Below are 123,140 nucleotides of genomic sequence, written 5' to 3' on the forward strand. Positions count from 1 at the left end.
TTACGAGAAGTGCAATGGGATTTTTAATGACCACAGGGAGTCAGGACCTCGGTTTAACATCTCATCCAAAAGACGAGTGCAAAGCTTATTTCCAAGAAGTCTACAGGTGACAAACAAGGATCGCTATTATCTGTTTCACTATACTGCATACCCTGTATATAGTTACCTAATATGTATCACATGTTCCTAGAAGGCATTTCAGCAAGTCTATAAGTCCGCTGCAGCTACATTTCATATTAAATGACTTCATATTAAAGCTGCAATCTGTAACTTATGCCTCTCTATCGCCATCTCTGACATATAATTACTTTGTTTACTTATCTTAAATAGGCTGAAATAAAATGACGTCAAACTGACATTTCCTGTGAAAACAAACACAACAGCTCAAATTATAATTATTATTATAAATTTACCATTGCCAATTGGGGTAAGGTAGGGAGAGATTATGTACTTGCTCAATATCTGTTTTTTAAACAAACAAATTATGGCTTGCAGCTTTAAAACAAAGTTGAGTGGGGAGATCTCAAAGAGATAATATTTTCTAAGTGCTCTTGATTTTATGTCAATAGCCATCTTCATCTCACAAAGCATTTTACTAAACAAAATGTGGTTATGTATGTGCATGCAAGAAAAGTAATCTATATTTGTTGTCTATTTTTGCACATTTTGACTTCTGTGAACTAATAGATACTGTAATAGATCACAAAATGTATATTGTCGATGTGTGTGATAAATACTGCCAGTGATTCATTTCGGCCTAACAGCAGTCCAAATGTGGTTCACCATAAGATACAAGATAAAAAATGTATGTAAGATAAGAACTCTCACTCCGATTCAAGAGTGCCTCAGAGATTATGTATGTTTGTAGGCTAACTCGGAAGTTTGCGGCGCGCTTGTTTCCTCAACCAAAAGCCTATGCATTTTTCCAATAGACTTTTGGAAGATATCAAAAATAAGATCCGTGATTAACTAAGGTTTATGATGTAGTCACGTTTGGTCTATCAAAATCATCTTTACAGATTGACACAATATTTGTAACTTTTGAAGCCTAAATATAATCGGCAGAAGTAAAAAGCTAACACGACGCTACAAACAGACTACAGTATGGTCACTGGATATCAACGTCACCACCCCCAAGCCTCCGACAACTTTCCCAAACTTGATTAAAAACGTGTTCACTGGTAAGAAATTACTTGATGAAATGAATCCCAAACAATGATTTAAGAGACGTGTGCCCATGTTGCATTATTTGTTCCTTCCTGCCAAAGGTAGCAGTCGCTTTTAGCAACTTGTTAGCAACCGCCGTTTTAAAGACACAATATAGGTTTGTATTTTTTAAGTTGTATAAAGCATACCGCCTGTCCATCTATATGGCCCATCATCATTTACTCCCTGGATGTTGTTTGGTGTATTCTCTCTGTGTGCCAGGGAGCGAGCAAAGAGTGAGGTGGGCGTGTGAGAGGCAGTGAATATTCTGATGGTCCTCAGGGTGGGCAGCTATGAGGCTCTGAAAAGCAAACCACGAGAAGCTATCTGGCGTAACCCTTCCTTTCCTTTATCTAACCATCTACTGCATCTAGCTTGTCCCTTTATCCACTCTTTCCTTCATCCACCCGCTCATCCATACATCACTTCTTTATATTTTACATAATGACGTCCTTTCGTATCTTTTATATCCGGATGAAGATAAGAGAGGTCACGTGACGTCATGGTCTTGTCAAGCTGATGCTAATGCTACAGGGTGAATGATATGTTCCTGCTTCATTAGTAGCTCTGTAGGACTGAGAGATTATACACAGAAAAACAAGCTCATGTCTCTGTGCACACCCACACATATCTCTCTCGCTCATCTTCAATGTGTGCAAGGATGTGTGACTTAACCACCCACTCTTACACTCTCTCTGTCACCTTCTCTTCTCTGCATGGAAGAGATAGAGTTTGTCTTTTGCTCTCTCTCTCTTGGCTCACTGCATCTCTCATATTCACATACAGCACATGCTGATACACACACACACACACACACACACACACACACACTCCTCTGCCCCGCTCATACACACACCCACACACGGCAGTATGCGGTAAGTCCTTAGAAGTACCATCGCTGCTTGGCACGTATGCAGAAGCGCGCGAGAATCCAGACTCCGCTGCCTAGCTACGTCTCTATGGCAACAAGAGCAGCACAGCCCTGTGTAGCACTGTCGAATAACAGAAGAACGTAATCCTCGACAGAGAGAGGGGAAAAAGTGTGAAGAAATACAGAGATTTGTTTCTCCGCATCATGAAGGGGAGCATCAACTGAGGGGTTCTGAGACAGACCTGTCCTAACCGTCTCTTCTCTCACTCCATCTCGCTATTAACTTACTTTCTCAAAACACTCTGCGAACACAGACTCGGCAGATTCCATCAGCTGGGTGAGTGTTTTATAATGGAGGCTCAAAAGGAGCTTTTTTAAACTCTTGTGTGTGTCAGACCTTCGACTCTGCTTTCAGGCAAACTATCTTCCTACTCTGGCCACCTCTGCAGAAGTGTGTTGAAGGTATTTCCTTCAAACTATAATCTAAAGCTCCCTGTTGTGCTTCTATAGTCTTAGACACTTGACCCTTGAGAAACACTGGTTGCTATTTGATATTTTTAGATTCTCATAATGAAAAGGTTGTGGGGATTCCCTAAGGACAAAAAGCATCATAAAAGTATAATACATGAAGCCGTATAGTAGGTCTATATTATTACACATTTAAAATATTGCTCTCTGTATGCATTTATATTTTAGCTAGTCATTTTTTAGTTTAAATGGATAGTTCCATAAAAATGTACTTCTGTTATTTACTCATCCTCATCTCATTCCAAACCTGTTTCAATTTCTTTCTTTTCCTGAAAACAAAAAGCAATATTTTTAAGAACGCTGACAACCAAACAACATTAAACGCCATTGAATTCAATTAAATTAGCAAAACACAGAGCAATTCCTCAAAATATTTTTTGGTCCACAGAAAAAATGATTTCAAGAGAAAATATTTTGAGATAAATGTAATTTTTGGGTGAACTTTAACCAAGTGGTTCTCAAACTGGGGGTCGCGGCCCCCTGGGTGGCCTAAAATGGATCCAGGGGGACAGTTTTATGGCATTTTATGAAATATATAAATGTATGATACATTTTGTGATATAAAAGAAATGATGTTCCAGGATTATATAATCAAATAGGTTTTTGGTTTAATTCAAATTCTATGTTTAAGGTCAAAAGTCTTTATTTTGGGGGGCAACAAAGCGATAAACCCTACACAAAGGGACGAAAAAGTTCGAGAAACACTGCATTGACCAGTTGAGACCCCATTCACTTTCATTACATGATGAGTGGTCAGCATATTCGCATGTTGTGTACATAAAAGAAAGTCATTCAGAGGGTTCAAAGGCCATAGAGAACATTGACTGAGAGACGCTTTATACGACACCAGTGATTTTTCAAAGATATTTCACAGACTTTATACTGAGACGATGCGAAATGAAGACTTGATGTGACAATTTGATGTGGCACAGACACTACAGAGACTTCAGTTACCCATCATCCGCTAGTCAATGTACGGTCATGTCTGCAGCTGACAACCTTTATGCTCTGACTCAACCGCACGTCATTCGTCAGATGTCGGAGATGTTATTTAATGTTATTCTTTTTTTAGAGCTGCATACACATGCTTATTCTTAAAAATAACCTCACATCTCTGCTTGTTATAATTGTGACACCAACTTTGCTTTTGATCATTATAAATATCTTTATGTATACATAAATAAAGTGACATCAGTGACTCGGAGTCCCTGACCACGCCTAGGGTCAAAATCTACCTAACGAGCATGTGCATCACCCCTTCAGAGGCTTTCTGATTAGTCAGATTCAATCATGCATAACTGTGATTGGATGAAGCGTGTGAAACATTACTGAGGGTGATGATGACACATTTAGAAATAAAAGGGATACTTCTTCCAAATATGAAAATTCGGTCATCATTTACTCACCTTCGAGTTGTTCCAAATCTGTAAACATTTCTTTGTTATGATGAACACAGAGAAAGATATTTTTAAAGAATGCTTAAGTTATAAGCAGACAGATTTAGCCCCCCCCCATTGACTACCATAGTAGGAAAAAATAAAATGGTAGTCAAAAGTGCCCCTGAACTGTTTGATGTCCTACATTCTTCAAAAGGTTTTCTTTTGTGTTTAACAGAACAAAAAAAAGATAAAGTAATTTTTCCTACTATGGTAGTCAACGTGGGGCAAAATCTGTCTGCTATAAGCATTCTTCCACATATCTTTCTCGGTGTTCATCAGAACAAAGAAATGTATACACATTTGGAACAACTCAAAGGTGATTTTTATTTTTGGGTGAAGTTTCCCTTTAATAGTGATGTGCTTGAAGACATCGAGATGTGACAGGGAATAAACACTGTGTGAGTGTGTGGTCCTCAACAGTGTGGGTACATTTAAAGACACTAATACCAAGCATTTTCTAACTTGTGGGGACCTTTTTGGTCTCCACAAGGAAAACAGTTTCCATAACAATTATTTGAAAATGTAAAGGGTTGTATGGAGTTTACTGTATGGTCAGGGGTAGTGTGAGGGGATACAACATACAGTGTACGGAATAAAAATGATTGTTACTATGGAATGTCTCCATAATACATGGAACCCAACAAGTGTGTGTGTGTGTGTGTGTGTGTGTGTGTGCGTGTGTACACAGACTTGGTTACAGTATATGTAAGGTGGGAATTCTTTCGAATTGTTCCCTAAAATCGAATAATGTCAAACAGTAATAAACCATTATCTTAGTTTGAAAATCTTTCTGACGTCCTCACTAACGTTTCTCTGTGTTGACTAATATGTAGTCTTGGGGGTCCAAACATTTCTACTTACAATAAAACCCACATTTAAAAATCCACATTCGTTTTATTTCAAGTGACATCACGAGTGTCACAAAGTGAAAAGACTTTAAATGGAAATCACAAAAATGTCCCAAATCCACATGTTTCTGCACATGTGGAATTCATATGGCTTTTGATCAAGAGAAGACTGAGATTTATCTGTAAAGACACATCAAACCTCTAGTTACTTTAGAGAACAAAATATCAAATTCCTCCAACAACAAATCACTGTCTTCCTCTCCAGTTCTCCAATCAGTGCACACAAACATACTGCAGTTGAGAGCAATCCAGTAATGAAGCCGTCGATCTGGGTCTGGCACTTGTTCCAATGTTAGCAAACTCGCAATGAGGCAAGTTCACATTCCGCCATGCTCATGTCTCTGTTTGAGCGACAGAACTACAGAAAGAGTTTATACATGTGTATGTGTGGTGTGTGTATGGGGGTGCGTGCGTGGGTGCGCGTGACACCTAAAGAGTGAAGAGAGGAGGGGTAAAGCACCGCAGGAGCAAGTGTTTAGACCCGCAGTGCTTTCTCCTCGATGCTCCCTCTCTCCTTGCTGATATATATGATAGGGCCGTGACAGAAAGTGCTGTAAATCTTCTGAAGGTAACAGCCAAGAGCGCACGCACACAAAGACAGTAACACACGCACACATTTGAAGTCCCTTTGAATGGGACTCACCTCTGGTTGTTAGTCTAGATCCACTTGATAGATCAAACAGTCATCGGTACAAGATAAAACAAATGTACTTTTTATAAAATATTTCTTTGGCACATGCACTTGAACTCCAAAGCAGTAGCTCACAGTGTCCATTTACCTACACACAGTCTAAGAGCCACTGTGTGAATAAACTCTTCTCACCCACGCTGCACTCCCATGAGTCTGTTACGTGACTGTGGAGGATGCCGCTGTTTTTGAACGCATGCAAAAAACGCTTACATAAAGTCACCAAGCCCACTCCTACAAGATACTTTAACTGGTAGAATCTCCCATTCAGAAGCAGAGGAAGTGCAGGTACGCTACAGTGAAAGAGACAGCATGCCTGATCCGATAAGGTAGCTAATCCGTGGGTTTGGATATTGTGAGAATCTGTGGATACAAACACAAGCCCCTCTTGTCAAAATCAATAAAACGCCACATATCCGATTTCCGAAGGACAACTGTCCAGTGCAAACACAAACAACAAATCTACGCAAAGTCTAGAGCCTGTTCAGTATGACGTACTCCTCGGAGAGTGTGCGGAGCCCTCCGGGAGCTCCATGGTTATGGATGTGAGAGTAGAGAGATGAAGCACCCACGTCTGCCTACCTGTCAGGTGAGGACCGAGTCCGTTCGGATCTGTTCGAATCGATGACAGATAAACGTTCAATCATGGGTGTGGAGAGTTCTCAATCATTCTGTTTGACTCGCTGCAATACGCCGCTTCTGTCACACGCACATACTCTCTTCCTTTCCCCTAGACCTCTCCTCTTTCATTCAAACCCTCCAAGCATGACTCAAAAAAACGTGAGCAAAGTAAAATGAAAACGGCAGGGAGGATGCTATGCCCTCCACAGAGCAGTAGCAGTTGGCTCAGCGAAGGACCCTCTACTGCAGCACAGCGCAGGAGACACGCGCGCGCGCACACACACAAACACGCGCTCCACACACACACACACGCTCTGACTGATCTACTGAAACACAGCCACAATGAAAACATGGAGATGGAATCTAGGAATCACAGCAAAGATGGCGCTTTCATTTGATCTTTTTTCGTCTTTTTCTAATTTCTCATTTTCTCTCTGTTTGTCAAAGACAGCACTATAATCTTTTGACCCACTTTTGAGGTGCAACCTGTCTCACCCGTCTCAAATCTAGCAATCCACTCCAAGAGGAAACCACAAGTGTCATCGTTTGCATCCTGTCCAAACATGGGCAAGTTCCTAAACTTGGGTGTGATGATAACATTTGGGAAGGAGGCGTTCCGAGGGACGCAGAAAGTTAAAAGTAGCTGTGCCATATGAAGACAGAAAAGGCATAAGTGAACCGAGAAGCAAAATTCAGACCGGAACTGATGTCCAAGCGGGGGAAATAATGCGTGACCGGATGCACGAATATGATTTATAAAAGAAGGTTTTGCCAATACGATCGTTTATCCCAAATGTATTTCTCGCTACATTTCATCAATACCTCAGATCCTTACATTGATTTTTTAAATGCATTTATGTTAATAAAGAAGCAAGTTGTCATTGCTATGTCTATGCTTTCCAAGAATACAATGAATTAGTTTAAAGCATTTAATCCACAAAGCCCATGTTGTTGGAGACCAAAGTTTCAGATATCGTTACTGTTTTTCTGGAAATGGAAAAACAATGTACTTTTCAAATTGTTCAATTAGGGCTGCAACCACTAATCGATAATAATCGATAGTGAAAACGAATTTCATTATCGATTAGTTGGTCTGTGATGTCACTGGCAAGCTGCGCAGCTATAAATCAAGCTGTCTTCCCTTTTAAATTGACCATTTAGACGTGTCTCTCCTTGCAGCATGAGGTTCGCAGTTTTAAAGTCAGATGCATCCCTCTGTGCAGCCCGAGCTGCGTTGTTTTTAAGTCAGACGTGTCTCTCTGTGCAACATCGTTTTTGACAGCGTTTTAAACATTATATGCGCCGCAAAATACGACGTTGCGTTTCCAAATACTGTAAAAAGCGTGTAAAAAGCAGTCCATAGCACAGCAATTTAAGGCGCCCAAAAAAGCTGTTTTTGCACCACTGTCTTGCCATATGACGGTGTAAAAATGCAGTTTTGGTTGCACAGAGCGCACGTTAGTTTTGCCTGTTGTATAGCCACAGCCATTTCCACAGCCAGTAAATATGAAGTGTTCTCATCCAATCACTGATGAACTGACCAGACCAATTTACCCCTGATCGTGTAGGAATGCCTTTAAATTTACAGGTTGTTATTATGTGCGCAGTGTTACCCCTGCTAACATTAAACATATCAGATTGCTTTCTAAAGGAACAGCTTTTTCTTTTTGGAAATGCAAAGTTAAACAACGTGTTCAGTAATTATAGCATTCCAATCCCATTGTAAGTATCCATTTTCGCACGTTTGTTACGCCTTTAAAATGTTTTTACGTTTTTTAAAACGCATTTAATCTATACAAAAATTGTGTCAAAATTGTGACACAATCGGCTTGCCATATAGCGCCAGGTGCGCAGTTTTAAAGTCAAATGTGTCTCTCTATGCTTGTGTCTTCCCTGATTTGGGGGTTTATTTAGTCCATAATAACGATTATTATCAAAATAAACATTAGTTGCAGCCCTAAATTCAATACTGTATTGTCAAAGTTTACAAGCACTTTTGAAATATTTCTAACTGGTTAGATATTTGCAAAGCCCAGTGACAAACAAAGGTGACTAATTATAATGATTTTTGGCAAAAACAAAAATGTCGTAATATGGAGATACAAGGTTTGAGAAGGACACCAGCCTTACGTTTGATAAACTGTTAACTAACATAAAACAAACAATGAAAATAGATAGTTTAAAACATGTCTGTTTTCTGATTCAAACACAAAGAAACATCTTTCAAGGGTTTCATTTGAGATTAAAAGTGACAAACAGTGAAAGTGATTGACAACGTGACAATTCAAACACGTGTTCAGGTCATGAGAGCAGCATGTTCTTTTAAGCAGGACATATTTACACTTGCTGTACTCGATTTAATACTCATCTTCCGATTGCAAATGATATAAAGTGGGAACAGCGGTGGATTATAGAGATGCTCCGATTAATCGGCCACAGAACCGCGATCTCTCGAACCCGATCGCAACGTGATGACGTCACCGATGGATGATTATTTTTTATGATGATTTGGCGTCGCAGTTATGTCATCACCTATGTGGAACTACGACATTTCGAGAAACAATGAAAAATTTGCAATTTCCCTTCACGTGGAGGAGCATTGTCCAAAGGGTCCATGTTTTTCGTTCATTACTCATAAATGCCTCACCCTTCAGGAAACCCCTGTGGGAAAAGTGGAGACTCACGGTGCGGATCTAGGTGCGTGTATATAAACAAGGCATATACTATGACTGCTCATCACCGTCTAATTTGTTTCGCCATAGTTTCTAAACGAATTGAAAATCTTTTTACCCTTTTCATAATTACACAACCATAACGTTGTTTGAAGCGTTGCTTTTGGAGCTGATTCTGCAATGCATTCATCTGTCACTTAATCAGAAACCCCACGTTGCGTGCTCCCACATACACACAGGCGCGCACAGTGGTGCGGTGAATACAGACGTTTCTCATACAGAGAGCGATAGCGACTAGCGTCATTTCGAATAAACCTTAACTTTTAAGTGAGTGCAAATTTTTTTCTCTCCGTTCAGTGAGCGACAGAAGCAACACATTCATAACCAAACAGCAGCTTAAAGTTACTTTATAAGTGAATTAATAAATGATTAAAAAACAAATGAAACATTAATTCAATTCACTCGATTCACATTTTGCATCTTTTCCGTGCGCATATCGTTGTTTTAAATGTAGAGCTCGGCAAGCCTGCCCAAATTCCAGAAACAGATCCAGAAACAACGCTTCAAACAACGTTATTTCAACGTGGGATTTCAAACATTTAAGCACATACCTTCACATTAAAATCTTTTTAAAATCATTAAAATTCAGTCAAGTATTTCAAAATGGTAATATAGGTTTAAAGGAGCAATGTGGAGATTTTAGCAGCATCTAGTGGTGAGGTTGCGAATTGCAACCAACCGCTCACTCCATCCCTCCCCTTCGAAGCACTACAGGAACTGACACAGAACAAACATGTTGGCATGTTTACGCTTCTTTGCCGAAGGAGATAACATATTTACCATTATGTTTAGCTGTTTGTCCGTTTAGGGATGCTGTAGAAACAACATGTCAAATTCCAATGTAACGGGACCCGCGGTGTATGTAGATAGCTTCATTATTCTAGACTTGAAGACTTACTCTGGCATCCATCTGTTATTTTCACAATCTGAATAACAGTTGAGAATAACTTTGTCAGAATAAAAATTTGTGTTTACAAAATATACAGTATGTACTGTGCATATTAGTTTGTATTCATAATCAAATACACATGCATGCATATATGTAAGAAAAATATAAAATGTAATAAACGTTTTTGGATTTTCTTTAAATTATTAGTAAATATAAATGAATACATGTAAATATCTACTAAATATGTATACATGTCTGTGTGTGTTAACAAATACAAATTTAATATGCACAGTACACAGACATGCATTATGTAAACATAAACTTTTATTTTGGATGCGATTCATCGCGATTAATCATTTGACAGCCCTGGTTCAAATCCAAATATTTGGAAACTCATACAGTATACAAGCCAACGTGCACAGATTTCAATTCTTAAGTGTGCCTGATAAAAACACTCAGTGACACAGATCTTGTTGTCTCATATCGTCAGCTCTCTCAACTCTCGTCGACTGCTTCTGTCAGTGGGTGAGCAATAACAGCCCCACCAGCCCAACTCCCTGCTGAGTTAATGGCTCTACCAACTCCCTTCACAGCTTCCGAGAACAATCAACAGGTTGGAATTCCTCTGCAGCGACCACTGTGAACCATTGTCCTGTTCGAATCTGGTCCAACTTAATAGCAAAGAATAGAAAAATGTAGAAAAACTGAATGATTTAGGAAGGTTATTTTAGTCCTCCTTTAGCAATTAAACAAAATCAGAGATCTCATGGGGACCACAGAACATATTCTCTTTTCTCCTTCTTTCACAAGTTACAAATTATTTTAGTATGAAGCCTGAATACTGTAGAGAAGAGATGTTATTTGAAAAAGACAGTGATGGATGAGGATCAACATACACACGCTAAAATGACATCTCAATACCACACAAACATCCAAGAGGAGGCAACTTGAATAATCTACATGTGATTGTTCAGCACACCGATAGGCCAACACATCAACTCACTGGGTAGAGTCGACACTCTCCCACTGCAAGTTGAAGTCATTAGAAGATTTGTGATGAGAGATTCTGCCATTGACGGAGAAAAACATGCTGCATCAATGCCCCGTTGGCTCAGTCATCAGATGTAAAAATAGGACAGAGGACTGATTTAATAGTTCTGTGAATATCAGCACTAGCAGCATCAGTCTGCGTCGGTGGAAAACTTGAAAGAGGAATTTCAAGGGATTTAAAGCCGTCCAGCTGTGACAAGCAGTTCTTGATTACAACTGAGAAGCTTCTTTCACGGAGTCTTAATTTTACTGACTAAAAGTTATTCTCAACTGTTATTCAGATTGTGAAAATAACAGATGGATGCCAGAGAGTCTTCAAGTCTAGAATAATGAAGCATCACAAAATAAAATATTACTAATCCTGTTCTCGGCTCAACTGTATTTTGTTAAAGAGGTGTAGAAAGACCTTACATAATGAAGCGTTATGTTTTTATTACCTTAGAATTAACTATTTCTATCTACATACACCGCGGGTCCTGTTACATTGGAATTTGCCGTGTTGTTTCTACAGCATCCCTAAACGGACAAACAGCTAAACAGAGCGCGTTTCGTAAATATGTTATCTCCTTCGGCAAAGAAGCGTAAACATACCAACATGTTTGTTCTGTGTCAGTTCCTGTAGTGCTTAGAAGGGGAGGAATGGAGTGAGAGGATGGTTGCAATTCGCAACCTCACCACTAGATGCTGCTAAAATCTTGACATTGCTCCTTTAAACCTATATTACCATTTTTAAATACTTGACTGAATTGTTATGATCTTAAAAATATTTTAATGTGAAGGTATGTTCTTCCTTTTTTAGTGACTTTTTGAAAATGTAATTGTGTCAACATATAAATGTATTTACCCTTAATAATAACACAACGATAACGTTGTTTGAAGCGTTGTTTCTGGATCTGTTTCTGGAATTTGTGCGCGCTTGCCGAGCTCTACATTTAAAATAACGATATGCGCGCGGAAGTGAAATTAAAATGTTCACTGTATAATGAATATTGTTTAGTGATTATTTAGTACCAGTGATGTAAAATTTTAAAAGTATTACAAAAGGCAACATCTATAGTATGAATTTAACTGAAAAAAGGTTAACAGTGTTAACGGTGATCAGAGAGCTTACATATCAGTAATATAAAGCTTGAAGCATTGGAATCGGTCGATCACGATGACAAGATATCGGCGTCAAAAATCCTGATCAGAGCATCCCTACTATTACCCTAAAGTATAAGATTTAATGCTTACATTTTATGTTATCAATAAACACATGGTAGTGTGTAAAGCTGTTTAATATCCTCAACTGACACCATCTCCCTTCACTGAAAATCACATCTGAGCTGAATGAACCTAAGCCTTTGACGTGCCATTACTAGATAACCATTGATAACCCTACTGTACATTTAAGCAGGATCTGTGTATTAGGATAACTTTCTTGCTTTGTAAACACTTTCATTTTTCAATTGGCATAGTGGATTCTCTGCTTGAATTACGCTTTCCATTAAAATAACAAATGTGCGTCGTTCTGTCTTAAGCGCAGCACAGTCGGCGAACCCTGCACAGAAAAATCACTCTGCTCAAAGCAGGCAGTGATGTATGTCTGTGACGCATGACATCGAGGGCAAGTTTACCATAGTGTTTACATTTAGCCTTTGCAGTGGATATATTGGGAGTGGGGGGATGCAAGCAAAAAAATGCTAAAAATTATTTGACATACACTTGATGAGCTTATCAAACCATTACATTAACAAGCCATCTGGACATATCTGCTGTACTGTACAGTCAGATGGCTAACAAATAAACCCCCCAACAGAAAGATCACGTCTGAGATTATACAATCACCCTGTCGGTAATCTATATGGTCCTTTACCAAATTTTTAAACGCAAAGAAAATGTTGATTCAAGTTTAAATAATAGGCATAAAGGCTGACTAAGATGTCGTCACATTTTCGCTCCTTTTCAGACTGAGATAACCTATTTAGGAAACACGCTCTGTAGAGCAGTTTGTCTGTTTAGGGCTACTGTAGAAACAACATTGCGAATAAGATGTAAGGGGACCCGCAGTGTATGTAGATAGAAATAGCTCATTCTAAGTTAATAAAAACATAACGCTTCATTATGTTATGTCTTTAAACACATCTGAAGACATATAGTTCACAGCACCTTTGAATATTATGTAAGAAACGATTGTGGAGTGATAAGAGAAACATGAACTGAGAAACACTGAAAACATAGAAATATATATAGCGGTCATTCTAAAAAACATTTGACTACAGAATGCCATGATTTACAGATGGGAATTCAAGCATGGTAGAGATGTTTTACCATATATATGTACATTATTCCTTAGGATTGTAGTGTCATATCCCACCTAAAGCACTAGAATTGCCACCAGTGTTTCTCCACCTTCAAGATTCCAGTTAAATAAAACACATTTTCCCACTTGCACTTGTAATAAAATAAACAGACCAATTCTCCTGAATTCTTCCTTAAAAGCACTTTCAGTGTCCGTATTTTATTTTCTACATATCTCTCTCTCTCTGTGGAAAGTCACCTTAATGAAAAATAAATTGAAATCCTTTAGGAATTTTCTTCATGGTTAACAAAGCAAGAAATTAGTGAATACAATTACTTTTGAGCACAATTTGATTACAGGGAAATAAACGGATATTGAATACCAACATACACCTGTCAGGTGGCAACTCCTTTAGCGTTTCACTTCTATAGGACATCCAAAAACACACACTGAACACACAAATACATCTACCTCGAGGACGTAAAACTCATGCCGTAATATTTCAGATGCAGGCAATGATATAGACGCAGGCAATGATATAGAGAGGAATACGAGGCAGCCAGGCACATACAGAGGTTACATTCAAGTTAATAAATGAAATTAGCAGATAGAGCAGAAACAGACTCGAGATACAGCAGAGGACTTATAAAAAAATAAAATAAGATTTATTTTCGTCCTCTAAAAAGCGTTTATTAAACCAACGCAAGAATTGTCTTTTGTTGAAAATTCCCATTAAGTCAATGGCTTCAGACATTGGCTCCACACTCACAAAGAGAACTGAAGATTAATGAACATCAAAAGAATAGCTCCTCTGACTTCATTAGAGAGTCTGCGATGCGGCAAACGCCATCGTTTTATGATATTTCCCCCCACATCTGGCGCCATGACAACCTGATGGATTACAGTTAGTGTGTTTATCCTGACAGGGGACATTAAAACAAGAGTTTATTTGTTTATTCGGTGCCACAGTACCTGGGCTGAATCGATCTACGTGTGTTTTACTGTGTGGGAGCAACTGATCTCATGTTATTGCATTTCACTGCAGGGCTTTTCATTAAAATCTGTTTACTTTTTCTACAAGCAATGGTGAATACAAGTAAAAAAACTCATAATACAAGGGGAAGCCTTTAGAACGTAAAGTTATGTAGCTTACATACTGTTTACATGGTGAGGTCTATTAAAATCAACAATTACATAAAGTGTGGAGTAGAAAAAAGACACTATTCCCTTTTCTCAGCACATAGAAATGTCTGAGGATAGAAAACCTCTAGAGAGTCTCATGTGTCTGTCTAGATTACAACTGTTCTCAGTTTATAATCTTCTAAAATATTCTACACTCTTCAGTAGTACACCGTATCGTTTTAGGAAGGCCTTCCGTTGAGAAGGGTTCATACACGAGTGACCTATTGTTTGCTTCAGCAAAAACTGTAAAGTTCACACAGAATATTGACATTTTTCACTGCTTTGGGAAATTGGTAGTGGACATTGTTGGAATGTACACATTGACACATTCTCTTACTTACATTTACTCAAGATTTTAGTGTTTCTCTGGAATGTTTATTTATACAGCAAGCTTGAAACATGGTGATTTATTATATTTGAGCTGTCGGGTATGATTTAACAGAAAATGTCAATTTGAGGACAAAAACATTTGCGAAATAACCTGCAATTTTGTTTCAAACTGAATTGATGATATAGCAAATTTTTAATATAACATTTACATTCTTGGGGTGAACTGAAATGACAAAGGTATTACTTTGAAAGCTTTTTTAAAGAACTCTCATAATCTGTCATTGCAAAATACATCCCACCCAACACTAGTGTCATTAGTTGAACCATTGTTGCTATGTCAACCTGGTTGGGATGCAAGAATGATGTTGTGATAGTGCTTCAACTCTTCAATTTTGTGGGCAATTTTACAGTCTGTTTGGATGAAAACTTCTAAAAAAAAATATCAAGCAAGAGAATCTTCCATTGACATTTCCTTTGGACTCATTCACACAAGCCTGCCAAAAAATGCAACCCAAATCCTCTTTTCATACCTCACACTGCTACTCCTTTCAGCCCCACCTTCATCACTGACATCTCTAACCCCAGTGTGTAAAAACATTAGAGGCATGTTTTACAACATTTTTATGTGCATCAGAAAAATAAAACTGAGTTGCCATGACGCTAGATACACAAATTATGCATCTAATAACACCACAAATGTAAAGTGATGTCATATGTTGGAGAATAACACGAGGCAAGGGGATACCATCAGAAAAAAACTAAGTACAAACCATTTCAAACAACATAAACCAGTCTAACTGAAGCATTTCTTGAAAATATAACTGATGTTATTTCAGAATTTATACATTTTGTGGAAGACAAAGGAATATTAGATACTGACAGCTTCAGACCCCATTTACTTTCAATGTTTTTAAAAAGCGCTGGCAAAATTCCTTTAACTTATCCCCATGTTCCAAATAAGAAAGTCATACAGGGACATGAAATTAAATAAATGATGACAGACTCTTTATTATATGGTAAACTCTCTCTTAAAGAGCTTAAAAATGTTGATGTGGAAAAATAACTTTGATGTCAGTGGACTCCTCCTGAGGTCAAGGCTACAGAAACATAACTGTCTGTGTTTAAAGGTGGGCGAGTCAATTGCTGCCTCTTTATTTCCGGCTGTTGGCAGGACAGCGGGTTAATGTGGATGAAATTGGGTGAACCACTCTCAGTGAGAGCAACACAGAACATAACAAACATTCAGTCCTTTAGGATAGCCAAATTGGAAAGTTAAAATATAAAAGATATCAAATGTATAATTTTCAGAGTCCTGAGCCGGGGAAACCCTCAGTTTTTGAGATCCTATTAAAAATGAAAACCTTGGAATTAGTTTACAATGCCGTGATGTTTACAGATATAAATTGAGTGGGTGGTGTGTGCATTTGTCGCAATTTCAAATGAAACTGGTAAAACAAGCATATAGCACCATCTAATGGTACTAATGGCCCACACAGGGGACAAACATTAAGCAGTATTTTGCCTCTGAGGATCCAGCATTATTCTGGTCTGCCAGTTCAGTTAACTACTCAAAGCAGCTCATTTGTGGTTGTTGAATCAATAACACCACATGTCAGGAACACTCGTCCAAGTGGGGAATTTTAAACAAACCAGCAGTCTGAGAGAATTTTATTTCATTTAAAAGGAATATCTTCAGAATTCTAAAACAAAGAAGCTAAATCATAATTAAACTGTACATGTTCTTTGTACAGTACAGATGGAAGCAACATCTATGTGCAAAACATGTTGCTGGTAAATTTAGTCCAAGCTGAAGCAGGTGTGAATAAAATCACACTATTCCAGCTCATAATGAGTTTGGGGTCTGTGGCCGGCAGTGAGTGAAGTGGAATCTATTGCTCTCCAACCCATATACCTTCTAATAACTCTCATCTGTCTTCAGGACTGTCCACACTATACACTCAGAAGAAGCAGGGGGAAAAGAGAAAATGAGGAGAACCGGGGCGGTGACATTTTCAGAAATGATTTTCAACAAAAACTTGAACAATGTTTTTTAATTATAGCGGTCAGAGACGAAGAAAGGCACAAACAAAGTTGTGGGATCCCAAAGTATGAAATCATTTTGTGTGCTTTTATTGCATGCTTCGAATCAGAGGTGGCTAGAATAGCCAAACTTTTTACTCAAGTAAAAGTACAAGTAACAAGATAAATTGTTACTCAAGTAAAAGCAAGTGTCACTATTTAAAAAAATACTTGAGTAAAAGTAAAAAAGTATGCAATGAAAAAAGTACTCAAGTAGCTAGTTACTTTGGATCTGATCATACTGCATAGGCCTACTATTCTTCCTAATATCAATGTAGCCTGCACAACTTCTTATTTAGAATAATAGACCATGTCAAACTAAAGTGATGCAATAAACAATGCATTTAACTAAACTCAGAGCATTTGCTAAGATGATCTAAAATATCTGCAGTGCTTTCCTATATGAAATACAAACTGATCTTAGACTAAATTAATGTTTTCACATGTTGTGTCACATGTGTGTGTTGTGAAAAGGTCTTGTAAACACAGTAAACCGTGTACCACACGCCCATCAAAAAGATTTCTACCTTCTGTTCTTCAAAAAGTATATTTCTGCAAGCCCTCTGTGTCTAACAGGTCGCGCGCATGTTGCTGTGTCTGACGAACAGGTCTTGCGGGTGCGCGCCTATGACGGACATTTATCAGTCCTAGCAAACAATATGACAAGGTTGCAGTTTTGATTGTATAAATATAGATTCATATCCACTTTATATCCGCTCTTTGTGTTCTGCATGTTCTTAAGTTTAAGTTCTTAAGTTCTTCTCTTTTTAAGTCCCTAAAAAGAGACTTCAACCTTGAAACAAACATCGCATTTTATAATGCATATTCTAAAATGAAGGAACGTCACGCAATGTAACGAAGTAAAGGTACAGATTTTCTAATAGAAATATACTCAAGTAAGAGTAAAAGTACCCACTTTTAATTTTACTTTCAAAGTACATATTTTCTAAAATGTTACTTAAGTAAATGTAACGAAGTAAATGTAGCGCGTTACTACCTACCACTAATTCTAATGTCTCTGCAGTTACTTGTGTCTAACGCTTTTTTTAAGTATTTTAAAACATATCACCATGAAAATTAAGTAAAAAGATAGCATGATTTTAGTATGTCTATTTTGCAATAAATACAACTCGAGCTGGCATAGTTTGTGTAAAATCTGACAATTCATGTTATCTTTACATGATGTGATAATGTTCAAAATAAATGCAGCAACATCCGAAAAGCCAGAGGGCATCTTGCGCAGTAACTCAGAATATGAAACAGAAGAAGAACGATTTACACATACATGCTGCGTCCAAAATCGCCTAATGTAGTAGTATGTACGAAACGTCAGTGTGCAAAAAAGTAGGCGAGACCTGGATGGTCTACTACTTTCGACGAGATTTGTGAGTTTGGATCGGATGGGCACTTCTCTATCCCATGATGCCACAGGAGCTGAACAACTTCCAAATTTCAAAAGTAAATCAAATCAATATATCGGCAAACTTTAGGTCACACTAATTTTGAAAAATTTTGTATATTGACAGATGTTTTTGTATAGCGTATTTTAAGTTTGTTATGTAGAAATTTAAATGTGAGATCTAGAAACGTGATCTAAATTTACCGGGATCCGTCGGGACTAAAATCATTCTAAGCAGATAGCGGGTAAACAGAGTGAATTTTTAGCGCGAGTGGATAACATTTTTGCGGGTGCAGGCAGGACCCGCGCAGACCTCTACAGCAGCTTTTACATTGTATTTAAGCCATGAAACACTGTTACATCCCCCCTTTAATGGCCGATAGGTAGGTACTTATTCAGTACTTACTGTCACAGTATGGGATTTCGGACGCAGAGACAGTTCCAGGAAATGCCAATGGTCATATTCTATTGCTGTTCTTTAAACCTTTTCAGGTGTTTTCATGATAATAAAGTATATTTATAATGATGATGTTTGACGAGTGTTTTTTCAAATGCACATTATAAACGACTCTCATAGTGATTTTAGATCAAAGAGTTCACGGAAGAGCTGTGCATAACACAGGCTCGATTTCAGAATCGATTTAGACATGTATAATTAGTTTGAATCGCGATATATAATCGCTCAGCCTTTGGATCCACTGACTGTACCATTTACTAAATTCATTACTGTGGTTAGCAAGTGCTGTAAACAGATGTCATGTTAAAGTGTTCATCCAACAAACATTTCCACTGTCTCATTGATCCCAGACACTCTCAAAACTGCAGAAGTCAACAATATTGATGATTAATCACAGACAGGTAAAGAAACATTAGTTTCCTCTCCATAGTGATCAGCACAGGAGGTCAGCATTACTGATGAGCTCTGTAATGGGGTCCTGAGCTCTCACATTGTGTATCATGAGGTCAGAACTCTGACTCAACCAGGTCAACCACACATCAGCATCAATGTCCGGTCCTCCAACATCTAATTTCCTGCATGTCTGTGATTTCATTTCTGACTTTCTTTTGTGTATGAAAAACCCTGTCCCACCCTCCTCTGTGCATACGTCCTGGCCGCAAACTGTAAATGATGCATAGATTAAATAGTGTGTTACAATAAGTTACAGGGAAAGGATTGATTGAGGGGATGGACAAAGGAGACGGATAGATGAATGGGCAAAATAAATAAATGGTGCTTTCCATGCATATACTCATATACCTATGACCTTAAACAAAAATTCACACATAACACTTTGTTTTGTTGCATGTCAACTCAACACAAAAAGTGTCTAATTATTTATATGGTAGCATTCTGCACTCTATAGGCCGGGGTAATTCAATTACACTTCCAAGAGGTCTGGTCTTTATGTTTTCTTCCAAACAGAGGCCCGGACAAAATGTTTTTTGAAAATAAATAATTAAATATTTAATAAATTTAGTCCAGTTGGATATACTCTATAAACTGTATAAAAGATTTGTATCAGGCCATTTAATGTATATATTGATATCCACAGCATTTATGTATTGTAGGCTCTGTGGCTTTAGGGGAATAATCTCTTAATAGAAGTCTGATCATTAATATTTGTAAATAAAAAAACTACTGGACAACATACGAACAGCAAATGTAATGTAACAAATGCTTTCATCATAAACAGAAAACAGAGTAACTTACTAAACTAGCCTTTCCATGCCATTCATTCCAGAACAACTTCTATCTTTAAATAATTTCCCAATTAGAACGTTGTTTATAACAACATGTGACCCTGCTTGTGAAAACCCAGTAAATGGTTTTTTTTTCTGTTTTCTACATAAAATCACTCGGCAAATGATAAATTACATAAATGTTTCTGAGAGTTCGTGTGTTGTGATTCTCCATTGTGTAGACGCGCGGCACTATTTAAACAACCAAAATAGTAAATGTTTTAAGTGGTTTATTAGGCTATGTCACATGGACGGGATGGATCAAAGCAAAGGTCCGGATGAGGATGACTGCTATAGGCAAACTACTCACCTACAGTGCTAGGCGATCACAGAGAGAGAGAGAAAGTGTAATGAAAGGGGTTACACACACGCGCACAAACTGTATAGTTTGTTTAATTTCCTGAATACCGGCCACTCACTGCATATAGAGAGCGTCACCTCTCCACCTCAATATAATATCAACCTCTCCTCACCTCTCATTCTTCTGTTTTTTTCGTTTTTTTCTCTATTTACTTCATTTCAGAGAATTGCTACTCAGGCAGGCTTTTGCGAGTTGGCTGGCTATGATACACAGAATTCAGGCACTAGAATCATTTTGGAAAGACTCCAATTGTGATTTTAGCCATTCATGTGTGTTAGGTAGAATGATGTTGAGCTGTATTAATGATATATAATGAATGTTACTTGTGATGTCTGTATATATACATGTAGGGCGTGTTCAAACTTAAATGAGAAGTTTGTCTTACGTTATTGTAGAATAAAATGATTTTTACATTCAAGGTACAAGGGACCAAAGACGGTGATGACACATCTTTTTTGTCTGGCCGTACAAATTACTGTCCTGGAATACTATCTAAAATGAGAATGTCCATCATCATAATAATATAATCTCCTACAGCCCAGCAATAGCTAATAATCATGATTTAATTTTACTGAGCTGTGATGCGTAGTAAAATTTATGAGGACTTCAAAACAAAGAGCAAATATTTTCCCAGCTGGTCATACATTTAAGATTATTCCTTCAAAGCAGAGCTAAACACACGTGTACACAACCTCGGATCAATTCCCACACAGTTAAATCAGTACTAGAGATGCAAACCATCAACATTATTATCTGATTAAAATGATTGATCAATTAATCTATTAATCTAGTAAATCTACTGCTTCAAACCAAAATAGGTTGATTCAACCCATTGTAGAGTCAAATTTTCCAGGTTTGGTTTGTCCTTTTCACCCAATGCTAGGTTGAGTGCACTAATGCAAAACTACAACGGCACAGACAGAAGAGTAAATTTTAGGGAAAGATTTATTCCAAGACAGAGAGAATTGGAGCCAAATGTGTCTGCGCTTAAACAGCCTGTGCTGTAATTAGCTAATATCTGCATGTGTGTAAGTGTGCCAAAACTGATAGATTTGTTTGCTGCATTTAATGGAAAATAATAGCCATTGCCGAAACATACATGATTTCTAGCTGTTTTGATCAGCATACAAAACAACTGATGTAAAAAAAATGACTGATGGCATAAATCCTAAATAATCACAAAATGGGGCATTTTTTACAATCTACCGCAATCCTTATATCTGACAGCAAGAGAGAGTGTGCGCACAAACCCCTACAGAACCTTGAAAGAAAATCGATACAAACACTCTAAGAATGCAAAGCAGGGTCATGCAAAAGTTTTGTGGAACATCAGCTATTAAAAACAAAACGCTGTTAACAACCTTTGCGCCTCTGCAGATATTAGCAAACATCCAAGTATTTTATGAGGACAAATGGAAAATTCATTACTATACACATAAAAAAAGAGATTTTCTCTCACAGAGCGCTAATATTGGTCAAGTCATATATGGAGGAACAATACTGAAATATTACCATGGTAACATTAGGAAGAGTATGAGAGAGACACACACACCTTGAATCGTTCTGTGGTTTGAGGGGAAAAAGATGTTCATATTTCACAAACAAATAATATACTATGTTGAAGTCAATATATGTTGTGTGTGTGTGTCACTCTTCATAACACTGTAGTAGCCAACTATCCTTTTCAAAGTCACTGCACAGCTGTAGCGGAGACAGAAGAACTGTGTGGGTGGACTGTTAGCTGTTATGCCCAGAGTTAAAAAAAAACATTTTTGCATGTACAACACATTTTTACTAAATTGTATTCATTGAGTCTTGAATTAATGGTATTTGTTCGTAGTTCATTGCCAGCGTAAATTGTATAAGTTTTCTGATCATCAAAACCCTCTAAACATCTGCCTCTCGCATCATACCTCTGAAAAAAAATCATCATCTTTGTAAACACAGATGCTGATTTACATTAACATAGAGCAGAGATAAAATCATCAAGCCGATTTGCATAATGACAGGAAGTTCTGTGGTGGCCAACTTCCGTGCCTGGAGTTGATTGAGTTCAAGCTCAGCCTGAAATCGAAGAGAAACTCTGACATGTATACCATTGAATCAGGAAAATCTCTATGAATAGTTAACATGCTTGTGATGTATATAAAATGATGGCAGCCGCTGATTGTATGTGAACCTATACTGACATCATCTGAGTTGTTTCCATAGAAACGGGATGAAACCATGGCCATAGTTTTGCTTAAAATACTATGGTTTCATTCAGACGAAGATCCGCTGGGAATAAAAAAAACTATTCCAAACTTGGCACTGCTAGAATGCCCACAGCTAGAACAGGGAGTTATTTCAGCATTTCTTACTTTTAAAGTCAATGCTTTTAAATCAATAATGCACATGATATACACTTCTGTAATTATCTAATGAGAATATCCACCTGTGGTTCGATCTGTTAATCTAAAATACAGTCTGTCATTAAACACAGAGTAAAAATGGCGCACAGACACCACAGCAGAGAAATCCACTTGCCATAATACATCCAGGATAATTTATCAGGTTTTATATAATGGTCTATTTGTCTAAATAAGACATTTGGTTATCCTTCCTGTGTTTTATGAACATTGAACCAGGGCTGGTCAATAAACGATAACGATATGTATAGACGATAAACCTTTATCAATAATAATTAGGGGTGTGATGAGATCTCGTTGTGTCTCGAGAGATCCAAATGGTCTCGCAACAACACTATTTCACATATAGCGAAAACAACCACAGCTTATTACTAAAAGCACACATTACATTTTGTTTATTACTGGAAAATATAATTCATTAAAATAGAAGTTTAATGTGTTTTTTGATTGTTGATTTAATGCCTAAATTGTTTTGCATCTTGTGTTAAGGTGAATAAAAAACTACATTGCTGTCTTAGTCATGCATATATTAGCTTACAACAGTATGTTGTTTCCTTATTTCGACTTTCAAACATTTACATTAGTTTGATTGTGGAACTTTGGACAAAGGACAGATTTAAAAACACACAAAAAGACACTTTTTGGGGAGCTTTCCATAAAACTGGGTCCTCATGTAATGCAACGGTATACAATACACACAAGTATACACTAAGGCCAAAAAAACAACAGAGTAACTTCAAACTTCTAGTGAAGTTAACAGTGTAAGTGGTCACATACTTGACTATAATTTTTCAGGTCTTTTTACATTTTCCACAACGCTTAAGAGAACACTATTAACCAAAGAGTTAAGAGTCACCTGTTAACCATAAACACCACGAGGAATAGATTTTAGCAGTGCACAGTGTAATGGGGTATGAGAGGCTCCATTTTCACTTTTTCAAGTCTACTAGCTAATTTTGAATTTTTAAATCAGCCCCAAAGTACTTTAGACTGTCAAGTACACTTTCATATGCTGGCCTTAATCATCTGCAATGAGTGAAAATGGTTACCATTCAATGGATGAGACTGTCATCATATGAAAGCACAGGTGAACCTTTATTCAACACCAATATTCATTCAAAATTTGTTACAAAACCAAAATTAAGCAGACGACACTCTGACCTGTGATCAAGTTCACATCAAATTATCAGCTGGGTCAGATCCAGCTTTTTAGGAGCGCGGTTATGAATGTGATGTAAAAATGCTCAGAGAATGTATTTGTTACCAATATATTGAATCATCTTGTTTATATTTTACTAAACCCTTGTTGATGGAGTCTAAACATCAGAAAAATATCAGTCTATGAACAAATGTTCTGTTTTAAAAATGGAAATAAACATACGTTATGGATGTGACAAAAAAGGACGTGGTTTTTGGAGACAACAATAATACCCAATAAATTGAGAAGGGATGCCCTTTTCATAGAACATCAAATACTTAATTTATTTTAATTGTCATGAGGAATGTACCGTTATGGATGTGACAATCCTAAAAATGTCACTTACCCGACTATGAAAACTCATGCACTTAAAATAAAACAAATGCTTAAACTTGAAGAGAGACCTCACATGGGTATTAGACACACTAAATGTAGATACCGGTGCTGTTAGCATTGTAAAAAACATAATGTTTTTCATGGTAAGGTTGACATTTTCACGGAATTGCCCAGCAGGTATAGAGCAAATGCAGCGAGCATATGAGTAAATGTCCCTGCTAGTCAAGCTCTTTATACTTAAAACAAATACAGATCCCAAATTCATAGAGTACAATCTGTTGTGTCAAAACTGCATGCACCACCTGTTTAAACCCTCTGGCTCGGGTCCTAAACTTACAGGTGTGTTAGAATGACAGGTGTGTGGCTTTACCTGTGTTCCCGTCTGGGAGGAAACAGCAACGTTGGTGCAATAAGCTCAGCAGCACCTGTCAGGTGAGGAAAGAGATAAAGGCATCAGTAATGGAGAGAAAGGCAAAAATTAAAGAGGAAAAGAAAACGGGCAGTCAAACACATGAATGCACATGCAATCTTAAGTAGAGGTGCACCGATTCGGCTGTTTTTTCGCATGATCGCCGTGACCGGTGACCGGCCGGTTCTCGCTGCCGTTTCCAAGCCGATCTTCTGTGGGCAATAATGTCATAGCCGTCAGTACATGCAAAGCAGCAAGTAAACATGTAAACGTGCATGTGCGCAGCCGGTCTTTCAAAGCTTGTGTCTTGGTCCACCATACCGCAAGTCTACAAGTGCCAATATCTTTAGAGATATCTTTAGAGTAGCCTACAATTCACTTATAAGATTTTTTACTTTTTAATGAAGTTGCTGCTAAAATTAACCAACCCACTTATTTTAATACTACAGACCAAAGATAAAGACCATTTATTTTACATTTTCGGAAAAAGTTTAAATAAACCGATATTCGTTTCATAAACAGATACAGACAAGAATAAAGTTGAAGTACTATATTATCCATAGTTTTGTGAGAGGAGTACAAAAGAGAAGAAGGTCCATTAAGTGACATGCGTATGAGTATATTTTATTATGTATACTTCATTTGAGGCACAGAGTTCTACAATTTAAGAGTTGAAGACGAGAGAAGATCCTGCATTAAGGGAAATTGTTAATTCAATAATTTATCTTATGAAAAAAAATATATAAATGAAAAAATGTGGATTGAAAAAATTTAATATGGTTTTAAATATAATGTCAATTATAGTTTTTGGATAGAAAATTGTATACGGCAGGTTTCCCTTAAAGATCAGAAACTGGAATTGGCCAAGAAAATTGCCATTGGTGCATATCTAGTCTAAGCCATTAATTACAGGCAAAGGCTCTAAGGACGAGAGAGTAAACTGCTCACCCCGAATCTCAATGCTGCGATATATGTGTGAGGTAGACCAGATGTGTAGGTGAAAATTTTTTAACAGAGAATCTTTCTCTTTACACGGTGTTAGCTGAGAAAGCCAAAATGGGAGATTAGAACGTGCTTTCTCACTAATAATATATAATGATGTAGGTGATAAAACACGGTTCACATATACATATGTAACAAAAATGCCAGAGGTGAGACGAATAAAAAAAACATAACATTTAAACATTTTGTTTGCGCTTGTAATATTTTAATGACACATTTTTCTCTAATTGCAATATGTGCACACTTTATCCATCACACTCTGAACAATTGTTTTTGCTTATATTTTATGTTAATGTGAATGTACATTTATGTAATGTTTTAGCAAAAATCTATTTTTGCATTTGTAAGGTTAATGAGTTTCTCACATTACAGAATTTGGAAGTGAAAAGGAAGCAAATAAGAATCACTCTGCCATCTAGTGGCTGGGGAGTATAAGGCACTACATTTTATTCTGTCTGATGTACATTTAAAGGAACATTTCACCAAAACTGAAAATTGTGTCTTAATTTACTCACCCTCAAGTTGTTTTGAGTCTGTATCAGTTTCTTTGTTCTGATGAACACAGAGAAATATATTTGGAAGAATGGTTGTAACCAAACAGTTATGGCCACCACTGACTACCTTTGTAGGAAAAATGGTTTTATAAATTTCTTTGTTCTGTTGAACACAAAATTAGATTTTGAAGAATGTGGAAAAGCAAACACTTTTGACTACCATTGTAATTTTTTTCTACTATGGTAGTCAATGATGGCCAAGAAGAACTGTATGGATGATACAGATTAAAAAAGATTTAAAGTGCATTTACCCCTGTTACGTCTGAAGCAGATTACAAATAATAGGACAGTGCCTTTCAATGTGTTTTTGTCAGGCTGCTCAAATGTAGTTGAGCAGGTTGAGCATTAGCTAACACGCATTAAAAGAGAAGGATTCAGGTGCGCTGAGTCTCACACACTTCACAAAACAGCGAGTTATTAACAGTTCAGCTGGCAAATTATGACTCGTGTTGGCAGTGATAAGATGAAGCAAAGAGGGAATGGGGGGTTGTGTATTTGTACGTGAAAGAAAGATTGTGGGTATGATAGAGAGAGAAAATGTGTGTGTGTGTGTGTGTGTGTGTTGTGGATAAAAAGAAAGAAAACAGAGAGAATGTGTGTTTGTTTGTCACAATCCCTTACTCCTAAAATAAATGTCTTCTATTCCATGAATTGGTTTCAGTTCAACGGTTTACATGATCCGGATTAGCATTTCACAAATAAACTAAATAAGGAATCTGATTAGAATAACTCACATCAGCAAAGAGGCTGCAGGAGACAAAACACTCATGAATTGTAAAGCTGGGAGTGAGGGGGTCTAAATTTGCTGATGCTATAAATTAGGCTGAATGCTGAACATAAACCAGAGCGGGTCTGAGAGTCTCTCTGTTATTTTAAATTCAAGGAACTTTCAGACTTCTGTATGCTGATATAGCTCTATTTGGGAAGAGCGGACTTAATTTTACACTTGCGTCCCCTAAAACTGAGATGCATGAAGTTGAAACTTATTCTAATATGGCCAGATTGCAATGCAAAAACGTAAACGTGATGACATACACATCACGTTTCGTGAACACATTATCTACTTCGGCAAAACATGAGATCTTAGCACGGGTGAGCCTGTCTGTTCGCAACCTCACCTCTAGATGCTGCTCAATTTTATACAGTGGACCTTTAAACCATGAAACTGTAATGCCTAAATAAAACCAATAAACAAGTTAACTACTCTAGTAAACTACATTTTGGTGTACTGCAATTGGCTAACTTACAGTAAATAAATAATCATTTCATTTGGACCAACTACATTAAATGCATTTAAAAAAAATGGTAAAAAGCAAGAGAAATTAAGAACTTTGCAAGCACTCAACTTTAACTTTTGAACTCTAGCAAACTGCAGCCCCCTCAAAATGCTTATAATGCTGTGCAACGTGCCACTTCAATTCAGATTACCCCGAGATAGAGTGAGGGAGGGAGAGTCTGAGAGAGAACTGATATTGAAATCATGAGAGAACAGGAAAGGGAGAAATTTCACGCAAGAGCAACCCCAAAGTTCCCTCGCTTAGCACAGACGCCGCGCGCTGCATTCTGAAGTAATGCACAAGAGTCAAATCAAACGCAAAGCAGCAAATGAGAGAGAACTGCGGACCACACCGTGCACAAGGACACGCAGGAGACCTGCTGATACTGAACCGGCACAACCTTGTATTGATTCACATTTAGACGAAAATCTTTAGAGCAAATCAAATTCAACTTGTGTGGTGAGCTGTGGTTTCTTTAAAGTTCACCCAAAAAATCTGTCATCGTTGGCTCACCCTCTTGTCATTTTAAACTCGTATGACTTTCTTCCATAAAACAAAAAAGCTATTTTGGAGAATACTGGTAACCGAACAACGGCGGCAAACATTCACTGCTATTGTATTGAATCAAAACCAATGCAATGAGCGTTGAGTAAATTATGACAGAATTTTCATTTTTGGGTGAAATATCCTTTTCAAAGCTCTTCTTTTTAAAAGCTCTTCTCTAGGATTAGCAACTACTTATGAGTTACAAAAAGTATCAAAAACTGCCATTTTTGATGCATTTCTAAAGGTGCTACAACTCAGATTCTGTTTCTGTGAATCAGTCTCAAAACAATCTTAACAACAGGAAAACAAAGAAATGAGCTTGGTGCCATGTTGGTTGCCGATGCTAGCATCAAGTTGACCTTTCCTCTTAGAGATAATGAACATCCGAGCTCCCAGTGCTGAGGAACCAACAGATAGGACCTGGCAACCTCCAGGTCATTTTTCTCAAGAGACTGAAGCACACTATCACGTTCAATGTTCTGCTTAGCCACCTGTGACTAAAATGACTGTAAACAAAAACAAACGGACTACAATACATTCCAGATGAAACATGAGTTCACTCAGCCCGTAGCAAAGACAAACAAATCCAATTTAAGCACGTTTAACAGCTTGAGAGAGTCAGGGTGAGAAGCTCACATGATAACACCAGATGCCATAGAAACATCTGCCCGCGTGTGAGATTCGCTGATCTGAAATACAACATATGTTCAACCATTTTTTGAGGAAGTTTTACTGCACAATAATGGGCTAGATAAAAGAATGTAACTCGTACTTTGGCTCAGCAATAAAAAGTAGGTAAGAACAAGATGCACTGCTATATGGATACTTCATGGGGAGCATATTTAATCCCCACTTTTTCATTTACCAGAACGTTACGGCAGGATAGACTCAAGTTTCATAAACAAATTTTAACACACGTACACAACTGAGAAAGCCTTTCTAAAGAGTTGATGTTCATTCCAAACAATATTTATGTGTCACTGTACATCATACCAAATAAACCATATAGTAACATGGAGAACCTGATAAAAATCATTGACCTGTCACACAAATCACAAGACGGCGGTGCTGTGATGTTGTGTGAAAGCCCAATGCTCGCTCATTGTGTACACACAGCAGCGTATTTAATAAGTGTGTTCCTAATTGCGCCTCTTTAAATGACTAAATAGCTCTGACTGTCACAATCAAGAAATAAAACACAAAACCAAACACCCACTGAGATGCCTCGATACGCAAGTGTGCTTCAGACTTTTTGAACGCTTACTTTTCTGGCACCTCTTAATTCCCCAGAGTAATTGGAGGAAGAAGTTCTCATGCTGGTGCTCTAATAACAGCGTTTTCTGGAGAAATGTTTCCAAAAATGATTCCAGAAACCACAGAATTGTAACCGCAGTCACAGTTAGATATCACATAAAGAGCGAAAAGGTTTAATGTGCACAAACACGTTTTCACAGTGTCGCGCAGTAGTCTCAGAAATATACAACGAGAGTGAGATGCTCTTAGACGACCCGGGGTTGACTTTAGTCTGTGTCATTTGGCCATCCTGGGACCTTTTCCCTAAAATGAACATTTCTTCTAGCTTGCCAATGTACTTATATTCCTTAAATTACATTAAAATATGTTTTATATAAATATTTTTACGAGCCATTTTATACAACATTAGCAAACTCTTTACAATATATCACAACACAATTTGACAATTAATTTATTTAGTGCATCCTCATGCTTCTTCCTGACTTCATGTCAAGATCTCATGTCGAGCAACTGAATGCCTGCATTATACATGGATGGGAAACATCATTACATGCAGTGACTTAAAAACAGGTAAAATTGTTTAAAAATAAAACAATACCATATAGTGATTTTTTTAAATATCTGAAAAACCTTCTTAAGAAAATATCACTGGAGCACACTAGAAACTATAACTACTAGGGATGCACCACCAAATAGTATACCATTATACATAGTATAATACTAAAATAAATAGTTCACCCAAAAATGTAATTCATCATTTACTCACCCTCGTCATTTCAAACCTGTATGACATTCTTCAGAACACAAAAGAAGATATGTTGAAGAATGTTGGTAACCAAACAACGGCAGTACCCCATTCACTTGCATTTGAGTCCCTACAATAGAAGTGAATGTGTACTGCTACCGCCACTCTTTGGTTTGCCAATATTCTTTAAAATATCTTCTTTTGTGTGTTCTGAAAAAAGTCATACAGGTTTGATATGTCAAGAGAAGAAGAATTTTAGCAATTTTAAGTTCCGGGGCACCTTTAACTACCATAATGGTAGTCAATGATGTCCCAGAACTGTTTGCTTTCATAAATTCATCAAAGCATTCAACAGAACAAAAAATATATACGATAATTTGTTCTATTATCATAGTGACAGAATTGAAAATAGCTAATATTCGTATTAATAGTATATTTCGTTGTGTTCAACAGAACAACCAACTTTATAAAGGTTCAGAACGACTGAATGAGAAAATGAAGATAGAATTTTCATGTTTGGTGAATTGTCCCTTTAACTAGTCAGGCCCATGCTAAAGCAATTACTAATATTGGTTAGTAAAAAATATGATCACTGATATATTGCTTTGTTTAAAGGTATTTTATCACTGGTACTCTATTAAACATGCTGTCTGTCAGTATAAGTGTTAAATAGAGAGAAGGCTGATTTCTCTAGAGCTAGTGTTTGAAATTGCAAATGAATGCTGTAGCCTGCACTTACACTGACAGACAGCTGCATCTGCTGCTGGCTTATGTAATATGTTTAAAATGGGTGTCTTGGTGTCGTTTTAGAGAACAGCTAGATAATGGGTGCATATATTTTGTGAAATTTGCTCTCGTCCTCTCCGCAATACACAAACATGTGCATAGTAGGAGAGATAGAAAGCATTCTGGTTCAATAATAGCAAAAGTCATCAGCACAGGCACAGATGTCCAGACTCACCTTAACAGCATCACTTCTTAACTGGGCAGAAACGTGGATCTTTTTGCTCCTCCAAAACTTGGGAGACTACAAACAGGAATATATCTTTACAACACTGAGTGGTTGATTCTAATATTCACATTAAATGTCTTCACTTATAAACAAATCATAACATTTTCCACAAGTCTTAAATAGTTAATTTTATATTGTTCCTAGTGTACACACCCAGAGGCGCAAAAATGGGGTATGCAGTATATGCCGTGCACAAGGTTTTTTTCATAAATAAAATGTAATTATAGAATACGTTGATTATATACAATTATATAAAAAGCCCAAACTGGTCTTGCATACCCTTCTTTCGCCTCTGTACACACCTACAACTGATAGCCTTAACTGGTATATACATTTTCATTTAGTCAGTTGGCAGACGCTTTTATCCAAAGCGACTTACAAATAAGGTAAACGATGGAAGCAATTGGAACAACGTAAGGACAACTAAAAGCATGAGCGAAGTAAAACTAGTGTCATATAGCCTACCACAGTGTACAAAGTTAAGTTTTTCTTCATTTCATTTTTTATGTATAGAAAGACTAGAAAAGAGATAGAAGTCAGAAGGTGCTAAAAGAAGAGATGTGTTTTCAGCTGATTCTTAGTTTATTGGTCTGAAAGCCCAACCAGCTGAGCAGCCGCAAGACCAGGTTCAAGTAGGGATAACTGCAGCCTGGCACAATGGGCGTGCCACAAGGTGAGGGTGTGGCAAAAGGTATGGGGCGTGCCAAAAGGTTTCTCATTGGTCTCGCCGAACAGTATGGGCGTGCCAAAAATGGGGCGTGCCAAAAGGTTTCTCTTTGGTCTCGCCGATGAGTATAGTTAGGGTTAGGGTTGGCCAATACAGCAAAATTCCTTTCACCAATCAAAAACCTTTTGGCACGCCTCTACCTTTTGACACGCCCCTACCTTTCGTTACGCCCATTTCTCCAGGCTGCAGCTACCCCTGTCTCACCAGGTTGGGAGACCATCTTAACCCATCAAAGACCAGCAAACCATCTTTGACTTTGAATGTTGTTTTTAAGTTTGCACAATAAAACTATGCCTATAAACACTTCATCCTAAACTGGATCTGGTTCACAATCGCACCAGACTGAGATTTTGTACGCTTAAAGCAAATATTGGTCATAGTTTTACTTGTTTCTATGACAAACCGAGACATGCCAAACTTTTGAATGTTTGTTGCAATACGCTTTCCCTCGTGGTCTATAGGCAGGTGAGTGATGTAATGTTGAGGTATCCCGCGTGCAGCACACCCGAGGCTCGACAGTGTACAGTAGCCTATACACCTAGAGTTTTAATCTACACGTTTCGACACAAATACATGCACAATTTGATAGATTTTACCTTTCTCCACGTTGGCATTCTAGGTAGTGCTTGAGATTGCTGCTACATGTTAAGGACAGCACAGCAATGAAGTTAAGAGTGCATAAGCTCATCTCTCACCGCCTCGTGGGTTCTGTTGCTGCTGCTGCTCTGCTGCTGCTGATGAGATTGATGCGTCCAGTCGGTCCCTTGAGTAAAGCGCGTCCCCGCCGCTGGATGGCGCAGTGAACACAACGTTTACTTCCCGCCATCTTGGTGAGGTCGTAAGTAGGACAACAGAGAGCGGACGGATCGCATTTAACAATTCTTTGGAAATACCTCATATTTTGCTGTTTTTTGTATCGTGCGCTGGATTTATATAATGTTATTTGTTCGAATAGTCAAAGTTTAACGCCTTGAAGGCAGTTCATTTAATGCGCGTAGCTTCAAGGTACGTTAGTGGGTCTCTGTTTACATCGGTAAACATTAGTTTTTGAATTATTGTAATGATTTTTTATTTTGTAAACGCTCGAGGTTAGAAATAAGACTATGAATATTAGCTCTCGATATGTCGCTCAGAAAAAAAGGTAATAATGGCGTATTTAATCTATCTATATTGGTATGTGTACAGTGCCCACGTGCTACGTTAGCTACTCCAGTAACTTCGTTACCTCTAATGCTACACTATAACCGGGCTTTATTAAGGTTTTTGTTGCTGGGTCTGGAACAGCGGTTTCATGTTTATAATACGTGCTGGTTAAACCCGTCAACAACATTCCTGGTTGTTTCATTCTACTTCAGCATTTCAGTCCAAAGTACTGCAGAGACTGTACCCCAGCGCACAGGAGCGGACTGTGCTCCAACCTGCTGCTGCTGCTGCCCAGAAGCAGACCTCACTGGCACCACCTGCAGAAAAACCTCAGGACGTCCCACTAGAGGAGCCAGGTACATGTTTGCTTTTAACACAATGTTTGAAGGGATACTTCACACTAAAATGAAAATTGTATTTAAGTTGTTCCAAATCTGTTTAAATGCTTTTCTTCTGAAGAACACAGAGAACGACATTTGGAAGAATGCTTATAACCGATAACAGATCACACCCCCAATTGTAAACTCCTTTATCATATTTTTTGTTCTGTTGAACACAAAAGACATTTTGAAAAATGTAGGACGGCAAACAGTTCTGGGGCACTTTTGACTACCATTGTTTTTTGTCCTGCTATGGTGGTTAATGGGGGGCAAAATCTGTTTGGCTATAAGCATTATATATATTTCTATATATTTTTCTGTGTTCATCAGAATCAAAAGGAGGAACGCTTGAAAGGTTTTTGAGGTACATGTATAGAAGTATTTTGTGATTGTGATTGTTTTGCATTCTAAATTGCACGAGCATCAATATATACATAATTTGTGATATGGTCAAAGAAATACTGAAAACAATTTGATGTTATTTTTTAAGGCAAAGATGTGATTGCACCAACACATTTTCAATTTGTTCATTAGAACACAATGATTAATTTTTTTGATGTCCTTAAAATGCATGACATTTTTACAAATTCTAGATAAAGGATGGCTTCTTTAAAGATCCTAAAGTCGAATATATAAGATTTAATTATTTGGAATTTTCCCATTTATTTTTCTAATTCCCAGTGTTGCGTTTGTGTAATTCCATAGATCAGTTTACTGTTCTAATATGTGTAAGGAATTATTTGAAACAACTCAATTGAAATAGAATGAAATAGATTAAGTATAAAGTGTTAAGGTATTGCTCTTAATTATGAATAATAATTAGAAACATTTCAGAGCAGTGGCCGGTTTCAGTGAGTGGCTTTTTGTAATTCTAGTATAAAGTTGGCAAATTATAAATGCTTGACTGTATTTGTCTCTTCTGGTTCTGAAAATGTGGGATTAGAGTCTTTCCTCACCATCACCATTGTCCTTTAATCTCTCCTCCTCTTAGTTAATAAGAAATGTTCAGCTGTACAGGGCAAGAAGCTCTATACAGTACTTCCTCCTCCTGAAGGCTACCTGATTACCAGCGTGAATGAATCTGTCACACCATCCAATCCAGATTCCATTGGCTCTGAGGACAGCACAGCAGGTGAGCGGGTGACAATGCTAGCGTAGCATCTCATTATTGACTCTCAGGTTCAAAGCATTACCATTCCTCTCTCCTCCTATTCCGTGTCTCTTTCAATCACACGCTCCAGCAGGAAACGAATCCCACTAATTGTGATAAGCTGAACCTAGTGTCTACAGATAATCAGTCTATGATACAGTTTTGCTGTGGTTTTGGGCATTATTAGCCATTCTGCAGCTTTATTATGACATCCCACTTGATAGTTTACGTTTGTATTATTCTGTCTAATCACTTGTGTGTTTGAAGTGTGGGGAATTTTCTGTTTACTTGAATCATGCAGCCCCTGTTGTGGATCCAAAGGATCAAATCATATGATTCAGTGAAGCACATTATTAAGCCACGGCACCTGAATAGAAGGTTATAATTAACAACCTTATTCGGCAGAAAACAGTTTGGACTTTTCATCCTGAAATTTCCTGAAATACTGTCAGACTGTGCAAGATATTTGATTTGCTCAGATCACTTGTGACATTTCTGGGTTTGTATGTTCTAAGCCACATGAGGCTAGGCATTACATTCATCATACCACAAGTAAATATTCAATATCAAACAAACAAAAATGCTTTAGTACTGAGCTTGACATGTGCTCATTCAAAGCAGATTTATTTTTAATAGAAAGAAAGACGTTTTCTGTTGTGTTTGAATAGGGTGAGCCTCTCTGGAGACCAAAACGAGGTACACATCTATAGGAAGTGACATGGTTAGATCTCTAATTACCCCTATGAGTCATTGACAGAATTTTTGGCCTGGCTTAGTGCATACTTCTCCTCCACTGAAGAGCTCTGTACATTTCCCAGCTTCCTACTGTCTTTTTGTTGCTATTGATCTGAATAGACTTCACTGGACCTGCAAGGCCACAATCACACTCTCACACACATTCATACAGTGCATGTTATTGAGGCTCTCTCCTTTATTGCAAACCAGCCTCATTGTATGAGCTGTATACTGATGAGGTGAATTTTCGCTACCTGCGGTGTCACATAGATGTGCGGTCAGTTTCTCTGCTCTGAATACAGATGATAAAATCAATAGCTCAGCACAACTCTGTATTTGTATGGTGCTGATCAGCATAAAAGCCTACGAAGCTATTGAAAGGCCAAAGGCTGTGTGAACCCCTTAAGTTGAATGCTTTCTACTCAAGTAATTTCCTCTTACACAATATGTGCACATTATGTTCTTGTAGATCGCTTTTTAGTACAAAATATCTAACAAGAGCGTAAATGTAATTAAACAAATGTCATTTATTTATTAGAGCATTTTAATCTACTCGCAATTTAAAGCCTTCTTTTAAGTGCATGGTCGGTTGGGAAGTCTTATTTCTATAAGACTTTTACCAATGAGCCTTTTTGGACCTTTCAGATGCCGATGACCATACCTTACATGCAAAGAGGAAGAGGAGGAGAAAGAAAAAGGCATTTCCTGCTACTACGATTAAAAATGCAGGGGAAATATCTGCCTCTCCAGCAGAGGGAGCTATGGAGAGCCAGAAAGATGCTAATGATAAAGATGACATTGGAAGCTTAGTAGAGAACATCAGCAAAAACAAAAGAAGGAAGATGAAGAAGAAACGTCACAAAAAGAAGCTCTTCGCTCTTGGGCTGGTTCCTCGTTCGAGAGCTCTTGAATTTACTTACAAACAAAGCTGTGATGAAGGAACAGAGGAAAAGTTAGAGGAGGTGCTGGAGTTCCTCCATAACACTCATGAAGTCTATCTCTCTGACCGTAAGTGTTATCAAAAATCACTTATACAGGTCAAAATAGACAAAAAAAAATACAAAAGCTGATGTGCCCAACTTTCAAAGTACTGTATATCTTTCTAGGCTCCCAAATTGAAACTGGGCCCCCACACTCTCTCTCTGCAGTGGAGTCTCTGTTCTCTCGTCTCTCAGGGGAGACACTGCCTCCTGCTGAGATCACCAGGCTGTGCGGGCTCGGAGCTCTGCTGGTAAAGGGTCGGGAGCAATTAATATCAAAGATACAAGAGTTCAGAGACACAAGCACACTACCTGCAGGTAAATGCCATTGCATGAACAACTCGCATTTGAACATGCTTGAAGCTTGCTTATTCAGTGTTTATAGTCCAGGCTGCGAACTAAAATTAGAGAAATTTAACATTATACTGTTGTCAGTTCAATAATAACTATTTGTAAAGAAATGTGCACTGTATGTGGATGCACCTTTCTAAATAATGGCTATTGCATTCATGTCAAATCTCAATGCTACAAACAGTTTCATCAGAGGCACATACCTGGCCCGAAATTAACTTCCAGTCTGTATTTGGTTATCTGTCTGGCTAGTGGCTTAATATAACAATTTATTTTATTTTTAATTTATATTAGTAATAATTGTATTAAATTAAATTAAAATTATTCAATAAATCTTTGCGGAGGTCTACTATTTTGGCCACATAAGGTGTGTTTAGATTCTTGCAGCTGAAACCTTTTCTTCAAGCATCTCTCTCTGTGCACATTGCTGTCATTTTAGAAAGAAAATGTCCTTTTATTGTAAAATAAATGTTTTTTTACGTGACTGTGCTATCATAACATAATATTAGACCTTAATAAGATGGTCAAAGTTGTTTTGTGGAGCTATGAGTGTGAATTTCACTTGGATCTAATTATTAAGATTCCTAATATATATGAATATTTCTCTTTTGTGTTACAGATGAAGTTTCAGTGGTCTGTACACTTATGGACTATTGGCTGTCAGAGATTCACCCCATGCAAAGAGAGACGACATGACACCTCTAAATTGAGCACCTGAAAGGAAATGAAACCGTAAACAGCTAGCAGGTCTATGTAAATAACCCAGACAAACCTGCCGACTCTGATTATAACATCTAATTATGAAAGAGAACTTTAGTCATGCTGTTCAGATTTACCATTAAGGAACTCAAGAAAAACTCAACAATTCCGCTAACCCTAGAATGATACTTAACTTTATTGCTCATTAAAAATTTATTTTAAACTTTTCTGTTGCTCATTCTGTCTTCGTAGGGCAGTTTCCTGAACAGGATATGTTTTAGAAACACAAACACTAGAATAATGTAATGGACCATAATGCTTGTTCACTCAGCTCATTATTAGAATGTGTGGTTTAGCCTCTTAGCGCCTAATTATCCCAACTTCAAATGTCAACCGGTCCTCACTGATCCCGGTCCCAGTTTGAATTATGACATTTAGGCTTTAGCAAACTGGACTGCTCATTAAAACCATCCTTCACATTGACCGGAGTCACATTTAATGAATTTATCATTATGCAATGTTTGCGAAAACTCTAGGGTACACAATAAATCGGCCATACCCTTGAAAAAAATAGCCCTATCTAAATATATGTTCTTGTGCTGCTATAAATATATCTATTAAAGTTGTGTTCAGGATAAGAAAGGAAAAGATAGTGTGTAGGAGTTGATAGCACACATATTTGCATTCAGTGTGTATTCACTACCTACTTATGTCTATTGAAACTAATCCAATGGCTTATCTGTGACATCATGGAAGGTTGAGTTGAGCCCTCCAAGCGTCTGTAGACTGCCCTATCTGTGCGTTGTGCTATTCTGAAATGCACAAGGAGCCCATAACAGACACGAGTGCACAACCTTATAGAAGCATGTGAATCTGGGTTGGCTTTGTGCAGAAAAAATATTTTTGTATTGCCGCTCATTACGTTGATAGTGTTTAGAAATAAGGAGCCTGCTGTTTCCAGCTGGTATGTGAGGATGAAGCCAGCACGTGTAATGATGGAATTATCACATCTGAAAAGAAAGAGTATAATAAAATCTGATAATAATCTACTTTAGTCACTGAATGTAGCAAGCTCAGTCCAGAATAAATATTACATTTGCATCCTTTTTCTTAAAGGAAAGATAATAGACCTCTTCATTTTAAAATACAGTACACAGGGTAGTTGAATAGTGCTTGTATCTTGGATCTAAGATGCCAACCTTTCTTACTTTTTAGAGGTGAACCTCTGACCCCTAAAACAGAAAAATCACTTTCTTAAAATGATTTCTCGCCCCCCAAAATATGTGTTTACCTTGGTATTGGTATAAATATAGTTGTAATCATTAAGACATTTGTGTGAATTTATTTGAGTTCTGATAAATAGGCTGTCGTCCTGTACAGAGCTGCAACCTGTTATTGCCATGGCTACCGCGTCCAAGTGCGTGCTAGCTTCCACAGTAATCCCATTGAGAGAGAGAGAGAGAGAGAGACAGACAGACAGACAGACAGACACACTCCCACGTCTATATAAGCTCTTACATTGATAGACGGTCTTGGCTGAACTCTATACTCTGTGAAGCACAACGAGGAAGAGCAACCAGCTGATGTAGGTCTACTGACTGCTTGAAGACAACCAAAATGTTGTTTGGTCTCCCACATCAAAAAGCTTTAAAATACATCCGCAGCTTGCAGGTGAGTAAAAGTATCTGACAATTTTTTCAGAATATCTATACAGTTTACAAACCGGTGCACCAGTCAGTCATTTTAAGAAAAAGCATCTGTCAAATCTAGCATCGGTCACTATTGTCTGGATTTAAACCATAAACTATTAAATGGCCATTAATACAACCATTTGATTTGATTATGATCCATTCATTATCAAAGTATTATAATTCAGTGTAGTGGGATCTATTGGGTCATTATTTTAATGTTTCAAAGTTATTAATGAGTGGTTCATGATGATGTCATAATTTACTCAATTGTATGATATTCCAAACCCATATGACATTGTTACTTTAATTTAGGTCAGATCTTTCTGCATCCATCTGCTGCAGTATATTCACACGTGTCTCTCTTTTAGACTTGGAGCGTGACCCACAGCACTCGCAGTCACGTGGTGCCGAGGGTGGCTGTTCTTATGGGGTTGCTGGGGATAGCAATGTCAGGGTACAGCTCGCGCCAACATCGACCCTCTACACAAATTCTAAAGTGGGCGTCTAGACCTGCCACTGCCAGTGAGATGGATACCCAACCTGGGCGAGTCAGTTTGGGTTCTGCCAGTGCTAGTGTGCTATCCAGACAGGATGTCAAGTCAAACTAAAGAGTGACACCCAACAGCTGACGAGGACGTTTACGTATGTGGAAAACTTTCACAGCTTCAAATTGTGGATACGTGTCGGAGAGGCAAACTGTACAGTACAAGAAACATCTTAAGGCGTACAGAGAGAACCTGTAAGGTCTTCCTGTGAAAGACTGAGTTATGACACAGTTGATTCCTTCACAGCATGAAAGGACTGATGTAACATGCACTGTAATGATTTGGAAAGTGCCTTTTTGAAAGAAAGCCCAAATGTAGATGCTTTGATTTGGCTTAAATGAGTTCTGCTGCAGGTCCACAAACATACAGTTTTTACAGCTTTCCTGTAGCTCAGTGGTAAAGAGCATTGCCCCAGGGGATTGCAGATACCTACGTATAAATGTATAGGATAAGGCAATGTAAGTCGCTTTGGATAAAAGCGTCTGCCAAATGCCTAAATGTGAATGTAAATACAGTGTGAGTTAATGACATAGGACAGTGTTCACATCTTTTGGCCACATCTAAAGAGTCATCCATATTGTTTATGTCCTTTTGAACACAATTTCCATTATGTTTGACAGATTTAAGTCTATCAAATAGGTATACTGGCATATTGTTTTTACGATGTCATATTGGTGCAGTTGCTGGTTATATTAATACTGTGAATTCCACTGATCAATTTGAGTCAGGCACACATAAAGAACAATAGAAGGCATTGGGGAATAGCATCCTGGTGACTCATTTATAATTTAACAAGTTTTGTTACAGTCTCAACAACATTTACAGGTTCTATACTAAATCGTTCCTTACTCATACAGTGCACAGGATGTCTTTATTAGGGCTTGACGTTGAATTACTATATTGGTATACATGTAGTAAATAACCAGTCAGAGTCTTCATAGCAGTTTTAGTTTTAAACATAATCCAATAACCAATTAAATTTTAAATATATGTTATATTTAGGCTATTTGTTAAATATTAAATGTAATCTCGGCTGCATAGAAATAGATCGTGTCGAATTACAGTATTGTTTACGGCAAATAAAATAAAACTAACTAGATTCATGTGTGACAGTTTGGGTATAACTTATATAGTTAGTAATTTTTTATAGATCTCTTTAAAAATCAGTTACAAACGTATTTTAAAATGTCCTCAAGAGCAATAAAATCCATTAAAAAATGACTGTGTTTGTCATAATTCGTGCATTTAAGGGTAAGTGTGGACATCACACAAAAATGACCTAAATGAACGTTATTATCTAGCAGTAATTAATGTAAGAAACGCTTCAAACATGATCATAATATTTCTGTTTATGTGTCACCGTGTCAGGGTTAAACAACTCTTATCCAGCATAAACCCTTAATAGTGATTATGTTAATGAGGAGGATGTACCGACACGTGCTCACACGGAAAGTTATTCACACTGGTTATAAAATGTAAACATGCAAATTATTCCAATTCACACTATCACCAGTAGGCTATAACACAGACCTCACGAGGGGGCAAAAGGACAGTTTTTAACTGTGTTTAATTCCCACATCCTGAAGTGTGCACAGGATCTGCGCTCGTCCCGTGAAAGGTGCGACTCCGTCAGCTATGGACAACATGTAGAAGTTCACACTCAACCCTTTATAAAAAGGAATATAAAACCTTTAGAACGGTATGTAACCAACCATAACGATTCTGTTTCATAGTTATATAGAAGTTATACTATAATATAAAAGTTATGTCATTTGTACTATAATGATCATTTGCCGAACTAAACAGTGATGCTCTCTGTTCGAACATTCGTGCTCTCTGTCATGTCTTCGTTAACTTTCTGGTTTACCTTTGCTGTTATGTTTTATTATCGTTTATTTATTTGTCGTCTTGCTTTAATGTAGGCTTGTTTTATTTCATGCATGGCCGTGTTTGGAGAACGTCAGTCCTCCATACACTTTTCTGTAAAATATAAAAATACGCAGATTATTTTCTCGAAAGCACTTGAAAATCATAACATCACGCGACATTAAGTGCATTTTATCAGCTTTAAAATGACTTCCTTAATATTCAATTCGGGTTCTTGATGTTTTAGTCTGTTTTTACTACAGCTTCATGTACGATCACTCATAATGGATATATGGAATTGTGTGGAGATCGTGTGTTTTACCGCTGCTTTTGCATTTCTATGCAAACTTTTCCAGTTCATTCAAATTGTCCAGCGGAGGACAGGAAATGTTCTGAAGCTCTGAGCACAGAGACCCGAGTTCAGCTGAAATAATAACACGTTATTCTTGTAGCATACAGTTACGTTTTCGCAAGCGTGTTATGTGCTACGGAGATGGTAGGAAAGGTTGAACGTTTGTTACAGAAACGGAATTTCTTGATTTATCCTCCAGATTAAAAAGAGCTGATCTTTGGGAACATGGGGAATAACTCTGGCAAGGAGCGGCGTGGATCTTCAGGTAATACACATGAACACACAAACCTGCAGTGCCTTAATTTATGAGGGACACCCGAAATTTCTGACCCATGCTCACTTTACAGAGGGTTCTTAAAGATAAACACACACAGAGGATCATATACAATTAAAACTCCCACTGTTAGTGTGTTTTTAACAGAAGTAAGAAATTAATTTACAGCATTTGACATTGTGTAAGATGATTCAACTATGACTATGACAAAAGTATTAGATCCTACAGGGGTTTAGATCATGTTCACTAGTTCTTGCGTTAGTCTCACTAAGATCTCTCGTTGTCAGAAATTTGACTTTGTCTTCTTTTTCTACTCAAAGATAGTCAAGGGATGATAGAAAATAAGCACAGTTTACTGAATAGTTTTAGTTACGATTCAATGTTCAGTTTGACTTTATCTGACTAGAAGCAGATAAGGTGTTGTTATATCTCATGACTGTACTGAAAACCTTGAGATGGAGACACTCATATCTCCTTGTGGACACGATGCAACACCCCAAATAAATGAAACAAAAGCATTTTAAAAGAATACAAATTTATGTTAATATAATACATTAATCTTTGTATAAATTAATAATTTGTAAATCCATGAATGGGTAGGTAATATTAATGAAATGCATGATAAATGATGAAGTCATTTTTTTCCCCGATGAGTGGAGTTTAACCATACTGAACATCCCATTTGTCAAGAATCGCAGAAATAAGACTGGCTACACATTGTTTTTTCGTTTTTCGCAGTTATCACTGTTGATCTGTCTGAAACATCTCACACCTCACCTCATACCCTCACTCCTACCACATTGTCACCAACTTCCCAGCCAGAGCCCATTATCAACAGCCCTTCCAGGACTGGAACAAACACCACCAACTCTGAGTCAGCTCAAGAAGTTTTCAGTCCACCACTGATCTCAACCGATCACATTGAGCTGCTAGAGGACTGCAAAACAGCGCTCACTAATCATATCCCAGAGGAGGTACTTACGTTGAAACAGGTATCTGGGCACATAGCTCAGCTCTCAGATAAATGTGTGAAGGGAAATACAATAACGGGCGCCACTGAAGTGGATGCAAAATTGCTACAGGAGTGTTTCAGCGCACTGGAACTCTACAATGAAGAGTCTAAATACACAGTGACTGGTGAGGGAGTTTGTTGCTTTAATATGTGCATGCAAATGGTTATAGTTTATGACTTGGTGTTATATTTACAGTATGTCTGTTTGTCAGATCTGTTACAGTGTTTTCTCATGGAGAGGGGGAAGATTAAGGAGGAATTGAGAAATTGTAAAGAAAAGATTCAGGTGAGACTTACTTTTAATAACTTTTCAAAACTCCAGAATTCATCTTAAACCCAACACTAACAACATGGGGTACAGTGAAATAGCAGGACATTTTTGCAGGATTTACATTTTTTATTGCAGTGTTATTACTGTCCATGACCATAGGTAAGACATTGCGAGTCCTTACCAAGATTAAGTGGCTTCTGCTTGACACGTTGGTTTAAATGGTCTCTTTTGAAGACAGGGGTAAATGAAACAGGAAGTTACATTGTTTTCAGACGTATAGGTCAGGGTGGGTCTGATAACAGCATGTCAACTAAAGTTAAAGCTTATGGGACATGCAATCCTACAAATTACTTCCTTCCTGTTTTAGCTGAGGGATGGACATTGTTTTGTGATTGTTTGTGTTGTGGTTTTGCAAACATGGGCCTAATCTAGTCATGATGCGTAATCAGATTTAAAAAAGTCTGTTTTTAAACTGAGTAAGAGATAGATGGATAAAAAGAACGACAAGGAAACTCAAACACAAACATAGTTGCAGTTTTGCATTCTCCGGGATTTTCAAAAATTTCAGAGAGGAGAGCGTTTGTGTTGTTCCAGTCCCAAAGCATTTATTCAACCCTTCGTTCAGAACCTGTATATCCCTACTGCCCTTATAAAACCTCTCCATACAGAGATCTATATCTCCACATTTCATGGTTTTTATTTTTTTTGTTATAAATCATCATTATTTTACTCACCGTTTATGTTTGTCAGTGGGTTTTGCAACTATCTAACCAATGAAACGCATTAAACAGTGCTTGTCAACCTTGACAACACAGTGTTGAATCATTTAAAAAAACAGTTTTTTCCAATTCCTGAAAAACGTGGATTTGGACATTCAAGGTTTTGGAAGGACAGCAACGATATGATTATTTGTTTTGTGGAACTGAAAAGAATATATTTTGAGAAATGTATCAGTAGTTTTGTGTCCATACCGTGGAAGTCAATGGAAGCCAATGTTGTTTCTTAACGTTCTTCACAATATCTTCTTTTGTATTTTGCAGAAGAAAGGACATGACCTAAAAATAAGTTGAATCTAGGACAAAAGAATGTTATGTCAAATTGTGTCTATATACTGTAGTTAGTGTATGTACAGCAACACTTAAACAATGGAACAAGGATTTGGTCACAATGCAGCTTGACAGAGTGTCGAGCCTAAAGACGGGGGAGTGATGAAGACACAGATGGAAACAGGGAGGGACAGGGAGATATTGACTGAGAGAAAGTGAGGGGGATGTTGGGAATTATGTTCAGAAATTGCAAGAACAACACTGTTTTGTTTGGTTTGTGTGACAGAAGTCAGCATATAACAGTGGCCTACACAGAGCGTGTGTTCCTTCTTAAAGGTGCAGTCATGCTGGACTTTATACATGTGAAAATTCCTTGTTGTATTCAATAACACTAAATAACGTGACGTTATAGTGCATGCTGGTTTTTAATAAAAATGATATTACAAATACACCACAGTACTGCAAACCATTCAGCTTGTATTCCATGAGTCCAGAAGAGACCTCTCTGACTGCTGGGTATTGCTAAAACATTCATCCATTGCGTTTGTTTCATATTTACACAATGCAAGAAGCTTGTGGATCAGTTCCAGATGTAATACACTGAATGCATGATTCACATACTGCTTGGGTTTGGCAGGAAAAGCGTACACAGTATATTAGGCTATTGTGTCAGACGGACATGTTTGTGACAGTGTTGGTGCTTCTCTATGTGTGCAATGCAGTGTAAAAAGGGTGTAGTTATTGTGTAGTGTTGGTACATTGGAAAGTATGTTGTCAAGTAGGGTGAGAGAATCACCCTCACGCAAAAGCTTTCCACAGCTCGAAAAGGAGCAGCTCCTTATCATCTGGGTGTGGTACTTCCATAGAATTCCCATTGAGCCAATGAGCTGATGTCTAAAACATCACTTTCCAGAGAGAGCGAGTGTAGAGAGAGAGAGAGGGGAGTGGTCATTTTCTTCTCTGTCTGGGTGCCTGGAAAGCTTTCAGTGTGAACAGAATAGAGTCTGAATCTTAATGACTTTAACAAGGCTGGCTGATCGCCAACATGTGTTTATGCTGTTACACTCATCTAAACTTCGTCCTAATTCATCACAATATCAAGTGCTTTAAAACCTGAGGTTTTTATTCAGACACAAGACATATATGAGCACCTGCCAGGGGAAATGCTTTAGGATTGAATATGAACGCTAGAAAAGCTTGAGAATAAGTGCTAAGAATACCCGCACATGTTCCGTTTTCCAGCATGGGATGCTGGTGTGCTTGTTCCCACGTCCCCGCTAAGTTTCTTAATTTGGTTAACCAGCAAGACTTATTGAGCATGCATGTGTGTCTCAGAAAGAACGTGTATAGGTTTGTGTATTCTTTCTATAATCAGTCCCAGATGGGGTCTGGAGGCCTTAGAGTGATGAAAAGGGTCTCTGCTTTCCTCTCAACCTTCCCCGCTTTCTCTCCCTCTCTCTCCTCCAACTTGTGCAGTCTTCCAGCTGTTTTTATGTTTCATTGTTCAGCTCTCTGAATGTTTCTTCATGGTTGTTCTCCACATTGTTGTATTTTCCCACTTTTGTGTTCTTAATGATTTTTTTATATTTTCCTTTTTTACATATTTTATATTTACATGTATGCATTTTACAGATGTCTTTATTTAAAGGGATAGTACACCCAAAAATGAAAATTCTGTCATCATTTACTCGCCCTCTTCTCATTTAAATCTGCAGAACACAAAATAAGATATTTTGAAGAATGTTGATGTTGATTGTTGGGACACAAAACCAATGTTAGTGAATGGCTGCCACCACTGTTCAGTCAACACATTTTTTCTAAATATCTTCTTTTGTGTTCTGCAGAAACTCATACAGGTTTGAAATGACAAGAGGGTGAGTAAATGATGACAGAAATCTCATTTTTGGGTGAGCTATCCCTTTAAATGTTTTATCAGTGTTAAACTATCTTGGTGTTTCAAGTTCTGTTTTATCAGTTAAGCTAGATAAATATTACCATCCTTGTTTCCTTTTTATGTTATTATAGTGATTGCTCCATAATGAAATGTATTTCCTCTGATGATGTCATTACAGTTCATACTTTGTGTTCATTTCAGTAATTTTTCTTTTTGACTGAATCATGATGGTGTTATAGTCTGAGTGTGAAAGGAAAGAGATCAGGATAAAAGAGAAAGGAAAAAATCCTATACACAGATTAAAAGGTTTTCAGCAAACATTTGCTGAGGGTTCCTAAGAAATGAACTTTCAGATTGACTTCAGGGTTGTTGATGATAATAATGACAATGTATTTGTTCAGCTGAATGTGGGCCAACAGCAGGAGGATATGAACACTGTCTTCACACAGAAGCAGAATGCAGCTGTCAGTCCTCTGTTAGACTGCTAAATACAGTTATTCACACACATTGACGAAGATTAACTGAAAAAAACTAAGCTAAAATAAATCAAATTTATATGGCAACATGAAAATAATCAATTAAATCATAAACTGTTGCTATAAGTTGGACTGAAATTAACATGAAAACTAAAAATATAATGTAGATAAATATAAAATAAAGTGACAACATACATACATACAGCCGCGGAAATAATTTAAAGATCATTAAAAATGTTCAGCCTCAGCATTTCTAGATGTATTGACAGTATGAAAAGACACATGAAAACTGATAAAAATCGAGGTTAAAATTTATTTTTGAACTTTTCCTAAATATATGTATAACTATCACTGTTGTATTGCTTAAAAGTGAATATGAACTCGTTTTCTTTGCAGTATTTGAGGGATGAAACAATATGTTAATTTGACCTGTTTTTATTTTCTGCAAAAAAATGCAAATGGGATTAAAGAAATTGGTAGACATATTGTCAGTAGTTCACAGAATAAAACAAAAATAATAATTTTACCTAAACACATAGCTAGTAAATTTAGAAAAACTGAAAATGGTCTATTTCCGCAGTTGTATACAGTATACATATTATTGATCACCCGCACTATTTTCATCTCTGAGTAATTTGGTTCTGTAACCTATGTGTTAAATGTGGAGATTCATAGGGAAATCACATTATTTCTTCTCATTCAAGTACATTTTTTTCTGTTTCACTTCACAGGACATTGTGCAATCTTATCTTTGCCAGAACATGTTCAGAGTAGTACAGATTCTTGTATATCTGTGTGTGTGTAAATACGATAAAGCTCCGGACCCCTAGATGTAAATACAAAAAGATACGTTTCATGATTTTTAAGCAGATCTTTTTATTCGTCTTGCTGAGACGTGCAGTACAAGCTCACATTCCTCTGCAGCACAGACCGAAGGGCTAAGTACAATTGTTCACAAACAGGTTAACGGTCTTGCATGACTTATGCATTCTTGAAGCTATGCACGGTAAACAGTATAGCATTGAATAGAGGTTTACTTGAGACAAGGAGAAATATTTTTATGTCGTCAGTTTGTAGCTTGGAGGTGTTTTTATATGTCAGTGCAGAGTGTCTCCGAGCAAATCGTGTGAGAAAAACATTAGCATTCTCATTCAAAAAACTTGTACAAAACTCCATCAAGACACTCTGTATTAATGTGCTTTACCCATTTTCCTCACTTTCTCTTTTGTAGGCAGAACGTGAGGAGTGGAAGCAATTTCAGGATGACCTGAAGGTGGCGCTAGTGGTTTCAGACAGACTGAGAGCAGAGGCAGAGGAAGAGCTTAGTGTTCTAATCTCGGCTCGACAGGACTGGGAAAGGCAGTTAACTGATGCCCTGGAGGGCAAACAAAACCTTGAAAGTCAACTTGAGAGTCTCAAGATTGAACTTGAGCAGAGCAGACAAAAAACTAAACTGGTCACAAACAACCACCAGGGGACGCCACCTCTAAGGGCCCTAGAGACGAGGGCCGATAAGGGAAACGTGGACAGATATGGCAAGGGAATTGTATCAGCCGAGAAAAGAAAAGAGGAGCAACTGTGGACAGATGAGATGAAGCAAAAAAGAGAAATGAACGCCTCTGGTACTACAGAAAGGTCAAGGTGCGTTTGACCTTAAGCTTTCGGTGTGAGTCGAAAAAAATAATAAGGAATTCAATTAAATGTGTTTGTATAGAGATTTCTATACAAAAGCAGCTGTACAAAAAAGATAAAATTCTTAGTGATCAAGTCAAAGGAAATAGTAGCAAATAAAAACTCATTAACAAAATGAACACAGAGAAAATTAATCAGATTGGATACAAACGCCCTGCAGGAGCCTTTATGTTTTTATTATGTTGTATACATCGTAATGTTTTACAATGTTGGTTACAATATCTTGGCTGGTGAACGTGAATGGTTCAGTCTCAGGGTGAACCGAGTCGATCATTTTCTGATTCATCCGGATATTTCCATTGAGAAATCAGTGAATTAGAGCATAGTTCGGCGACTCGTATATATTTGCTTGGTCCGAAGCTGAACATTGTTTAGCCATTCTGAATGATTTATTGTTTTGAGCCCTCAGTCTGTCAATGAGACAGTGTGACATTTCATTCACAGATCATTCTATTGTTTTACAGACTTTCCTCAGATTATCCTGCTGTTGTTGTGAATGGTACCTCACATCGCTCTTTTACTGGAACAACAGATTCAGTAAGTATCTTCAAAATATTTTTTCCATATTTTACTGTTGATATGGTTAAGTAATAATAATAGATCTTATTTATTTAACAATTAAATGGTGACCTTGTTTATTAATAACAGGCTATAAACGTGAGTTTATTTGCAAAATATTTCTCGACAGGATAGAAAAGAAGAGAATTTAATGCAGACAGTTACATCTTCAGTTCAAGATGGGCCAAACAGGGTCAACAGAAGGTACATTTTCTGTCATCTAGCTCATTGATGTCGGTTTGAAACAGATTTGCTTACTAGGATTAAGTGTTATATGTATCTGTTATATGTATATTGTATCTCCATTTTTTATATTTCATAAACCAAATTGGTCACCCTATGTGTTTGTCTGTGGATTTAGAAAATATTTAACCAATATATTAATATAAAAATCAATATAAAATATTTATAAGAAACTTATTAACAGTGTTTAACTATTAAAAAATAACTAATTTCCTGTAAAAGGGTAGTTTTGGGGATACAAGGTTTCAGTCAGACAGCGATGTTATGCTATGTACGACAGGGATGTAATACTTTTACCTTCCATCAAATGCCATTATCATTGTGCAATACTAAGAAAATTATTTTAACTTTCTCCACATAAGAACACAAGAAGAATTCTCTCCAGTACTCAGGTTTTTGAAGCTTAATGGTGGTTCTAAACGTAACTCACTGCTTCGCTGGTGCCAGGGAAGAACTCAAGGATACAAGGTATTAACAGAATTTCTAAACCTAAAATAAATAGCTGGTATATGACATTTGAACATCTCATCCACTGTCAGACTTAAGTTTTGGGGATTCATTCATTGATATAAGTGGATTTATTCGTGAATGTGTGAACTTTTTGTTGGTAGCTAAAAGCATAGTGATCCCTCATACATTCTACAAAGCTGCTTGTCCTCTGCAAGGTTGTGGGATGGTTGGAGCCTATCCCAGATTCTCAGATACAATTTTAAACAAACATGCAGTGGAGTAGAGGATATGTGGATATAACAGATGAACCTGGGCTTTGTTAACCTTCTTTGACTAGAGTCATCGTTTGATTTAAATGCATTTTCAACCAAAAATTGGGTAGGATTATGTCAAATTAGAGGGAACTCCATCAACCCACTCTGATGTCTCCTTCCTGTTTGTCTTTCAGAATATTGAGATCACTAATTTTAGCAGCAGCTGGGTGGATGGTTTGGCCTTCTGTGGGATTTACCACAGTTACCTTCCCTCTCACATACCATACAACACGCTCAGTCCAGAGAACAAGGTAAGAGGGACGAACTGTCACATTTATTCATACCCATGCTTGCACACAAATGTACTTACAGAAATTGTTTTATCATCATGATGATGATGATTTTTTTTATCCGTAGAAAGAGAACCTTGATTTAGCGTTCCGAACGGGAGAAGATTTTGGAATCTCTGCATCACTGGTAGGTGGTCTGTTCTTAGCTGTAGTCTTTTTTAACAAACTATATAGTCCTGTAATAATATCAACCACATCCTGATCAGCTACCAACCTACTAATCCAATGAATCAAAAACATGACTGAAAACATATGAAAATTACTTAAACGTGACTGGCTAGACATGAAAATTATACAAATAAGATTTGTTGGATATGATATTACTCAGACATAATTGATTGGATATTGAAATGACAAGGTTGGCTAGATATGAAAATAATGCAAACAGGATTTTCTAGACATCGAAAAGAATTAAACATGATTTGTTGGATGTATATATGGGACTCAAAAATAAATATAAAAATGACTCTAGCCTGTTTTCTTGTAATTTAACTGATATTTCACTGTTGTTCCTCAGACAGTAGATGAGATGCTAAAAGAGGATGCACCTGACTGGCACAGAGTTTTGGAATATGTGGAGAGTATCTATCGACATTTTGAGATGTGACACTATGAATAGATATCTTTATCATAAATGCAACGATCACAGACATTACAAATACCACCACAGGAACCATACAAACATGGATTTGAGTGGTGGACATCACCCGCCTATATTTTACTCAATACTAACATCTTAGTGTGGGGGAAGAGAATTCTTTGTGAAATGTAAATTGTTTTAATAGAGAATAGGTTTGGGCTGCTGAGAGAAGAGTGTCCAGTGTTTTTGTTTGTTATCGCTACTCTCTGCCCTCTGTTTGTTTGTAGGTTGAATTGCAGGGTTTTTGTGTCACCCAAGGACTCAGCACGCCCCTGCTGGTCTATTCCACAACTACGCCTATTTTCAGGAAAAAAACATCTTTCTTCAACAACACTCATTACAAAATAGACATGTTTTTTGATGCAGTAATTTTCTTTCAGGGAACATGTAAATTGGAAATATGTCGTTTACAAAATTTAATATATAATAATACAGCATAATAATAGAGGTGTGCCAGTGATAGTTTTGCAAGCCTCTTAAAGGTGTTAAATTGACTACTTTGGGTTTGTGGACTGTGCATCAATCATTGTCATAATAATTTTTCTCTTCAGTTTCAAACAGATTTCAAGTTACATTTAAGAATTTGCTTATAGCGACTGATACTGAGGCCATTAGCAAAGATGACAGCAAGCAGGATGCATATTACTGGGAGATTAATTGAGATACTGGAAACGTTATCAGATAGCTTTCTCCAGGTCTTACATAACTTTTTTGGGTCTCATGGTGCTTAGGTAGCTGGAAGCTATGATCAGATCTGGTCTACAGTATAAATCTCCAACAGAAATATGTACTTCTGGATTTGTATCATGCTTCATTCTCTGTGATCGCTGCGAATATAAACAATCCCTTTTGAATCAGAATCACGAAGCTGATTATTCAGCAGCTGTAATTTAATTCTGTTTTATTTTCATTCAGCCCTCAAGCTATAACCCTTATAACTTAAAACACCAAAGAGTTATGCAGAGGAAAAGGGGTTCCAATAACGAACCAGTATTGATAGATAAATATTCTCGTTTTTACTCATTTGTTTTTATATTGTACTTATGACTTATTCAGACAGGTTCGTGTAATATTTATTTATCTGCTACTAGAATATAACTTCAATGGGCCACAGACTCTTTACTCTGTTCAAAACTTTTGGTTGGAAGGCATATTTCTTTGATGTACACAGAAAGTACAATAAATGTTATTCCATAAATTGCTTTAAAACGGTCCGTGGCTAAACGACGGTAAATAAAAATATATTCTGTGACAGAAACGTATAAATTATTGCTGTCTTGTTTTTTTTCTCATATTGGTTTTCCCATATTAAATATGCTTTATTAGTAAAACTGAAGAAAAAGCATCTGCTAAATGTAAATGGTTTTGTCTGCCATTGGTATTTTTTTGTCATTTTTACAAAAAAAGATTTTTACTTAACAATCAGGGTGTAAACCAATACAGAAGTGACTTCTCCCTGTTTTTAAGTATTCGAATACAAATCAGCTGGATATGGCGACACTTACATATAACAGACACATCAGAGTGAAGTTGTGTACAAGATAAAAACAACCTCGTATGAGGAATTAGGTTTTCATAATAAAAGTCACTTTGCGACCATTAGTACGTTGTACTTTCTGTATGTTACTAGATGTTTTTACTGAAGAACATATATTGAAATATTTAAAATGTATATATAACAATTAAATGAGGACAAACGCATTTATACGATCACATTAATGTTTAACTGTTACTGCAATTTCTACATGATCTTCATTTTTAAGAATCCACAGAAATATGCCATAAGAGTCTTTCAGAATACACCCAAACATTTTTTAGGGAAACGGTCAAGTTGGAAAGACTTTTCTTTACGAGCGAATAAGACAGGGGGTGTTGTAGCGGCTTCACACTCTTCTACGTGTCCATGAAACCAGGAAGCGAGAATGAATAAAACAAACAGTCCTATAGAGCAAAGCAGCAAACTCTACCCGCCTGTCACCCTCAGGTTTCTCCCTCAGTAACGTTAACCCTCGTTGATCCGCATTATTTAAAAGAGTAAGTACATCTTAATTTAAGGTGTAGATTTAGTTCTTAATTTATTTAGTGCTGTCATGTGATATGTCACTTTTTCCCTTTAGGTGAGGAAGTCTGGTTAAAAAGTGTTCTGAATGCAATTTTTACATTTGTTTTATTATTTGTAGGCTCTGCGCATTTGTGTAAAATATACCTCAGTTGAGGAACTTACTATTTATGTAATGCTTTGGCTGTGTTACTAGATGTAAAAGTTACTTACTCCATCAGGGTCTACTATCTCAGATTAAAGAGAATACTCATACATTTTATATCCGTGTGAGTTTAGATCATTTTCTTGGTATCCGCACAGTTTCTGGTGTCAGTGTTTAAGCCAGTGAAAGGGCTCTATTCATGACCTTTGTGAAACAGGATGCTGCAGGTGAAGGGTTTAGAGCCACGTAGATCAGATTTATATCAGTATAGTAATGGAAAGACACACCCTCATACCAGTTAACAACACTCCAGTCTGTGTTTCTTTCTACATTATTGTGATTAAGGGCTCAACATGCGTCAGAAGATCCTGGTGACAGGGGGGGGCGGATACATTGGCAGCCACTGCATTGTGGAGCTCATTGAGGCTGGTTATCACCCTGTGGTTATCGATAACTTCAGCAATGCTGTCAGAGGTAAACAGACTTTAATAAAGTAAATTGCACTATATTTTAGAGACCTACAGAGATATTATGAACATAAAGTGCATTACAAAGCACCCTAAAATATTTTGCACGCACAGTGGGCTGTTAAATCACATTTTTCAAAGTAAACCAATAGACAGTGTGAAAAAAACAAAGCTTATTGTTAATACATATTGGCTCAAATTTAGTTTCTTGTGATATGCATGTAATTCTCAATCTACGTGATAAGGGATACCGCACAACCAACTAGCCTTTATCATGGGTGATTTTGAAAACTGATGCCATCATTTTTCAGAAATACTTGATCGCTGAAGTTATGCAATCAGAATCAAGTCTTTTCAGAAAGCTGTGTAGTAATGCCTGTTCTTCTCATTGTTTGTGTGTGATTTGTTGAGGAGAGGGTGATGTTCCTGAGAGTCTGCGGCGGATAGAAAAGTTTCTTAACACTCAGATTGAGTTCCACGAGCTGGACCTTTTGGATAAACCTGGACTTGAGAAAATATTTAAAAAGGTTATAATTAATATACACTCCTGTAAATATCCATTGTTTGCTCTGGATAATCATTAACAAGCAATCTTCAAGTCACGCTGTTGTACATTAAGCACCAGTGAATGTGTTATTTTAGTTAAGAGTAATCTTCTGAACAGTGCTTTTCTGTAAGTATAATATAACAAAAGTTCTGTTTCTTTAAATAAAAAACCCATGATCAACCTATACTCGATTTGACATATTTGTGATAGTATATGTAACATACCCTCTACCGGTTAAAGAAGGTACTAGTCTGCGCTCTGTGTTTCCAGCATTCCTTTGATGCAGTCATGCACTTTGCTGGACTTAAAGCTGTTGGTCAATCAGTGGAACAGCCTTTACGATACTACAGAGTCAATCTTACAGGAACCATCAATCTCCTGGAGGTAAAATGTCTGCCTGTGGTGTAAATACATTTGCTCATAAATTGTCCTCATGCATAGATCATGTTAATGCATGAGGAATCCATACTTGAAACTGAATGCTTAAGATTAGGCTGCGTGCAAATTTGACACATGCAAACTCATTTCAAATTGTATTAAACCTTTGAAAGAATATTTTCTTGCCCGCTGTCTCATGTGTTTATGAACCAGGTTATGCAGTCTCATGGGGTGCGTAATCTGGTATTTAGCAGCTCAGCTACTGTCTATGGAGATCCCCAGAAACTTCCCATTGATGAGCAGCATCCAGTGGGTGGCTGCACCAACCCCTACGGCAAGACCAAATACTTCATTGAGGAGATGATAAGGGACCAATGCACAGCAGAAAAGGTAGCTTACCTGTCTGTTATGACACTTTCTATATGTATGCTTGAGTCTCTATGGAAGATGTTAGAGTGATAAAATGTTTTCAGGACTGGAATGCTGTGCTGCTCAGGTACTTCAATCCCATTGGTGCTCATGTCTCAGGGCAGATCGGTGAGGATCCACAAGGAATCCCAAACAACCTTCTTCCTTATGTTGCTCAGGTAACCTTTCCGACGGGTTAAAGTTTAGAAGACCCATGTGCGTTTTTGTGTATTGCAATAGCTGTTTTTTTATTATTTGTGGCAGGTTGCTATTAACAGGCGAAATTATCTGAATGTGTTTGGAAACGACTACAACACACCTGATGGAACAGGTGATAAAAGATCATTTTTAACAAATAATATTATTATAATTATAAATTAGGGCTGTCAATCGTTTATCACGATTAATCGCATCCACAATAAAAGTTAATAATATATGTCTGTTGTATCTTATTTTTTTAACCTGGATAGGTGTAAGAGACTACATCCATGTTGTGGACCTAGCAAAGGGGCACATAGCTGCCCTTAAAAAACTAAAGGACAGCTGTGGCTGTAAGGTATAACATTATATCTTACCCTTTTATTCTGTTTGTTTTTGTATTTTGTATTTTTTCGTGTCTGTTATTGTCAAGATATAAATGTGATTAGATTTTGTATCTGTGTAGGCTTATAACCTGGGTACGGGGACAGGCTACTCCGTGTTGGAGATGGTGAAAGCAATGGAAAAGGCCTCGGGTCGAAAGGTGAGGGGGGGATTTAAACAACTGAAATGGTTTTCTATATATCTCAGAGATCACAGTTCATCTTTGCAAAATTGTTTTTAACATGGTGATGTAAATATGTTTGGGCCCAGAGTTCTCTTGACTGGTAGCATTTCTTTCTGGTTCCAGATTGCCTATCAGATTGCTCCTCGGCGGAGCGGGGATGTGGCATCTTGCTATGGTGATCCCAGTCTGGCAGAGAAAGAGCTGGGCTGGAAAGCTGAATATGACCTGGAGAGAATGTGTGAGTGGAAAACGGGGTCATTTTATTTCTGTGGTTCCATGAATAGATGTTTTTCTTCTGTAGGCTACAAACCCAGTATAATGGGTACTGAAAGCTTATTGACTGTTTTATCTGAATACACAGGTGAGGATCTATGGCGCTGGCAATCCCAGAATCCTACAGGATTCAGTAATTGAACAGGGTCTTGAAAGTGCTCATTTCAGACCCTGGCAAAAAGGACAAAGATCTGGGCCAAAATGCAACATGAAATATTTTGTATAGCCTATTATTTTATGTACATTTATTAAACTGCAAACAGACATGAAGCCAAAATGACTTGATTTAATTTCCAGCGAATACAACATTTTGCATCTTATTTTCTAATTTACAAAAGTCACTTTTTCTCTGTTTTTATCAATGTAAACTGAATGAATTAGCCTATTCATAACCTAAATATATTTTACTTTCTTATCAGTGTGAAATAATAAATTTATTTCATTTGATTTCAATTCGATTCTGTGTTCTTCTTTTAATGTATTTTGGTAATTTTTCATCCAGCATTGGGTTATTGTAATTCTTATAAAGTCGGTTTAATTTATTGTACTTGTAGTTATTTTCAATTTTTCTAATATTACAAACTAATTTTCACGCAAACTAATATTACGCAACAAGATCTTATAAGATGTACGAAAATGTATAAAACAAGCATCGCACTCTGTCATGTCAGTGGCGCTGTTTCCTGTGAGATACGGGCGGGTCAACTATAAGTGCTCCAAAAAAACAATATGATGAGAATGATAAAACTGGACATTTAATAATTCGCACGGCCAGAATCTGGTGAACGTGCTGGGTCGACTGTACGGGGGCGCGTGTGCTTTAAGCAGCACTCCGGTCCCGGGCGCTCCGGACACCCACGTCAGCAAAACGTTTTTCCAGCACTAACGGGTTTCGGTCTTTCGGGCAAAGCAGGAAGTGAACGCTGTTCGCCCTGATAACAAAAGCTGGAGAAATACGTCCAAAGTAGACATAGAAATGGAGATGGTTTGTGAAAGTGGGACATGTAGACCCTACCGGAGCGCGGGTGAAGCAGGGCATCCGTAAGTATTGTCTTTGAGAGATGGGAAACGGTGCCCGGGTAAAAAGAGGGCGGGCTACGGGGACCGACACGAGGCTCAGAGCCGACCTGGGTGTCGTCCGAGCTCAGGTGAACCGTCCCTAAAACTAAATACGAAAAATGCGATTGGAGAGTTTGCAAAACCGGGTGTTTTGCGGTTGAAATCCAACCTGGAAGGTTTCCAGCTGTGCACAGTTCGGTGGGCGGCTCACGGACGACACCCTAATGTTCCCTTGTCTGACAGGTTTATTTTACAGTGTAAGAAAATGCTTTGTAAAGGAATGCTACCTAAAGGCAAATGTTTAAATGTCGTTAAATGCGTGTGCATTATCTGGCACTACTTTATACCGTTGACTTTAACAGCGGGCGTTTCGAACATAAAGGGCGCAAGGACTGGATATCTTACGGCTGATTTTTAATGCATTTTCTGTGTTGCTGCGTTATTTGCGGCTTTGTTTTAATTTGGCTATTTCATTATTTATATATGAATGTAACCCAGTTTCCCTGTATTTCTTTATGCGTGCTGCGGGGGAGACGAATGATGGAGAGATTTATAAGAAGCTCTTATTATTCTGTAGTGCAATGTTTTACATTTTAGCCGTCATGCGATTATATTCTTCACACCCTCTTTCTGAATTTATCCCACTCCCTTGTTTCTCTTTCTCTCCGTCGTTGCCCGATGCGCAAAGTCGGGTGTTGCCCCTTCTACAGCGAACGCGTACGACTGACAGATATTTCATCCAATCACATCACAGTAGGCGGTGCTTTGCGGCTCCCTGAAGCCGTAACGTCACAAAAAGCACAAGACAGCATTATAAAAACAAGAATAAAACCAAAACTGAGTCATCATTTATGATCAACTTATTCAAAGTGACTGTTTGTTTGTTTTTCAGGTCTATTCACAAATGGACCAGTGCAGATATGTCAGCCATTCACCAGAGTGGTTTGCTTAAACAACTGGACCAGCAGAGGCAACAGGAATTGTTTTGTGACTGCAACATATTGGTGGAGGGTCAGATTTTCAGAGCACATCGTAATGTTCTATATGGCAGCAGCGGATACTTCCGGATGTTGCTGTCTCAGGGAGCTAAAGACACTCTGGAGTCAGTAAATACTTCTTTTGATGTCTTCAGCTCTGATATTTTTTCCATCATCCTGGACTTTATTTACTCCGGGCATCTGGAGCTCAACAGCTCCAATGTAATAGAGGTGATGTCAGCCGCCAGCTACCTGCAGATGAATGATGTCATTTCCTACTGCAAGACTTTCATTAAATCTTTCCTCGACATCAGTGCAAAAGAAAATGGTGAGGGGCGATACCTGTGTCTATTGGACAGCAGCCCGCTCCATGACAGGCGTGAAAATGTCATCGAGCCCTCCACCATGTGTGATGTAAGTGTGAGCTCTCAGACCAGACTCTGGGAGCACCAAGAGGAGGATCAAATCAAAGACGACATCAGAGGAGCCATAGTGTCCAGCCCCCAGCCATCAGGGCTACAGCAGAATTCTTCACCACAGCCCAGTCTAGAGTCACAGATTGATGAGGAGGAGCAGTTCAGCCCTGTGCTTACAGAACGCAGGAGAAGAGGAAGCAGGAAAAGAACTGCCACCAGTCGCTTGGTAACGGAAGACACTTCTCTCATTGACCTACAGGGGGTGGTATCACACTGCTCGCAAAAAGCAGATGAGCTGTATGCCAGCTTACCATCCATTGTTGGGGTGGTTGGGGTGTTTAATAAAGGTGAGCACCGAACTGCTGAGATGGAATATGTATACCCATAAGTATTGGACATTTCTTATATTTGTATTTGTACTTACCCTGACAATGTTTTCTCTGTCTCCTATTCAAACGTACATTTTAATTTATTGCAATTTAAAGGGATAGTTCACCCATAAACTAAGATTCTGGCATCATTTACTCACCCTTTTGTCTTTTGAAACCTGTTGTATGACTTTCTTCAGCAGAATTAAAAACAAGATATTTCGAAGATTGTGTAAAAAGTGCCCCAGAACTGTTTGCTTTCCTACATTCTTCAAAATATCTTCTTTTGTGTTCAACGGAAAAAAATAGGTATTTTTTCCTGCTATGGTAGTCAATATGGTCAAAGATCTGTTTGGTTACAATCATTCTTCCAACTATCTTTCTCTGTGTTCAACAAAACAACGAAATTATACAGTTTGGAACAACTAGAGGTTGAACAATTCATGACAGAATTTTCATTTTTGGGTGAACCATCCCTTTAAGACACCTGGTTTAGGGATATTAGGGACATTGGCGTTTCTTTTCAATGTTTGTGTTACATAAAAGCTTTTAAAAAAACAGTAAAAAAAGTTGGATGGGGTGTTTCAGATAGTTATACATGTATAAATAGTATACAAAAAAGGTTTTGTTCACTTTCAGGCTTGTAGCCCTTTGAATGGTTCTTTGATGTGGCAATGTCTGAAATGAATCTTTGTCTCATTGTCCGTTTCTCTCTCAGATTCCACTCCATCAATGCGTTACAAATGTCCCTTCTGCACACACACAGTAAAGAGGAAGGCAGATTTAAAGCGTCACCTCCGCTGTCACACAGGGGAGCGTCCGTACCCCTGTCAGGCCTGCAGCAAGCGTTTTACCCGCCTGGAACATCTGCGCAGCCACTTTGAGACGGTGAGAAACGCACTCAGCTTCACACATACTTGCTCCAGTAACACCTCAGTGTTCACCCAAAATAAATAAAATCGATGCCACTCTGAACCCATATGTGATCTAAAAATGAACTTATCGTTTTTCTACACTTGTGTTCCAAAGATCCACCAGGCCCGTAAGCTGGTATGCAGAAAGTGCAAACGTCACGTAACTGAGATCAATGGACGAGTGGTGAGTGAGGGAACTCGTCGATACAGACTGTGTGACCTTTGCATTCAGGAAAGTGGCTATAGCGAGTTAATCACAGATGAAGATGAGGAGAAGGACGGCCTGTTGTTGGGGGTGGAAGAAGAGACGAGTGAGAACAGAGAAATGACATGGGGCATGGACGATGATGATCTCGCAGAGGATTCAGGCACAGATCTTATCATCCAAGAAGTGGAAGACAGCGATGAGGACACCAGTGGAAAGTGATGAGGATGATGGTGGTGAATTTGTATGTATGTGTGTGAAGGGATTCAACAAAGAAGAAGGGATGAGACTTGTGGGCAGTTTCATGAGTTACAATTTCATTTGAGAGATGCTTGTGGATTTTGTAAAAAAAGATTTTCTCATTAAGTATATAAAGTATTAAAGTTTAACTGCTTTTATAAAAGTATATTTCTGTATTTAAAAAATATATATATAGTTTTCTTCAAAAGACATGTAGGCTCAACACAATACAATGGGACAGATTTTTTTAATGTTCTGATGTTACAGTCATTGATCATACATTTTTGCAACAGCTTTCAGTTTTCACACTTAGTTAACACAAGGGTAAAAGAAGCCTATATAATTGTGTGTACAATGTTGCATGGATTCAAAGTGACATTTGCCTACTTTGTGTTGTGTATTATTCTTATTTATGTCAAAACCTTTCTACAAAACCAAACAGCACCAGTCACATGCTTAACGTATTTTTTCAGAAAAATAAAATCTTGCATAAGTGTGATTATCTTACCCTCATTTTTTAAATCACATTTGTTTGTGTGATTATTATTAAGACAAAAAAATATTTTATATGTCGGAGAATAATCATTTGCAAAATGAAGGGAGATCAACTTTAGGGGCCCGTCCTTCATACACCAAGATCAAATGAAACATCCGAGATGACCTAATCCTGCAAATCATCATCTGGATAATTCGGTTCTTCGAACGCACCTGTTGTGTACGATTAGAATATCTGGATTACATTTTTATATCGATAGAAGAACTAGTGATCAGAAAAGATCCTAATGGCTGGTTGTTACGTCAAAAACGTAGTTACGTCCGTTATCTTTCATCATTTTGTGTTCGACATGACACATCTGCTCTGCTGCCACCTGGGCTTCTCCCCATACGTTTGTGCGTTACTACCGGTTGGATCACCAAAACCTCGGTAGCACATTCTGTTTTAGGGGTGGGGTCTTCATAGTCCCTTCTTGTTATATCCCTTTACCTTCTGTTTACACATTGTTGTAGTAACGAAGGTTGAACCGGCCCGGTGGACCATGCATTCATTCACATTCCTGCCTGGTTACATTCTAGAAGCAAAACATCGCGTTAATTACATGCTAACATTCCAAAGCTCTTTCTATTAATCCATAGCTTGCGCAACAAGATGAATGAAGCCGACTTGAGTGCGTCATGGCTGCGATCTAATACTGTTTATATAAATAAACCTACTCTTGGGTAGGTTTAAGCTAACGGACCTGTTCCTGTATGAGCGTAGAAGAACCGAACAATCCAAGATCATGCGACATAGTCAACAATCAATTCCAGCTAACTTGATAAGCGTATCAAGAGAGTGGCGACGAGCCTATAGATTCCTGAAAATGTACCCGTAATATCGCGAGAGCCCTAAAGGGGCGTGTAAAGATGGCGGCGATCATGATGAGGGTTGGTGCTGGTCCTTTCGCTTCTGTTCGTGTTTACCAGCCCGCTCTGCGTTCCGCTGCTGTCGCTGCGCTCCGAGCTGTGAGTTTATCATACATGTCTTGGTTTATTGGGTGAATGTGGTGATGTTACGTTGACGTTGTTTGTTTATATTTGCTCTTGTGTCTTTGTGTATATGTGCTCTTCTGACAGGTCAGTCTGTCTGCGACTCAGTCACTTCCTGAGAGAGTGAAGATTGTGGAGGTTGGACCAAGAGATGGGCTGCAGAATGAGAAGGTAAAGGGTTCAGTTTGCATTAAAACCTAGAAAAACGTGTTTGAGCAGTATTGGTAATGCGCATTCAACTTTAATAACAGTTTCAATTTAAAGGCACTTTATTAGCATGGTTGTATGCACTTACTATAGGCCTACTGCCAAAGCATTGTGTTGTATAAGTGTGTTTGTTTATTTTACAGTTCTTTAGCAACATGTCACTACTACGCAATAACAATGGCACTTATTGGGTTTTTTATTTTAAAAAAGAGTTTGACAATTCTTACATGTACTGTAAACTCTTCCTCAATCAGACCGTCGTTGCCACTGAGGTAAAGATCTGTCTGATAGACATGCTGTCCGAGGCGGGACTTTCTGTCATCGAGGCCACAAGCTTTGTTTCACCTAAGTGGGTCCCTCAGGTAAGATGCAACATATCATGCAAGCATTTCATTAATGCAAATCAACGTTACATTCAAATATCACATTTTGAGAAAAAGGCATTTGTATGATATCTCGTGTAAACATTCATTGTACATTATCATTTCACGTCTATGACTGAATTTACTGTAATTTGCAGATGGCGGATCAAGGGGAAGTGATGCGTGGGCTTCACAAGAAACCTGGTGTAAATTACCCTGTTTTGACCCCTAATCTGAAGGGTTTCCAGGCTGCTGTGAGTATAAACACTCCCGACAGTCATGTGCCAGATTTAGCTATCAGTATTGGATAAGGTGGTGTTGTGTTTTATGAGTGAGTAAAATAGCTGTAGATGATCTGGCCATGTCTGATATGCACTGTGTATTTGTGCTTGGGGGGTACTTTTGCTTTGCTTTGTTTTTTAACGGATCATGTTTTTGTTTGTTTGTTTGTTTGGTTATATTTATCAGTTGAAGGCTGGTGCAAAAGAGGTGGCAATATTTGGTGCTGCCTCAGAGCTCTTCAGTAAGAAGAACATCAATTGTTCAGTGGAGGAAAGTCTTGTGCGTTTTGAGGAGGTGATGAAAGCAGCCAAACAGGAAGGAATTCCTGTAAGAGGGTAAGAAGGCTGTGTATTTTAGGCTACTTCGTTACTTTGATTACTTTTAGTGTTCAGAAATATTAGTGAGTAATTTACCTGTCATAAACATTTATAAAATTGTATTTTAGCTCAATAAACACGTTATTTTTTCTATGACAACAGAATTATTGACACAAGGCATATTTCACATATAGACAAATTAAGAGACCACTCCTAAAAATATTTTTCTAATTTACTATATGTAGGTACTGCGTGTGTTTTAGTAACATTATAATTTTGTTTCATTCTGTGAAGATTTCTCCCAAATTCCAAAAGAAAAAAAATTGGTTTTTCATATTTATTTGCAGAAATTTAAAACTGTCAAATTAACAAAATAATGCAATGTTTGCAGATCTTGAATACTTCAAAGAAGACAATACTAAAATTAAAAGTTTTAAAACATTACTGTTCAATGAAATCAAATCAAATATGGACATAAAAATGATTGGAAAACTTCACTAAAGAATCTTATTTAATTTTTCCTAAAAATAAAGTGAAATAAGTTTAAAGCACTAAAATTATAATAATAAACAAAAACAAATGCAAAATAAACCAATAAATTATAAAATGACAAAAATATCTAAAACTTTAGCTAAAATTAGCTAAAAAATGCTAATTTAACAAAACTGTAATGACTCAATGAGGATTTACAGACAGTTAGTGTGTAATAATAAATAAATAAAAATTTAACATGTAAAATGCATTTGCAAATATTTCTTGATTTCTCTTTTTTTCCCCTGGTCTTTTCGCAGCTATGTGTCATGTGTACTCGGCTGTCCATATGAAGGGAAGGTATCGCCAAACAAAGTAGCAGAGGTTGCTAAGCAACTATACTCTATGGGATGTTATGAGATTTCACTTGGTGATACCATCGGAGTAGGCACACCAGGGGGCATGGTGGATATGCTGAATGCCGTAAAGAAAGAAGTTCCTGTGGAGGCTTTGGCAGTTCACTGTCATGACACGTACGGACAAGCGCTGGCTAACATACTCGTAGCATTACAGGTGAGAAAGTCAGAATGTGTCTGTAACAAAGTGTTCTGTACTTTTGTTCTGTTAGTACACCTATACTTCTTACCTTGCCTTTCATAGTTGATATACACCTTATATTCACAGTGTGTTTGTTTAACTGTACCTGAATCGTTTATCACAAATTTGCTCTTTGTTCACTTTTATACCTTTTATATAACCTTGCTTGACTTTGTCACAGAGATCGCAAAAATCTCACAGTCAGAGAAGTACCATTCATTCTATACATTCTGACCTTTGGATTTAACACATGCCTAAAATGAGCTGACATTAAAATAAAGTACACAATTTTCTTCTTTTCTCTTTGTCTAGAATGGGATAACTGTTGTGGACTCCTCTGTCGCGGGGCTGGGTGGCTGCCCCTATGCCCAAGGGGCTTCTGGGAATGTTGCAACAGAGGATGTAGTGTATATGCTGAATGGACTAGGAATCCATACTGTAAGTCTAGCATTTTCAGTATTTACTCTAACAAGGAGCTGATGAGTTAAATTGAGTGAAAGTTAATTCAATTGAGAAATTTAAGCCTGTTTTTGGACTAGTGTGACATTTATCCCAATTTCTAAATCCATAATAATGAACCCCTAATTATATCATTACAGTGATATTTGATGTACCGTCTTTAAATTGTGCTAAAATTATTATTAAAACATGAATTGCACTAAACAGAAAATTGTTCATTTTTGCAAGGAGTTAGCTTGATCATATTTTAAAACTTACAAGGGCATCCTGTAATGCATTTAAAATGTTGAAGTCACGTTGTTGTGTTTCAGGGAGTAGACCTACCAAAACTATTGGACGCTGGCTCATACATCTGTAGATCACTCAACAGAAGGACAAATTCTAAAGTAGCTCAGGCCTCCTGCAAGCTTTGAAATGAGTGATTCTGGTCATTATTGTATATGATATGATCAAACAACCATGTTGCCCTTTGATAAGAAGTAAAATGTCTGAAATAAGCACGGTGTTAATCGACACAGCCATACTCCTCTGTACAGTTCTGTTGGGTCACATAAGCAAATATTACCTACTATTCACAATCAGACAGTCTCTAACTATTCTTTAGTGCCTTGATTTTTGGTAACAGGCTTCTATCTAGTGTGTATTTATATTTTAAATTAATTAATTAACTGTTTTATATGGTTCTGGAATAGGATGACTGTGTGATTCTCAAAACGTAAGGGAACAAATGCCAGATAGATACAGAATGATTTCATAAAATGTTATGAACGATACATGAACACGTCTCTTTGCTCTTAGGCTGTTGCATTATTTCTAATGCAGAGCTTGAACTTAAGACAATGAAACCTTATAAAGTCATAGTTATTAAGATTCCAGTCATTTGACATGATTAAGAAACGGAAATATCTGTCATTTCCAATCACATACGGTACAGCTTGTTAACAATGTGTCATAACATTCCCATTAAGATTAAAGGAACTGCAAAAATGCTTTGTTTTTATCTCTTTGGCAGTAGGCCTATCTATTGTACTTCTGTAGGAAGTAAATTAAAATGAGTTTGTAAGTGTTAATGGAGGATTATGCCCGGAAAAACTTTCTCTGTAAATAAATCTCTTAACAAAACCGTATTGGTTTCATTAGTGTGTGTGTGTTTGAGAGATAGAGAGAGAGAGTACTGTAATTGCTGCATGCACGTAGACATAATTTAATATATTGGCATTTGCCACATGGGTGAAATTATATTTTATAATTTCTTTTTAGTGTTAGCTGACTTTTGTGAAAATATTACTACTTTATAATTGTAAATTGAATCTTCAAATGTATTCTACACAATTGTATAAAATGGTTAATTGGAACATATTAAAAACTGTTGAAAAATCATATTGTTACACTCAGATAAAACACATATTTTTGTGTTACCGTACTAACAAAAGAAAAAAACACTTCCCGTTGTAGCACAAAGTACTTCGATTTTAAGATGGCGGCTAAACTGGTTGAACCGGTCAGTACGTTTATGCCATTTGTGATACAGCCATGGTGACATTCTTTTAGAATGAAGTGAAAAGTTAATACATATAATAATAAATTCTATTACATTAATGAGCATGATCTTTAATCAAACAAATAAATATAAAAAGTATAATTATGAATTATAACATTTTCATACTAAATCTACTTCATATTTTCAGTTTTATATCTTAAAAGAAAAAATGAGTAGGCTACACTTAAATATTCGCTCTGTTAAGTGTTTTGAGTGCCTGATTTCTCTCAATCGGCTAGAATCTTCGAGTTTATCTTGACAAAAAACTTGACCTGTTTAAAAACTGACCTGGTATTATAGTCATGAAGAAAAGTAACCATTACGGCTGGCCCTATTAACAAGTGCTCCAGTTATTAAATTAAATTACATGGTAAATTGGTTTTAGTTAAAATTTTATATTTCACAAGTACATTTTCTCTCAAGCAAAAGAAGTGCACTTTCATATTTTAGATAACATATCCAATGATTGTTTTCATTATGGTGTTACTGTAGTTATTTATGTGGTGAAGTTCATCTTTTTACTTTAGGGGGTTTGTTCATGTCACCATTACTAAGGTTTGTGGGTTGAGCGTTAAAGACTATGTGTGATGTGGACTTTGTGTGATGTGAAGGTTGTATCCTTTGTTTAATTTGGTGTTATTTAAAAGTCTAAAAGTCCTTTTAGAGGAAAAAGTTTATTGCGTTGTGTAACCACGATGTATTCTATTTACATGTTAATAATAACAAGGAAACTCAAACTAATCAAAACAGACAGAGGGAAAAACTCAATCATGATTTAAATATAGATCAAAAAAACATATATATATATATATATATATAGATCGGCCTGATATAGAATCCCTATTTAGAGTTAAGTAGTGTCATTTGTGTGACTACGAGTGACTTTTGTTTAGTTTTTAATCATCTTCTTTACCTTCCACACGTGATTTATTCACCTCACTGTAATTTACTTGTTTCCTGGTTGAAACGTCTTTGTTGTTGAAGATCACATTTGTCTTAAAAATGGCAGCTTAAAATATATATATATATACTTTATTTGTACAGTATAAAAATTAACAAGCATTACAAAATTCCTGATGTCAGAATATTTCGGGGATAGAGACACATATGAAGCAAAATACACAATCTTTTCAGAATCAGAGCTTAAAAAATAATGTTGTGTAAAATAACATTTCCTGTGTTGGCGATGTCGTAGGGTGTGTAGCACTTTTTCAAAGCTGATAATAACAACAAGTCACCATTTTACGGACACTGCAGTATATCTTTGAAACACCTCTTAGCTTTCATCAGAGTCCATGAATGTGTGCAGTTTTGTCATATGGACATTCTTTGATTTGATCTTCATAACAAATATTCAGACAATGTGAAACCGAGACACAAAACGTGACGTATGAAGAGCGCCACGATTCCATCTTTTTGTGTGCGTGTGAAGGTGGGGTTTGTGTGTAAGGTGTGACATTTCTTAACTCCAGCTGGATTTTCTTCTTTAACAAAGAAATGCTTTTACCAAAAGAAGAATGAACCTATAGAAAATTCATATAAAGCACACTCTTATTTACAATGAATAAAAGGCAGTAGTTTGATCTGATGCTGGATCTATAGGCAGATATACAAAAGACTCCAGGTTTGATCCCAGTTATGGCAGTCACGGAAGAGTCATTAAAACCACAATCTTGGTTAATTACTACCGTGCCATTGGGCAAGACTCTGAATCCCTGGTATTTCCGGGACAACACTTCCTGCAAGTGGTATTTCCAGGGCACCATTTCCTGAAACCGGCGTACAATATTTCACAAACCATCTAAATGACAAGGACCCAACACAGTTTTTAAAGATCTCGACACAATATGAAAGAAACCATGTCTTTGAGATTCAAAGAGTTAGAAATGCTTGTTTATGCACCCAGATGAGTTTGTAAATACTTAATAGGGAAGCACCCTTAACAGTTCAGCATGACCCTCTCAATTTCTAGAGGATATCGGACCGTATTTTATACATACCTGTAGCTAATGAGAGATTTGGAGCGGAAGCTCTCATGTCCACACTTAGCCTGTAAGCTGGCTTAAATGTTGGCTTGAGCTCCGATTTTAACTGTGGTTTAGACTCACGTTTAAACTCAGACCTCAGCTCTGATTTAGACTCGGGTCTGTATTCCGGTTTGCAGTCCAGCTCATGCATGGGAAGAGTGCAGTTACTGTCCTCATCTCTGTATCGTCCGTGAATAGGCGTGCTGCTTCTGTGGTTCTTTTTAAACTTGTTGACGCAGCGAATTGTGCGTTTGGAGATGAGATAGATGATCTCGCAGACACTAAGCACGATACACAGCGCTGATGCACCAACCATGAAGTAGGTGAAGACCCTTTTCTCCGTGGGCCGGCCTATGTAACAGTCCACAATGTTGGGGCAGGGCAACACATTGCATTTAACCAGGCGTGGCAGGTAGAAACTGTCGTAGATGTGATGGAGAATATAAAGGAAGGTGATCTCTATGCCCGTCTTCACAAAAAGGCTGATCAGGTACGTCCACCACAGTCCGCCATGCTTCTTCTCTGCATTTTCGTAGAGCTTGGTGTTTTCACCGTGTTTGGCCCGATATTTCCGTTCGCGTTCCTCTCGGTACTTCACGTGCATTACCACCATCAGAGACGGACATGTGACGAAGATGAGTTGCAAGGCCCACAACCGGATATGGGACATTGGGAAGAAGTAGTCATAGCAGACATTGGCGCAGCCAGGTTGTTTGGTGTTGCAGTCAAAGTCTTTCTGCTCGTCCCCCCAAACTTTCTCTGCAGCTACAACGTAAACCATGACTCTAAACACAAAAACCACAGAGAGCCAGATACGGCCAAAGGCAGTGGAGTATTTGTTCACCCCGCTGAGCAGGGCTTGAAATGTCTTCCAGTCCATAGCTCAGAGCTCTTGTCAATATAAATATCACTAAAACATCCTAGAGAAGGATAAAAAGAAACGTGTATTTTAAAATAAAAGTATTTTTTGTGTACATACAAGTTACAGCTTTGTTAAAAAGCCCAGACCACAAGGCATTCAATATTGTTGTACAGAAAGAGTCTGTCGGATATAAAGAAGCAAACTGTTCGCACTTTGTATTACGTTTTCATTGTGGTTATAATGAATTTGATACCATATTTCACGTGTACCATATTTTTTAAAACAGACAACATAAGGCCATAACTGCACTGCGCTGCGCGGAATCTCCGTTGAGTTGTTTTGTGTAAACTGCAGGCAAAGTAAAGCCATATTGATAGTGTCATCTCTCTTTTCCCTTCTGTGTTGCGCATTCCTCCGTTTTGTTACATTTCGTAATAACTCGGAAATATTAATGAACGTTGCAACATCATTTCCAAACTGTTTCAAAAATATGGTTTGTTCGTTCAATCATTAATATTTAAAGCAACGCGTATCACATAAAACATCTATGAAGTCATGTCGAATGACAATAATAATTGACTTACCTTTGAGGTTTAAGTCGCTCAAAATGTAAAGAAACGCAGCTTTGAAGATCTTCGTTCCTCTCCTCTGTGGATCTGAGCTGTGGGTAACACGCCTCTGGAGATCAATGAGGGTGGAGTTCGGTTTTTAGGCTTGAGAACACAGGTCGGTGCGAAACATATTCACAGACACCGAACATGCGTGAAATTGTTCACCAAATCTCTTCCTCGTGATTTACACGCCGGAAAATGCAAAAATAAATGGAGCCTCACAGGCGATGTTTTGCCTTTAGGGAAACTGAAAAGTTTATGTAATGACTCCGTAAAAGATTCTTTAAAACCTATTTATATTGTCGAAGAAACCACACTGTGTTTTGTGGGACAAACTAAATAGTCTTCCCTAGTAACATTTCCATCTTATGCGATAAATAAGACTCGCACTGTTTGGACAGCTCTGTCAACACACTTTGCGTGTTATTGGGTTTGTTGTGTTCCTAACGTCTGCCGGCGGCGGCTCTGTTCAAACTTGTCCTTGGAAGTCTATGGTACAATCTCGTGTAAAAGACCACACCTCTGAACCAACAACTCTTGAGGTGTTTTTCAATCGTTTTTGTTGCTTAGAAACATGTGACTGGTTAGGATAGTGTTGGGACAGGATGGTTGTCTAAACAGGAGAAACAGGGTGAACGGTCATACTCTTTATATTTTCCAGTTTGTCAGGCAACTTTGAAGTTTTCTGCCAGGAATCCGGTTTTTAGTGTGTGTAATTCATTTGTTTGCAGTAACTGTGAAATCCCTTGTTAACAAATGTTTGGTGAAGGCATTCGATTTCCCTAAAACTTTGTTCTTGTATATAAATAGTGACTTGAACTGAAGTTCTTCACCTCAAAGCCAAGCAGGAGAGATTCTGTTTGAACACGTGGAAAGGCCTCTGACTCATGCCTCAAAACCTCTGTAGGATGCCAAGCCCATAGCAGGATGGGTTTTCTGATTCAGGGGTATAAAATGTGAACGTTTCAGTGTTGAAGGAATATTTGACCCAAAAATGAAAATCCGGTCATCATTTACTCACCTTTGAGTTGTTCCAAATCTGTATACATTTCTTTGTTCTGATGAACACAGAGAAATATATTTGGAATAATACTAATAACCAGATGGAATGTGACCCCCATTGACTACCATAAATACAATGGCAGTCAAAAGTGCCCCGGAACAGTTTGCTGTCCTAAATTGATCAAAATGTCTTCTTCTGTGTTCAAAAGAACAAATAAATGTAAACAGATTTGGAACAACTCGAAGTTCAGCAAATGATGAGAGAATTTTCTTTTTTGGGTGAATATCCCTTTAAATGTGCTCTGCAATTTTCATTCTGCGGGCAGTCATTAAATCTGCTATCAGAATCTAAAAGTTACTGTGGCCTGTCTTGAGTTATTTAGTTCATACGTATGTCTGAACTTGTTTGTCTGACAAGGAAAAAGACTGCAGGAAAAAAAACTGAAGCAGGTTTTGCATGGAAGTTTTACAGTTTGTGAATAAACAATTATGTTGGGAAATGACAAACCTTAAAGTGAAAGATCATTAAAAAAATTAAATTCTGTCATCATTTACTCACCCTCTGTTGTTACAAACCTGCATATATTTCTTTGTTCTGCTGAACACAAAGGAATATATTTTGGAAAAATGTCAGCAACCATACAGATCTCATCCCCCATTTACTGGTATAGTATTTATTATTCCTATTATGGGAGTAAATGGGGCATGAGATCTGTTTGGTTACTGACATTCTTTCAAAATATCTTCCTAGGTTATCAACATAAATCGTTCGAAAATTTCGCTGCTCTCCATATTTTGTGATTTAATTTTTTTGTCATAAATCATTCTTTTTCATCACCCTGTATGTTTGTCACTGGGTTTTGCAAATATTTAATCGATATGCGTGTCAACTTTGACAACACAGTATGTAATAATTAAAAATATATAGTTTCTCCATTTCCTGAAAACAACAAATTTGGACATCTATGGTAATGATCTTATTTGGTAGTAGTTAACCATCCCATCACCAACTACAGCACCAATACTTTATTTTACATATCACTGAATAGTATAGTAAAAAGTGTTAATAGGGTGTACAACGCTGTAGCTGATGAAAGAGAGAGAGAGAGAGCAAGATGGTGTTGAAAAGATTTACCACACCTCAAGAATGTGAACCGACCGGAACGTGCTTTGTAGCACAGACCCCTTTCACTGCTTTTCATAGTGTACAAAGATATAGAAAAACAGACAGGTTGATTTAGATTTGTATCAGGGAGGGATTTTTGTGGCATTCTGAAGGTAATAAAAGGAAACTGAACAGTGTACCTGGAATACAATTGAAACACAATCCTGTTACAAAACAGCCGCAGGAGTGAAAAGTGATATCTCATTCCATGTGAAACAGGCAAAAAACCAAATCTCAAGACAGGCCTATTATGGTACTCATTTACTTTAGGTAAAGGTTTATTCTAGTAAGGTAAAACAAGCTATTAAAGTTCAATGGTTCCTCATTCCATATTAACCATTTTGTCTTGACTGATGCCTAGATAAAAACAAATTGTCATGATGACAACATGCAAAATTCAGTTTAGCTGTCTTTTCATACTTTGTTCTTTTTATTCTAACACAGCACAACACATTTTGATGTAGAATGGATGATTTGTAAAAATAAAATCATATCTGTAAACAGCAAAGATACCGTTTTATCTTCTCATCCTCGAAATGTAGATTTAACAAAATCAAAGAGACACCAGAATGTAAGAAAATAAAAACAGACTTTAATCTCAAAACTTTGAGTACAACTCCAACAGAAATGACAAATTTAAACAACTTCATGTAACAAGGAAAGAATGCTGAAAGGTTAACATACAAACAGAGGAAGTTAAACCTAACAGTATGTTTACTTACAAAAATATGTTTATCAGTGAACGAGAACTCTCTCCCTCTCTCTCTCTCTCTCTCTCTCTCTCTCTCTCTTTCTCCTCACACACACACACCTGAATTTGATCATCTGGCAGCACCAAATCTTTGTCAGTAAATTCTTGAATCTGAAAATGTCTGAACCTGTTTGTCTGACATGAAAAACTTTGCAGTTAAAAACTGAGTCAGATTTTTATGGTGTGGAAGTTCAGGAATCAGTTTGCACAGGTTTATGTTGGAAAATGATAAACCTGATTAAGACTTGCATCCTCAATTTGATCGTTTGGCAGCACCAAATCTTTGTCAATAAATTCTTGAAACCTTAAATACTGCATATTGCTGAAAGACATAAAACATTGATTTGGGTATCACTGGTTGGAAACATCAGGGACAAGGCACACATACACCACATTATATACAGTACAAAAACCTGATCAAAAAAGAACAAATATTTGACAATCTCGAACAGTAATAACAAAACATTACCATATAAAAATACATACACAAATACAGCATAAACTGTAAACATGTAAAAATTTAATTTACATTCAATTGGAAGTATAAATTACGCCCAAAATGTAGGTGACCAAATGGACTAAAAATGCATAGATTTTAGGGATTATTTCATGCAAACAGATGTAATAAAATGTGTTATATTTAACTGAATATGTGTTGAAAAGGTTTAGTTATCTTGGCCTCTTCCAGTTTTCATTTTTAAATGTCCATTACATCATTATTAAGAGGTAAAGACATGATATCCAAGTTAGTGTCACTTGTAATAAATGTAATTAACATGTTTTATTGGACATGTAAGTTGTTTGTTGTTGAAATCAAGAACCAACTGCCTGTTGATGTGTGTTGGATAACGGATGCCCCACCTAAATCATGCACCAACCTGCTTTAGTCATTACTTTTGAATACACACTTTGATTCCCTCACATTTTTTCTTATAATGCCACAACTTTCCAAAATATAAAAACCATGAAAAAGATCCAGTGGATATAAAATAAGCAGTTTCCTCCTCTGACAACTGTCTGTACTTGGCAATACTGTTTCAGTCCATATCCTGCTTAACATGAAAAGAGTCAAACATCTCAGTTATGAGGATGTTATGACCACACTGTATGCTGGGGCTGGCTGATCTTTTCTGGCCAGTTTCTTGCAGTTTGACGCCAGAAGAGCATTTGGGCTGCTCATGTCAGAGATTGACTTTGCCTTGAGTACCTGGCTTGAGCCCCGCAACCTCTTCATGCATTCAAAGAAACGTTTGCCCACCAAGTAGAGAATCTCACAGAGGGAGAGCAGGATGCACACCACACTCGTCAACACCATGAAGATGGTGAAGATCCTCTTCTCTGTTGGCCTTGAGATGAAGCAGTCGACCACGTTAGGGCAGGGAACCTCGGAGCATTTTATCAATGAAGGGAAGTCATAGCCCTCATAGATGTGGTAGAGCAGGTACACAAAGGTTGCATCCACAGCCATCTTAAACACCAGTGAGAGGACATACGTCCACCAGAGACCACCGCGCTTCTTTCCAGTGTTTTCGTACAGCCGCTGACAGTTATCACCGTACTTCAGGTGGTTTTTTCGCTCTCGTTCCTCACGGTATGCCACGTGCAGCACCACAAGGAAAGACGGGCAGGTGACGAAGATGAGCTGCAGCGCCCACAGGCGTATGTGGGACACTGGGAAAAAGTGATCGTAACAAACGTTATGGCAGCCAGGCTGAGCCGTATTACACGTGAAGTCCTTCTGGTCGTCACCCCACACCTTCTCGGCGGCAACAACGAAGACCATGACCCTGAAGAGGAAGACTACGGACAGCCACACACGGCCAAACACAGTGGAGTACTTGTTGACCCCACTGAGGAGACCCTGAAGAAAAGCCCAATTCATGGTGACTTGGAGCGCTTAGGATGTCTCATCTGAATACCGCTCACCCGGAAAAACAAAAAGAGCAGAGGAGGGGCACATGGAATGTTAGACAAAAGAACTCAAACAAGAAACACCTGAAATCTATGCCTGTTTTAAAGGCATGGATCAAAACGTGTACTACAAAACCTTAGCTGTCATTGGTTTATATGGCCTCAACTTACTAGAACGTATTTAACACAAATATACCATTTTAACTTATTTCCTTTTCATTTTAATACATTTTTAACATTACATATATCTATTGTCACTCAAATCCCAGCCCCAAACACATAGAGTTAGTAGGCCTACGGACGTACATACGTACGTACATATTTTTCCTAACAGAAGACATTAATACAATATAGATATAAAAACACACTTGCTACAGTATTTTACAGCGCTTAGTTTTTGTAAATACGTTTTCAAACGTAGGCAATATCAAAGTAAAAGATCCTGTTCTTACACTTCCTTTGCTTTGTTCAGTGTGCCGCAGGCTCTCTGATGAGATTTATAGGTTGTTTTTATTATTTTTATTAACATGTCACAGGGTTTGTAAAAAAGTTATTTCCTCACTTTTAGCTGGTTACATTAGTGGCTAACAACGCAAGAAAACAAAATGGCTACTGCCATCTAAAGCATGCAAAATAATATATGCAAAATAGGTCTAGTTTTTTCAGTCAGGCCATTCCATAGATTGACAGTCGCATGTTAATTTAACGGCAAGAAGAAAACATACATTCTTCTGTTAAATATGAACAAAAAATGAATTTTTATGTTTTAAATCCGTAACCAATTTAGCATGACAGTACAGAACACTGATTTGTGTCTCAATGCCGACACACACAAATCCCACCTTCATTACTAACGTTATACATTAAATTAACTTATGTCGTTTTGGTTACACAAAGGTAAATTAGAATACGACCTCGATGAAAGTTACATTTTATTTTGAGAAATTCAGTATGTAGGTGTTTTAGATCATAGAGATAACGTAATTCCACTTTTATAACTAACATTAAAGTTTTTAATTTACAAGTTATATTTAGAAGCGTAAATACGAACGATGTGAATCGTGTGATGACACAATTCAAACATTTCTATGCTGTCTATATAAACAAAAACATTCTTCGAAGTACCGTAAACCTTTCAAAGTTTGTAAATACTTTAAAAAACTGAGCAATTGTATACATAAAAGTGTCCTATGTGTATTACGCGAATGGTGAAAATAAAAAGAAAGCTTATTAAGTGTATACTTACAGCCCGCGAACGCAAAGTGTACAGTGGAATGGCTTCACCGTGATTCTCTTGTTGTCCTGTGCGGGTCCTGCGATGAGATGCAGGCGGAGTCGCGCGAGCTGCCAGCTTAAACCACAACTGTCACATGTGTGGAAAATGTACATGTTGTCGCCCCCTAGTGGCTTTATATATTTGTTCTTAAAACTTTTAATGAGTCGGCTCAAGTTAATACAGTCACCTTCAGTACTTGTAAGTCGGCTCATAAGTAAATACTGCCACCTTCAGTATTTGTACTTTCCTCACCGTCCTGCAGGTACAATAAACGAGCCTAATTTGTACTTTTTTTATTTATTTCTTAACGCAAAAGGAACGTTCCCCTAATGTTCCACTGACCTTTGTTCTGACATATATAACCAGCATAGAAACAATGGCTGTACATTTCAGAGTGGTATGAATAACTCAGTATATTATGTTTGGTAACAAAATATGTTAAATATCAAATCTTATTTATTAAGAGTAGTTATAACACTCCTTACATTTTAATGCATTAGCATCAAAAGTTAACACCAGTTTATACACAGTAACTAACATTAATAACTGTATTTTATAGTAACAATTTTCTCAATGGTTTTGTGTCCCCCACAACAACATGTACTATTAAACACTTCTCTGAGACATAACCCATGACACTTGCACTTCTAATCCATGTTAGCAACAGGAAAAGACTACTTTCTAGATCTAAATAATAATAACTAATGTACTAAGGCATGAGTGAATGTAACGACGTTTGGTTTATTCTTAAAGAAAAACACGAGATGAGAACAAAATGGTATTTAATTTCACTTAAACTGTACAACAGTTGGTGATAAATTGTTTGCATGTTAAGTTTTGGTTGACACTCATTGCAACCACTGTAAAATTAACAAACGTACACGCCTCTGGGATATTGTTTTCGTTTTAACTGGAAGTTCACATTGTAATGAGTCATGCCTGCAATGGATGTAAAAAAACCCTCACATGATATCACACAGGACAAAGTAACCAAACATAAGAAATTACTGTGACAGAGGGCAATGAACAGCGATAACTTAAAGATGTGAGCAGAGGACAGTGATGGACATAATTATGAAAGTCCTTTCACAATATCATCATATGGTCAAACCATAAAGACATCACAGTCGGTTTCAGGGATGTGAAATGATCGGGTGGTTTAGGAATCCCAGAAAATTCCATAATTGCTGGGACACAAATCAGAGGCAGTTTCAAGTCGAAGGAAATATGACCCGATTGGACCTCAAATACATGTGCACTCTCTGCATGTGGGGCTCTCAGTCTGGGTCAGAAACTTTGTGACCATTCTGAATAAGACAACCCCAAGTCCAGGCCGCAATGGTCGATTAATTTCTATAAAACATAACCTTCTGTTTTATCACAATAAAATTCAAAGTAATGGAAAATAAAACGAACGCATATATAAATGCAAGGGTCCTTTTTGAATCCTGCAGCCTGATTGGATACTATTCCTCTTCACTTTCAGGGTCCATATCTGAATCGCCGTTAGCTTTTGGGTCGTCATTCATATCTTCATCCACCTCAGCATGGTTCTCTTTGTCCTCTGTCACTTCCATCGCTGCCTCGTCCTCCTCCCAGTCCTGAAAGAACAACTCGTAATGAGAACAATCGCCACATCACATTTTTTAACACACCAGAAAAAAGCATGCCATATGTCTTACATCAGAGTCATCTTCAGGACGTCCTTCATCTCCTGAACCTTCATCCTCATCTGAAGACTCTGCAGAAAAAGAAACGCTTATTAAATTATTTTAGATGATTCATTATTTGCTTCATTTTTTTTTTAAATCTTAACGTTACGTTTATTACTTCCGTGTTAAAATCTGATATTAAAACTGTCTCTGGTCATAAAAACACACAAGTGTCTTACCCTCTTCATAAACCAGCTTTGCTGTGTGATCGACCTCACCAATTTTGTTAGCACTGTTGCTTGCTGCCACCTAATGAAAGAAAAGTATGAGTGAACGTGCACATACAGTGCATCCGAAAAGTGTACACAGTGCTTCACTTTTTCCACATTTTGTCATGTTACAACCGTATTCCAAAATGGATTCAATTCATTATTTTCCTCAATTCTATAAAAAATTCCCCCTGATGACAAAGTGAAAAGTTTGTTTGAAATCTTTGCAAATTTATTAAAAATAAAAAACGAAAAAAGCACATGTACATAAGTATTCACAGCCTTTGCCATGACACTCAAAAATGAGCTCAGGTGCATCCTGTTTCCACTGATCTTCCTTGAGATGTTTCTACAACTTGACTGGAGTCCACCTGTGGAAAATTCAGTTGATTGGACATGATTGGGAAAGGCACACACCTGTCTATATAAGGTCCCACAGTTAACAGTGCATGTCAGAGCACAAACCAAGCCATGAAGTCCAAGGATGGTCTGTAGACATCCGAGACAGGATTGCATCGAAGCACAGATCTGGGGAAGGGTACATAAACATTTCTGCAGCATTGAAGGTCCCAATGAGCACAGTGGCCTCCATCATACGTAAATGGAAGTTTGAAACCATCAGTACTCTTCCTAGAACTGAGCGATCAGGAAGGAAGGGCCTTTGACAGAGTGACCATCAGATTCTTGGTCACCTCCCTGACTGAGCAGAGAACCTTCCAGAAGAACAACCCTCTGCAGCACTCCACCAATCAGGCCTGTATGGCAGAGTGGCCAGAAGGAAGCCACTCCTCAGTAAAAGGCACATGACAGCCCGCCTGGAGTTTGCCAAAAGGCACCTGAAGGACTCCGACCATGAGAAACAAAACTCTTGTCAGGTGAAACAAAGATTGAACTCTTTGGCCTGAATGGAAAGCATCATGTTTGGAGGAAACCAGGCACCGCTCATCACCTAGCCAATACCATCCCTACAGTGAAGCATCATACTGTGGGGATGTTTTTCAGCAGCAGGAACTGGGAGATAAATGCAGCAATGTACAGAGACATCCTTGATGATAAACCTGCTCTAGACCTCAGACTGGGGAGAAGGTTCATCTTCCAACAGGACAATGACCCTAAGCACACAGCCAAGATAACAAAGGAGTGGCTACAGGACAACTCTGTGAATGTCCTTGAGTGGTTCAGCCAGACCCCACACTTGAACCCGATTGAACATCTCTGGAGAGATCTAAAAATGGCTGTGCACTGACGCTCCCCGTGCAACCTGATGGAGCTTGAGAGATCTTGCAAAGATGAATGGTAGAAACTGCCCCAAAATACTTGTGACAAGCTTGTAGCATCATACTCAAAAAGACTTGAGGCTGTAATTTGGTGTAAAAGGTGCTTCAACAAAGTATTGAGCAAAGGCTGTGAATACTTTTCTTTAAACATTTGCAAAGATTTCAAACAAACTTCTTTCGCATTGTCATTATGGGGTATTGTTTGTAGAATTGAGGAAAATAATTGATTGAATCAATTTTGGAATAAGGCTGTAACATTACAGTATTTGGAAAAAATTATGCACTGTACAACCTTGGCTGTGCTTAATCTGGTTGTTTAAAAAGCTTACCTGTGTCATGATTAGGTACAGCTTGCCATGGAGTCTGGTGATCTGATGATATAACTTCACTCTGCTCTCGATCATGTGGTAGACTGAGCCCAACTGAGACACCAAGTCAGGCAGCTAAATGAAACAAAACAATTAACCAAACCAAATAAATCCCAATAAATTAGATTATATTGCATACATTCTACTGGTACAAAAGGTCCCAAAACTACAAATTGGGAAGTTTCATGTATGAATGTGTACAAATACTTACTGAAGACAAGTATGATGTATGTTGTGTAAGAACAGCCTTAAACCACTGAACTATAAGTAGTGCCCTGCAGAAAAAGATACAGAACCGAATTTTTTAATACCAAGTTAAATGCTTTCATTTTATGATACACGAAAATAAAATAATATTTACTTACGCAAAAGGATGTCCCTGCAGTCTTCTGGACAACTGAGGAATAACAAATAAAACAATCCAGATTAAAAATTATCAAAAATAATAAGATATTAAGACAATCAGTGACATCACAAACCTCTTCCACCAATGGCAGGACTGCTGGAGGTGGTATCCGGGCAACAGTGTTCTTGATCAACATTTCTTTTTTGGTTTGAAATATTTTCTGTTAGAATGAATGAAAATATTGATAAAACTAAGATGAAAACTATAACAACTTTGGGTCATAGTGATAATGTTATTAATGAGTTTAGAATAAATTACGTTTCCAATAAGACAACCTACATTAAGGATCTTCTCATCTTTGCTTTCTAGGCCCTGTACAAGCAACACGGCAAAACTGTCTGTCTGCAGGGATGCCGCCCCTTTACCAGCACCCTTCCCTCCGACACTTAACTCAATCTGCTCCAACCGCTCTTCTATAGACATCTAGAGAGAGAATAATCTTAAATTCAGCATGTCATTCTCTAAAAAAAATTGCAATTTAATGACATACTGGAAACAGTATTGAGTATTACCTCTGTGGTACTCTGTCCTTTTTTCCTCTTTTCTGATTCATTTGGGGTCAATTTAATTGGTGCTTTGTGCCCTGGAAGTCCCGGTATTAAAACTTTGCTCTTTAGTTCATTAATAACTGGTGTCTTCACCTAAAACAAGATGTTCAAAGGAAAATACGTGACCTTGAATTTTAAACAAACACTAAAAAAATTAAGCCACAAGATGAAACAGAATATAACAAGTTACATTTAAGAAAACGACTGGTTACCTTGGAGACAGCTGTGTCTACTGAGAGGGAAAGTGTAGCCTGAACGTCTCGGTTCAAGCACACATGTCTCTCCGATGTGTTAAATGGCTGTAGACAGAGAAAGTACATGTAAGTCGCTCTGGATAAAAGAGTCAGGCAAATGCATAAATGCTAAATGCATAAAAACAATTAACAATCCGGCAACATCAAAGACGACTAGACCACCCGGTTCCAAATAAAGATTGTCCGCTTGTGTCTGTGACACTTACTGTTTTCTCTATGACAGGCTGGAGGTGATGTCCATATGCCAGCATCAAGTTCTGTCTGTCGGCACAAAGAGCTGCAGCGAGCAGAGGCACAGGTACAGGTGAGTCTCCCTTTGTGGTGGACACCTGCAGTGAACATGTCGGTGATAGTGGCTTCTTACACGGTCTGAGAGAGAGAGAAAACTTTTAATAGTTTTAAACTGAATATACAAGGATTCATTCTAAACATGACCGGACAGACTCACCCATTCAGAAAGTGCTCAAAGAGATGAAGTGAACCGTCTTTACACACCACTGATAACCTCACAGCCTGAGATGACAAAACACAGATCCCTTTAAAACATGTACTCTGATACGGTGTTGTATCACAAGCACGAAACAGTTCATGGAATTCTCACCTCCTCTTTGCTGTTTGATTTCTGAAGGTCTATATTCTGGGGTTCATCTGTCAGAGTAAAAGAAACCACAGAGTTCTTGTCTTTACCGTCGGACCGCACCTGCCTGAGAAGCAAATGAACCCAACAAAACATCAGTGTATGTCTATTGACAGCTTAATGCTGATTGGCTGAAAGGCATAGTTCACCCAAAAATCATTTAATCAACGTCTTGTTATTTTACATTTTTAGGGCTTTTTTCTTTCGAAGAACACAAGAGACTAAACAACGGTTAATCGAAATCGAATCAAAATCGCAATGTGACACGTAGCTATTTGCTAATCGCATGAGGCTGCAATGTGAAAATTATGAAATACGTCTTTTCAAAACCCTGCTTTGAGGGGCATTTGTGCTTACAAACTGAGTGAGCGCACCACCGTTATGCCCGATCAGGACTGCCGTAGCCAACTGTGTAAACTTGGATCAAATGAAACATTCAGTACATTTTCTACTTGTTTTTAAAATGTCAAATATTTCTAAACGAATAAATCAGCCTATGTAATCTACTATTCATATAATTCAATAAAACCATAGAATGTTTAAGGGTAATAATGGGAGTTGTATTTGTTTAAATGGAAACTATAATAGTGTACAATTGGGTTTTGGATTCTATTAGTGTGATGTAATCTTGTAATCTTGTAATTCGTCAGCTGTGGCCTAATGGTTAGAGCGTTGGGCTTGTGATCAGAAGGTTGCCGGTTCTAATCTCAGTGCCAGCAGGTCATGACTGAAGTGTCCTTGAGCAAGGCACCTTACCCCTGATTGCTCTGCAGTAATGTGCCACTGTATAAAACTACTTGTAAATCGCTTTGGATAAAAGCGTCTGCCAAATGAATAAATGTAATGGTTGTAATGGAAACAATTAGGATTTCTGTGATGGGTTGAATGGTTTTTTTCAGAAGGGTAACTATACCCATACTGTGCCGCACGCTGTTGACAATATTGAGCTGAAGCTTGACTTAAAACTAAATCGTAATGTCTGTCAAAAGCAAAACGCAATAAGATATTTTCCCCAAATTGCACAGCTCTACTTTACACGTGCATTGTGTAGCACAGTGGCCTGTTTCTAAACATGACATTTCTTATGGAACATCTAACTGTGTGTTCACATCCAAGCGCGACTTGCGCGAATAAAACACGCTATTCGCGAGTAGTTGTACACTTGAACATTTGGATTTTACTCGCTTCATTCGCGCGTGAAATTTACGTCATTGGAGTGGCTTCTGCCAGGCGGCTCCCGTCTAATTGCGAAATGGCAGACATGGATTTTGTTGAGAGGGTAGCCGCGCATTATGTGCTATGGAAGGCTGAAGATAGACATATAGACTCGTTGGGCACAGTGTCTGGGTCCATCAGATCGTTGGCTCAACATGGACAGTGGCTCAGTCCTTCATTGTTGTTTTAGATTTCTGCCTCCGCTCGCCATGTCATAATCACGTCACTACTAGAGCAGGCTCCTGATTGGTTAACGCAGCGCGAATTTTCGGCAAAGATCCATCCGACTTTTCAACTCACGCGAATAACGCTCAATTTGCGCCGCCCCATTCGCACGAATCGTGCCGCAAGCATGTCTACCGCGTCTTTGCATTGATTTAACATGTAAATCACTTGTGCTTAACGCTTCATTCGCGCTTGGTGTGAACACACAGGAAAGCTTCGCAACAGTTCCGTCTTGCCAAAGTTTTGCACAAAATACTGTCAAGAGTTAAAAACACAGTTACATACCACACACTCAGGAGCCTATCATGAGCTGCTCCTGAAAGGAAGTACAGTCCGTTGCTGTCCGGGGGTCGTGTTGTGGCAAAGCATAGGGTCGTTACCATAGTGGAGTGACCTGTGAACCTCTGTAAAATGGGGGAAATTACTTCATTGTTAAATCTGAACCTTTGCCTTTATTAGAATAATGACAGAATTAAGAGGGATGCCAGAATCCAGACTCACTCTGTACACTTCCTTAGTCTCCAGGTTCCACATCTTGATGGTCATTCCCGCAGAAAGCAGCAGCTTCCCATCTGGACTCACGCACAGGGAAGTGATGGCAGATCGGTCCGCTTTCCATTTGCTGAACACACAAAGGGTTTCAAGTTTGTAAATCAGATAAACAACCTATCACAGAGACAACTATTCGACTGAAGATTTTACTGAAATGAAAATTCTATAATCGTTTACTCAACCTAAGATTGTACCAGACTAGTATAAATGACTTTGTTCTGCTAAACACAAAGGAAGATATTTGGGCAAATGTCAGTAACCAAACAGATCTCATCTCCCATTTACTGCTATATTAGGGAAAATAAGTGTGAGTAAATGATGACAGAATTGTAATTTGTTAGAGTGAACTATCCTATTAAGACTAAATATATGACTGTTCTTAAGATAAATTATTGTTAGAGTGAACTATCCTATTAAGACTAAATATATGACTGTTCTTAAGATAAATTACAGGGAGTTTTTAAGAATGTTCCTACGTGCAAATCTCAACCATTTCTTATGAAGGTCTCGATTTTTTTAACATAATTTTTCGTTAGAATAAAATGACATATGCTTTGTCAATTATTACACTTGTCTGCTCATGAGGTAACAGCGCAGTATATATATATATATCAAAAATACAGTATTACTAAAATACATTTATCATAATACCTTTTTGTTTGTTACGACGTTATAATATTTGTGACCCTAAATGTAAAAATAATCCAGTTTTCAATAATGAAAGCGCAAGTAAGGCAGCTAGAGTTTATTATATCAACTTAAAAATTTCCCAAATGACAAGTAAATAATCAAAATTACAATTCTGGCTCAATACAATACGTCACATGTGAAACAACCAAACGAGAATAAAACATCTTTTGATATTTAAGATAACTGTGAGGCTATCTAAACTTTAAGATGACATTAACGAAAGCTTTTGTTTCAAGAATTTGTATTCTAAGCCTAACCTATGATCAATGTTGAGAAAAAATATTTAGGAACCGTCTTGAGAAGTCTTTTCAGGAATACACAACATTCAATTACAATTTATGAAAAATGTGTCGGTTAAGAATTTTCTTAAACTTTTTACAGCTGAGGCCGGATTCACAAAACATTCTAAGTAATAAAGAACTCCAGATTTGCCGAACATACACTCACCAACGAACTTTTCCTGTCTGCAGGTCCCACTCAGCTATGTGTGTGTCGTCTGAGCCACTGTACAACACTGAATCATCTGGATGCCACTGAACACAGTTCACAGGCCCACTGTGCCCTCCATCCTGACAAAACATCAACATTATTTTACCTGTGTTCAGAAACCACTCACAGCAGTCACTAGCCACAGCAGTAGCCAGTTCTTGAGAAACAAAATATTCTGAAGAAATTTGTTTTGGCAAATATGAAATAATGTATAAGAAGACCGAAGGGCAAGGGCTGTACAGACAACTTTTGTTATAAGTGACATTTTTAGCAAACAGCCAAGCATACTTGCCAACTGCTTATTGCACAAGATTTAGGGAAAACCTTTAAAAAAATGTCAAATTACTTAACATCAACCACATGATGCTGGCAATAATTCTTACCAGAGTGCAATGGATGTCTCCCTTTACTGTGCTGTAGATGAGAATGGACCCAGCAGCAGTGCCCAATGCCAAAAGATCTGACTGCTCAGGTGCTGACCCGGTGTCACATTTCCTCCTCTTCCTCTGTGGCACCTCCTAACAAACACACACACACACACACATATAGTTATACACTCCTTTCTTTAAGCAAAGTACACAAATGATAAAAAACGCACCCACGTGATAAATATGTACATGGATCAATACATTTACTACCAGGAGCATCATTTCCAATACAGGAACAAAACCGTTCAATGATTTATTAGTAACTTTTAAAAGAATGTAGCACTGGTTGACGCTTTGATCTGACAAGACACTTGAATATGTAACAAATGAAAGTTCGGTGCAATACGCTGTGCAGCCATGTGACATCGTGTTTAGTCACCCAAGACTCGGTATATTAATGACGAACACACAATAACAATTTAAAACACCATCAGAAACGTGCTGTCGTGTTTTTCAGCCGTTGAAACAATATTTTACACAGAACTATTTCTTTAGGCCCTACCAACTTACTAACCCACGTTATTAGCCACAGACAACTAACATAATATTAATGAGCCCTATGACACATCCTAACGAACTTATGTTACCAATTTTAACATTTTTAATAGTTTTACGTTAAGTTTCGTGCTGGATTTGTATGTGCCGCGGCCTGTGTCTGAACATGTGCCCACACGCAACATGTGCGTAGCGCACTCCGCTAGCACGGCTCTTTTGCTCCCTAAATTGTGTATATTCCAGCACGATCCGTGCTCAGTTTAGTTACCTAAATCGGGAAAAATACCGACGCAGCTGAAGACCATGTGATTGTATACTACGTTACAACAGGCCGCATACCCCGCTGCCCCCGAATACTGTACGGTACCTGAGACGCTCGGCACGGTCCCCATGTCACGCAGGTACAGGCGGCGCTCAGATGGGCGGAAGGCACGTATTCCTGTTGTAGGGTTTTGCTGTCCGTATTCCAGATTCGCAGTCGTCCGTCTTGAGCGCACAGGGCCAGGAACTGCCGTGATTTTGGGCTGAAGGCGCAGGGTAACGCAGATCGGCCTCCGTCTGCCGCCATCTTACCATTCCGCGTGCGTCCGTCTGCTCCAAGGGAACACGTGTGAGAGTGCCTATGCAAAGCGCGCATGCGCACCCTGCTTCGGCGCTGGAAAGATGCTAATTGGCCCCGCTGGATACGGTGGGCGTGCCATAACAGTTATTAACCAATGACGAGCAAACCAGGACGTTTTTGGCTAAAAATCATGCCTGTGTGTTCGCTATTTAGTTGGATAGTACTTGTCTTGAACTTGGAAGTAGATAAGTCTTAATAGTAATATGTCAAGATTGAAGCAAAATATTTACGTGAATTTGAACAATTATGAAAATTAAAAATAAATTAAAAATAACAATTAATGACATACATACAATCATATCCCCCTATAAGTGGTTGAGTAAATAGAGATAAAAGATACAAAAAAATATTTTCAGTTGTTTGTGATCAGGTAGTGACAGCACGCCAGTGACGTCAGACCGGTTCCTTTCCATCATGGCGCCGCCCTGTCAGAGTCATGCTGTACTTCACTACTGCGCTGTATTGTGCAGATCTGTACAAGATGACACAAGATAAGTGTGTTCTTACACTCGTATCATGCCTTTTGACCATTTTTCTGATCACGCAGGGTAATGAATCACGGTGGTTTTGAACGTAATCGTTGTACGCAACGTTGGAACTGAAACATAGTGTCATTGCTACGCTGGTCAGCGTAGAAATAATACATTAGGTTAGAACTGAAATCTGAAAAGATATTAAATCTTCAATTTAATGTAAACTTCCATCTACAATGACAGTCGTACAAAATTTTGGTCTCTCATTCATGACCCGTACATTTTCCAGAGTGCGTTTCATGTGTTTTGAAAGACATAATGTGGTTCGACATAAACCATTTCTTTGTGGACTGAGGAGCTTTGGATCTGACCCTGACGATTCCAAACGAGACAACAGAAGCTCAGACGCATCGTTTACCTCCCCACCTTTCTCTCACAGAGCTTCTTTGTTTGGGAGGCGTAGATCTTTGTCCCCACTGGAGAGGGTGAGTCAGCTGTTACCTGAAGACACTTTGACCCAAGAGGTTTGGGATCTGCGAGACACGAGAAACTTAGGGGTAGAACGTCTAGAGAGCAACACAGAAAATGATGTGGAACAGAACTGTCAAAATGAGTGGCTGGAGAATGATGAAGCAGCTTCTCATGAACAGGCAACTGCACATGCATATGTGTTTGGGGAAAAGCTGATGTGCTTCGAAGAAACTCTGCTTGCCGAATATCGTCGAAATAGGCGCGTGGAGTTTCGGAAAATGTTCCAGCTCAAGGAGGGCCTGAAGATCCATAGCAACTGGGGACTAATAGCTCATGAGGACATTGAGGGGCGTCCAGCCGGGAGCACCTTCCACACTTCAATGGGAACCCCAATTCTCATTCGACGACCCAGCCTTGAGGAGTTTACTCTCTTCATGAAGAGAGGGCCAGCTATTGCATATCCTAAGGTAAGAAACCAACAATTTCACAATTTTGTGCAGACACAGACACTCTTAAAATGTTTTTTTTGGCAGGATGCAAGTGCAATGTTGACCATGATGGATGTCACTGAAGGACATTGTGTCCTCGACTCAGGCTCCGGATCTGGAGCTATGAGCCTTTTCTTGTCCAGGGCAGGTGTGTAGTTTCTTTTGGATGTTTTAACAGGGTCGGGTGATTACCAGATCATTTGCAACCAATTTTTTTCCTGCCTATGTATTTATATGTAACTTTTACAGACATACTGATGCAATTGATCACTCTGAACATGTCTGTGTTTGTCTTCAGTGGGTTGTAAGGGAAGTGTTTTGAGTGTGGAGATAAGGGAGGACCATCACAGACGTGCTGTATTGAACTACCAGCGTTGGCGTTCTACGTGGAGCATTCGGCAAGGAGAAGAATGGCCTGATAATGTCCACTTTTTCCATGGAGACCTCATATCTGCTGGTTCTCTTCTGTCTGGACGAGGTTTTAACTCTGTAAGGAACCACAAGCTTTTAATGATTTTTCTATATCAGAATGAAAGACACTCGGGGTTAGATTAGTGATGCTAAGGAGTTATTGGGTCTTGTCATATTAATGAAAATTTCAAACAAGAATGTATGATTTTTCATGTTTGTGTTAGGTTGCCTTGGATATGATTAATCCCCATTTAGCTTTACCTGCTGTGGTTCCTCACCTCCATTGTGGATCTGTGTGTGCTGTTTATCAAGCAAAGTAATACTCTCACCAAACAAACAACATTAAACGTTTTAATTTGTTTAAACTGCAAGCATTGATGCAACAGTTTTGTATGTTTGGTACCAGTATCACACAGGTCATCGATCTAATGGAGGGTCTGCGATGCTCTGCTCTTCCACTGGTGTGTGAACGCATTGTTGAGGTTCAGTACAGGGATTGGCTTGTTGCCCCCTCACTAAAAAAAGATGGCACATTTAACAGACGAAAAGCCCCCTGTGAAGATGATGCTGAATCTGAACCGAGCGAAGACACAGAAGGTAAAGTTTTCTCAAATGTTTACATTGTTTTTGTATTTTTTGAAACAATGTCCTAAATTATAAAAAATATAATAATAATGTATTTGCCTGTGTGTTAGATCTGACACCATTTGGGGATGTCCCATACATTGCACGGCCACATCCTGAACAGACTAGTCATACAGGTGAGTTACTAAAGGGCATAAATAATGCTTTACAATACTGAAACAAGTTCTGTAGCAGCAGTACTATATTATTTTAGCTGAATATGAACAAGTTTTTTTTACATCTGGTTTGTAGATAACTCAATATGCATGTGTAACAGTTGTAACGATTTGTGTGCATAAATGTATTAAGCATTCGGTTGAAATCTCAGATTTTAATATTGCGCTTCTTTTCAGCGTTCCTTGTAAAATTACGAAAGATCTTGAAATAGAAGCCAAGATCACCCCAACACTGTGTCCCATATGCTTTATCAAAGAACTTTTGCAATAAAATGTTTGCTTCAATAAATGTTTCTTCTTTGAACATTCAACTGAAACATAAAAAGCAAAAGGTATCTCTATATAATGACTTACTCAAACCATGAAATAGATTTCATATACCTGTATTAGTTTATTTTTTGCTCATTTATTTGTTATACTTCTTTCATTAAGACATGTATTTAAACACATACATTGCTTCAAGGACTACACCAGCTATAAACATTTAATTTACAAGCACATCCAGGACTCTCCCTCTGAATATGAGAGTTGTGACTGAGAAGTCCAGAGACGTAGAAAAGTATTTTGTACAACAAATAAATATTGATGAAGACTAAACATTAAAATACATGTATGAACCTTCACTTTGAGCGAAAGGATTTCAACATATTCTAATGATCTTACATGAATGATAGATGTACATGACCATTAACTGGCTTTATAAATCAATTTAGAAGTATGCTGTTCTGCCCCTCAGCCAAGGTGACTCTGATATAATCAACATGGTAAACAGGCACAGAATGTATTTGGATGTTATGCAGTTGATCTACTCCTCACTGATCCAGTCCATGGAATGATCTCGACATCGCTCATTGTTCACATTTCCTGAATATCCATAGAATTAAAGTAAGAGAAACATGAAAAATTTGAGCTTACAATAAATTGAGCACTGGTGTAGGCCACACAACTCTGCACCACTAGATGGCAGCACACACATACACACACTTACCTGCTATGTTTGTGAGGCTACAGGTGTGCCGAGCCTTGATCAGTTTACTGGGCCTACGTGAAGCTGGGTACTTGTGTGGTGTGGTCTTCAGGGGCACAGATGCAGAACGGGCTCCGGCAGAGGATGGGCGAGGCATAGGATGAGCAGTGGTCTTGGCACAGAGAGAACAAGGTTCTGGAGAAGCAGAGGGTCCACGGGGTATGAGGATCTCTCCCCGGTTTCTGTACAGTCTCTGAGCCCCACTGTGATGCTCTGCACGCTCACGGTTCCAGATGAAATGAGATGGCACGATAGCCATCACCTGCAGACATACATTAAGCATAACACCATTACACAAAGATAAAAGATTTTAGGAGCTACCTCACATGCGAAAAACATACTGTACCTCCTCACAGCATCTTCTGCTGACTGCAGCTCGGTACTCTATGCGTGCCCACAGTAGGTCTTTTTGCTTCAGGAAGTGTGGGAAATGTTTCCTCCAGCTCTTTCCCAGAGCCCAGGGGAAGATCTCATACTTGGGCTCCTCCTCATCCTCTTCCATGGTGTTTGCCAGATAACTAGAGAAGAGAAAATCAGCACTCAGACCCTTAAACTGACGCGGGACACCTATAGAAAACGTTGAATATTAACACAGAACAATAAACTCACAGGGCAACGAAGAAATTCATTCTGTTGTATTCACTGATACTGAAATGAGCCCTCCTGAAGTACACAAACGCCATAGCCAGCAAATACTAAAACAATTTGCAAACACTTGGTTTTAAAGACAGACACATATCAGCCTAAATAGATGTTTGTAAAATGAAAAAACGACCTGGTAAACAGTATGTATTAAAACCCCCAGATTACTTGGTACCTTGTCAGAAAGTTTGCAGCAGCAATCCAGCCACAGAAAATCCTGTATGAGATCATCATCTGCGCATACAGCAAATTGCAGAAAACAAATACAACATTAAAGATTGGACTCATGCCATAGTGCAAACTGAGCAGTTTTGAATCTAAACCTACCGAACATTCTAAAGAAAGCGGACATCTCCTGCCTTTGGATCAGCAAGGTCGGACCCTGCGTCTGTCTGCCCTGTTGCTGTGAGGAGTCTGCCTGGTTTCGAACCGCTTGGTTCGGTTTTGTTATTCTCGGGCCGCGACGGATATGCAGGCTGTTTGCAGGTAAAGACGGGGCGGATTCGGCCCATGGTCGGCTAATTTTAATCATGTTTCTCAAAGACCAGCCAAGACGATAGACCACTGCGTAAATATTAATTATTAAAGGTAAGCTTTTTTATTTACTTTAGTGAGATTGACGTCATTATTTACAGCTCGATTGTTAGTAGACTGCTGCTAATTTCAATTTAACAGTGTTTACATTTAATAACATTAAGAAAGATAAAAATGACAACATAACTAACCTTAAAGCAAACATACCGTATATTGACTATGGTTATTTGTAGCTTAATGTGACTTTGTAGTACAAAGTTTGTACCTGATTTTCTTTACCTCAGTTTAAAATCCCGCGTCTAACATAATGACGCGTGCATGGTGACATGCGCTCTCGGGTAAGTGTGACCACCAGTGTAGGCGATATGTAACGCTGTTGTTTTAAATATTAATAATACTTCTTCAAAGCTAGTTTTAAACAAACTTTTTTTATATCTCTCAAATTAGGAAGTCACGCTTTTTAGGAGAGCGCGCACGCGCAACTGCTTCCTCTCAAGCGGCGCGGAAATACTTTCACTAGTCACGTGGTCAAATTTTTAATGGACAGAGCCTGTTCGGTATTTATTTATTTGTTTGTTTATTTATATATATATATATATATATATATATATATATATATATATATATATATCGCGGTCATTCATGAGTTATCATGCTGATATTTCACAGTGCGATTCTTGATTTGACGAAGGTCTATATATTTGGTATTTCATATTTACAATTATCATAATTATCTATTTGTATGTATGTAGAATTATCAGTGTCAGTTTAAAGCATGAAGTTAAAACAAAAATTGAAAAAGAAAAACAAAGATACAGTAGAATAAAAAGGACTTGCATCCTTTTATTTGTCTAGTTCAATGGAAGCTGTTTCTGACAACATATGATACATAATTTGAAAAGGGGAAAATGGCTATACTTTTGCTCACAACAATTATACATATTTGCTCATTAAACATTTTTTATGTATGCAGAAATCTCTTATATCACAAAATCCAACAAAGCAATACTGGTGTATTAAAATATGTAAATGCAATAATGTTACCATAATGTTTATTATTACAAAGCAATGAGATTCATTTACACATATTCAAATGCCCACATGTGTTTTTGATATTGCCGTGGAACAGTAGGTGAATGATCAGGTATTGGTATTTATTTGCATGTTGCTTGCAGAGGTTTTCAAAGTGATGCATGTGTTTGCACACTGCCTGTATTTCCTTTAGAAAAACACATATGTTGTTTTAATGGTTTAATAATCGTAAATTGAAAAACATTCTGCATCTGTACATTTGACACAAAACTTTTCAAGTAGAAGTTTTAGTCTACCTTCTTAATTTCACGGAGAACAATGCTCCTAATCTCACGAATTGTCTGCTTGCAAACCCAGCACAAAATCACATTTTCAGACTTCTGAGGGCAGAAAGAAAAGGAAAAATAAAGCGTTATTAAACCTCAGATTAGTTACAGTACGTGTTTTCATTTGAAAAAGTTACTTCATATTTATAGTATGTATAGCATTGGATTGCCCAATAATATACTTTAATACTCCTGAGTTCTTCAGGAAAGTTCATCTCGTTTCTATCCAGCATGCTTTTCCAGTGCACCTCATTAGGAATACCACTACACCCGACAAGAGCTGAACCGCAAAAACAGAAAATATTAGTTTAATAAATATTTTTTTATGTAAATGCAAGTTAGAGATCAAGGTTTGGTTCTTTAATCTCACCTGAGCACATGATAAGCAGTCCAAAATGAGTGAAAGATGACATGATGATGTTAAATCCAGTCAAATGTAAGTTTTAAGTGAAACTTTTCATACAGTGACCTCTATCTTTTCTTTTTCTACCAGTCTGCCTCTGTCTCTCTGGTTCTCTATTTGTCCATTTCTTTTGCATGTCAGTTTATCGTTGTGGTTCTCTGGTCCTCGTTTTTTTATCAGTTAAGAAAACAGTTGAAGTTAATGTCTACTCAAGTCTTTTAGAGTGCTGGTGCTGTCAACCAAGGTGTCAAACATTTTCACAGAGCTACTGTCAGCTTTTTCTACACTCTATGGGGTGGTTTTTCAGACAGGGTTTAGATTAGGCCAGGACTAGACTTAAATTAAAAAGGAATTTAAAGCCACACTATTGGACCTTTGCTCACGGCTCCCCCATGTGGTTGATAAGCGCAAATTTCTAACAGTGTAATAAATAATGTCGCTGTATAAGCTTCCCTGTGGGCAGCGCAATACAAGTAAATTTGTTGACTAAAGTGATGAAAAGTTTAATGCAGAAACGCTGTTTGAAAACCATATCGCACTCTTCTGCAGACAGGGGATCGTCGGGCAGTGTGTACCAACCCGAACACAGAACTTACAGAGTGTATTGTAGCCGTTATGAGGCTGCTCAGATAGCAGCATGAGTAGAATTTGTCCAGTTAAGAGTTATTCTACCACTGAAATAATAGAGACATTTAGAGATAATTTAGGGACATTATTTTAAGGTCGAAAAAACGTGTGTTGCTTTAAGTCGTTTTTACAAACATGCCTTACAAAAAACACTACTGATGTGCATATTGAGACACAACAACAGTGCATGTATTTTAGTCTGGACAGGCTTGAGCCCTGTCCAGGAAACCGTCCCCTATACTGTGCTTTTAGTTAACTTTCCTACACAATTCTGAAAAAAAACCTAATTGATCATTAAATAACTAACAGACTTTTGACGTATAGCACGATGTACCAGATATACAGATAGTAATTGTTAAGTGCTTAAAGAATATAATCAAAATAATCAGTAGATTTGTTTACCTTTGTTTATCTTTGCCTTCATTTACTTGCTTCCTTTTGCTTTAAATTATATTGATTTTGTGCAAAGTAAATAAAAGTAAATACAGAATGTATTTCACAAATTTCATGGCATAATATATTGGAAGAACAAAATGTGCCATTGTGTCTACTCACTTGCATTTTAAACATTTATTGCTTAAAAAAATCCAAATGTGCATTAAATACAGTATACATTTTCGCATAAAACACTTTTTGTTGTTTCAGTTAATTCAAAACTTTTTTTCTGCACAATTTATACTTGATGCAAGATTTTAGAGGACCTCCAGGGAAATATCCTCTGATCACCTTATTCTTGACTTTGATGGCAAGTTTCATGCATGGTTTTCTTAAGAACCTATTGGCATTGCACACACCTTTTATTTTCTGAGTAAAGAAACAGAGATATAATAAGATGGTTTTAATGAAGCATACTTGGCATAAACACAGTGAGAATTACACAGACAACAGAACTGTTAGTATAATGTGACCCTGGACAACAAATCCAGTCTTATGTGTCATTCTAGCTGAATAATTTAGGTTTCCATTGATATATGTTTTTTGAGGAAGGGAAAATAATTGACCGAGATATAAACTCTGGAATCGGGTGGTGCAAAAAATCTAAATACTGAGAAAATCATATTTTGTTGTCCAAATGAAGTCCTTAGCATATTACTATAAAGTTATTAATAAAGTTTTTATGTATTTATGGTAGGAAATTTACAAAATATCATCATGGAACATGATCTTTATTTAATATCCAAATTATTTTTGGCTTTAAAGATAAATACAATGTTTTGTTGACTTTTGCCACAAATATTTCCACGGTACTTAAGACTGGTTTTGTGATCCACATATTTCCTTTTGGGTGTGTAACAGAGGACATTAAAAAAATAGTTTTTTGACCCTTAATGAATGCACAAACATTATGCTTGAACATCCCCACCATCTAAAAAAAGAAGACAAATTAATAAGAATTTACCTTTTCAAGTAGAGCATCTACCACGGGTAGAAATCTTTGTATTGCTTTCACGCACACACAGCATTTTGCGTTGAATTTCTAGTAAGAAACATTCAATGAGATTTAAGAAATTTAGAATATAAGACTCTGATAACTCCTGACGTATACCACCACGCTTCACAGATGCTGTTCATTGTTACCTTGGGGTAAATGCAGCCATCCTCGTAACCCAGGCTGCCGTTGGAAGTGTAAGATCCAACTGATCCAATATTTAGATCATGTACATTTCTCACTATATCTCTCGCTCTTGATTCTTCAGAAGTGACTGCATGTTCAGTCTCACACATGTGGTTTGCATATGAACAACTCTCAGCTGCTACTGCATAAAATATTACTTCAAATTACTCCAGCATTATTCAAAGTGAATCTATCGTGCGCCAAAACAATACTAGATTAATTATATTATCTTACCATCGAGAATGCTCAGCAATCCAACAATACACACCAGGGACATTATATAATCAGTCAATAATTACATTCAATAATTCCTTGCGTAATTTAGTTATTTTCTCTGTTGTTCAGATGATATCAAGTGACAGTACACTCAAGCCCTGTGTTCTTCTCAGATATTTAATATGAACTTGAATGTGAAGACAGAGTAAATGAGTCCAACTAAACCCTCCTCCAACTGTGGAGTAGCAGTAAATTAATATATTAACCCAATGTTTAGCAGATACTTTTATCCATGGCAACTTACAATTCAAGTTACATTTATTATTAGTATGTGTGTATTCCCTGGGAATATAGAGCAATGGAATGCTTCACCATTCAAAGATATTGGTAGCACCTCACAAGTGCAAATGGTTTATCAGGTAAAGCAATTAAATAATTTAAAGTACAATAAACAATAATTTTACAGCATTTGTTTTTTCTTTTATTGATTTAATTTTATTATGGTTCATGTGTTACTGTTTCAGTTTTAATTGGCATTCATATTTTGCATGCCATTTTTAGGTCAATTGAGTTGCTATCATCCTCCTGTATTCGACATTTAATGCATAACGCATACATTACAACGGCTTTCCCAAAATCACAGTGGTATGATACTCAGCTAAATAATGTTACAGCAATTTAGATAAAATATGACATTAAAAAAAATATATTAAGTGCATTCTTTGTTTTCATCAAGTTGTCTGGCACATAACCTCAGCTCTCTGCAGGTTCCAATAGGTGTGCCTCCAGGAAAAAGTTCCTTCATTATTGCATTTTTGTAGTTGTTTGCGATTTTAAAGCACATTGGACGCCAAACGAATTTGAAGGAACTGCATTTGTCCTGGATTTTCTGAAATGGAGACTTCATAGCTTACAGAGGGTAAAACATTCAGAAGGGTTGTCAACTAAAAATAGCACTTAATTTACTTTTGATTATAAAAAACATTTGTTGTGGTGAAAACACAATTTTGGAAAAAAAGCTGGTAACAGTTGATGTAAATGGAAACGCTTTACAGCTTGAGTTACATTTGAAATGTTATTAGCACAACTTTATCTTAACACAGGTGCCTCTTGGACTCCCACCAGGGAAGAGCTTGTGCAGTAGAATGTCCCGGTATCTTGTTGCATACGTTAAGCAGACCTTTCGAAAAGCCACTATATATTTGTTACAGACACTGTATATAATCTGTGAAAAAAACGGGAAAAAAGAATTACAGATTTCTTTTTCTTGAAGAAATACTGACATTGCCAATCTTAACTTAAATGTTTATATTTTAACATTTTTTATCAATATTTAACTTTTTAACCAAAGTGGTATGTTTTGTTCAATGTTCCAAATGCAAATATTGAGTAATGCTCTTTCTGTTACTTAAGCTGTCCAGCGGATGCATTCACAATGTTATTTCCCATGGTTTTAAAGATAACTAATATTGCTCAGCCTTGGGACATTTGAGCATTGTGACCTTATAAACAGATGTTAAGACAAGTGAACGTTACCTTTTGTATTTTCTTATAGATTTCTGTCTTAGCCCTTCCTATAAACTCTTGGCAGACACAGCAGAAGATGATGTTTGGCCGTTTGCCCTGAATGTATGGAACAGGGAGGGAATTAAAGAGAAATTAGCAGATTAATTGTACAAATGTAGAATAACGATATTCCATTATATAAATGAAAGCTTGTTACTTAAATATGGTTTGAGTATGCTTAATGCCTTTCTTACATAAGTATGTAGGTAATATAAAAAAGTTGTACACACCAGAATGTCATCTCGGTACCTCTCCTCTGAGTTACACATTTCAGATTGTGAAGACATTTGAGGCTCCAGCCAAACCGAAACAGAATTGCTTTCACACTTTGCCATGACTTTACAAAGAGAACATTATAAACATTACTTAAATCTACATTAAATATTAAAAATTTAACAGTAATAAATAATACATAAGGCTAAAATACTGACTTGCAATAACTAATGACTTAATGTAGCCTATCTCACCTGAGAGAGAGATCAGAAAAGCAAGGGAAGCGATCATTGTTGTACGTTATCTAATTAGCGTGAATTCAGACATAAGGAGGAATATAAAAAGGAACTGATTATTTCTTTCACTTGTTTTTACTCTTATTTTTTTCTCACTCACACTCCTTTTTCGCTGACAAGCATAAAAGAACTAGAAGGGTGAAACCCACCATGAACCACACACGCAAAGAAACTGACCCAATGTTTGCAACACACAGTGTTAAACGGCTCAGGCATGTGTTGTTGTTTTGTTAAAGGACTCATCATTATCAAGCAATACAAATGTAATAAATCTAAACGAGTAAAAAACGAACAGGCCTAGCCTACTCCTTAACAGATAAACTTCACTTTACAGGACAGTGACTTTACAGTAATAAAAAATATGTGTGCATTATGTGTGTAAAGTCTGTCTGTGTTGATAACCTTCGTAAAAAAGATTCTGGAACATAAATCACACAGACTTCAAACTACAGGAGCGTATATGATGGATTCATCAAATTCAACATTTTCAGATAATGTTTCTGACGGCGTAACTATGTTTTTCTGTTTTGTTTAAGAACAACTGTTTATACACTTGGCAGACACAATGTGACTACACATAACTACACATTTGATACATTAATTGCCATCCATATTATTGTGGTATAAGTAAAACAGTAACTGTCAAAATCACAAGTGGATACTCATGATTTTCCTAAAAACTTGACTGCTTAGGTAATTTTGTTGTGAAAAAATTAGTTTTTGAACGTTTTAAAGATATTTTTCTTTCCACATCAATTATTATGAAACACATTTTTGAGACATTCTTGTAGTTTATTCCAGGAGAGCAAAATAATACACTCTTACACAAAGCCACATGTAATTCACAATTCAGATGTTTATTAACCTCATAAATCGTGTGCATCTAACTAATGATTACAGTTTTGTTATATTTGTTCCACTTTTGCACAATTTTATTTTGACACAGATGGCACGTGCATCACCTCCTGCAGACAGGGCATCGATCAGTTTGGCTCTATACTTTCTTACCAACCATTTACAAAAAGGTATTCTTACTTTTGCACAGATATTATCAAGCTTCTGACCAGTTTCGTCCTGCAAAGAAAAGAGGGCACATCAACAAAAAGAGCTGAAGCTATCAGGTTACCACATGTAAATATACAGTATTTACAAACCTTGGAAATGTGTTTTCCAACAGTCGATGTCACTTTTCTAACAACAGTCTTGCAAACGCCACAAAAGTCAACCTGGAAGAGAGATGGTGTGGACGTAAGGATGGGTGGAAATAGATTCATTATTTAAAGGTCAGTGTTGCATATTTGACATGGGAAGAAGTGGACGTCACCTGATTGTTTATCATCGATTGGTTGCCGTACTGACTTAAGACTTGATCAACGTGCTGGCACATACCAATTTGAATATCTGAAATGTCTGAAAATTAGTAGATCTGTTAAAACTAAACATTTCGCAGTACACAAAATGAATGACAGATATTAAAGAACATTGCAGAATTTTATATGATCTGGCAGTGCAACTGCTCAGTTTATATTTGTATGCCATAAAAATAACATTTATGATTTCAATTATTTTACGGGTGTTATATGTAAATTTGTAATATGTAATATAAATTTACAATATAAATTGACATATTAATTGGACTCTGAATAAAGATAAGAGTCTCACCTGAGCAGAGCAGCAGGGCCACTATAAGAACGACGCATGATACCTTTGCCATCTTTATGCCACACTCCCTAGAGAGATGACTAGATGTACTGTACATAAAAACGGAACTTGTATGTTGTGGTTGTTGACATACCACTTCTTACTACGACAAAGTTGCAAGAATTGTAAATTGTAATGTTGTCAGCTCATATTGGGTGAAACTGTGTAAACGGTTATCATGATACACGCAGACCACCCAGCGGATCGCTGTACATCCAGATAATTTATATATACATACATACAGAGAGAGGGAGATTAAAGGGATAGTTCACCCAAAATTGAAATTTCTGTCATCATTTACTCACTCTAGTCATTTCAAACCTACATGAACCAGTTTGACCTTCGTTCTTCTGCAGAACATAAGATCAAGATCTTGAAGAATGTTGGTAACCGAACAATAGTGGTACCCAGTCACTTCTGAAGGTCACAAAACCAATGAAAGTCAAAGGGTACCACTGTTGTTCGGTTACCAATATTCTTCAAAAGATGAAGAAAGAAAGTCAAACTGGTTTGAAATGACAAAAGGGTGAGTAAATGATGAGATAACTTTCATTTCGGGGTAAACTATCCCTTAAACAGCTTGTACCTGTCTACCGTTAATATGACAAAACTGTAATAAGAGCACAGCACAATCCAATCAATAAATAAACTTTAATTCTGTACATAAAATATCTTCACTGTAATAGCATTACTGATGCTGTAAAAATTAGACAACTTAATTTATCTCAAGTTAAAATAATATAAATATAAATTTACTATAAAGAGTAAATGTATCGCTCTCCAAGACATTCTATTAAGATTATGCATTATTTAAACAGACCAAACATGATGCCTATACTTTCATGACTAAATCCAAATAAAAAAAACATTAAATTAGATTTTTACTGTACAGACAGACAAAATCTTCATCCAGACAAACCTTACTAGTGCACCATAGACTATTTTGCAAGCTATAAACAACCCTGGTCCAGAAGCACTTCCTGTTTGTAGTTTTTTATTTATTTCACATACTGTATTTCATTTAATAAAGATTCAGTTCTAAGTGCTCTTCTGGTTGTATTTTATTCAAATTTTTGTGTAGTGTTAAAAATGAAAACTTAACATTCTTCCAGACCAGTTTACATCTTGCAAAATGGTCTATATATCACATAATTATCTGCCATATACAGTATTTGCTGCAACAGAAAGTTTCTTGTGCTTCAATTATTAATATTAATAATGAAAACATCAAAATTATTTTGCATCTTTAAAATAATATAAGATAATGTTTGGTTAACTGAATTATAACATAACAGGACATATCATAAATTCAAATCAAGACGGCAGTGTACATTTAAGGTCATTAAATATATAGGTCTTTCCTATAGCTTGGCATGTTTTGTTTGATGACATTGTTTAATCACAGCTCCAGCATAAGAAAGCATGTCTTTTTCTACTGCTCCTGCTTTGAATTAAAAGCATTTGTGGTACAATGTAACATCTGAAAACACTCAGAAGCTTGAAACAGCTGAGATCTGTTCATTGCTCTCGTGTACTTCTTTTCATCACAGCACGGGTGGAGCACCATGCTCTGAAAACACAGGTTTAATGAATCTAATTATCGCTGACAGCAGCAAAATAGGCAGTTACCAAAAAACCTTCTGCACATTTATTGAAAACAACAGCAAACATACATTAGATCAAAAAGACCTGTAATCAGACTTTAAAGCGATAAATATGTTACTTTAGCACATGAAGATATTTCAAAACAGGCCAAAGTAAGCTTTGATGCTACAGTAAACAGTTTGTAATGAAAACTGCTGCAGTATATGACCCTCTACACTAACCTTCAATAAATTAAATACAATAAGCACAAATTCTCTCAAACGAAGAAAAATAAACAAAAAAGACACACGGTTCATGACCAACACACACACACAATTCCTTCTTTTGTCAGTTTCCACTGAAGGAAAAAGGGTTAGAACATGAGCGTTCTGATCCCACCTGAGCGTGTGTGTGGTACTCTAGACAAATCCATGAATCTTCTTGGTACATGTTTCTCCTGAACCCCAACAGTCAAAGAGGCAGTGCTCGAGCCATGGCCTTGGAAAGTTCCTTTGTTTTCCATAACCTTCTCATCTACATCAGGTTTCACCTACTCTTCATATATTCTCCAGGACATCACAGGGAACGTATCCTCTCTTCTTCCCACTGGCTACACTGATGAAGCCATTGCTTTCATCCTCACTGCTGACACAAATCTGAAAAACAATTTGTGATGATACAAACGTGTCTGTTTGGTGGTGGGAAACGGAATGATGTCTATCAACATAAATGTACTCACTTGCCCCTCTTTTAGGGTGATCTGCCCTTGCTCCTTACAGCCAATAAAGGTTCGGTTACATCTGAACACCCTGTCGCCCGCCTTCACCTGTTGTGCATATGACGCTGGGAAAAAACCTATTCTGTCGTCGATCACACCCTAGAAATGTCAGGATATAGCAGAACAGACATTTAAGCTCACAAAAAATTATTTGAAATTATAATTTATTTAGAGCGATAACTTCTGGTTTCACATTTCAGCCTGTACCAAAACCCATTTGTATGCACATTATTTTAAATTGTGTGACATTCAATATACCGTATATGTGTAGCATTAATTTTAGCATTTTAATGTATCTTTTGTGAGTGTCATGTATAAATAAAGTTAAAATAAAGTTGTATCTAATAAAGTTTTATCTCTGGTGCCTGTTAAGGATCTGTTAAGGCATCTGTAATGATTTACCTTCCACCAATCGTCATTAGAATCATCAGCTACGATTATTCGATCCCCAGATCTGAAAGCACATTTAAACACATTCATACACATTAGGACATCACATTATTTTTCCTAAGTTAAAAAATAATTTAGAATTGAAGCCTGTGACGATAGGAAATACTGGTGTGGTGTGATAAACTCAATACATGAGCCCAAAATAAGACTGCACATGAAAACGGTCTTGAAGCAATAGTCATTTGCAGCCAAGGCTTCCTGGTGAGATTCAGAATCAAAATTGAATCTGAGGAAATTAAATTTCTGCTGTGAGAAAAGAAAGAAGTGCACATGCAGACTCAAAGGATTGGAAGAATTCTTGAGCATCTGAGGGGCAACAACACAGCAGTCAGACTAAAGGTATGTCGAACAAATTGTTTAACCACTGGCAAATGCATTAGTTTATATGTTCGTGTGTGTTTATGGAAGTGAAGGAAAGCGGTTGTGTCTTACGGGGAGGCTGGCAGGGCACCCACAGAATTAGGCAGAAACCTCAACAGATTTCTGAACAATACGACTGGTGTAGAAAATGATCTACATACAGTATGCTTATCTACAGTAAAAGCTGTGTTTGTTTGCTAATGATTTAAAGGTCCCGTGTGTAATATTTTGGGAGGATCTATTGACCGAAATGCAATATAATATACATATCTATGTCTTCAGAGGTGTATAAAGATCTTACATAATGAAGCGTTTTGATACCTTTGAATTTTCTATCTACTGTACATACACCACAGGTCCCCTTACATTCTTCATGTTGTTTCTACAGTAGCCCTAAATGGACAAACTGCTCTACAGAGCGTGTTTTGTAAATACGCTATCTCCTTCGACAAAGAAGCGGAAAATGGGACGACATCTTAGTCCTGTGTCAGTTGCCGTAGTGCTTCAAAAGGGAGAGGTGGAGTGAGCCGTTAGTTTCAAATCGCAACCTCACCACTAGATGCCACTAAATGTCATGCACTGGACCTATAAGCTAATATTTACCTCTACCGAAAGAATCTATTAATCTTAACTGTTTGATAAATTTCAACAGAACATAATATAACAGTCTACCAAAACATGCAACCAATCGACATTTTCATCATAATTCAGGTCAATGCATGCAGTTGTCGAAGTAAAAAAACACACAGCGTGTGTTCTGCATATAAAGAAACCCTGAGCTGGTCAGTAACACAGGAAGTTATCCACTCACACCCAACAGCATCCCCATGACAACTTATTGCATATCCTGTAAGGCGGGATGGGGATCCTTGATCTTGGAGGGCCAATGTCCTGCAGAGTTAAGCTCCAACCAGCTCAAACAGACGCACGCCAAGCACGCCTGTCATGAAGTTTCTAGTAATCCTTATGACTTTAATGAGCTGTTTCAGGTGTGTTTGATAAGGCTGGAGATAAACACTTTAGGAGAGTGCCCCTCCAGGATCAAGCATCCCCACCCCTGCTGTAAGGGATGGTGGATGTGGGCAGGGCAGGAAGAGATGCAAGAAATGCTCAAGTTTTACAGGTGTGAAAATACAAATATTGCCACTGGATAACTTAGCACTCCTGTGTAGTGTTTGTGTGTATGTGTGGGGAGAATACAGGAGTCTGTTACAGCTCCTACTGAGTTGAATATAGCATCTGCTTTTGATAAAGCAAAGCAAAATTAAATATAATGTAGAAAACAGGCATTTATAGCTTCTATCTGCTATGTTTTTTATGCTATGTTTAGCCATCTTTCTATCTAACATCCACATGAAAATAATGGAAGTATGTATCCAATAATACCATGTATTCTATTTGTTTCAGAATTTCCTATTTTTTCATTTGTGAATACTCTTTGCACTAATGTATTTCCTTTAATTATGCTTTGCAACAATAGAAAAGCATGAAAATGAGTACAGAGCCCTGCATTTGACAGGTACTAACAGAATTAAATATGACTTGAATTTTTTATCTGACTCTGAGATCACCCAAACATTTTTAGCAACATTGGTAATATTCCAGATAAGGCATATGGTATTTGTCTGATCTGTAAATGTGTAGGTGTGTGTGTATGTAGCTGTAGAGATACTCGCCTCATTTCCAGGTCTTGGCTGGCTTGCGGGGTAAATCTGAACAAAGCCACATAAGTATTGAGCTGCAGAGGGTCCCTCTTTAAATCTCTGTTTGACTACAGTTTAAACATACAGGAACGTAAACAAGAAGAGGATATTTACAACTCAAACCAAATCTCAGATCATAAATGACTCTGAAATGTGTGTCAGAGAGACTGGAGCTAACTGTTGCACGTTCTACTTCAGTGAATTTCTCAGGGTCGTGACTGATGGTGTAAAACAAAACACTACATTTCATTAAATGCTCCCACAGCTCAAACTGGAACATACTGTCACTCCGTATGTGGTAAGTTGTCAAAATCTGTACAATTCGTACAGTCAAGTTGTGCTTTGTTGTAGATGAAAACTATGCTTTACAGTTACACTCTGTGCCTTGCTCTTGGGAAATCACGAGTTTGCGGAAAACATCAGTGTACGGCATCCACAAACTGGCCTCATATTATTCTGATGTGATTAAATCCTGAAGCAGACCCATGAGTGAAGGAAGTACTGCCCGCTACCTCATCTCAACGTCACACAGAATTGTATTAAAATTGTGACTAAGCTTCATTATACAATGCATTTTGTTCTGCAGGTTGTCACAGGCAGTTGTAAGTCAAGGGTTGAGTCAAATGTAGGAAGCTAGGAAGCTGTAGTTTTATATGTAGGTTCAGAATATTTTTTGTAATAGCGTAAACAAGCACAATCAAGCCACATAATAAAATATTGGTTTGATCTTTTATGGTAAACTAGAGAAACAGGTAAAAATTATAAAATAATATGCTTTGTATTTTTTCAGACCTCAAATGCTGCAGCATAAACAAGTTCTATTCACTTTTAAGGTTGGGTGAACCTCGATTTTATCACAGGTTTCATGTGTCTTGTCATGCTGTCAATCTTTCACATTGCTGTTGGATGACTTTGTCACTCCTGAGGTTTGACATTGCTGAAATTCAACAGACACTGGAATGGCCACAATACATCTAGAAATCCTGAGTCTGTCACAGGCCCCATAATATTTAAAACACATTGTGACAAACCACACACCCCATTGATACATAAACTGCTTGTTTTTCTTGCGCAATAACAGTGAATACATTTAACCGCCTTTTTATAGCCCAAAACATCAAGATTTGTGACTTTACAGAAATTTACTTACCTACTGTCCTCAAAAATAAAATGACCTTGAGAAAATTCACTGGAGTAAAAAGTGTGCTCTGGTCTCCCCTACAAACCAGAGACTTCATAAACCTGAGATTTCATAAACAAAAGACAAACAACCTTTTGCAGATACGTACAGGTGAGTATTCTGACTTCATCTCAGCAACATGAAACGGTTCTGTTCCATTCTCCAAAGGTGCAAAAACTGAAAAAACAAACATTCATGTCCAAACCTGATGTTAGAAGTTAGAGTCATGACAGAACAAATCTTGCTTGTTTTTTATCATTACACGAGCTTAAATGAATGATGGTGTTGTAGTGGATCATTGTTCAGAGAGGTGGACGGATTACAGACATGTGTCCATAAATTCACTGAAGCTGTGGGTGATGAACTGGACGCAGCCATGATCAAAGCAATTCATCTCTTTCATACCATTATATCACAGTCTGTCCAAACAGCCGTGTTTCATATTAGCAAAGGACAAAAGTGCTGATGAGAATGAACAATTTCTCTGATCACAAATGTGTATGCGGTCTGGGATTCAAAGGGAGGGTAATGAGATATGTCATCAGATTTACACAGGTTGTCCAGGTTCATTAGGATTTTAGTAGGAATCTTTGACAGTAAAATGTACAACAATTTCTTTTATATTAAAATGGCATGATTTAAAGACCCTGAGAAATCTCACCATTGTCGCTGGGTTTCCTGGTAAGTTGAGCTCGACTGCTGTGGGCGGCCTTCTCTTCCTGTACCTGAGCCACATCACTGGTCTGAACAAAAGAATAACAAACATCTATTCTATTCCATTGCAATTTGTGCACAACATTTGGTAGACACATGCAAGTTTTGTTGACACTTATACCAAATATACTTATATACATTTTATTAATACGTATTGTATGATACCTGAGAATCAAACACACAATCCCCTGTTAGTCAGTCTACAGTACAGACCCTAAAAATAGTGATACTTTAATCTTTCTTATTCAACTGTATTTTTACTTTATCGAAGCTAAGTCATTCAGTTTAAAGGCGCATCATCCTGTCATGTTGTGTCTACTCCTTCTCTTTCATCTCATTCTCTCCCTTTTTTGGTGATATTTGCTTTAGAGAGGCATTATCTGACATTGACCATCACTTCCTTTCAGGGCCTGTGTATGAGCATGTGCCTGTGTTTGTTTCAAGCCGTAAAACATCATATCTGGGTCCCTTCAGATTTTGACAAATAAAGTAGAGTAGAAACACAGATAACTGTTATTACAATGAAAAATATTTTACAGTGAATTGTTGTTTTTAACAGATGGCATATGTACGGAAATAGCACCCATGTGGTGCTACTTTGCCTTTTTTATATAAAATTAAAATAATGATGTGATTAAGACTCAAGCAGCTGAAGGAGATTTTATTGAATTATCTGGAGTGTTTTATTAAATGAATCATAATAACCAACATCATGGTTTTGCATAGGCAGTTAGCCCAAGAAGCTGAGAGGAAACACATTAAAATGAGTTAAAAGCCTAAATTGATGCAGGTAAATGATGGATGCCGTTTTACCAAAATCAATCTTTCCAGAATGTTCTCTCACCTATACAGTAAAAAACACACTGCTCCAGCCAGCACCACAAATAAATGCACGTGTACACTGAGTGGTTGTAAACTTGTTTACCTTCAGAACCCAGATTAGACATAATCTGAGTACTTGCATAACATAGAGTACTGTATACATAAACACAAGACATTTTGAGATTTAAATATGTAGAATTAAAGATAAAAGATAACAGTATGCATAAAATATGTAAGTGTGAGAGTTATTTACAGATGTGCGTTGTCAGCCAATATAGTCAAACATTGTAATTTATAAATTTATAAATGTAGCAATTTTCTAGTTTGCCTATAGCTTTAAGATGGCGATGAATTAAAGATTAAATAAAATGAGCTTAGATGCATTTAAAATAAAACCCATTTTGGATAAGAACCCACCTGAACCACCGATTTATTGCACTAGATAGAATAAACACTCATTGTAATAATTGAGTTATTCAAAAAGGTATCAAAATAATTTAACTGCGGGTCTTACAGAGTTTCTCTGTGGTGATTCTGATCCACTGGTCCGCTTGGTCTTCTGTGCCAGAGAGGTTCCGAATCTTAATGTCTCGTAAACTGGGTCAACTTTACTGCCACAAGCTAGAAAAGAACAAAAGACCAGTCAAAATACTACAAAATAAAACAGCTGATGCTATGAAAATGTGCTTGTGTAAAAAAAACCTCACCAATGGGCATAACCTCTCGGATGCAGCCAAACTGTTCCTGTATTAGCAGAGGGGAGCTTGAATATCTCCGAAAACCTTTGGGCTGCAATAAAACAGAGGATTGAGAGGCGTAGTTTTACTACACAACGTTCATGCAACCAGACAATTTCAATACATGCAGTTAAAAAAGAAATACTTTCAGTATTCAAATCACCATACTGAAACATGCATGCTAAGCTTGCAGAAAGTATGCCCTTATTTGTATATGCTGTGTTTAGTTACTAATACAGGGTATCTGTGCAATCTACATCACAAATCTGCTTTGAAGAATTCTTCATTAGCCACTACTGAGGTTGGAGAGTAACATAAGCACCACTCAAACCCGGCGAGAAGCTCTCTCGTGTTCCTGCGTCACATTTCTCCAAGTGGATGCTAATAATTGCATTTAACAAAAGCGAACGATGCCTGTGAAACACTGAAACGACTCATCCGAAAAGGTTTGTTTATTTAATCACCTAAAAGTACAATAACAGCTCTGCCGTGCAATGTTGACTTGCACATAATGGAAGTTGTTACGTTTGACTCACAGTCAGGACTCAGCTCACGTTGTGCTGGTAGTAAAACTACTCTTGTGAAAAGCACTCGTAGCTCAAACGTTCTCACTGATCCGCCAGGCCAAGAGAAATAAACAGAGTTTAAAAATAGCACCCTGTCCACTTATAAGCAAAAGTGGAATTAGAGACGAATCCTGTGGGGAATTGTTGTCTTTTTTTAATCCTGACCCCCCACAGCTACATTTTCCATTTGTGAGAGCCCACTACATCATCGGGAGACTCGTTGTTCCAACCCACTAAACAATCTGAAGGCAAAGGACAAACATTACATTTTCTATTTCCTGTTGATGATCTCATCCTGGAGTTCTAGTATCAAAAGCTCTCATTTATCTAATAATAAACAACCTTTCAAATGGTGTCGCGACCTAAAATTATATATTTATTTCAGGGCTATATGAACTGAAATGAGTGAATTCTACAAACTTCAAGTCAACTTTATTTAAATAGCGCTTTTTACAATTTTCATTGTTACACAGCAGCTGTACATGAAACAAATTGACTACGAGCAAAACATTTAAAGTTATACAAGTAAAAACAAAAAAGGTGATAACACAGCAGACACAGCGATTTAAACACACGCACAGTGGTTACCACTGAGAAGCACACATTTAAAATAAAGGAGGGAGAAACACAGGTCAAATATTAAACAGACTATTAATTCCTATAGGCAATATTAATGAAGTAAAACTAACTATTGCAGCCCCCTGGCTAGGCAGACAGTATGCAAACGGTGGCGAGGAAGCCAAAACTCCAATGGAGAAAAACAAAAAATCTGGAGAACCCAGGCCCAACCAGGGGACTTCAGTTCCCCTCTGGCAAAAGCTGCAATGTTGTCATGCATTTTACTATGGTATAGTTTATAATGCCTTCCATATAGCAGGAAAGTTAATATAATACTAGTGAAATGTAGACAATATAATTCAGTTTTGCTGGAACCGTTTAGAATTTGTTAAATTTAGATGAACAGTGCAGCTGCTGTCCTTTTGAAACCTCGATTTGGAACTCGATCGCGAGTAAATGAGGACAGAACTTTCATTTTTGGGTGAACTGTTCCTTTAATCTCTTAATATATAAGAGATTCTATAACAAAAGCATATGTGCACTTTATTTCTTATTTTCAGAACAGGCTTCTGAGCATGAGTAGTGAACTTTTTCTCATCCACTCCTTCTCAGAGAAACCTGATTTACTCTATTATTACGCTAAAGCTATAGGAAACCCAAATGGAAATTGTAGCATTTTCCTTATTTTAACTGTGTGTGTGTGGGGGGGGGGGGGGGGGGCGGAGGGGCGTGTGCATATCCCAGAAGAAACGTGACTTGTACCTCCCCCAAGTAATGCACTAAGGTGTTTACATGATAAATGCATCCTTCCTATCTGTCTCTCTCACACACTTACTCCTGTGCAAGCTAGAGAATCATTAGCATTCATACTCACACCTTAATCCACAGAAGAGAAAGACAGACTGATGAATCACACCTTCAAATCGACAGAAATAACACAATCAAGAGCAACATATTCTAACGCACACAGCACAAACCCACAGCTTCACTTGTAGAGTGATATTAGGAATTGGGTAGATCTGCAACTTGAAAGCGTTAGATTTTAAAACAGCATTTTACTAATCCACTTTATACTGTAAACAAATATTTGCCATTACAGCGTTTCCCAGAGTAGCAATTTAAAAATATAACTACAAACAAACAACGATATACAAAAACTAATATTTACAGAGATGGTAACAAAATCTCACCAGTTTTCCCATGCATCTCTGCTGTCCAACTCTATCCAGGCACTTGTGGTGGATGCCCATCTTGCAGGCCTTGCATCGGAGACCCAGTTTAGCGTTGGGGCCTGAGGTCATATTAACATTTATATCCAGTTAAAAAATGAGGAGACTTAATGATCACACATTAAATGCTCTTCGCACAGTGTTAAACTGCAAGACAACAGCAAGATATCAATAAAAAGACATCAGAGAAATGTCTGACAATTTTGTATATTATATTATATTATTATCAAGAACAGCAGTTTGTATTCATTCAAGTTGTTTCTAAGAAGCAGTGTCATGGGCACTCGAGTGCACATGACAGTATGTGCTCTCGAGAAAACTCCACATAGATCTTTGCAGGATAGTTGTCAAAGTTTTAATGAGGGCTTGAATATTACGGGGTGCCATTCTGCAAGTGTTCCGGTTGTTGGTCATCTCATTAAAAAAGGGAAGCTAAAATTCAGTGCCACATTTTGTCCAGGCAACTAAACATTTTCTTTTGTCAAGAGATGAACCCTTATGAGAGGATCAGCCAATTATGTCTTCACAGTTTGCCAGAAACACCTGCAGAACCTCATTAGCATTATTAGTACTGCTGGAAACTGCTGGGTATATGCGGATGTTAATGCATAGCTGAAACAGAAACAGTTGAAGACAAACAAAAGCAAAGCATACAGTTAAAGGATGAATGAAATAGACTGTCTAAGAAAGCATCACTTGAATTCTGTTTTCTCAATTTTCACACCTGATATCTCTACACCTGCTGCTTAGAACGTTCATAGTTTTATTGATTCAACTGCATTATATAATATCTTGGAAAAGGGAGGCCAGTATTAAATGTGCCACACAGGTATCTGATCTAAATCCTACATATTGAAATCAATATGTAATGTATCATTTCTAAATATAGAATAAAGTTGACTATGAACCACTGAGATTGTTCTTGTCCTCTGTATTGAGTCTAGGAGAGCAAGGTTATACATGTGTGTGTGTGTTTGCTCTTCAGATATTTATTAAATATTTGAAACATTTATGTTCTTTTAAGGGCAGAAATATTGATCTGCTCCTAAAGATTGAAGATGTGTAAGCACTGAAACTTTTAAAACATTTTCTCAATCAAACTTCATAAAAATGTAAACTGTATGTGTTATTAACTGTAATCTTTTACACATGGCAAACAGCTTCTTCCTGTCACACTCACTGATGCATTTGTGAGCAATCTGCGGGCAAATGAGAATTAATTAGACCCAATTGCTTTCAGAAATTAAATGACTGTCTCTGTGTGGCATAAACAGGGAATAAATACTAATTACCATCATTACGGTTTGATAAAGTCACCTTCACAACTGCCTCCCAAGACAGAGGAGCAGAACTGACAGCAATTTATTAAGAGGACATCACCTATCGATAATAACCACATGAGACGTGACTTCACCACGTACATTTTTCTGAGAGTGCTGGACAAGTAATAATGAGAGCAGCAGCGGGGCGAGGGTGGGTGGGGTGGATGAGTGGGATTATCTATTTTGCTTCTGTTTCTAGAGGAATCAATTCATCATTAAACAGACTTACCAAACACCTTGCCTGCTCCCCCTTGGCAAGCTAAAGATTACAGGAAAGAATCCCTCTAGCATTACAAATATTGCATGGAAAAATATAAATTCACTCTTTTTTGTAATACTGTACCCAGAACAGACAGACCCAGAAAATATAATGGAAAACGAGCAAACACCATGTGTCTTATAAATGAAAGATGCACAAAGATGCAGTGTTCGTTTACAATTATAGTCTATTATAGTGTTATTAATTATAAAAAATTATGTTTACAACAATTGTGTATACTCACATGAGATTAGCAGCTAAATAAAAAACACGACGAGAGTTCTATTTTACATACATCGCATTACATTAATCGTGTCAAATTTACCAATTTGTCTTTCCAGTATAGCATCTCTATAATGACAAAGATTACTTCAAACTTTTGCTTGTGTGTAATGGTGCATCTGTCCGCAATATGTCAATATAAGACGCCATGTGCCGATAACCACATAAAAAACTAATGAGTGCACCTTCAATATAGAAAAGACAAAATAACAAGAACTTTTGTGATTCACCTGATGTAAAAGAAAATGTTTTCTCAATAATCCAATGCGTAAATTAATTCTAAAGATGATAACTAAGAGGAAAAATATATAATGATTTTTTTACATATTGAGTGGCAAAAATGTGATAAATGAAAATATAGTTTTTTTTATAAACCATGAGATGATTAATAGAGTAAAAACATCCAGCCACTGTTGTGGGAATAATTTACCCACAGTGCTCATTTGCCCCTGTCTGCTACAACAAGCAGCTTCCAGCTATCCATCGATTAATCAAACATCACGTGCTCGGTCCAGACTCTCTCATGCATTCCTATAATGTTCACTTCAACCTCAGAAATCATTAATGCATCTTTAATGTGTTTAACAGTTTAGTGTTTATAGTGTTTTTCTCGTAGTGACAGGTGCACACTTAAAGATTTTTTTTTTCTTTAATCAAACAATTCAATTATTTACTAACTAGTAAATTGACACACAGTTCAGTTCATATAGATGTCAATAATATGTTTTTTGGTTATTTAAAGAGCGTTTATATATATATGCCTATAGGCAGGTCCACGTGTGCAGCAGCACACAAACATGCCAAATATTTAAAATAAATGGATTACAATGTAAAAGATTACAATTGTGTACATAAAGATAAAAATAGATTTTTTAATCTTTAAAAAATAAAAATCTAAAGCTGCTCGCGCGCTTTAACCTCTGAGAACTCCCCTCAGAGCTTAGCTCTTGCAAATTCCGCTGTGTAAAAAAGGGAAAGGGAGATGATACTCTCATTGGTTTACTGCACGTTTTGCCCAAAACACAGCCATGACGACTCACTAAGAGAATATGGGCAACCCTTTAAGACCATGCGCCATTTTCCCGTCCTTAAACTAGTAAAGGTGGATTCGGACAAGCCTTAAGTGCACTTGCGCCCTGCGCTTTAGACCATGCGCTTAGATCGTTAAAATAGAGCCCTATTTCCCCAAATCATCCGACAGCATGTACTGGACTCCTACACAGGCTTTAGTAAGCCCACAGGACGTGTGTTTGACACCTTCTCCTTAAAGGAACACGGGAATATGATTCCATCCTCTACAATGCTTCTAAAGGTCCATGAGATGATGTGGATTTACTTTCAATGTTGTTAATGGCATCAGTCGCCCAATGGGATATGAATCCACCCACATAGCAAGCCAACCATATTCCAATATGCTAAGCCTCTTTTTATACTTAGCGTAACAGCCAGTTTTTGTCTTTAGAAATAGATTCCTCAGCTATAGCCAGACATGAGGGAACATCAAATTGTGTTGCTCGGCGATACAGACGCTGCTTTGTACATTGCTGACTAATGCTTCATGCTCGATATAATAAATGACTAATACAGGAAACAATTCTCCTTCTGAATAATATCAATGATCACTTAAAGGTCCAGTGTATGAAATTAGGCGGCATCTAGCAGTAAGGTTGTGAAATTGAAACCAATGGCTCTCTCCCCCCTCCCTTTCAAAGCACTATGGTGGCTGACACAGGATTGTTGTCACGTTTTCGCCTATTTGCCAAAGGAGATAACGTATTTATGAAATGCGCTCTGTAGAGTAGTTTGTCTGTTGAGGGCTATACTGTATAGACACAACATGGCGAATTCCAAGCAAGGGGACTTACGGTGTATGTAGATAGAAATAGCTCATTCTTAGGTAATAAAAACATAACGCTTCATTATGGAAGGTCTTTATACACCTCTGAAGACATAGTTATGTATATTACATTACATTTCTGTCAATAGATCCTCCAACAAATTACACACTGGACCTTCAATAGCTAAGAGACATCATTAAAAAAGCACTGGTGATCAGGATCTGTCTTTTGAAACATGTCCTATTGTTTAACGGAGGTTAACTTTGTTTAATATTGGTCCAGGATGCATTTAGTTTACTTTACTGTTATGACTGCTACTATTCTGTAGCTACAACAGAATCCCACAGGAGTGAAAACTTTAAACTCCACAAAGCACCCGGCAACAGGTCAGTTCTCTCTTGCGCTCGGTCTCAAATAACTAATTTAACACAGCTGAGGGTCAGTATGCACACAAATGTGGAAAATAAAGGCATGTGATCCTGAAAGCCCAGCTGAGGCTGGTGTCCCAATCTCCTGATACCTGATCTAAATGCAGAGATTTGGGTCAATTACACTCGTGCTCATATTTAATCTACCTGTAGAGATTTGGCTCTAATAAAGGTGCCCTGATATCTGATCTACTTGTGGAGATTTGGGTCAAGCACAGGTGTCCCGATATCTGATCCATGTGCGGAAATCTAACAGTTTGTTATTTAGTAATGACTGAGGAAATTGGGACCGGAGAGGCACACGCAGAAGAACTGCACCCTCCACACATTCTATTCTCAGACAGCTGGTGGGATCTCATAAAATTCACCTTCCTGCATGGCACTCATTACAATGCTATAGGGTAATAACCCAACAAATCATTCTTTATCTAACTGCTCCGCCAGCTCAGGTTTCTCTACATTCACTACGAATGCGTAGTTTGGCAACCTGATGTTCCCTGCGTGAGGATGGGCCAGGGCTGTATCTGGAGGCCTGCCATCATTAGTGTGTTCTTCTGAGGGAGTGTGTTAGTAAGGTAAAGAGGTGATGGGGCCTGACAGATCCATATGCCAGCCTGAGACAAGACAAAACACACAATCTCTCACATACGCCCACAAACTCTATTTGCACACACTAGATAACCATACTAATCCAAACAAGACCACAAGAAACCGTTCTAGCACGTTTACAAATTTTTTACACCTACAAGCTTTGAATTAAGGCTTAGAGGCTATAAAATTCCGATATTGTGTCTAACAAGTCATTTGTGCATTTTCTGTATTTGTGTAATAGAAAAAATGCACAGGATAAATGTTATATATGTTAATATATAGATTTGTTGAAGGTTAATAATTCAGTCATTATAAACTCACAACCGTCACTTCAAACCTGTATGACTTTCTATCTCCTGCAGAGCACAAAAGAAGATATTTTGAAGAATGTTGGTAAACAAACAACAGCGGTACCCATTAACTTCTAATTTATGGACACCCGCCATTGTTTGGTTACTGACATCCTTCAAAATATGTTATTTTGTGTTCTCCAGAAGAAAGTCAGACAGGTTTGAAATGACAAGAGGGTGAATGCATGATGACAGAGTTTTCATTCTTGGGTGAACTACCCACTGCACCACTATCTCTTATTCTCTGACGTACTGTTACATTCATAAGAATACTGTACTGTAACAGTCATAAGAATACTGTACTGTAACAGTCATAAGAATACTGTACTGTAACAGTCATAAGAATACTGCAATCCACGGACACCCCTATACCAAAAATACACACCAGGTATAAGTCTATAATAAACTATTTAACTATGGCAAATAAAAGAATACACTCTTAATTTAAATTTTCTATGAGATTGACATTGTTCACTGTTCTCTAAATAGTTAAACCATAATGTGTTGTTTTCATCCTCCGTAGAAAAATATACTACAGTGGTGGCTGAAGAACAGATTGGCAAAAATATATCACAGACGATGCTTTTATGCTTTCTCATATATAATTATTATGTTAGAGATCAAAATAAACTCTGCAGTCTAAACAAACACAGCTTTGATCATTTAAGGTTGCTCAGTATTTTGCTAATCACATCAATATCAGAAAATATGTCCTCTTACCTACAATCATGTGGTTGCACATGTCACAAAAATGAGGTTTCTTAAAGATGTGCTCCAGAAAGGTGTGCGCATTGGGGTCCATCTGACGCGGGGCTCGGGACGGAGAACAGATCGTGATGGGCAGGTTTCCCGGGATGACGGGGGGAAGCGGAGGGGGTGGCGTTGGTAAGGACATAGCTGGGGGGGTGGAGACAGACACCCCGATGGTGGTCAGGTGACCCGTGCTGCTGCTGACATCAGAGAGCAGTTCAGTTTGAAACTTCACATCCTCGATGGGCCGCTGGAAAAAATTGTCAGCGCTTTTGCTGCGGAGACTCTTGGTCTTGAAGGAGAGCGAGCGCTTTAGTCTCTGCAGCTGAAAGAAACACAGTAAAACAGAAATGTAAAGCGGGGTTCAAAAGTAGGAGAACCTGAAAGTAAACTGGAAGTTTTAAGATTAGAAAATTTTTAAGCACTATTTAAATTCGTGATATAAAACATATACACTTTGGGAAAGAAGCTCAAATTTCCTTTCTTTCATTGAAGCACACAAGATAACATACATCATCAGAGTTTGCTATTTTAAAACATTGTATTACATCAGTAACTACAAAACCGAAGCATTTTCATTTTCACAGAAACTAACCCCAGATGATTAAAAGCATCTTCCTCATATGCAAACGTAAAATTAACACAATTAACAGGTTAAAATCACACATTACTGCGGTCATGATCATCATAACACTTAATAAAAATGAGAGAGAGAACGAGAGATGAAGAGGAGGAAAGAGGGGAGGGGAGAGACATGGGCTGTCATTTCTCTTGGTACATAACCTCTTTGCATACTGCACATTACCCATCCATGATATCAGTCATACACTGACAGCCCTGTAAATAAGCTGACAACACCTACCAGGATAATTTTTGCCAACTAAAAATATTATATTATGCCACACCAACCTGAACTACTTGGTGTAGAACACTGTACAAATCTGAGAGATTAAAAGTGCCAACAGAAAAACTCTTACCTTTATTCTCTGTAACCGTGACACAAATCTAAAATGAGTCCATGTTTATTTATACGTATCTCTGTGTGTGTGTCAGACTGTGCTGTATGGTCCATTTAGGCAGCACCATGTGACCCATTATGTTTCGCCTAATCAGATTAGAGATCTGATTACTTGCATTCCAGTGTATGATGACCTATTGGCGTGTGATGCCCTGCAAAGAGCGACCAATCGATATGTCCCTCCCTCACTGCTTCTGTCTGTCAGAGCTCATAATTCACTGCCAATTTACGTTGCTTTTCCTCTAGAATACTGTGTGAATCACATCAAATAAATCGCATGTTCTAGAGATTAAATATCATTTTAGTTTTATGTACTTCCTGACATGTAAAAATACTTACCAAATACCAGAACTAGCTAAGTAAACAGGCTTTAAGAAAACCATTTCAAGTTACACTTTTCCTGGCAGATATAAAATAAAATAATGTTGGATTATTAAACCTCGGATGTCCACATTTGCTGTTTTTCAAGAAATGAAAAAAACACAGTACGTTTTAAATGATATCATACTGTGTTGTCAAAGTTGACAAGCACTTTTAAACACTTTTTATTGTTTAGATATTTACAAAAGCCAGTGACCAAAACAAATGTGACTAAAAATAACGATTTATGGCTGAAAATAAAAATCACAAAATATGGAGACACAAGGTTTTAGAAAGACAACAGTGATATATTTAATAGGAGAAACAAAATAATCAATGAAAAGTGCTGACAAACTATGTTCTGAGAGAAGCTAGATTTAAGTTCCATGCACATTGGTGGGGTAAATATGAACATAACACTGCTAGGAAAAGAACAGGAGACTGAGGCTAATGGTTTAAATCAAGGCCGTTTCTGCCAAAATATTACACATCTTCAACATCTATTAGGAACCAATTATCCTGCTGTCGGCATCAACTGTGAGTCCTGCTCTATCCTGAAGGACACAATGAGAGATGGAAGCGATTAAGGTGGAAGTCTGGGTTTTTGGCACAAGATTACTCACTCTATTTAGAGACTGAGGGACACATTGAACTTCTTTTATTTTGACACATTTTTATCTTATAAGACAATATTGTACAAGACAGACACACACACAACAGAACAGACAGATTACAATTTACTTAGGATTCAAAAGTTCTTAATGAAGTAGGTTTTATTAGTACAGTAAAATAGTTCACAGATTTACCTCAGAGATACTTGATGGATTAGCAAATAAACGCTGATAAATGATGGCATAAATATCTTCTGCTAAGGGGGTATAAATTAACATTTATTTGAAAAGTTTAATAGAAAACCTTTGGTTCAAAATCCTGTGTTAAATAAAAAAAAATACAAAATCATCAAAGTGTGAATGCTTTATAGTAACACTTTATAGTAACACCAATCACTCAAGATAATGTTTACCTCTATAATGTCCCGGAGTGGACACTAAATAATTAAATAATTAAAACGGTTCCTTGGCATTGCATTAGCAGTGCAAAAGGCATGTGTTAGATCCCAGGGAACAAACATAGCAATAACATGTAGGCTAGCTTGAATGCTAAGCGTTTTGGATAAAAGCATCTGCCAACTGCATATAAAACTGTTGTTTTATAGTACTTCTTTATCTACTTAGTAGTGTACTTTATCTCTAAATAAATGAATAGCAATTAATCCCAACTAAATACATCATGATTAAAAAAACTAAAACATATGCACAGAAATACTGGCATTGCCTTTCGAAAGCACAATGACCCGTCCAACATTTCCACGAACTCAGGGCCAGAGATGACCCAGAAAAGCAGATGAGCTCAAACTCAACTCCAACTGTGGTGACAAAACACCCACCCACTACAATCTGATACAATCACATCCTCACTCATGTACTTCTACACAAACAACAGGGATGTAGCCTATTGAAACTAGTCAAATGAATCAACAAAACCACACATTATATTTTTGCTAAGTTAAACCTGGACTCCCATGAAACCATGCATATTTGGTATTGTTTGGCATTTTTGTAAATTACACAGAGGTGGACAGTAACGAAGTAAATGTACCCGAGTACTGTACTTAAGCACACTTGTGACTTAAACTTTACTATATTTGAAAGACAAATATCATACGTTTTACTCCACTACATTTATAAAAAGTTTCAAAAGAAGAAAGTCTTTCTATGTTTTCCTGGGCGCGCACAATGCACCACTGACATAAATGAAATTTACTTTTAATTCTTGAGCACTCGTACTTCTGTACTTTTACTTAAGTAAGAATCTGTCTTTACAACTTTTAGATCTAGTAATATATGACCAGTAGTATCTGTACTTTCACTCTGGCAAGGAAGTTGTGTACTTCGTCCACCTCTGAAATTATTTCCCGATGTACATCAAGTAATATTTCCTGCATGTTTCGGATAAGGGCAAATGCGCGCGGTGTTGTTTGTAACTCAACAGATGCGCGTGTAATCTGACGGGACTGTTACAATAAATCACCTGAATTAACACAATTAACAATTTCACTGTCCAGCTATACATAATAGAAAAATACCATAATGTATAGCCTACAGCACAGTTAAAGTGAAAGCACGCCGAAATCGCGAACTATAAACAGACTCTCCATCTGCGCGCTGTGAACGTTTTCTTTGTGAGGTGCGCGTCTCAAACCTTTGACTCCTGCTGGCTGATGGATGTCGGGGACTGAGGCTCACGCTCCTCCCGTTCGTTCTCCTTCCCTATCGGTTCCTCCTGTGGCATGTTGGCTGGCGGAATCATGTTGGTAACAGTTGAAACAACACCAAATGAGCCGTGCAGTCCGTCTGTCGGGTGAGTCTGGGTACCAGTTACATGTTGAGTTGAGCTGAGAGTTGAACGGTATGAATGTAAAATGTCGAACTAGAAATAAGAGAGCACGCCTCGTTTATCTACTTCCCATCAGTTCAAACGTTAGCCTACATAGTGAAGATGCCACCGACGGAGAATAACTCACTTCATTTCAGTCTACCAAACTGACTAGGTCCGACTGTCAGACGGCGCATCAGCCAATCAGATTCCGCTATGGGAGGATTTAGCTCTGACGCTCCTTATTTCATGAGTCCAATTGTGATTTTAGTGAGCAGACTGGCTGTTCCTCACCTCTATTCTTAACTTTAGATGTATTCGGAAATTATGAGGCCAGAAATAGATGTGTTATTGTTTGTGTTATTGTTGTTGTTATGTGATTAAATGCGTTCTTTTTAACAAATGACCCAAAAACTTTGTATCTTGTAAATATGAAAAAAACTAGAACATATTCCAACTTCAAGGTTGCTGATCTGATTAATTTCCATCATCATTTAATGAGTATCACCATATGTCACACACTTGCTAAAAGATGATGACCAATGTTTCGTGTTGAGTGACATCACATAAATATCCATCAGTTGTGATGGCAACAGATGGCATCTCATTAATATGAGGGAAAGAATATGGGAGCAATGGAAGGAGATCAGGAGCAGAAGAGGAAAAGGCTGTAATTTCACCCCCAGCTGCAGAAGAGAATGAAGGACACTGGGCATGAGAGTGGGGTCTTAATTATAGAGAACTGAAGGGTCTACTTCACTAGTTGGTTCAAGATCTCACACAGCGACATCAGTATTTATAAGCCTCACCACTGGAGCACTTGCATTAAAAATATTCAGAAAGGCATATGCACGCTACATTGTTTCTACTGTGTCTTTTGTGCTTCAAAAGTTGAGCTTTTTGAAGAGGGGAACTAAATTATTACACTTGTAAATCCTGGCTTGAACCTGCTCCATTTGCAATAATTTTGTGTTTGAATCCTTTTTATGTGTGGTGATTGGTTAAGAGCTCTTGATAGGTTAAAATAATCATAGCAAGGTCATTTAAATTGGAATAGGACACTTTAACAATTTAAGAAGCTTTTAGTGCTACAGGGAGAATTTGAAAAATCAAATACTTCTCCTGAAGGGATTGAAAGGCTTTTTGGGGAATCGTGTTTTATCATTTTGTGCTAATGAACTAAGATGATCTCTCAACAACCTTGAACATGTTGCGGTCTCTTATGGTGACACTGTTAAAATATTTCCCCCAGTGTTGGTTCTATACTAACAATTGATAAAAAAAAGTTTGTCATCTATGCACTTCAACAATCTGATTTGAGCAATTACATCAAAACATTGTTTAGAACAGTTGTGATGATTTCTAAACAAAAATATGGTTCATGCTAAATATGGATTATAAAAGATCTTTTCATGTCATGTTTTACCTTGGATCTCTGCTTAGCATCTGTGAGTAATGGACGGATATAATTGTGTTGACTGCTTGTTTGTCAAATGATTCAACATAATCACAGAGAGAGAGAGAGAGAGAGAGAGAGAGAGAGAGAGAGAGAGAGAGAGAGAGAGAGAGAGCCACTACCACACTGAATATTTAATGGAATCCCACATAAGGTGTGACAGTGTCTTCATAGAAGAGGAGACAATCAGTTTAGTTTCTTAATAGTCTGATCATTACAGTATCCAAATATTATAACTGCACTGTTAAATTTGTGCCTTGTCTCATCCTCAAATTAATCTGAGGATGTGGTCAAAAAGAATTATGGTTATTTACTGTGATTGATTTTTAGTGGACAGGCTCTTGACGCTAAAATAAAATAAAATCATAAACTCTCAGTACAAGAATGTGATGAGCCCGTTTTCAGGCTCATTTCATTTCCCATCTGTTTTGTTCAAAGCTCCACATTAATCATGGAGTCACATAACATAAAAGCTGCCTGAAGTTTGTTAAAATGCCTTGAGGGGAAGAGAACACACAAACACCTTTTCCAGTAAAGACATTTTTGTCTAATCCCTTTCACCAGGGAGAGAAGATGAAACAGGTCACCATGCTCCTGCTCTACACTTTTGGATCAAACTATAACATACAAGAGAGAGCAAAGAAGAATATAATATACAATATTGCCATTATATTCTCAAAAGTAGTCATATAATAAACACACACACACATACATACATGCCACACACACAAGCAATAACATAGGACATTAAATGAATACTGAGTCAATGTGTGTTATAATGTTTCTGTGCAAAATGATCTTCTGCTATAAAAAGAAGCAAAAAGACCTACTCCAGACATCTATCAAAACAGAGTAACAGCTAAAAGAGCATCATTCAGGTGACACGAGAAAGAAGCTCATAAAACCATCAGCCTTCTCACAGCAAACTAAACAAAACATACAAAGCCTGAAGGTTCAACCAGATCAATTGCTCACCCACAAACACCTTCAAACATAAAATACACACGTGCAAAAACAGTAAAAGAATTGGTTCAACAACCCTAACCCACAATATCCTCTAAAGCAGCTGAAGTTCTAGCAAATCAATTCTCAATCGAGAAAGGCAAATTTGAAACCAGAACAGATATGACTGGATCCACTAGAGGGCGCTAGTCTTGTCGACTACTTGTGAAAGACCTGAACACTGCATTCTTTTAATAATTCTCAAATATACCCTTCCAATCATTTAGGGCAATTAAACAAAATAATGACTTTGTGCACAGTGTCTTGTTTTCTAAAGCATTTAATTAAATAGATTAGATTAATCTGAACTCAATATAAACTAAAAACAAGCCACCTACGCACTGAACAGGGACCACTCATATCGCTGTTAAAAAGAACAGCAGGAAAATTCGGAAATGTGCTAAATGGATTTCCTAAGAAGTTCTCTAGAGCATTAGTACCAATTAAACCGCCCCCTAATGAGGGATTCAAGCCGCATCCCAGCAGGAAAGAGAGCAAGAGAATGAGAGGAAGGGGGCTGGGAGACATGACTAATACTGTATGATACATCAGGTGAAGTTTAATGTATTCAAACCATCTTTGAATCCTAAGAAGCTGTTTTCCTCTTCTTCTGTCTATCTGGGAAAAATAAACTTTCTAAATTTGATCTGGCTTGCCTTGAGCTATAGCTCAAATGACAATGCACAGGTATAGCAATACCATTGTTGCAGGTTCAATTCTCAGGAAACATATATAGCCTATCGATAAAATGTATACGTTAAAAAAACTGTACATCCCCTTTGGATAAAAGTGTCAAAATTCATAATTTCAATGTAAAAATGAACCCATAATCTGGTAATCTGGGGAATGTGATGCTCTGATGCACAATGAACTCTTAAGACAGTTCTGCTTGTTCAGGCTATAACTAATGAGACTAGAGCTAAAAACAGCTTACTGTGTCTACCAGAGGGACAACCTTGCTGTCAAACACACACACATATGTTCTTGGCAGTTGGCTATTCACAAACTTGCATGTGTTCACATGCAACAATGTAGAACCACTATGTGCACAAAGTGTTGCTTTATACCAACAGTGCACGGCCTTTATAACATAACTAATATTCTACGAGTTAAGATCCTTCAATAGTTTAGAGCATTCTAGCTTCATGATATAGGCTATTCATTACATATATTTATTATTTAATATGCATTCATGAATTAAACAAGCCCTAGATACTGAAATGGGAGTGCTGTAATGTCTTTTTATTGACTCATTAGCAGCACAGCATGACTGTAAACATTATGCGTTCTGTATTACTCTGTAGTTCTGGGATATTGAATTTTGCATCCTCAGGAAAAATGTGCAGATCTCAGTGTTTTCGCCTAAATAAACACAATAAAGGTAGGATATGGCTGATCAAGAAGTCACATTTATAAATTAGATTTGGAATCTGTAATTAATAAACGATCAAAATGAAATAGGTCCGTTTTTTCCAAAGGTTTTTTGGCTTTAGCCCGTATGCTAAATCAACCCAAAATACTGATGACTCATGCTGCACGCAGATTTTGACGCAGTCAAAAAACACAACCAATAAGCAAAGAGCCAATCAGTTAAATATCACAAAGGCACAATTGTTTCTGGAACTCTCGATTCTGTATGAGTTTAACAGGTTTTAAATGAATTTGTTTTCTTTTCTACCCTAACTGATTTCTTTCCTTTTATAGAACCTTCACACATAACTGTTTCTGATATGTTCATTACCATTATCCATTACGATTACGAAGAATAAAAATCTCAGTTATTTTCAATATGTTCAGTGCTAAAGTATACAAGAATACATTTCAGATCTACTGGTTTGGACTGGCTGATTTAACCATGGACCAAAATCTCATGTCCTATGTTGCTATAGTGTGGATTGGATTATCCATATTTTAAAGACATTTTAAGTGATCCACACTAATAGAAAATTGTCCTAACAACGTTTTATTAAATTTCTTACAATGTCA

At 37.5% G+C, this 123,140-nt stretch overlaps 12 protein-coding genes and 2 long non-coding RNA genes across 24 annotated transcripts; 6 read left to right on the top strand and 8 right to left on the bottom strand.

Annotated features, from left to right (window-relative positions):
- The first annotated feature begins 32,568 nt into the window (after nt 1-32,568).
- Nucleotides 32,569-37,792, top strand: erich1 (glutamate rich 1). The gene is made up of 6 exons (XM_079458348.1): nt 32,569-32,913; nt 33,128-33,271; nt 34,287-34,427; nt 35,826-36,188; nt 36,287-36,478; nt 37,131-37,792. Exons 1-6 carry the CDS (start codon nt 32,895-32,897, stop codon nt 37,205-37,207), a joined length of 936 nt encoding a protein of 311 aa, XP_079314474.1. The 5' UTR covers nt 32,569-32,894; the 3' UTR covers nt 37,208-37,792.
- A 3,227-nt stretch (nt 37,793-41,019) lies between these two features.
- Nucleotides 41,020-52,422, top strand: LOC306895236 (uncharacterized protein). Of its 2 annotated transcripts, XM_079458331.1 has the most exons (11): nt 41,020-41,145; nt 41,864-41,929; nt 42,677-43,075; nt 43,163-43,236; nt 47,869-48,278; nt 48,794-48,866; nt 49,018-49,091; nt 49,493-49,598; nt 50,029-50,145; nt 50,252-50,311; nt 50,702-52,422. In XM_079458331.1, the coding sequence occupies exons 2-11, from the start codon at nt 41,890-41,892 to the stop codon at nt 50,789-50,791; spliced, it is 1,443 nt and encodes a 480-aa protein (XP_079314457.1). In that variant the 5' UTR covers nt 41,020-41,145; nt 41,864-41,889; the 3' UTR covers nt 50,792-52,422. The 2 variants fall into 2 exon arrangements, with proteins under 2 accessions (XP_079314457.1, XP_079314458.1); XM_079458332.1 differs by lacking the exon at nt 41,020-41,145 and having other exon boundaries at nt 41,820-41,929; nt 50,702-52,091.
- gale (UDP-galactose-4-epimerase) lies at nt 52,398-56,320 on the top strand. Of its 4 annotated transcripts, none has more exons than XM_079458339.1 (11): nt 52,398-52,858; nt 53,374-53,502; nt 53,910-54,022; nt 54,313-54,426; nt 54,634-54,810; nt 54,894-55,007; nt 55,093-55,159; nt 55,299-55,384; nt 55,493-55,570; nt 55,718-55,832; nt 55,956-56,320. In XM_079458339.1, the coding sequence occupies exons 2-11, from the start codon at nt 53,382-53,384 to the stop codon at nt 56,006-56,008; spliced, it is 1,038 nt and encodes a 345-aa protein (XP_079314465.1). In that variant the 5' UTR covers nt 52,398-52,858; nt 53,374-53,381; the 3' UTR covers nt 56,009-56,320. The 4 variants fall into 4 exon arrangements, with proteins under 4 accessions (XP_079314465.1, XP_079314463.1, XP_079314464.1 ...); XM_079458337.1 differs by having other exon boundaries at nt 52,429-52,858; nt 53,907-54,022; XM_079458338.1 differs by having other exon boundaries at nt 52,684-52,858; nt 53,342-53,502; nt 53,907-54,022.
- A 396-nt stretch (nt 56,321-56,716) lies between these two features.
- zbtb8a (zinc finger and BTB domain containing 8A) lies at nt 56,717-60,544 on the top strand. Its single transcript, XM_079458333.1, has 4 exons — nt 56,717-56,908; nt 57,819-58,666; nt 59,406-59,575; nt 59,717-60,544. The coding sequence occupies exons 1-4, from the start codon at nt 56,844-56,846 to the stop codon at nt 60,026-60,028; spliced, it is 1,395 nt and encodes a 464-aa protein (XP_079314459.1). The 5' UTR covers nt 56,717-56,843; the 3' UTR covers nt 60,029-60,544.
- Nucleotides 60,545-61,055: 511 nt separating this feature from the next.
- On the top strand, nt 61,056-65,394 carry hmgcl (3-hydroxy-3-methylglutaryl-CoA lyase). Its single transcript, XM_079458345.1, has 8 exons — nt 61,056-61,549; nt 61,661-61,744; nt 62,035-62,142; nt 62,301-62,396; nt 62,611-62,759; nt 63,533-63,785; nt 64,122-64,247; nt 64,580-65,394. The coding sequence occupies exons 1-8, from the start codon at nt 61,451-61,453 to the stop codon at nt 64,679-64,681; spliced, it is 1,017 nt and encodes a 338-aa protein (XP_079314471.1). The 5' UTR covers nt 61,056-61,450; the 3' UTR covers nt 64,682-65,394.
- Nucleotides 65,395-66,825: 1,431 nt separating this feature from the next.
- Nucleotides 66,826-69,789, bottom strand: gjb3 (gap junction protein beta 3). 2 transcript variants are annotated; one of them, XM_079458347.1, is made up of 3 exons: nt 69,282-69,789; nt 67,809-68,755; nt 66,826-67,609 (listed from the first exon to the last, which is right to left on the bottom strand). In XM_079458347.1, exons 2-3 carry the CDS (start codon nt 68,713-68,715, stop codon nt 67,599-67,601), a joined length of 918 nt encoding a protein of 305 aa, XP_079314473.1. In that variant the 5' UTR covers nt 68,716-68,755; nt 69,282-69,789; the 3' UTR covers nt 66,826-67,598. The 2 variants fall into 2 exon arrangements, with proteins under 2 accessions (XP_079314473.1, XP_079314472.1); XM_079458346.1 differs by lacking the exon at nt 66,826-67,609 and having other exon boundaries at nt 67,638-68,755; nt 69,282-69,355.
- Nucleotides 69,790-72,052: 2,263 nt separating this feature from the next.
- On the bottom strand, nt 72,053-75,462 carry gjb10 (gap junction protein beta 10). Of its 2 annotated transcripts, none has more exons than XM_079458354.1 (2): nt 75,384-75,462; nt 72,053-74,137 (listed from the first exon to the last, which is right to left on the bottom strand). In XM_079458354.1, exon 2 carries the CDS (start codon nt 74,106-74,108, stop codon nt 73,308-73,310), a length of 801 nt encoding a protein of 266 aa, XP_079314480.1. In that variant the 5' UTR covers nt 74,109-74,137; nt 75,384-75,462; the 3' UTR covers nt 72,053-73,307. The 2 variants fall into 2 exon arrangements, with proteins under 2 accessions (XP_079314480.1, XP_079314481.1); XM_079458355.1 differs by lacking the exon at nt 75,384-75,462 and adding an exon at nt 74,590-74,758.
- Nucleotides 75,463-75,719: 257 nt separating this feature from the next.
- Nucleotides 75,720-85,593, bottom strand: wdr43 (WD repeat domain 43). The gene is made up of 18 exons (XM_079458329.1): nt 85,286-85,593; nt 84,379-84,513; nt 83,954-84,075; nt 82,766-82,886; nt 82,550-82,668; nt 80,789-80,891; nt 80,636-80,700; nt 80,394-80,556; nt 80,146-80,232; nt 79,898-80,026; nt 79,665-79,808; nt 79,459-79,545; nt 79,345-79,376; nt 79,191-79,254; nt 78,941-79,054; nt 77,305-77,374; nt 77,096-77,154; nt 75,720-77,014 (listed from the first exon to the last, which is right to left on the bottom strand). Exons 1-18 carry the CDS (start codon nt 85,553-85,555, stop codon nt 76,880-76,882), a joined length of 2,019 nt encoding a protein of 672 aa, XP_079314455.1. The 5' UTR covers nt 85,556-85,593; the 3' UTR covers nt 75,720-76,879.
- A 98-nt stretch (nt 85,594-85,691) lies between these two features.
- On the top strand, nt 85,692-88,784 carry trmt61b (tRNA methyltransferase 61B). 2 transcript variants are annotated; one of them, XM_079458335.1, is made up of 7 exons: nt 85,692-86,951; nt 87,018-87,120; nt 87,271-87,461; nt 87,608-87,699; nt 87,790-87,980; nt 88,079-88,144; nt 88,361-88,784. In XM_079458335.1, exons 1-7 carry the CDS (start codon nt 86,250-86,252, stop codon nt 88,393-88,395), a joined length of 1,380 nt encoding a protein of 459 aa, XP_079314461.1. In that variant the 5' UTR covers nt 85,692-86,249; the 3' UTR covers nt 88,396-88,784. The 2 variants fall into 2 exon arrangements, with proteins under 2 accessions (XP_079314461.1, XP_079314460.1); XM_079458334.1 differs by lacking the exon at nt 88,361-88,784 and having other exon boundaries at nt 85,899-86,951; nt 88,079-88,276.
- On the bottom strand, nt 88,379-90,916 carry spdya (speedy/RINGO cell cycle regulator family member A). 4 transcript variants are annotated; one of them, XM_079458351.1, is made up of 7 exons: nt 90,666-90,916; nt 90,180-90,416; nt 90,028-90,086; nt 89,820-89,905; nt 89,557-89,728; nt 89,172-89,472; nt 88,379-89,047 (listed from the first exon to the last, which is right to left on the bottom strand). In XM_079458351.1, the coding sequence occupies exons 2-7, from the start codon at nt 90,382-90,384 to the stop codon at nt 88,989-88,991; spliced, it is 882 nt and encodes a 293-aa protein (XP_079314477.1). In that variant the 5' UTR covers nt 90,385-90,416; nt 90,666-90,916; the 3' UTR covers nt 88,379-88,988. The 4 variants fall into 4 exon arrangements, with proteins under 4 accessions (XP_079314477.1, XP_079314479.1, XP_079314476.1 ...); XM_079458353.1 differs by having other exon boundaries at nt 90,578-90,869; XM_079458350.1 differs by having other exon boundaries at nt 90,652-90,867.
- A 288-nt stretch (nt 90,917-91,204) lies between these two features.
- LOC306895251 lies at nt 91,205-92,281 on the bottom strand. The gene is made up of 4 exons (XR_013786768.1): nt 92,115-92,281; nt 91,927-92,024; nt 91,715-91,798; nt 91,205-91,605 (listed from the first exon to the last, which is right to left on the bottom strand). It is a non-coding gene; the product is annotated as an uncharacterized lncRNA (long non-coding RNA).
- A 2,810-nt stretch (nt 92,282-95,091) lies between these two features.
- LOC306895252 lies at nt 95,092-96,854 on the bottom strand. Its single transcript, XR_013786769.1, has 4 exons — nt 96,639-96,854; nt 96,402-96,508; nt 96,142-96,228; nt 95,092-95,830 (listed from the first exon to the last, which is right to left on the bottom strand). It is a non-coding gene; the product is annotated as an uncharacterized lncRNA (long non-coding RNA).
- Nucleotides 96,855-97,594: 740 nt separating this feature from the next.
- On the bottom strand, nt 97,595-98,407 carry gnly (granulysin). Its single transcript, XM_079458357.1, has 5 exons — nt 98,343-98,407; nt 98,005-98,090; nt 97,835-97,906; nt 97,716-97,754; nt 97,595-97,645 (listed from the first exon to the last, which is right to left on the bottom strand). Exons 1-5 carry the CDS (start codon nt 98,392-98,394, stop codon nt 97,613-97,615), a joined length of 282 nt encoding a protein of 93 aa, XP_079314483.1. The 5' UTR covers nt 98,395-98,407; the 3' UTR covers nt 97,595-97,612.
- Nucleotides 98,408-99,014: 607 nt separating this feature from the next.
- Nucleotides 99,015-118,875, bottom strand: stac (SH3 and cysteine rich domain). The gene is made up of 12 exons (XM_079458336.1): nt 118,523-118,875; nt 114,853-115,207; nt 110,614-110,643; nt 109,024-109,124; nt 106,680-106,761; nt 106,487-106,593; nt 105,098-105,179; nt 104,546-104,613; nt 103,230-103,324; nt 101,146-101,197; nt 100,705-100,842; nt 99,015-100,621 (listed from the first exon to the last, which is right to left on the bottom strand). The coding sequence occupies exons 1-12, from the start codon at nt 118,628-118,630 to the stop codon at nt 100,523-100,525; spliced, it is 1,317 nt and encodes a 438-aa protein (XP_079314462.1). The 5' UTR covers nt 118,631-118,875; the 3' UTR covers nt 99,015-100,522.
- Between the last annotated feature and the right edge of the window lie 4,265 nt (nt 118,876-123,140).

The sequence above is a fragment of the Barbatula barbatula genome (genome assembly GCF_947034865.1).
Source record: "Barbatula barbatula genome assembly, chromosome: 6".
In the NCBI taxonomy this organism is placed as follows: Eukaryota; Metazoa; Chordata; class Actinopteri; order Cypriniformes; family Nemacheilidae; genus Barbatula; species Barbatula barbatula.

Bases quoted from the DNA above. Each gene is read 5' to 3' on its own strand.
- LOC306895236 (XM_079458331.1), top strand. From the start codon at position 41,890: ATGGGGAATAACTCTGGCAAGGAGCGGCGTGGATCTTCAG. The intron at 43,237-47,868 runs GTGAGACTTACT...TCTCTTTTGTAG, and splicing joins ATTGTAAAGAAAAGATTCAG to GCAGAACGTGAGGAGTGGAA. The intron at 50,312-50,701 runs GTAGGTGGTCTG...GTTGTTCCTCAG, and splicing joins TTGGAATCTCTGCATCACTG to ACAGTAGATGAGATGCTAAA.
- spdya (XM_079458351.1), bottom strand. From the start codon at position 90,384: ATGATTAAAATTAGCCGACCATGGGCCGAATCCGCCCCGTCTTTACCT. The intron at 89,473-89,556 runs GTACAGTATGTT...GTATGTCTGCAG, and splicing joins GCAGAAGATGCTGTGAGGAG to GTGATGGCTATCGTGCCATC. The intron at 89,048-89,171 runs GTAAGTGTGTGT...ATGGATATTCAG, and splicing joins TAGCCTCACAAACATAGCAG to GAAATGTGAACAATGAGCGA.
- gjb10 (XM_079458354.1), bottom strand. From the start codon at position 74,108: ATGAATTGGGCTTTTCTTCAGGGTCTCCTCAGTGGGGTCAACAAGTAC.
- gnly (XM_079458357.1), bottom strand. From the start codon at position 98,394: ATGGCAAAGGTATCATGCGTCGTTCTTATAGTGGCCCTGCTGCTCTGC. The intron at 98,091-98,342 runs GTGAGACTCTTA...ACTAATTTTCAG, and splicing joins GGCCCTGCTGCTCTGCTCAG to ACATTTCAGATATTCAAATT. The intron at 97,646-97,715 runs GTAAGAATACCT...CCCTGTCTGCAG, and splicing joins TTGATAATATCTGTGCAAAA to GAGGTGATGCACGTGCCATC.
- erich1 (XM_079458348.1), top strand. The intron at 34,428-35,825 runs GTGAGCGGGTGA...TGGACCTTTCAG, and splicing joins CTCTGAGGACAGCACAGCAG to ATGCCGATGACCATACCTTA. The intron at 36,189-36,286 runs GTAAGTGTTATC...ATATCTTTCTAG, and splicing joins TGAAGTCTATCTCTCTGACC to GCTCCCAAATTGAAACTGGG.
- trmt61b (XM_079458334.1), top strand. From the start codon at position 86,250: ATGACAGTCGTACAAAATTTTGGTCTCTCATTCATGACCCGTACATTT. The intron at 87,462-87,607 runs GTAAGGAACCAC...TGTTTGTGTTAG, and splicing joins CTGGACGAGGTTTTAACTCT to GTTGCCTTGGATATGATTAA. The intron at 87,700-87,789 runs GTAATACTCTCA...GTTTGGTACCAG, and splicing joins TGTGCTGTTTATCAAGCAAA to TATCACACAGGTCATCGATC.
- wdr43 (XM_079458329.1), bottom strand. From the start codon at position 85,555: ATGCGCGCTTTGCATAGGCACTCTCACACGTGTTCCCTTGGAGCAGAC. The intron at 79,255-79,344 runs GTAAGTAAATAT...CTTTTTCTGCAG, and splicing joins CTGCAGGGACATCCTTTTGC to GGCACTACTTATAGTTCAGT. The intron at 79,055-79,190 runs GTAAGTATTTGT...TGTTTCATTTAG, and splicing joins ATACATCATACTTGTCTTCA to CTGCCTGACTTGGTGTCTCA.
- zbtb8a (XM_079458333.1), top strand. From the start codon at position 56,844: ATGGAGATGGTTTGTGAAAGTGGGACATGTAGACCCTACCGGAGCGCG. The intron at 56,909-57,818 runs GTAAGTATTGTC...TTTGTTTTTCAG, and splicing joins GCGGGTGAAGCAGGGCATCC to GTCTATTCACAAATGGACCA. The intron at 59,576-59,716 runs GTGAGAAACGCA...TGTGTTCCAAAG, and splicing joins TGCGCAGCCACTTTGAGACG to ATCCACCAGGCCCGTAAGCT.
- gjb3 (XM_079458346.1), bottom strand. From the start codon at position 68,715: ATGGACTGGAAGACATTTCAAGCCCTGCTCAGCGGGGTGAACAAATAC.
- hmgcl (XM_079458345.1), top strand. From the start codon at position 61,451: ATGGCGGCGATCATGATGAGGGTTGGTGCTGGTCCTTTCGCTTCTGTT. The intron at 61,745-62,034 runs GTAAAGGGTTCA...TTCCTCAATCAG, and splicing joins ATGGGCTGCAGAATGAGAAG to ACCGTCGTTGCCACTGAGGT. The intron at 62,397-62,610 runs GTGAGTATAAAC...TATATTTATCAG, and splicing joins TGAAGGGTTTCCAGGCTGCT to TTGAAGGCTGGTGCAAAAGA.
- stac (XM_079458336.1), bottom strand. From the start codon at position 118,630: ATGATTCCGCCAGCCAACATGCCACAGGAGGAACCGATAGGGAAGGAG. The intron at 109,125-110,613 runs GTAAGTCTGTTT...ATATGACCTCAG, and splicing joins GGGAGCAGGCAAGGTGTTTG to GCCCCAACGCTAAACTGGGT. The intron at 105,180-106,486 runs GTAAGACCCGCA...TCTTTTGTTCAG, and splicing joins AATCACCACAGAGAAACTCT to ACCAGTGATGTGGCTCAGGT.
- gale (XM_079458337.1), top strand. From the start codon at position 53,382: ATGCGTCAGAAGATCCTGGTGACAGGGGGGGGCGGATACATTGGCAGC. The intron at 55,160-55,298 runs GTGATAAAAGAT...TAACCTGGATAG, and splicing joins CAACACACCTGATGGAACAG to GTGTAAGAGACTACATCCAT. The intron at 55,833-55,955 runs GTGAGTGGAAAA...CTGAATACACAG, and splicing joins ATATGACCTGGAGAGAATGT to GTGAGGATCTATGGCGCTGG.